Source organism: Trachinotus anak, unplaced genomic scaffold (genome assembly GCF_046630095.1).
Source record: "Trachinotus anak isolate AG129_WGS33_773 ecotype Australia unplaced genomic scaffold, CSIRO_AGI_Tana_v1 ptg000024l, whole genome shotgun sequence".
NCBI classification, from domain to species: domain Eukaryota; kingdom Metazoa; phylum Chordata; class Actinopteri; order Carangiformes; family Carangidae; genus Trachinotus; species Trachinotus anak.
The window spans coordinates 10,627,522-10,749,417 of NW_027273875.1; the positions used below are offsets into that span (position 1 = coordinate 10,627,522).

At 39.7% G+C, this 121,896-nt stretch overlaps 6 protein-coding genes across 9 annotated transcripts in view; 5 read left to right on the forward strand and 1 right to left on the reverse strand.

The window, feature by feature from the left end:
* gabra3 (gamma-aminobutyric acid type A receptor subunit alpha3) overlaps positions 1-21,487 on the forward strand; it is an 89,053-nt gene extending 67,566 nt beyond the window's left edge. Inside the window, exons 8-11 of one of the 3 annotated variants that reach the window (XR_011684877.1) lie at positions 2,345-2,497; positions 5,063-5,268; positions 10,915-19,490; positions 19,669-21,487. Coding sequence is in view for 2 of the 3 variants with exons in the window: in XM_071460708.1 (XP_071316809.1) it covers positions 2,345-2,497; positions 5,063-5,268; positions 10,734-10,772; positions 10,915-11,238 (722 nt within the window). In the remaining variant the exon portion in view is untranslated. Of the gene's footprint in view, positions 1-2,344; positions 2,498-5,062; positions 5,269-10,733; positions 10,773-10,914 lie in introns of all 3 variants that reach the window. The other 2 variants (XM_071460708.1, XM_071460707.1) reach the window with 2 other exon arrangements.
* Positions 21,488-29,157: 7,670 nt separating this feature from the next.
* On the forward strand, positions 29,158-47,288 carry LOC139607777 (transmembrane protein 164). The gene is made up of 6 exons (XM_071460971.1): positions 29,158-29,931; positions 36,758-36,807; positions 39,878-39,944; positions 41,517-41,595; positions 43,659-43,759; positions 45,799-47,288. The coding sequence occupies exons 1-6, from the start codon at positions 29,494-29,496 to the stop codon at positions 46,003-46,005; spliced, it is 942 nt and encodes a 313-aa protein (XP_071317072.1). The 5' UTR covers positions 29,158-29,493; the 3' UTR covers positions 46,006-47,288.
* A 7,674-nt stretch (positions 47,289-54,962) lies between these two features.
* Positions 54,963-66,041, reverse strand: ammecr1 (AMMECR nuclear protein 1). The gene is made up of 6 exons (XM_071460243.1): positions 64,595-66,041; positions 58,990-59,100; positions 57,777-57,891; positions 57,065-57,155; positions 56,848-56,944; positions 54,963-55,848 (listed from the first exon to the last, which is right to left on the reverse strand). The coding sequence occupies exons 1-6, from the start codon at positions 65,068-65,070 to the stop codon at positions 55,734-55,736; spliced, it is 1,005 nt and encodes a 334-aa protein (XP_071316344.1). The 5' UTR covers positions 65,071-66,041; the 3' UTR covers positions 54,963-55,733.
* On the forward strand, positions 60,867-86,239 carry kif4 (kinesin family member 4). Of its 2 annotated transcripts, none has more exons than XM_071460242.1 (31): positions 60,867-60,976; positions 72,198-72,342; positions 72,488-72,602; positions 72,827-73,017; positions 73,188-73,277; positions 73,426-73,592; positions 74,843-74,937; positions 75,118-75,237; positions 75,580-75,755; positions 75,961-76,022; positions 76,140-76,272; positions 76,523-76,581; positions 76,851-76,956; positions 78,631-78,738; positions 78,996-79,178; positions 79,491-79,594; positions 79,783-79,927; positions 80,137-80,247; positions 80,376-80,459; positions 80,713-80,826; positions 81,066-81,221; positions 81,347-81,444; positions 81,903-82,032; positions 82,156-82,326; positions 82,628-82,747; positions 82,861-82,938; positions 83,204-83,305; positions 83,538-83,705; positions 84,175-84,300; positions 84,613-84,729; positions 85,034-85,960. In XM_071460242.1, exons 2-31 carry the CDS (start codon positions 72,220-72,222, stop codon positions 85,238-85,240), a joined length of 3,759 nt encoding a protein of 1,252 aa, XP_071316343.1. In that variant the 5' UTR covers positions 60,867-60,976; positions 72,198-72,219; the 3' UTR covers positions 85,241-85,960. The 2 variants fall into 2 exon arrangements, with proteins under 2 accessions (XP_071316343.1, XP_071316342.1); XM_071460241.1 differs by lacking the exon at positions 60,867-60,976 and adding an exon at positions 70,694-70,932 and having other exon boundaries at positions 85,034-86,239.
* A 10,132-nt stretch (positions 86,240-96,371) lies between these two features.
* On the forward strand, positions 96,372-103,951 carry adssl (adenylosuccinate synthase, like). Its single transcript, XM_071460905.1, has 13 exons — positions 96,372-96,674; positions 97,136-97,238; positions 98,186-98,254; positions 98,838-98,888; positions 98,966-99,032; positions 99,214-99,321; positions 99,899-99,980; positions 100,387-100,513; positions 100,601-100,755; positions 101,319-101,443; positions 101,576-101,673; positions 102,787-102,936; positions 103,050-103,951. The coding sequence occupies exons 1-13, from the start codon at positions 96,459-96,461 to the stop codon at positions 103,100-103,102; spliced, it is 1,404 nt and encodes a 467-aa protein (XP_071317006.1). The 5' UTR covers positions 96,372-96,458; the 3' UTR covers positions 103,103-103,951.
* A 6,352-nt stretch (positions 103,952-110,303) lies between these two features.
* Positions 110,304-120,625, forward strand: LOC139608010 (potassium channel subfamily K member 4). The gene is made up of 8 exons (XM_071461426.1): positions 110,304-110,443; positions 111,975-112,104; positions 112,390-112,666; positions 117,000-117,114; positions 117,202-117,362; positions 117,460-117,646; positions 119,149-119,291; positions 119,376-120,625. Exons 3-8 carry the CDS (start codon positions 112,478-112,480, stop codon positions 119,982-119,984), a joined length of 1,404 nt encoding a protein of 467 aa, XP_071317527.1. The 5' UTR covers positions 110,304-110,443; positions 111,975-112,104; positions 112,390-112,477; the 3' UTR covers positions 119,985-120,625.
* Positions 120,626-121,896: the final 1,271 nt, after the last annotated feature.

Below are 121,896 nucleotides of genomic sequence, written 5' to 3' on the forward strand. Positions count from 1 at the left end.
GAGTGTGCCATGGGATGAAACTCCTACGTTTGATATATAAACTCTCCTCTCTACTAGTTTTTCTCCATAAAATTTGCAGTTAATTAAAATGCCTTCCTTCTTTTCTGTTGACATATACCGGCACTCCTCTGTGTGTTTCCATAAAGTAACAGTCTGCACTTTTCTCCAGTTTCTGTCATAAGAGATTCAGTCTGCATTATTTAGGTCCGTCGAGAAAATGATGACTTTTATGAGTTTTTGTGGAAACTATTCAGCACATTTACAGAGATAATATGAAGAGGTGTGCCAGAGGTGAAAGTCTTATTTCAATCCTGTTTAGGGCTAATAGCCCGGAGTCAACTTCATAGGCAGAGAGTTAAAGGAAAAATGTCAGCCCATACTTGTGATCACATATTCATTTGATTTGAAATTCTCCTCATCAACACTGTTGCAGAAACCTTTTATCTGTCAAACACAATCACATTACTTTTTCTTTAGTTCCTCATTGAAGGGCAAAAAGCTTATGATAGCACTTTAACCTAAAGGGATGAAGGACCAAGGTAAGGACTGGGTACTGATACGCCAGGGTAAATGAGAAAATTCACAGCAGTTATGTGGTAACAAAATAGACTTTAACCAAGAAGGTTCTGGGTTCGAACCCCATGCCTGGGGCCTTTCTGTGTGGAGTTTGCATGTTCTCCTTGTGTCTGCGTGGGTTGCCTCCGGGTACTCCAGCTTCCTCCCACCATCCAAAAGACATGCACATGAGGTTAATTGGTGACTCTAAATTCCCCGTAGAGGGTTGCGTCAGGAAGGGTATCCGGCATAAAACTTGTGCCAGACTAGCACATGCTGCGATCTGCATATATACTGTATGTACTCAGAGTTATCATCTACATGAAATTGTAAGTTGCCACATAATTTTGACAATGGCAAATAACATCAACAAAACCTTCCTAACATCAATCACCAGCTTTAGCAAACAGTGCAAGAAGACAGGATAAAGTGCTGAAGAACTGATTACTGCAAAGCCAAAGATAAAAGGTTGCTTCGATGGGACAGTAGGTAATTACTGTGCATAGCTTACAACTGAGCCGCACTGGCTTTCCATTTGGAGAGATTTAACCTCTGCGGTGAAGCTGTTTGCTCACGCAGTTTTCACAAAGTGAGCTATAGAGTCACTGATCTGTCTGGCTTCAGTTGTGTTTGGAGACCAAACCACCATGAAACCACTTTGTTGGATGACACTCGACCTGTTTTCCCAGGAAGCGAAAACTGTGTTGAAAGCTGTTGAAATAATAGCACTTGTATTACTCCACAGAGAACACTTTCCTTGAGCCCATCTCTATTGTTGTGCTATTTGGTGGTTTGAAGTTAAGTCTAGCAAAATTCTGAGGTATTTTGAAGAAACATAACCTACTAAAGTCTGACTTTAAGTAGCAATATTCAAGATGGAGTCAACATGATTCGTTTCATGACTAGTTCAGGGTTTGGATGTCAGAAAATCTCATTTTTTTTAAAAACTTTAAACCTAATGGACCACAATGAGCCAAGGGAATGGGCGGATTTGAGCCAGTTCAGCTCTGGTTAGAATCCGCTCAGAAAAAAAAACACCTCAGGGAACGAAAGGCTGTTTTTCTCATATCTTTGCAACACAGATTACAGACATGGCAACGAGAGCTGGTGCCGAGGGAAACTGTGAATTTGTCCATTTGCTGCCAACAGTAACAAAATCTGAGCTAAAGGAAATGTGGCCACCTTTCCAGCTAGCAGGGAGGGACTATTTGATACATAAAAAGATAGGATTTCAGTACAGTATTCCTTTAAGGGCAGTACACTAATCACGGAATTCATTCAGTGATCATTTATCTTTCTGTCCATAATGATGTTCAGAGATTTGTGGACAACAGTGTTTTATATACAATGTGTTATAAAGTATGAGAGGAATAGAGGGGGTGCTCCTTTGCTGTGACAACTTCACAGAAAGGACAATGGTATCACTAAATCTACAATAGTGTCATCTCTATTTCATTTTTTTGCCACACCACTTTCTATACTTTTATCCCAGTTTAAACTGAGGTGAAATGGAGGTTAGTTATGTGACTTTCAAAGTCCACATCTCAACCACCTTGGAAAATATCTTTTAACTGATGTTCACCTCTGGTTTAATGGCTTATCTGAGGAAAAGAAGACAATCCTATGAGCTACTTTGATAATGCATGCGTACATGTCAATGTTCTAGCTTTAATAAATCCAACTTTGAATATTTCAGCTTGTGTTTCTCCAACTGGGCAAGGCTGTATTAATAATTATGACCTTGTGTGTTTCTCTCCATCTCTTTCTATGTTTCTCTCCTCTCCCTCAGGAGAATATGTAGTGATGACAACGTATTTCCATTTGAAAAGGAAAATTGGCTATTTTGTGATTCAAACCTACCTGCCGTGCATCATGACTGTCATACTGTCTCAGGTCTCCTTCTGGCTAAACAGGGAATCTGTTCCTGCTCGCACTGTGTTTGGTGAGTGCCATCTTGTGTTTTTAAACCAATGCACTGAATGATTAACTTGAATATGTTAGATTAATTTGGTGGATCTTAATTATGAGGTAAGAGCAAAACATCTGCAGAGCTGCATCTGTTCAGATGATTCAGCAAACTGCAAAACAAGTTGGGTGCAAAACATAGCTTGGTGCTTTTAGGTGCACATGGGCATGAATGAGTAATTTATTTTTTCCCCAAACTTTTATTACAGTATTGATTTGAGCCTTCTCCTGTAAGTGCAAAAAAACACTAATTAGTCAGCGATAAGTAGAAGCAAAGTTGGAAAGTGTGAAACAGGAAAAAATGCAACAGGTGATAGACGAGGTGCTGCATCTCTCAGGGAGGATGTTGAGCTACTTTATCAGCTATACAACAGCCAGGCTGGTTTTTACTCACTGAGCTGTAGATAAACCAGGCATGTTTGTCTTAAGAACAGAGAGAATCACACTGAAGTTACCATGGACTCTTAATAAGAATCCGACCACACGATTTTACTGGTGCAACAAAATAAATCAATTAACTTTCAAGTCAGAAGATCAAATCTTCACCTTTTAATACAGGACACTGAGCCCAATCTTTCACAGGAGTATCTTATATTTTGAATATGCTGAAGGATATTATTTAAAAAGATATAAGTTGCACAATATCCATTTGATTTCATATTTATAAGGACACTGTCCTTGTTGTATATGTGACACTTCACAGTGTTATCCTCCCTTTGTACTGTGAATAATAATAGATTCAATTTATCCATCCACCGCCATTCATGTTAAGAACATTGTGTCTGTTTAGATCAACCTATAAACTCAAGATGAGAGATCATGTCCTTCCCCTGCTTCTTTCAACTGCTGTCGTGCTGCATAATCCATGACAGAGCCTCTAACCTGTGTTTGTTGAATAATTAGCATTTTGATTAGGAAGTAAACCACACATACGTGAGGCAGTGTACTCTGCACAACAGATGTAAACAGCATGCAAAGAAAAGGATTGTTTAGGAAATAAAAACTGTTACTGCAGCCTATTCCCATGCATCTGGAACAATCACACTTCCATCAGTTCTCCACATCCACAAAAACACTTTTCCCTTAACAGTCATCTGAAAATCATTTCAGCCACACAAGAAATTCCATTTATATTCAATTTCCCTCACATGAGGAGAGGAGCTGTAATCAGTGTCATTTTCTCAGTGGAGTGATTGAAACATTTACTGTGAAGGACACAGTTCCCTGAAGTGCTCATATCTTGAATTTTTTTGTTCTCACCGTTGCATTGATCAGCTGAAATAAGCATCTTTCTACTGAGTTGTTAGCAGTTCTTTGTTCACCTGCAACTAAACTGTACTTTACTGTTTTGTTCTCTGGTAGATTTTCAACTTGGATTTTGTAGGCATGACTAAAGGTTAAGGTTATCGGGTTTAACAGCCTCATATACCTGAACATCATATAATATGCAGCCCATGTCCTAAAACCCAAATCAAATAAAAACATAGCACAAAGTTTAAATGTTGAAATAGTCAAATCATGCAAAATGCAGTATCAGAAAATCAATCAATCTCTGTCCTTAAACAAAGGAGATAGTTACCTATCAATCTTTCTGTCATAAATTATAATTTCTCACCAGTGGCTCACCGAAATTAACTGACTTCCCTTTTCTGCAACACAAATTTCATTCTTCGAGCCTCCTATGTGTCCATTTTTCATCAGATGAGAAAGGATGGAACAGATGAGGTGATTGCTTTTACAAGGTTGAATGGGCGTCCATTGTCCGAGTCATATTTCATTCCCAGCAATGCTGAACATAAAGGCCGAGATGTGACATGATCTGTAAAAGATGGAGGCCTGTTTTCTCTTCTGTAGTGTAATTCAGAATCATCATTATCCTGCATTAAATGTGTGCAGGTCAATAGCATCTCTCTGTCTGTTTGTGTATTAGGTAAAGAAAGATTCATGTTTTTACAACTTGTCATGGTTTTTAATGGACACTGTCTTTTATTGTCGAGGTTTTGGACTTTGCAACTCCACTAGACACGGCTTTACAAGGTGCTAGGAAACACATGTCAGACTGGTTTAAAAAAAAAAGAAAATACAGCCTGAAAAATGTATTATAATGGTTAATTGCTCTGAGAAGCAACTTGCTGCTTGAATCTACTGACTGACCCGACATATTTACAATGTTTATGGACAATTGAACTTAGTTAGTGGTATGTGGCTCAACTTTATGATTTCACACAGTAGATTATGTAAATATGAAGCTCTGCAACGCAGTGGACCATAATTGTAGCCCAAAAGAATAATTCACATGATTGAGCCAAATTGGACAATTTAAACCTGCCTTAGCCTTTTGTTACACAGTGTTAGGAGACACTGTTTTAAAGCTGCACACAGCTTCCTGTTTTCCAAAATCTCTAGACAGAAATACCTAAAAAAATTTATGACTTAAAATCCTTTGCAAAATCTGACTCAAGTTGTAATAAAATGAACTTTTCTTTCAGTGTTTGCTCAAAAAAGTTGTTGCTGTTGACTGATCTTTTTGTTTCATCCTCAGGGGTCACCACTGTCCTAACCATGACCACCCTGAGCATCAGTGCTAGAAACTCCCTTCCTAAGGTGGCCTATGCCACTGCCATGGACTGGTTCATGGCTGTGTGCTATGCCTTTGTCTTCTCTGCCTTGATTGAGTTTGCCACAGTCAACTACTTCACCAAGCGCAGCTGGGCGTGGGATGGGAAAAAAGAGGGCATGGAAATAAGGGTGAGTGATTCTTATTTGAAATAGTTTCAAATTTGGAAATAAATGTATGACATGACACGCTTGCACTTCGATTCATCACGCTGCACCAACATTAAAAACCACACACACATCACCCTAAAAAGCAAAGATTTCCAGGAAGGAGTTGGCTATTTTTTTTCCTGATTATTAAATTCTAGTTTAATTGCTTTGATAACTTTCTTAAAAATGCTCCAAGTTGCCCAGAAAGTCTTCATTTTACATTGGAGGAGCAATTAGGGCAAATTGCACTTTGGAAACATTGATAAAGAAAGTTCCTTCCTCAACGCAGTCTGGAGTACTCTATAAAGACTACAAAGAGAGCTTTTATTTATTCATTAACAGCCAAATGGAAGAGGTACAGTGGGGAGGAACAGTGAGACCAGAAACAGAGGTAAACTCCCTGAGACACTGGCTCTGATTTATGATGGCAGCATATGTTCACATCTCATCCTAAAGTCAGTGTAGGCTCATCTCCCCAGAAAATATGGCAGCTTTACATCCAGGAAACACATTGTAGGCACACCGATTAAAAACACTGAGTGTGCATCATTTAAAGTGAATCACTTGAAGCTGACGTTTTTATTTTAAGCATGAAATCTGATAAATCAGCGCTCACAGATGTTTAGTTTGTCAACAGCCTGGGCTGCTGGTGTGTTGCTTTAGAGGATATAAGACACTGAGTGGATTTATATCATGGAAGGAAAATAGAAACAGGGATAGGTACGGAGCATTTTCGCACAAAGTAGTTTTTTTGTGGACTGTGGTTTTATTTGGAGGAACCAGCGGTCTAAACAAGATGCTTTTCTATGAAGCTGTGATGAAGTTACATAAAAATAAATAAAAACTGATCAGTTTCACATGATAACCTTGGAGCCTAAATTAGCCATGATTTCTATGATGTGTTATGACTGATCACATCAAACGAAATAGATTAGAGGCATGAGACGCTATCAGAGTAGGCCACAGAGAGGCAATAAGGAAAATTAAAGCACTTGGTCTTATGCCAAACATATGAAATATCCATGTTTCTCTTGCCTAATTGATTCATTTAGCTGCAGCATATGCTTCAGAAGGGCTTGTTCGTTCCAGTAATGAAAGGAACAAATGCATTGTTCTCCTGTTTTCATATGGATCCCATGAATGATAGAAGCAGGTGCTGACAGTCTGCTGTGGTTTGACTGACAGTGTCGAGATGCTGCTGACTTTAAAATATGTTTTCCCTCTGCCAAAGAATATAGACCTAGAGTGGTTTTCCTCTATGTTTTTTTTTAGATGAGTTTCCAGCGAGTAAATCTTTGCATGGTGTTGAAAGAACAGCTTAAAATTTACAGCACAATTTGCAGAACCACATGTGGGGTTTCCAAAGGCACACTGACGGCGCGAAAGCTGGCAAACGCCACCATGTATATGCATTTCAGAAAAAGTGATACGTCCATTGCTTTGTATTAAATGATCATGCTTTTCTTGTCCTGTTTATCCATGTAAACGTCTAATTGTGTTTAAGTGGTAAATGTTGGCAAAGTAAATACTGTTGTTATGTTGCTGCTAGCACATAAAAATGCTGGAACACCTCTATCTGCCACAGACACGACATGAGAAAAAAAAACATATTTCTTCTACTGCGACAGACAGGGCCACAGATCTATTTTCTGCTACTAATGTACAAACTGTTTGACACAATCAGTACAGCCTTTCCCGTTTTTTCTAGCTTGACATTTGGTCCATTGAGTGATTGACAGAAATGCATATTGCTGCCACGGAACTTTTCAGTCGGTGGGGATAATTTGCAGCTTCACACTGCAGCAGAGTGGAGGGTTTTTTTTTTTTTTTTTCCTTTTGATGCCTCCTCTTAATGGCAACAGCCTGGGCTGCGTTCTCGGGGGCTGTGCTGAGCATGCAGTTGTCATGATAGATAAAAAAGAATGGGGTCACAGAGGGAGACATGGCACTCCCATCACACTCCCTGCTAGAATGAGCTACTGGAAAGCAAACGGAGCAGACTACACAAGCGTTTTCATTTTTAATATGTTTACAATAAAACCTGTAAGAAGAGAACGTATAAGGAAAGAGTGTTTTCCAGGGGAGAAGTTTAAGCTCAGTAAGTTCTTTTGAAAATACGGTCTCCAGTCATCAGAGGCAGGGTTTCAGCCACCACTCTTACCGGAACCAAACGATGACTTCATTGCCCTCAAGGTCCTTTTCTCTTCTTTCATTATTTTTTTTTAAGGTCTGAAATGGTGAGCTGTGGACGAGTTCATGTGCACTAATTTACTTTGCTGCTTATGGAGCTTTTCGGCCATTTTCCTCCTTTTTTGTTCGCCTAACATTCTGTTTGACAAGCGATCTACATAATTAGCTCTCCCTCACCAGCTGAAGGTGAGCTTATTACAGAAATTAGCTGGTGAGGGGTGTGGATGGAATGAAAGCCTGTGTATTCTTGGCGCTCCAGGACACGATTGGACACCAGTGTGTTGGTTGTTATATGCTGGTTTCATTGGCAGAGGTGGGAGCACCGGCTCGTTGTGCACTGGGCTTCGACGCCGGAGTCAAGGAATGATCACGGTTTTGCATATGTGCCCCATAATCTTGTGTATCCAGATGACTACATCTACAAACATTTTAACACAACAGATTGTTGCAGTCACGTTTCAGTGGAGCAGAGACACGACACTGCTGCTCGCTTTACTGTTGCAGGAACAAAAGGGGGAAGCTGCTACAGCTTGTTTTGCTAGCAAAAGTAAACTTTTTCTTTTCTGGAAGTTAGTGTACTCAGGTGGAAAACAAACCTTAGCAGTCATTTCTGGAGGCATCTTGTTATTATACTTTTTTAATGAAAATTTTTCCACGCCTTTGTTGTTTGAGCTGGAGGTGTCGTTGTGCACGAATGTTTGCCTCTTGGCGAGCTTCTTCTGACTGCTGCAACTAGACATAACCTTTGTAATACAGCAAGATGAAGTGGCTATATCTCACTAACCATGCTGAACTATGCTTTTATTGCATATTAGCACCATCATCAGCGGACACGGGGTTTTATCGGCTGCAGTATAACAACTTAGTTTGTCAATATCTGGTGATACCTGTTTTAGTGATGTGCTGTTTTAGGAAATGATGACAAAGAAGAAACAAAAGAGATAAACACAGGAAGGAGCGAAGGGGAAGCACAAGTGTTTTGTTGAAACAGAGTTTGCTTTGGTTTGGGATTATAAAGCATGTTTAATTAACACTGGCTGACAAGTAACCTGTAACACAACCTGCCATGATGAGACCAAGCTCAGGAACCCTACAACTACCAGATTTTCAAAAACATTTGGAAGTGTATGTGCCACTAAATAAACACACACACACACACACACACACACACACAGGGACATTGCATCTCCATTAACACAGTCCTCATGCTTATGCACCCACATGCTCACGTACTTGAGGCTATTAAATATGCCAACACCTCATCTCCAATCTTAGACAGGGACAGACTGTCACAAGGTTCAGTTACACGCACACATGCGCACACCGAGCTGCAAACAGCAGGACACAGCGAGACACAATTACCCCCAGGGTACTTAATCACACTCATAAAAAAAATTCTGATGCAACAATTTGCAGAAGTTACAAAGACAAGGTCAATAGATGCATTGTATTCAGGGGGTATTTGTGCCTGCAGCTAGCGAAATGACTTTGAATGGTGCACAAGACTCTGGCCGGAAGTAAATTGTGTGCTCTGTCACATTAGGTTGATAAAAACATGCACAGTGCCACATGTGGTTTCCCCAATAATTAGACCATATAAATTACATCAGAGGACAGCCCAGCTAAACAGCAACAGAAAATGACTTTGCCTGGCTCATTTGTCAGGTTACAGGGCAAAGAACATCCCTAATGCCAAGAACTGAAGAGTTTAGAGGGCTATGATTAAGGTCATACGACATGTTACAGCAGTCATTGGCTTTTCCTGCTGATGTAAGCCATTGCTGTGATGGAGGAGGCTCGTGCTGGTGTTGGACGTGGAGGGATCGATATTGTGGGAATGTATCTGGTTATCCAGCGGGCATCGGAGCGACTCTTTCTCACCCTATACTAACTGACTTGAGATAGACCCCTTCAGGCAGCGGCTCGCCATTCCTCTGTTTAATGCCATCACCGAGCTTTGTTAGCTCTCCACAAATCTCGCAGAGGAGTTTGAAGCATCATCCTGTTGTCCTGCTCGCTTGAGGACAAAACACTGACGTTTCATCCTCAACTCTGCTGCCTCCATCACCTTAGAAAAAAATCGCAAATAGTTACCAATGATTTATTTTGATGCCTACTGCGAATATTATTCCACTGCTTGTCACATTTGACATTAACAAGTGGTCTCACTGTGGGTTTTACTGACACACTGTTGCCTTGGTTCAGACACTGAGCAAACAGACAGCACTCGTCTTGTTGCATGTAAAGCCATGTTTCCGCCTCCATTTGTGAGTGTGTGTGAACAGCGAGGATGAAGACCAAAACAAAACACTTGGTGATGAGCTGTGTGCGGAAAGAGATCCGCAGTTTCGGAGGAGGGGGACATTAGTTAGGCTAATTAAAAAGATGGAGTGAAGTGAAAGGGAAGGAAAATTAAATGAAGATGGAAAAAAAAAATAGCAGAGAAAAAATTCAAGCCGGGCTCAAAGCAAAAGTGAAACAGGGAGCATTGAAAGTGAAACTCTGTTTTGTAGCACATCTTAAAGTGGTCACAGTGGGGATGAATCGTGTGAAGAAAATTAGCCCAGCACAGGCTCACCACACTGTGTCTGCCACACAGGAAACTAAAACTCTGCCCGGTGATCAATCTTGGTGCCCTACTTGTTCTCTACCCTGTACTCTTTTAGGTTGACTGGATCCTCTGGTGATGTAAGTTTAGCTATGTGAGAGTACCAATTTAGCAAATAAAATTCTGTCTCCCTGTGTGATTTTGACATAAAAGACAGTGTAATGATTTCTCTCTAGTAGCAGGAAGAAAGCAGTCGCTCCAGCCAGCTTTATCTCACACAGCCTTTGTCGTGTTTGTTTTATTGCAAGCTGTTTGCCTGAAGAGGCCTGGCTTCTCTCATTGATACAGTTTGTCAGACATGTTTTCAGGCACTGTTATTTTGCTTTGTTTCTAATCCTGCTCTGTGCTGCTACTGCTACTGTTAGCAGTATCAGACGCCAGTCCAGCCTGGTTCTGCAATGATGCAAAATACAATCGTCCCTATTCCCACACTCTTAATTTTACCAGCCTGACCATTTTGTCATGAATTTTTTTATCATGACTCTTTTTTTCTGCAATCTGATTTGTATGATGCAGATTTGAATTGACAATACTAATAGTGTAAAATGTTCAAAAGTAGTACCAGCTAGATGGTGATGAATAGAGTATGCACGTTGGGTAATTTTAATATAATTGGTAAACTTTTTTTCTTTTCTACTTTTCTTTTCAGGAACCGTTTCAGGCTAACATGGCCAGGATTAAAGATATGGTTAGGCTTTTGTTTTGTTCTTGTGTGTGTCGTGTCTCGTGGTGTTGCTTCTATTTCCTCTTTATGAGTTCAAATGGAAGTATTGTAAAGTCTGGTGCTTCGCTCCTGACAACCTTTACTTTACTGCCTTCTTCCTTTTCAGAGAAGAGAATCCGCGACTCTGTCCAAAAAGGCAAACAACACCTTCAACATTGTGGGCACCACCTACGCCATCAACGTAGCTAAAGACCAAGGTTTAACGACCATTTCCAAGAGCGCCACTGGACCGTCGGCCAAGCACCACCACTACCTGCATAAAATGGATGACCCCTACACGGAGGCCAAGAAGTCCTACAACCGAGTCAGCAAAGTGGACAAGATATCACGCATCATTTTCCCAGTTCTGTTCTTCATCTTCAACTTAGGCTACTGGGCCACATACGTCAACAGCAAACCCGCTATCATGAAGGCAAACAACCAAAACTGAATTTGACCGAATGCTAGGCCTGATCTGGTTTGGTTCAGGGGGTAGACAGGTTTGCAGGAGGCCAAGTCCATTACATCTTATTGTGTGTGTGTGTGTGTGTGTGTGTGTGAGTGAATGTGTGTGCGCACGTGTTTCGTGTGTCTGTTTTTTCTTAAGAGTTTGATATTTTGCACGTCTGTATAGGTGGAAGGCAAATTTGAACATACAATAGATTCACATATCGTAGTGGACCTTGGAGAGAGCACATTCTCACATCAGACTGTGTTTGTGTAGCTTTTCTTTTCTCCCCGCCACACTTTAGCTCTGGCCCTGGTCCCTTTTGTGAGTAACCAAGTGTTGCTTTGCCGTATCTCGATTGCTTGACGTTTCGTAGAGTAGTCAGATCGTGTTTTCACTATGTTTTGACATGTTTGCGCTTTGCTTGTAATAAGTTAGAGCAAGCATGCGTTTGAGGTTTCCATTGTAGTTCATTGCCAGTCATAAGGTTTTGACACACCCATCGAGCTAACGACATGCATGCACGCACGCACACAGATACACAGTGAGGCATCACATATCGCCAGCAGAGCCATTCGTTGGTCGCTTTACTGTGCTTTGTTAGCCGGGGGCAGCCTGTATAGTTCCATAGGAACGTCATTAATAATCGTCCGTGTCTGGCCTTCAGCTCACGTTGAATCTCAACGGACCCGATACAGTATCATCTGGAATTGCTTGGGCATCCCAGGGGTCTGCCTGTACATTTTCTAGTCCAGTGGCTCTTATTGTTTTAACTGGCTGACTGTGTTCAATGACAGAGAAGCTTGTGCCTTGGTGAATACACACATCATAAAGAAAAAGGCTTCGACACACTCACACTTGCATCGACAGCACACATATGCACCAAGGTCTGTGTGTATATTACATCCAAACACATACTGGTGTCCACAGGCTCCGTGCACTGCAGTGTGTGTACACTGTGCCCCACCCACCCACGGCCCATGGGCTTGGGCACCGAGTGTAAAATTGCCCATTAGTGTGGAAGGTTAACAGACCTCTGCCTGTGAGAAGATGAGGCTAAGAGATTAAAGGATCCAGCATAGTCCAGAACAATTATCATGTGCATTTATGTTGTGGCTCATGGTGTGGCCTCTCCATGAGCCGAGCAGTCATAACAAACTACCACCATTACCTCAGACTGAAGTCGAATTCTGAATTGAAGTTTATTATATGTTTTCCATGGAAATGCAAGTTACAGTAGATGTTTTATACGTTGAGTCATACCAGACACTCTCTCATCGGCAGGCACCCTGGTGCCTTGATTCCTTTGTTTTCTCTGCATCAGTCACTGTGGCTGTTTAGCTCCTTTATGATTTTTCTGCATTTTTGCTTTGTCATAATCAAGAGTCATGTTGCGCTTTTGCCCTTTTATACTTGATTGAGTAAAGTATATTGGTATTGATTTGATTGTCTACATATGCTGAACTTTTGTGTTTGTTTTGTGTTTTGTGGTAGACAACAAAGGCCAATATGTCAGTCACACAGTATTTCTAAACAAGGAGATATCATCACTGGAGACTTTTATGCTGTGAAATCGATAAAAAGAAAATAAAACTGCCTGATTTCTCCAACAATAAAATTATAAACTTAGTTTAATCACAGTGAATTGATTATTTTTCAACGAGTGATGGTCTCAAAGTTGAAAGTCAAATTTGTCTCCAGCTGTGGTAACTGTCTCCAACCTTTGTTTTCTGTTTGTTCAGTGACATCTGTATTTTTGTTATCTGTTGAATTTGGTACGTGTTTTTACAGATGTTATGATTTTGAAGAAATTTCTGTTGCTTTTTTTGCCGGATGCACTCTGGATATTTTGCATTATTCTTAATTATGGACTCTTTGACGACCGCTGTACATTAGACCCCAACGTGAAGTGGATCTCCTCAAACTGTATCTTCAGTGGTAAGCTTAGGAGAATGAGTAAATTGTGTTGTGGCCTCTCTAAAGATGTGTTAATAACACAAAACATGTACAATGTATCAGTCATAGGTTAATGCATGACAATCTGTACACGTGTATGTCTGCAACCTCCAATAATGGTGTTTGTCGCACTGAAATAGGGCTTAGTATCAATGTTTTTGTAGTTCATCCCAGTTACTCATCAATCTCCTCCTCATAGCCTCAGCAGCATCTGCATAAACACACTTACACTGCAATTATTTGTGCATATTGATGCGATGCTGATAATTTACAGCTGGTTCTGAAAGTGTTTTTACCCTCGTGTGGTACTCACAGATTTTAGAGTTAATTCAGAATATAAAATAAAACACACACGCTGAGCTGGTTCTACATCCATCTCAGTTACAAACGTTAGAAAAGGGAAAACTGGTTTGCATACGAGTACGGAGTTACATGACCACTCAAACTAAAATGTAGTTCCGGCCTTGGAAAACACATTCAGGTCAAATTTCAAAGTAACTGCAGGTTCATTTTTATCATAACAAAATGTGGGCTATTATTCTGTAATGTCGTTCCTATTTATTTATTCTATTACGATTAAATGTTGTGGTTGGTGGTAACAGTCTCACCAACTCCACTCTTGCAGTGATTTTAAATTATTTAACACTGCGGAGGACAGAATTTTTTAACCATAACATCCAAACAAAACAGTCTACATCCCATGTGCATGTGGACCATAAAGACCATATTGTTCATTTTCGTCATTCAGAGACTTGGAACACAAATGGAACAACATGAATATCTCCTGGAAAACCATTTTCATATTCAAACAACACAGTTTATAAACTCAAACAAGAGACAGACTGACATGATAAACCATGACACTTTTTTATAGTCACATCAAATTCATGATTAAAAATCAGGTATATGTGTGCGTGTTCAATAGCAACGCCTAATACTTCCACATATTTCTTAATAAATAGAGACATGCTGACACTTTTTGAATCTAAGATATTTCATGAACTGATAAACTGTTTCAGTGCGGTGCCCTGTCTCACATTCAGACTCGATTTTTAACATTTTGTCTGAAACAAACTGATTCATGGTACACATCTGCTGTGGGTTTCCAAGGCCTGCTGGCTGCTGCTAATTCAGGATCTGATGACACACAGCGCTAATGTTTATGTATGATTCCTCTGAGTAATGTGATCAAGGTACTCTAGGTAAGTAGTCCTACGCAGCAGCCGCTGAGTATTTCAACAGGATTTGTGAAAGAACCTGCCTCAAAGACAGTCACAAATCTGACCAATATGCCCACTCAACTTTAGTCAACCGGCCTGATCAGTATCTTGTACAATGATGGCAACCAAAGACACATTCACCAGGTAATTTCATCTGTGTTCAAACTGCTCACTAATGAAACAGCAAATTTCCTAAGTGGGATTTTATTTATTTCATTCACAGTAATCAATTAGTCAAATTAGCCACACCAAGATAGCAAATGTTCCCCGTGAAAGTTATAGGGACAAAGTATTTATAAAATAATTTGAAATGATTTCCCAGGAGACTCATTTAGATTTTGGTGTGCTCCATTTGTTATATGACACTTGAATGTTAATTACATATTTACTCATCATTCTGTATGTTGATATTTCGTTGAGTACAATATGCAGGATTACCTTTTTAATGCACATGTCTGTTGGTAGCAAAAAAAAAAAAAGGGGGGGAAAAACACTTCCAGAGCCACATAACCACAAGCTCTGCACTCTGCAGCTGAACTACAGCAGAATCTCTGTCATCCAAACTGCTCAGACCGATGAGTGAGTGGCCATAGCAAAGACATCATGCAATCGGGCAAAATAAGAGATGACTGAGTTTCTTTGAAAGAAGAAATGGTAATAAAACAGTGTCTTTGAACTGTATGCATGTACAACTTGCATATTAGGACAAGAGTTTGTGGTCATTTTGGATTGTTTTTTCATTCCTGAGGGGTTTTGATTAACAAAACTGCTGTATTGTTGCCATTTAGGTTTGGTTGTGATTGTGATTTTATTTCATGTGCTAAATCTTTTCCTCACAGGGCCAGAGTTAACTTCAGCAAAAACATGTCATCCTATAAGATACAGTATATTAAGAGTATATTACTATATGAATATATTTATGCTATTCAGTACAGCATTAAATATTATATGTTTTATACGACATAACCTCTACAGCATTGATGCAAATCTCTTGATGGGTAGAAAGCCGTAGAAAAATAGATAAACTAAACAAATTATTAAACTAAGTGGCAACAATTCTAATTGCTCAGAAAAGTGTTACTAAGTCGTGAATTTGTAGATATTGTGAAATCAATTCCAATAGTTTTTGTGAATATTGATATGTCACGTCATTTATTTTTACATCTAATAAGTACTGCTGTCTTACATTGAGCTCTGTAACACTACGTGTTATGGTATTTTAAAAGCGTACAGTAGAGATAATATTCATTGAGCTACTTACAAGATCAGTACCTTGTGTGCACTTTTCAAACCTAACTGTGAATTAGCAGCTGTCTGCAAACAGGAGTTGTCTCTCTACTGCAATTTCACTGCATGTCCCTACGCATTGAGATCTCAAAGACTTCCTACACAAAGACAGCTCCGGGAAATAAGTGGACTTTGTGTTTTTGTTGGGAGGTTGCTCTCTATATGCTCAGTGACTGGACTCTGTATGTTGCCCTCTCTCGTTCATGTCCTTACTGTATGAGATGTAGCAGTTGGAAATGGGGATTAAAAAGGACGTTGCATTTTATCTTGGATCCCTTCTTGGTCCCATTTGAGCCTCAAAAAGGTGCATATTTTCAACACAGTGGACTCGTCTGATATTCCTTTAGAGGCTCATTTGAACAGTATTTTTGTCTGATTCTTTGTGTCGTTGTTGGGGCTGTGCATGCGGCCATTTTGTTTGTAGTGTTTACACTGGCATTTATTAGGGAGAGAAATCGAGCAGTACAAGGTGAGGACATCCTACACACGGTGCACACACTCAAATCAAAGCGCAGCCACAGCCACTCACAATATCTGTGACTACACACAACACCTTACACACAAATGAGATAAATTAGCAAAGGCACAACATAAGATTTATGTTATACATTTTCTTAAGCTCAGTATTCATACTGTATATCTAATGTGGTGCCTCATTGCAGCTACTTAACAATGATTACTAACTACTGGTAATTAATTGTCTAAATCAGATTCTGAAATTGCCAAAACAATGTTATTCCCAAATCTTAGGGTCAGGATCTATGAAATTACTTTGCCTATGAAAGGTGCTGATGGAGGCACAGTAAAGAGAAACACTGTGCTTGCAGAGCCTCACATGTAAACATGTTTCAAGGCTGCACTGGTGAAATTTGACCAAGGTGCTGCAACAGCTCACCCATTTGACTTAGTAGGTAAGAACAGCAAATCCTTAAAGCCCCTCTCTATGAGAAAACTGCCAAAAATACCCAACAAGCTTTGTGTTTTGTATCATCAACATCATCACTGAGATGAGATGAGACTGAACTGAGATGGGATCGACAAAAAAGGGATCAAAGATTTATAACAAATACCTGTACAGAGTGGTGAACGAAGCAGGGGAGTTTCATGGGAGTATTTTGAATAAACAAGGCTGTGCTGCAGTCTACAGACTTTGAAGGTTACTGTTACTCTCTGGCTCCAGTCCAGCCCTGACTGCCCTGTAGGTGCCTTCAACTGCACAGGAAGGCTATTACATTTAAAGCAAAAACATTTCATTTTTCTCAACACGCCAGGGAAAATGAGCTTTCTAAAGCTCCCTGCGTGGACATATAAGGTTGTTTGCTTGCTCGTGCTTGCTATGATAAATGAAACAATCCATTGCGCATTTAGTGGCTTTTGTTCGCAACAGCTTCAGCACCACATAGTTCTTGTGTTTGTGAGCTGCACCAATGTTGTTACTTATCACACATTTGAGATTAAAGACTAAAGACATTCTTATTTACCTGGGGTTAAGGCTGTCTTCTACTAGGATAACAGCTCTGTTTGTATAAAAATGTAGGATAGAAAGAGAATAGTGACACAAACTGTCAATACAAATCATTGAATTATCACTTAGGTGGTAATTTACAGTAGAAATTCATAATATTTGCAATAGCAAATACATACACATTACAAGGAGTAAAGAATATTATGAGAGGTAGCGTCACAAAAATAAAAATGTGTTATCAAAATATGAATATATAGTCTCAAAACGCCTGAGATATAATCCCCAACAAATATGTTGTTTTCACATGAGCAGCAACCTGCCATCACAGGAAGCCTGCTTTCATTTAAATAAATGCCAAGGTAAGAGTTATGTAAGCAAAACAGAAGTATAAGGCAACTGCAACTGTCAAAGTATATCATTTGTACAAATTGTACAAACCGATGACCTCAGTGATTAGGGCAAGTCAAGGGACGCTCACACTAAACATGCAAACAGGGCTAATGTGCTTCTCTCTGTGACGCTCAGTCAGTATTGTGAAGAAAGGTATTCATAGTGTTAATACTAACCCTCTCGTTGATGTGAAAACAGAACGTACTAAAGAGGGAAGTTGATGTCTGATCTGCACTGACTCATGTGGGTGGTGCAGAGCAGATCGGACATAAAAGAAGCTTCCCCTTTGTTTTTAACATTTAACTGTGTCCACCTTTCTGTTACTGAGGTTTCTTTGCCGAGGCGACTGACAAACTGTCTCCATCTTTCTGTCCAGGAGCTGCTGTTCTTTACAGTGAATAAAGATAAAGTCCTTTCACGTGTCTGTTAGTGTGAGTGAGTGTTTGGTAAAATACACTGCTGAATTCAGTTAATGAAAAACATTACAGAGAATACTGAAGCTCCCAGTAACGGCCTGGTCCACCAAAATGTCACTCAGGGGGGTCTTCAATCTAAAACATGCAGTTATGCAAAGGCAATGACACCATTACACTGCAGCCAGCTGGGGGGCACTTGTTTTATAGTTCAAACCATTCAGAAACATTTCAGACAGACAACTCGCACAGAACAGATTTACATAAATGCAGAATATTTAAGGTTGATATTTTGCATGTAAGCCCATTGTCACTTCCTGCAAGCAAACACGCGCCGAGTTCAGCGCAGGAGAAACTGAGTGACGATAATGGACTCCACCACACCAGAAAACACATTAGACAACCCAACGCCAGATTATCTAGAGTCCACTCAGAGAGAGATGGCCCAGCTGCCATGTGGCCATTACCTACCAGAGAACCTCTGATAATTGAGATGGAAAAATCTAAACCCAACAAACCAGCTGACATGCAACAAGTAAACACACGTCAGCTGCTGCACGCGACAGATAATTATTACCTACTGCACATTAAACCTGCAAAAATTTAAGTCATAAAGCGAATAATCTCTACTCATATAATGTTATGCAGTGTTGTGAAGCAGCTGATGACCTTAAGTACACGGATATGAGTTTAAGTCACCAATAAGTGCAGTGAAGTGTAGCAGCAGCATAAACTGTAGGCCACTCAGCACTTAAGATGTAATTATGATATAAGAAAACTGTAAATGAAGCTGTCACATTAACCTGTTACCCTGAGCTATAATGCTGAGCTGAATATAAAGTCTATGGAGAAAAATGTGGATGTGACAGCCTAGCTTGTGTTTCAGAAAAGCCTTCATGAGGCCAATATTACAGGAGGATAATTATGTGTATGGTCTTTGCTCATGACAACAGAAAGCGTACATCTGGCTTTTAACCTTTCTAGTGAGCCAAAAGCAAAATCCAAAACAACAACAAGCTAGAAAAAAAAAAAAATAGCCACAAACAGCTCATAACTCTTGGTGACATCTGAGTCATGTCTGAGTCAAAAATGAGAAGCATGAAAGCATCGCCACGCACCTGTCAGCCAGCAACCAAAGCAAAAGGCTACAAAAACAGATTTCACAATAAAAGCAATTACAGCACACAGGTACATCATAGCAGTCTATTAGCAGAGCAAGAAAATGACCACAAGCATCTCTGTAGGAAGCCAAACAACCAGCAGCCATATTGTCAAGTGCATAAACAAGCTGTACAAAACTCTCCTGTTGTCTACTCACTAAATAAACTGAATAATGAGCTTGCCTGGTTTGTTGAAGTGAAGCTGTGACACTCTACGTCTTTAGCAGAAGATTTCTTGAAGTAGAGCCGCCCTGGTCCCAGACTGCAGACCGGACAAGAAGACCCCCCCTTCCAGCTTGAACTTTGTGTCTGAGGCCGACAGGTGAGAGCGCAGCCGACCGTCCTGAAGGTACCGTCGGTGCAGGTGAGTTAACCACTTAGCTGCTCAGTGTCTAAAGTGTTAACAGCAGAGTTGGGTTTTTTGTTTGTTTTTTTTTTTTATAATATTAGCGACTAGCCAAAACAGTGTGAGTGGGCCGATGTGAAAAGTTTAAATGGACCGCCATTTTTCAAAGGGTGCGTTTGATACTATGTTTCTGCAGGGTCAGCACCTCCAGGGCCGCGGCACCAAGGTGGTGCTGATTTCCAGGACCCTGGTTTCTCGCTACAGAGCCACCTACCGATGGCTAGAGGCAGGGTCCGCATGTCCTGGGCACATGTTTAAAACAAACGCACCATGCATAGCCTAAGTCTAAGTTGAGCAGGAAGCGTTCATCAAATAGACCTCTGACACATTTAACTTGTCACAGTAGTGAGAACACAGGTGTTACTAATAACGTTATTTAAGATGGCGCCTCTGTATCCAGGTGCTCACATTAAACTATACCAATGCACTCATCATTAATTTGATTATTTACACCTGTGCTGTTACTGTAAATGTCAATATATATTAAATGAGACAGGAAAACAGGGACTGACTAATCATTGGATTATAATTATTGACACATTACATCACTGTAATGTTGAAGCTGGTTATTTTAACTACTTTATATATTGGTATTTATTGTAAATATACTCCAGGTCAGTGAAGTGCTATTAGATCTTAAACTATAATAATACATAATAATTTATTCGCTGATTATATTTTGTATTATTAATGTGAATCTGCAAAGTAATTAGGCTATCAAATAAATTTAATGCAGCAGAGTTTTTCCTCTCTGAAATGCAGTAGAGTAGAAGTTAACAGAAAATTGCAATACACAAGTAAAGTACAAGTAACTCAAAACTGTGCTTGCATACAGTACTTGCAGGTAATGGAGTATTTTTAGGTTGTAGTATTGCTGCGTTTACTTATGCTAGATAAAGGATCTTAATTTCTCTACCACAAACTATCAGAGTCATGTAGACAAATGTTAATTTACATTCCTAACTACCAAAGTCAAAGTCTAATTGAACTAATTTGACCATCTCATTCAACATGTAACTGCACCCACCATCCTCAAATATTAGTCCAAGCCTTTAAAATGTGTTTTTTTGGTATGTTTGGTATTTTAATGTTTCTGGTATAATCTAAAATTGCCAAGAGTAATTTTATCAATCAGGTAAAACTGTGAAGAACCACAGTTACTGACACAGTTTCATCTTCAGGCGATCAAAATTTGACATAAAATACATCCAAACTAAGCCAATCAAGTAAAGTAACATTAATAAAACATCACTATACTGGAAGTCGTTACTATCACTAAACAAACAAGAAAAATTTCCATGACACAAAGTAGTCAGGCCATTCTGAGATGCTTTAGAAATGTGGAGGTGTGAATAACAGAGACTGCAGGTATTGCGTCAATTGACATTTAATCAGTCAGTCATCTTGCAACATCTCTCAGCTTCTAAAAGCCTTATCTTTATGCCCACTGATGTCTCTGACAACCAAAGGCAGTATTATTATCTTTAATGGTGCCCATGTAGTGATCAAGTGCACTGCCTTTCCATATTCAAGCCTTTGGAGCAGTTTCCTCTCAATGTCAACTCTAATTATTCACTATAACCTGCTTCTTTCTACTTCTCTGTTTCAACTGTTCAGGTGATTTCTTTTTTACTAATTGTATTACCATAGTACAAATATAACCCTGTTTGGACATAATACACTTTAGTCTCTTCTATAGTAAGTCCAGTGAAGTGCTTGCTCATGGTGGGAATTGTTGGGTCTCTGTCAATAATATACAGTCTAGACTTCTTCTATGTGAGAAGTGCCCTGAGATAACTTCTGTTATGATTTGGTGCTATATAAAAAAAGTGGCTTGACTTGACTTGACATTATTCATTCAGCCACTTGTCATTTGGACAAATGAAATAACCTTTTCCTTTCCCAAGAGCAGATTTATCCAGAGAGGAAAAATGTGTCTGTATCTGTAGAGTACAGTGTCACATGTTCTCAATGATATGGTCTGTATAAAACATGTACTATAGTAGCACTTTGTGTTACACATCAGAAATAACCTGTTATTTATTTAGTGATTATAAAGTGATTATTGGTACCAAAAGTAATTAACCATTACAATACAACCATAACAATAATAAAGTACTTATCCAAGACATACAGCTGACGGTTCTCCTGCATATTTACCTCCTAATAACCATAGTACAATGTTGCTATCCACAGGTCAGTACATTACAGAATAATAATAGTGTATATTACTTTCACCTCTTCCATGATTTATTATTATGTCCTTTTCCACTGACATCATATCCAAGTGCTGTCAACATGCACTTGTGTACACTATGTGGTGGGAAGCTGGACCATCTAGTATTTGTTTACAGTGTTTTCTTTTCCCTCCAGGGCTCCTCTACTTTGATGACACCTTGTAATATTAGCGCTCGCCTCGTTTACTGGACCTCAGCTCAGCTTGACAGTTTTTACCACAGGAGATACTACTTGCCCCCAGTGCTTACTGCTTTTCTGCGATTAGTTCAGGTACTGGAGCCCTCCAGGCAGATACTTTGCCTGAAGGGTTTGTTAAGAGCAGGCTTTTGTGGCTTTGTTGTTAATTAGGTTGCTTCTTTTGTGTACTAGTGAAAATAACACTTGAATTGTCTGCATCCATGCCTGCTCTCTGCTGCTCTAGATACAGACGTGTTCATTTGAAAAATACTTAAGTGAAATCAACTCACTGAACTTAATTAGATTTAATTAAATAGTCTATTATTAATAGGTAACTAGGCAACTATATTTAAAAGTAAATATTTTGGTAGTATAAAAACCGGTAATAAGAAATTAAACATCACTACTAATCATTAGTGTGCTGTGCCCTCTAGTGGCCAGAGAGATGTAGAATGCGTCATTAGTTTGATTCATTTAGCTTGATAGGTCCCGAATTTTAGAACTTGGGTAGATATAGTTAAGATTAAGATGCTTCATACAGCTTCTGGTCTTTATTTCTGCAGTGCTGTGTCAGTTACAGCAGCAATGTTTAGTAACCTTAAAGTTAATAAATCTAATCCTCATATAAAATTAGCAGAAAATAAACAAAAACAAAAAAAGTATTTTTCAGGCTGCCTTTGTGGAGGAACTGTATTTTGCAGAGGATGCGCTTTTGCTAATGTTGTAGTTTCCAACAGCTCCCACTAGATCTTACTAAAGAGTCAAATTTAACTGATTGCACCTTTAATGGCGCCAACATTTTGGCTCAGGGCTTTAAGGATTTAACCTCAGAGAGTCCAGCCTCATGATCAATGAATACAACTTCACTGAACACCTGCAGTTATTAGCAAGAGACAGTTATTAGCAATTAGCTGAGAGTGATTTATTTACTCTGTACAAACCAGTCTGAATATTAATTTGTCCTGAATCAATTCATTGGACATTCTGGTAGTTCAGAACTGCTACTGTACATCGATGATGTTCAGCATCTGAATCTGACCTGGGATTTTCCTTACATGTCATTACCGTGTCTCGTTTCACTGTGCACTGTATTACAATAAAGAAAATTACCAAAATCGTCTTTATAAAATGAAAAGGTTGTTCTAAATGTTTTTTGTTGAAGCCCCTCTCTAGTGTTTTTGGATGGTTTGTCATTTTATCTGCCGGGTAAGAGATTGCCTCATAATCTCTGATGATTTCTCAAGCATACAAGAGCAGACCGACTGGTCTAAACATTACAATGAGGCAATTCATCTGCCTTTCAGTTCTGACTGCACTCTGCTGCTGCTGCAGGGACAAGCAAAGGCCCCGTGGCTTCAGACTATGGATGACTAACAAATGGGTTTAGAAATAAATATGTTATGACCTGAAGAAAACTTTACTTTGAGAAAAGTTTACTTGCATACTTTCTTGCCCTCAGTGAGGAGGAGACACTGGCTATTTGGGCATCAATGGAACATCAAATTCTTGTTGTAATGTCACAAACCTGTGAAATTATTGAACATTTCTCTACAAATGTATTGGAGTTTGTATCACTGAGTTTAAACAGATCCAGTCGAAGCAGCATAGCTGAATATAAAACTGACTGAAAATCTGCCTTTACCCTGCCTTACTGTATCTCAAGGAGTAATTTCAAATTCTACCCATGATCTCAGCTTTGCTTCGCATAGATTAGCAAGTTAAAATTGACTATGTTGGCATGTTTCTCTAGCTGTTAGCACACTTGACAGTCGTGGTACATTAGATTAGCTGTGGCGTGGAAAGCTCAGATGCCCTGCAGTCAGTATGGGGTATCCTCATGGAGGAAGCGACTCAACAGCTGTACTTGTCCTTGGGAAGATAACCTAGCAAAGAGCAGTAGAGACAGAGAGACAGAGGAGACATTTTATAAAGGTGATGAGAGAAAATGAAATACAGCATATTGTAGGTAATAAGAAAATGGACTGGTCCTGAATTTGAATATTTCCAGCTACTTGTGTGGCTTATTGGAATGGCTGGAGGATTCGATTGCAATAAGATGAATTACATTAACATATAACTCAGAAACATAGCCTTCTTCTTTTCTCACACAAGAGATATATTGTTCTTTTCTGGTCACCGTTTGGACTGCTATTCAGCACTGTCTGATGTTTCTGTTATCCAGATTATAATGTGCTTCGGTGAGCTATGCACAAATTTCAGTTTTAATGGTGCCAACCTCTTCAGTTTGGGTTTTATTGTCTGTGCGCCTGAAGTCAGCCCACATCACATCTCCTGAGATGGTACCCTGACATACTTACCCATTCAAGTCCCTTCCTCAAAGCCCCCCTACGTCCCCCAGGAGATGCATGGATGAGCAAGCTTATTCTCCTCGTGGGGTGTTCCCCATGCATGACTGATGTTTAGATTAATATCCTTGACTGATTCCTGCTCTGCGGTGAGGAGAGGAGCAGGCCTATCAGAGCACAGCCACCCCCTCAGGAGTCCATTGATTTTCGCACCGTTCTGACAAACATAGACCTCCTAGACCCACAAAATATTTTATCTGTTGTCCATTTAGATGCTGTCTCCTTGGGGCTAGCTGTCCACCTCTGCTTTTATAAAGTAGTGCTTTTTGTCCTTCACCTGTGCTAGTAAACTGAGCATGCTGCCAGCTATTTATGTTAACCAGATCCTCTTAGGAATTAGTTATTTAAATATGTTTGATATTGATATTTGATATTGAAGAAAATACAAGCAGATACAAATGGGACTGCTCCAAATATTCGTTTGTCTATTTTGTTTTGTAATTTGGAGCCCAAATAAAGCTTCAACAAACCTAATCTTCCTGCTGTTCACACAGTAAAATGACTGAGTCAATATTAAATAAAGCATATGACTTAACAGGCCAGAATTAAAGAAAACCATTCAAAGCAATGAGAAGAGCCTTAAAGAAATAAATGTAAATAAAAATGTCAGCATGAACATTTATGTTGAACCATGATGCATTGATTATATAATGTGAGTTCCAAACGTGGTTCATTGGCTGCACAGTGTTGATTTGGCTCCAAACTCCCGTATTTGCAGTGTGTGAATGATACTATGACAATAAAGTAGTCTGCAGCCTTTCATATTAGTGCACATTAAACATCTAAAGAGCTAGAGCCATTTAAACAATTGGCCTAAGAAGGTTAGGATTTGCAATAAAGTGCTGTTTTTTCAAATATCCTCCAAAAAGCCTCATGTGGACTGAATGTTAAAATCCAAACAGTGAGGAAAAATGGTAATACCGCCCCCTGCTGACACTTACTACACTCACTCTTCCTTTTTTAAAGATGTTAAAAACTGTGCTGATGGGTGAGTCAAATTCAAAATGAAAATTCATTTCATGAGGATAGTGATGTGTGTGTTATGTGTTAGGTTTCATCCCAAGTCCAGGCATAATCTAACAGTGTACAGAACAACATTACAAACAGCCCTGACAAGTGTGGTACAGGATTTTACGCATCTCTCACTCTGTCTCTCTCTCTGTGTTTGTGTCAGACATAATCCATTTTATATTTGAACAAGGGGTTGATTCAGTTGTGACAACACTTTGCTCATAATTTTTGCAGTATGTAGAGCCAGACGGTCAGACCAGCTTTGAATCCTAATGCTGTGGGTTGACTCAGAGCTTAAAAACTGACATACAGTTCTTCACAAAGTTTTTTAAGGGGCAATTTATCTTTATTATGGATATAAAAATCAGTGAACAGTCAATGACCCAACCCAAATATTATTACAGCCTTGAAGGATCACAGGGACAATTAGAGCCTAAAATTGGCCTAGACAAAGACTCTGGGGATGTGAGGAAGATCCTGTGAATAGCATTGCATAACAAATCTAATAAAACACAAAAGCACTACAATAAAACAGATATTAACATAGGACTGTGCAGTAGGACAAGTGTAAGATTTGCATACTGTTGCACAATAAAACAAATCCCATCAAGTGTTTCTGACATATGGGGACAGTTACACTAGGAACAGAGAATAAATCATCAACATTCTGTATTCCTCACTGGGGGAAACTGAAGCTACTGTTGCAAATGACAGCTTTTTGGTGGAAAGAGATGCTGACCAGAAATATTGCAGTCATATTTCTCCATAGGCAGTTGTCCTCTGCTTTCAGTGTTTTCTTGAATCCATGTAAGCAAACTTAAAGTGGATTAAAAAGCTTGAAAAAAAAAAAATTCTCTATGACTGAAGCTATGCTGCTGTTTTTCCTCCACATCCAGCTGTTCTTTCTCAGTTCTCTCAATCTCCAACTAATTGGCCTCTTTCCACGAGACAGCATCTCGAGCCAGGAGACCGGCTCACTTGTTATCCCAGAGGATCACGTGCTGGGAGGCCAGTTGACCTTCGTTCTGCCCCTCTCCACATCCTGAAGCGAGGCCTGGACTTTATAGCCGACACTGGCTTGTAAACCGAGTCGGAGTATTTCCCCTTATGGGAGTTAGAGAACATACTGTGTTAGCCTTTTAAGATTGTTGAAAATGGGTTCAATTTTATTTTTCTGGGCAGCAAGCGGTGGGAAACAGTGTGCTGATGTGACAGTTCCCTTATCAAATGAATGGAGGCCTGATTCACCTCAGAAACTGAGCACCTAAGTCTTCCAGGTTGATTATTTTTCTATGGCTTTAATATCCTTCTCATAATAATAACATGAAATAAAATAATGTGACGAAGTGGTCACTTTTGATTGGTCAGATCAAGTCATAGCACTAAGATCCATGGTGCCACTTTGTACATCTACATCTTAAATAGAAACCAATGGTATATATATGGTAATATATTATGGTATATATGGTAATATGAATCATATGAATCTTGAAAAAATAAGACTCCAATAATTAGTCATAGACTGTACTGGACTGAAAAACCATCATCGTGTCCATATTGTATATAAATGCCATAGGAATATTGTATAGATGCCATAAGAATAAAATAATTAACAGGTTTGTACTGAAGTCTACTGGACTGTTTGGCACTGTACTGTTTTTCACACCATCCCACCAGTACAACCAAACCAGCATGTCATGCATTTCCCTTACTGTGCATAGTTAAATAGTCTTGGCCACAATTATAACATTTCACCACAGAGTCATTTGCACTCAGAGTGCTGAGAGTCCTGCTTTAAAACAGGCCCTGCACTACACTGAGTACTACACACAGCCCTACACTAATGGAAATATGTCAGCGTGCAGTTATCTCAAAAACCGAGCATTGGCCAACCAAAGCGGGCACTGTGGGAGAAACATTAGATGCATCCCAATGCTTTTTAACTTCTCCTCTTTTCTCTTCCCTTACGAGTACATGTCAGTCCATTCCCTGCACACATCCCCCCCTTTCACATTTGTGAAAAATATGTGCCATACTGAAGTGCATCCCAAACCAGTGTTGTGGAGAGTGCATGCGTCACCACCACCTTCTATGCTGGAAACACATGCCAATTGACCATGGAGGAAACTGGCTTACAAATGGGTTCTCTGTGGACTTTGATAGTGGCAAGGATGTATTTTATAATTCACTCAATCAGACTTTGTTCCCTTTTCTTCCCACGAAATGAAGTCACTTCAAAGGAAATATTTGGGTCCAAATCATACAAGGTCCCTATTGCTGCGACAAGGACAGGTAAGAAGCCTTATCAAGTGGAGGAGCAATGTGATGATCAATAATGATAAGCCATGGCTGTTTTCTTCCAACAGTAATGAAGGCGTCCCACAGTTACCAGTACTTTTGTTGGCTACTCATTAACTGTAAAAGAATTACAGCATATCATGTATGACTAAAAAAATTACAGTTCCCGAAAGCAATCTCCCCAGTTACCCATTACTTTCATATTGAATCTTGAATTTAACCTTTTTATTACAATAAAATGGCCAAACTTTATATTGATGGTGGCACTAATGGTTTTCTCATTTCAAACTATCAACTTGCATAGAAGATTTACAGCTAATGTTTTATGGTTATACTTACCAGTCATGCCATCGCCATGATTAAAGGGAAGAGAATTTGAAAAAAGAATCTGAGGTCTCTTTTAAAAGTCTGAACTCCATGAATTCCTAAAACAGCTAACAGATGTCACTGTGCCTTTAGGCAGATATGGGGAGAATAGAGAGAACACACACTGCTGTCAGTCAGAGATGGATGTATATGTTTCAAAAACACCATGAATAAAGCACTTCATGTACATTTGGTTGTCGTTGCCACCTTAATGCATTGGGGGCAATATCAGGCAATAAATATTGCAATGAAATAAGTGTAACTGGCTTAAATCAGTGATTCATGAACTTTATAAATCAAGGGTAGCTAAATAGGATAAAAAAAAAAAAAATTGTACAGAACTCCTCTCCTAAGTCTCGATATCACATCTGTGAATCACTTTTATCTATTCCACTGAACAGAATGACTGTCTTTACTATAGATGTTTCTCTGTGGATAAGGAAACTTATAACTAAATCATTGTTATTATACAGTTTGTCATTACTCCAACGTGGGGTGAAAGTTAAGTAATACTCCTTTGGCTGAGGAGCCCCTACTCCAATGAAGCAATAGAGGTTTAGAATAGAAACATTACTATGTCTGCATTCACTGGTAATTACCAATTAAACGCAACAGGAGCACTAGATCGGATTTTTCCTGAACGCAACACCCCTCAGCATCACACGTGTTTAAAGTCCTCCTTGGTGTTGGACAGGCTCTATGCCCGCAGATTTGCCTCTCAGGCACTGTAGACCCTGTGGTAGGGCAAAATGACCCATGAAGTATAAATGAATGAGTTCACAACCACTAACTTTGCATTTGTCGATAAAAGCAAGAAATGTAATCTGTGAATATCACTAGTGTTGTTATAGTCACATTAGCGAACTGAGATTTATTGCTTAACCGTGACAATATCTTTAATCTTAATGTGTGCACATGATTGCAACAGCGAGTGTTTAGCTAGGCTAATCAGCGAGCATGTAAACTTGCCTCCTCCACTTGCATCCTGTAGTTACTGGTACAGTTTCTTGACACAGATGATAATAATTCTCACCATCAACGGAGGCCACTGAATGTAGCACCACAGTGTGTACAAGTTGTGCTCTGCCTGGGAGGCTAAACTCGGGGCAAACGCAGACGCAGTGCACCGCCTCTCCTCAGCAAGGTGGGCTTGGTAGCTAAGCTAGCTACCTATCCGGCGTCGGCGCCGCTGCTAACCCGCTAACTCAACCTCCAGCAAACTGCGCTGTAGCAGGACAGGAGCCCGTAGCTAGCGCCCCCGCCAGTCTGAGCGTTCATGTTAGCTAGCCTAGTTGCTAATTGTGTGGGGGACGCGATAGAAGACAGAGGCTCGCCACTTCTACCGCCGGCAGCAGCCTCGACCACAGCTCTCTCCTGCTGCTAGCTGAAGTTCCTCACCCGCCCGTGGATGAGGTAGTTTAAGCTAGCTGCAGCACGCCGGGGCGGTGGATACATGACTACCTCTGAACCACGGAACGAGCGACGAAAGGGAAATCTTGCAGTTCATGTTTCGCCAAGAAGTCAGTGTGACGTCTTTTATTCCATCTTGTTCGTATCTTTTCCAACACGAGAAGAGGAATATGTCCAGATATAACATATACAGCCTTTTAGACTGGATCTACGGCGGGGTGGACCCGAAGTTTGAGGGCAATGGGGGCCCCGAGTGTGCCGCTTTCATCGCGCCCCAGCAGCGCGTCAGTGAAAGTCTGGTCATCGTCCTCATCTCTCTAGTGGAGATTGGCGTGGCACTGAAGAAAATAAACCTGTCCAAAGACCTCAAAGTGGTGGGAAGAGACTGCATAAGGGCAAAGGAGGATAGCCTGGGCAAGAACCTGTTGCTGGTTGCCCTCTGCATGACTTTCGGGGTGGAGGTGGGGTTCAAATTCGCGACCAAGACTGTGATATATCTGCTGAATCCGTGCCATGTCATGACCATGGTTCAGGTGAGGATGACCCGGCGGTGCCGAGGCCTGTTTGTGTCTGTTTAGACTGCGTGTATTTCTGTGCACACCCAGAGTAGGCTGCTAACATGAAAGCAACACCAAAATCATGTGTTTGAAGACATACTAGTATTTACCTTCATTTTTTTGAAGGTAAATACAGAGTGGCAGGGCTGACTGCTGGTGTGTAATTTGTTCTGTAGTATGTTACCTGGCTTTGAAGAAACAGTTTGAATCACCTCACATTGGCCTGACCTCACCCTTTTCCCAGTGTGGTGAAACTCCAGGGCTGGTATTTTACAGTCAGTGTCACCTCAGTACTCTTCTTCCCTGAGATACATACCAACAGGCCTTTCATATGAACCTCACATAAGTTCAAACTAGTGTAAAAACTTAGAGAGTAAAATACTGATCTTATTTTTTGGCTATCTGATGTGTGTACAAGTAGGCATAGTGTTGCCAAGTATTATTTAGTGAGCTATCATAACAAAAAGAATAAGGAAAAGATGAACACATTTCACGTATATAGCACTTAAAATAAGGGCACTGACAGAATAGAAAATGAATAATCATAATCACAGTGAAAACATTTGTTTTGTAACCTCATCTGTGTTGAGGAGGTGGGTCCAGACTGAAAGTGCTGCAATGAAATAAGACCTGGTTTCTTGTGTGCAGCACTTGAGCTAAGCAACAAGAGCTGGGTGTCATCTGATTTGAACCCATATGATTGTTTAAGACTGGAAGAGGCAATTTTATGAAGGGCTGTAAAGCTACAGAGCAGCAGTCAAGTCTGAGCTGAATTTATAACTGCACAGACGGCTAGTTGAGAGGTGATTGATACAGCATAGAGACTGAAGAGGGTGATGCCTTTGTTGTGTTGTATTTTGTTAAATTTGAGTCAGGGGCTATGCTCCCAAACAGCACAAAGGTCCTCATGGGGCCACAAGCACTGCTGCCATAGGAATGTACAGTACCTGCATGTTTGTCTCTTACACCTCCTGTTTGTCTGACCTTCATGGTGCATGATTACACAGCACAGGTCATGGCAACAGGACACTGCCAACTGCCTTTTAATGTGCTGGATCATAGACATGAAATATGGAGAGCACGTAATATATTGATGTATTCTTGTTATTTTACATTACGTGGAGGTAGTGTGATAGCCACTGGACATTGATGAATTACTGGCTGTGATGAAGAATTGACTGATGGCAGCAAAATGTCATTAATGTGTCATGACCAAGGTTAAGATAATCCACTGCAGGCATTCCTCATGCACGTTGACGCTTGAATGTGATCAGAGGAGGTCATTAAAGAAATTAAAATAGTATGATTTGTGGTGCAGTTTTTCTTTCACTTTTGAAGGTGGTTAACAGGAAGGTGTTGCTTCTATCAACAGGGTGGGTCTGCAGGGATTGCCTCCAGGAATTAATTTCTTGTGCAGAATAAGGCCAGGGGTTTGCTGGATTGCCTGTGGGGCTTTCATTCTTGCTTTATTGAAAATGATATTTGTCGGCTCGGTGGTGAACCTTAAGGATTCCTCCATGAGAGAGCTGGAATGAGATTTGATATGTGTTGACTAGGTGACAGTTTAGGAGTGGTTTATTGTTGTGAGGGTGTTTCTTTGATGGATTGTTTAAGTCAGCTTGTATTGACTCATTTTATGATCTGACTCCACTCAACAGGTCCTCCTCATAATTGGTGAATATACAGCATATGGGTGTGGTGCTAATCTCAGATTAAAACATGGAGAAAGGATTGCAGAGATTCCTAAGTGGCCATGTTTCCTGTCTCCTTGTGGCTGGCTACCCAGCAGTTGTGCATAAAAGTGGTGTATCCAGAATTATTACTATTATTTAATAGGCTAAAAAAAAATTCAACTGTAATTTCCCATGGTGCTTTGGGAGATATGCCAAGTCAAGAGTTGCTGTAGTTGAAATTACTACAGTGCTTAAGCAATCTGCACAGGCATCTCCTTCACTTTGTTAGTAAGAAGAATATAACCACTCGACTGTGTTGCTGTGCTTCAGCAGGTTATTTGCCTTTCAGTATCTTTATAGAGCAGCTTGTTTGCTAAAGTGCTTCATTAGCAATGACTGCTGTTAAATTCTATATATTCTATATTAGATTGAACATCAGTGTTGGTATTATCACTAAATGCTTACAGACTACTGATGCTTACTCCATAGATTGTGATATATACTACACTCAAACACCAGCATCGTACTGGGAAACTTTCTTGTTTGCTACAATAAACATTGAATGAGAACGAATTTCACACCTTTTAAGATAAAATGCTGTGCTAGCCCGATCTAGGCGTGATTTGAATATTTGACGGTTAAACATAATATTTTGTCATGCACAGAGTGACAGTGTCAGTCGCAGAGTTACCACACATATCAAAACAAACATCGCTCAGTCCAAGGGGAGAGAGCCCCAACTGGGGATGCGGAGATCGGTGTCTGATGACTGATGAGCTGATGTTTCACAGCTGACATCACAGATGTCTGTTATATCTTCCTCCGCATGGAACAAGAGCAATTACACTGGCAAGATGACTGATCACCATCTGATCAATTTACTTCCCTGCATTTTAATTTGAGTTCCATGGGTGTGGATGAGGCTCCATAAACAGACAAAGAAAATAGCAGATGTCATGCAGTATGGCTGTGATGGACAATACAGTATATACTTGCCACATCAATTTTCTTCATTGTCCTTTATTTTAGTTTCTTATTAATTTTATGATTGGTGATATTGGACAGTGCTGACATATTTTGAAGTTGCTTTGCAGTTGATTAGATTTCTGATGTGACCCAATAAGATTACACTGAGAGTCAGAGCTGTTTGTTTAAAAGCTAGACTGGAAACTCCTCTTGTATATTGAGAGCCAAAAGCTGTTGTAACAGCTGTAACATGAAAGTGTCAGGACAGTGCTGGGAGCTTCCTTCTAAAGCGTGATGGTGAGTAGGCTCTTGTCAGACACACAACCCCCTCATCAAGTGAACTTTCCACCCTTGTAGATCTCACCAGGGGTCCAGTGTGACTGGAGATACTGATCATCTAAACAATTATAGATAGTTACCCTCTTTTTGGTGGGTGGGTGAGGATATATACTGCTACAGGCTCCAGAAAACACAAACTCCTTCATCTTCAAATCAGGCCTCAAGAATTTATGCGGCAGCTTTGAATGGGTTTAAAATACTGTAACACTTCAGCAATGAACTTTAACACTTTGACTTAATGCTTTGTCGTTGCTATATAGGATGAGAGCTTGTCTTCAAATGTGAAGTACCTCACTGTGAACAAGCTGCATCAACAAACCTTCAGTGTAACAGTCCACAGTATCAGTGTCATCATGAAGTATAACTACATTTATCAGCTGTAGCACTAACACCCACCAAAAGAGATTGTTGACTCAGTCATTCAGATTACACACTACTTTATGACCCCACTTGTAAAAAGGAAGAATGGCTTATCAGTAATGGGGTTTGTCAAGTTATTAAGAGGCCATTGATCTTTCTTTTTCAACAGGTTTCCTTCTCATCCTGAAAAATCATTATGCAGTTACAGCTGTGCTTTTACTTTGAAATTGCTGTGCAACAATGAGGAAAAATGTTTTTTGGGTTTTGTTTTTTTTTTTTGAGCAGATGCTAATGCTGCATCAGAAAACTGGAAAGATGTCAGCATTATGTTCATCCTGCTGTACCTTCCAATACATTTATATTTTTGTAGTAAAATTAATAGAGAGAAACTACTATTAGAGTTCAGTGTGTCTTTTATGCTGCATCAACAAGGTCGATTTGACTTTAATAACTGTGATTGTCCATGTGGTGATAGTCTGGGCCGGCTTGTTAAAAGACACTTGCTAACTGAAAACTAGGCACTATGCATAGTGAAATTTACAGTTGCCAGTTCTGTTCCCAACTGAACAATGTTGCTTATTTGCTTGTCCATTAAACAAATAAGGATGCAGGGACATATAAACAGAGGTGTGTGTTTGGATTTGGCAACTAGTAAAAACAGTATAAGGCTGTTTGTTCTGATGGCTGCGGCATAGATCGAGTGCTCAGTAGTACAGGAACCTTAATTTGGAATCACTGTTGTTCCCCGTCTGTATGTAGGAGTACATGAGATGTACTGTGCAAAGCACTGAAAGTTACAGGAAAGAGAAAATAAAAGCTAAAGTTCACTTATGTTCTCACAGAAGTCGAGGTGTCAGGACAGTATAGGCATTTCAGTTAGGAGCATTTAAAATCAATGACAAATGCAAAAACAACAAAACCATGTGTTTTAGTTACTATGGCGAAACAATATGAGGTTTCAGGTAACAGAGGGATCCCACAGTCTAATCATAAAACTGTGTTGGATCTCAAGCTTCACCAAGTTCAACCCAACAAGAAACCAAATGAAAAGTTTTTACTGATCACACTGACAGCGCATCAATACATCTGAGGAACAGACCCGGCTCATTCCTCACACACATCATATTGATTGATAACTCGAACAAGAACAAAACAGGCTCTTTGATTAGTTATAAACTGAGTTGTTGCTGACTTTCACAAAACACAAAATGATATACCAGCCTGGTTTCTTTTGTATCCACTTAAATTCACGTTGCATACATCCTGTCACCGGGAATAAACTCAAAGGAAAAAATCGTCATGTTTCACCTGTAATAATCCTTATGTACATGAAGATGATAAAAGTCGAGTAAAGAAGCATCACAGAAGCAACTAACATTACCGAACAGCATTTTTAAGAGAGCAGCTGGTACGACCACCAACAGTTAACACCCATTTAGCTACCAATGAGTGCCTTAGAGTTTCTTGCGTCTTTTGAACACAGTTTTTGGTGCTGAATAAATTAAGGTCAAATTCTTTAAAAAAATAAAACTTTGCAGACTCAGCAGATTTATTTGGCAGATTTAGTACAAGGAGATGGCAGGAAATGCTAACCCACAAAATACCAATACTGTAAGGCGAAAGTTTGCTTGGTGTGAGTAATGCAAACATTTGGAGGACTGGTCAGCTTCACACATTTCTGATCATTGAACTATCTTCAGAAATAGACTAATCTGTTTCGCTGACACTCGTGTTAAGTACTACTCTGCATATTTTGTATGGTAGGAGTTTGTACTGACACAGTGAATCAGATAAACCTGTTATCTATTTAATAAAATCCCAGTGCCGCCTCCTCCAGTAAACCCATTTTACTGAACACATTATACTAGAATAGTCTCGAAATAACTGAACAGATTTATTGGAGATGAGCGTGTCAACATTGACACGTGGATTATTTGATTAGTGTTTAATTGTGGACCAACAAACACCACCAGTCAGACAGAAACAACTTGCTCAGTAGTTTGCGTGAAATCCATCTCCAAGTCTATTCCTTTGTGAACATTGAAAATGCAGTAGGGATGATGTGAGTCCGGGGCTATGTTGTTGTCATGAACAGGGAAGTATGTTCTCACTTCACCGACACCTGTGTTCACACGCAACTGTTTTCCATTAGCAAATTTGCTTCGGGTGAGACATGATGCCTAAGTTCCCTCTTTAACAACATATCAGGTCTTTTTCATATTGAAAATACCTGCAAAATATGAACCATCAACGTTTGTTGTGGGTTTGTTCATGCTGTAAGAGTCCATATATACACACAACATATATAAATGAAACAAAAGTTGGGGGCATTTTGAAATAAACATTTCTATAATGAAATATATAATTATATTAAATAATCATAAAATTTATATATTATCCAAAAGTATATCAATTTTAATTTATATACTGTAGTCACATGATTATTTCATAATTGATTATTTGAATGGATTATACATTTAATTAATCCTTTATTGTGCTAAAAGCTTTTGTTTGGGACCAGTGGTCTTTGCAAAAAGTATTTCTGAAATAAGCTTTGGTTGTGTTGCAGTGCAGGTTAATAGGAGCTGATGGGTATCTCAAAGGTTCCTGTCCAGTGGGTAGTTGTACAGCAGATCTCGAGTAAATTGCTTTCTTGTAATTCTGTTTCCAGCCTTCCAGGCAAAGCAACTCGTTCTTGTGTCAGATGGTGTTTTGAACCGATCCATGTCTGCAGCATCCTCCAGGCCCCAGTAACGGCCACTGATCATAGATGAGATGTACAAGCCACATTGATTGTAACCTATATTCAAGAACAAAGCCACCTTATTGATTGAATTATTTTTTACACCAGGAATGAAGGTATTAAAAACAAAGTTTAAACAGGCTTCTCCTTCAATATCAAATGGTTTTAAACAAAATATCAGCAGCCTGCTCTTTGAGCTGTGAATATATAGGTTTTTATTTTGGTAAATCATTTGTGATTCTGTTGTGAATTTTAACTGAACTCAAGAGTCTGAGGTTTTAATTTTTAACACAATCATTAACATGAAGTACTAAAGCACATTATACACATGTCCACACTGTTTTCTGTTTCTTCTCTGTAGTGTGGGCAATAGATTGTTTCGGTCATCAGGCAGTAAAATACTCTGGCACCAAACACCTGGCAGCCATTTTAATGCTTTCAATTTCTTCTCTAATTTTGTGACTATCCTGCTGAGTCTTGTCTTAACTCTGCATTTTGTTTTTCTTGTTTTGAAGCATGAACTGCTTCACAGTTGCCAGTGAGATGCTCTGTTCAAGGCTCCTGTGGTTATTATATTAATAAAAAACTTGTTAAAGTAATTTGTTCATTTTCTTTACTTACATCACTGAGCGCTGGAGGCTCTTGAAGCAGTCAAGCTGTACTGTAATGTGTTTAATGTGATAATGGGATTTCTCATGTCTCTCTGTGCTTTCCTCAACAGATCTTCCTGCTGGCCTGCCCGCCGTGTAAAACAGCAATGGTTGTGTTTAGGTGAGTATATTTACCCCTGGCTCGTGTCTGGCTTTGGTCTTTGTTATATTCAGTGAAACAGAACAATGTATTTTGGCAGTGTACATTTGTAGTTGTGCTAAAGTGCTAATTATAAAAGGGCTGTGCAATCACAGTCTCTAGCATCACTGAGTCATCCACCCTCCATTTCAACATGCCTAAGGAGGTACCTGTCACAAATTTCAATCTTGAATGCAATATAAAATGATTGGGCAGACCCAAATCAAACATGAATTATATTTCCATATAAAAACAATTGCCTCATTGATTGTAATTAGTTGTACACTTCCAGACAGTCAATTGGGTTTTCACAGCTTTATTGTAATGAATTTGCTGGAGTTTATAGTCTTCTCTCCTCAACTACTGCCCTGGTCTGGGCAGTTAATTATTCAGGAGAAATGATTGTGTTTTTGCCAGAGGGAACACAATGTGGGATTTACACAGAAATAAATACTAGTAGGGTCACTTTCTGTTGCCATAGCCACATCAGAGTCTGTAGCTGCAGCTGTGTCTTACCTGAAGCAGCCACTAAAAATAAAATGTGTGAGTCTGGGAAGCTTTATGAAACACTCTCATGTGGGAAAACAAAATACTTAAGTAAGCCATGTCAGAAAAATAATATTTATCCATCAGGTCAAGATGTTGTTTCGCATAGTGGACTGGTTTATATGATTTCCCATGAGAAAAGATTGCTTTTTTTAAATCAAGTGGAACTGTTGAGTATTTGTACCATAAATAAGCAATTGTAACAAAAAAAACTTCAATTAAATAAGAAATGCATAAAGTTGTAATCCCTAAAAATTAAGTCCTGTCTGATTTCATGAGATCTGTGGTTACCGTGGTAACAGTAAGACTGGTTTAATACTACAGCAATCCACGAGCAACAGAAGAGCAACTGGTGTATCTGTGAATTCAGGCAAACTCATGTCTTAATAAATTAGTCAACAATTGGCCTTATTCCATCCTGACATGACCAAAACATGTTCTTCCAGACAACAGTGGGACACACAGCTCTTCATTACCGCATGTTAAAACTGATTCACGGAAAAATTTCCTTTGAGTGCTTCAAAATGAGGGCCCCACCCCCACCACATGTTTCTAACAAATAACAGATTGTAAACAATGTTTTTACTCTGTATAATTCACCCATTAATAGTTTTAAAATGGGGTTTGATTTCATGAGAACGAGAAAAGGATTATAATTTCAAGAGCCATTTTTTCAACCAAATGGGAAGGCATTGAATACCATGATTTTAACCAGGATACATTTACATTAACAGGAGGAAAAGTCTGAATGTGACTGACTGCAACAATTTTCAGAGAAGATTAAAAAAATTTCTCATTTTGCCATTGGAGTTCATAATCTCTGTCTCCTCTTCATGCATAAATGCAACTCTAACTTTTATATCAGTATGACCGCACGGTGGAAATCAGCAGCTTGTGTAGCGCAAATGCACAATACCACAGAGCATTTGTGTTTGAGAATGGGAAACCTCCTCGGTCCATAGACACAAAGTAGACTCATGTTTGCTTGGTTTCAGCTCCTTGTTTTGTATTGTGAGAGAGGCAAATGAACATCAGTGTCTTATGACAGCAGAATAACACTGGAAACTGCATATTGTTTCTCCCACAGCACAACGATATGAGCGACTCATGTCTTGGGTTAAGTATTGATTGTGATAGAGTAGAACTTGCACATACCATAGAGTATTTTTAAAGGGGCTGTATGTACATTTTTTCTATTCCTACATGGCCAACGTTAGTATTAACAGATGTTTTCTTCCTTAAACTCTTTTTTTTTGCTTGTTTCTTTCACTTATATTCTTCTACTGAAGTTAGCATGCTAACCAGCTAGCCCTGGCCCGTCCTGTCTCATAACAGTGGATCACTGTAGCGTCCAGTCGGCCTAAAGTCCAAAATGAGAGGATGAAGAAGTATCACTGATCAGACGTCGTAATCTAAACCCTGGTTTTGTACGATGCAACGATAGCTGAAGCTCTTGGCGGCGTTCACCACCGTCAACCCCACCATAACCACGACCTGCTCCCAGCGAGGACCCATGTTCAGCGGCAGAGAAAACTTACATACCGCACTTTTAAGAACTTTCTTCTTTAACACATTTTGAAACATAGTCAGTTCAAAGGTTTAAGATGGTCGGGCACAGATTGCTAATGATGAATACATGTAGTGAATTTGAATTTGAAGCAGATTGTTTTTCCAAAAAGGTTCGGAGGCCCCCAGAGTGACAGCCTGATGTATTTGAACCGACATTCCTACAACACTGCTGATTTCCCAGTGACCTTAGCTGTCACAACAGTTATTTTGGCTCATCTGATAAAAAGAGCAGTCAGAGGAGATAGATGTAGGTCCACACTCTGACTCATAAACTCCAGGGTTTTTATATACGGTGGCTCCCAGAATAATTTTTGTGCAACAGAAACATTTATCCTCTTGTTGGATGTGCAAGTTAACTGAACAAGCATCACACTCCCCCTGTCTGCAGGAGCTGAGAGGGTGTGTGTGTGTGCTGAATGGTGAGTAGAGGATGGAAGCAGCTGCAGAATGTGTGCTAACCAGAGGCTTGGTTATGATGGAATAGCTAGAAATAGTGATTTGTCACAATCATGACAACAACTTTGTGTGATTTCTTGATGGCTCGTAGAAATGTCAAGTCTCTACAACACAACACGTACATGAGTCAAAGCCTGAGCCATCAGCAACCTGACTTCTCACAATCAACACTCCCAACAGGAAGTGACACCGCCAAAGAATGAGAGACAGCTTCCGCTAACAGCATCAGGGACGACTCTTGATTGATTTTTTTCTGCAACATAAAACACGATCTGCACTGTCCTTCACCTGTTTCCCTGAGCTTATATCAGATCTGATCTAATGTAATCCATCAGTAACGCAATGACGTGTGGAATGTGTAGATAATTGTTCTTAGTTTCCTTGTAGTCTGATGCAGATGTGGTGGAGGGCGTGAGATTCTTTAGAAGTGATCTAATGTTATTATTATTATTGGCTTATGTTTTTGCCTGTGTGTTTTCAGGCTGCAGGTCCACATGTTGAATGGTGCGTTACTGGCTTTAATGTTCCCTGTAGTCAACACCAGACTGGTAAGTAATCAATACTGCCCTCCAGTAAAGCCTTGAACTCATCCACAGCTGGCCGTCTGCAGGCCTTTGTTCTGTCTCTGAAGTTAACAAAGATTCTTGTTCATTATCCACATATTTCACTTTTCAGGACAGCTCAGCAAGGGAGCAAGTGTCATCCCTTATCTTTGACATGTTTAAAAAGACTGCTGTGACATTTTATCTCCTTCTTGTCGAGAATGTGGCGTTAATATGAATGTTATGATTGAATAAACGTAGTGTCTTTACTAGAGCATGAATCTGAAGAACAAATTCTAACATGCAGACGACAAAATGTCAGACCCAAGTGGCAGAAAGTACGAGTTTGATTGATGATGGAAATTTTTTGTTTTAAGTGAAGGAAATCTGAGGAAATCAGTTCAGACCTGGCTGCACTGTCTGCTTGAATGGCTTTCACTAACAGCTGCAGACGCAGACCAGATGCGGTAGATAACGGCCAAACTTCAAATTCAGTTTGCTTAAATGAAATCAAGTTTGGACAGTTTCATCTTTTAAAAAAATTCTTCCACTTCTGACATGATCCCTGTGAAAATCGAATGTTCTTACCACAGAACTGAGTAAAGCAGAGGTTTCCTGCCATGACTCTATTTCATTACCGTTTCAAGAACTTGTTTTCTCAGACAAAAGAAGTTTGCCTTGTGGTGGGGCCATTTTTTTAACATCAGTGAACATTATTTCATTGGTCAGCCTCTGCTTCAAATGAGCTTTCACAGCAGATAGAGCATACAGAAGTGTGGGGACTGAATGCTAACCAGATTTAATAATAAATGGACTCAACTTAATTTACATCAAATTCTCATAAATCTTCTTGTAAAGGCATTAAATTATCCATTATGTGTATTAAAATGTAATAAGTAAGAGTACACATTTACAGAGAACAATTCAATCATTTGTATTAATTAAAAACTCTGATCTCTGACCTGACTGTGCACAAAAATGCTAAATAATGTATTTTTTTAATTACACCATTAATATTAACCATCTGCAGTAGGGCAGCGTGTGTGTGTGTTTCTTTTTTCATTAATAAGATCGTGCAGTTGTGAAAGAAGTCCATTGTTTACTTCTTTTCAATTTGCATCTATATTTTTCATGAGCCTTTCATTCTCTTCTCAAATGTCAAAGAGATCGAGAGCTCTGCTGATCTCATGTCACCTCAGGCTCTCTGTTAGCAGGCGGTCACACCCACGCGTGACTTCTTTTCACTAGCACTTCAATAATGGCTGGTAATGAGTCAAAATAACTCCACCACTTGTGAATGCTGGTCTGAGGTCAGTGCAGGAGATCGTCACGCAGACAGAGTGCAGGAAGCCTGTCTGTCTGCAAGTTGAGGGCTGCATACAGATATAATCACCATGTCCAGATACGTCTACTGTGTCTCATTGTAAAAACAATAAAACATCCAAACAATACAACAATGGTCCAAGCAAATGAAATTTCTACTTCGAGAGCCTGCATAAGATGAGGAGTGGCTGAGCAGCTCTGCCTGTAATCCATCTGTAATGTCCACAGAACTGAAATAGTCTGTTCTCTCCACAGCTGCCCTTTGAAAAGGAGATCTACTACATCCAGCACTCCATGCTGTATCTGGTGCCTCTCTACCTTTTCAGGAAAGGAGGTAGGTCTTGATCTCATTTTGTTTATTACACCTGTCTTCTGCATGCATCATTATCCTGCATGCTGGATACTTCTGTTATGAAGTAAGTAAAAGCAGACTGCTGGAAAGTGCAGCAACATGAAGGCATATCTGCATAAACTGAACTCCTCCAGTTCACCCAAACTGTGGCAGATGCATGTAGAATATTAGAAACAGCTGTCCAGGTGCCCTTAGAGTCACCTAATGCAAGAGGAGAGACATTGTACTGGGCAGCTCCCAGGGGTGAATGTGTGTAAATGTGACACAGGTCGTAGGTATATTGATTAAAGATTTCAGGCTAAAAACCACGAACAAGGCAAAGTATAAACACAAGGACACGTAATATTTAAATAACTAGTCACATTAACAGGGTGTGGTGTTGTGGTAGAAGAATCATCTAGGGTGTGGCACAGTAATCAAAACTTTGCACCATTGTTCATTAGTAATGTGACACTGCCAACAAAGGGACACGTTTGCTGCTCTAGTTAAACTGATCTGATGGGGGATGTTTAATGTGTCCGCAGTGCTGTCGTTACTATAGCAAATGCAAGTCGTGAGGAAACAGGAAAAGCCAGTTTGACACCACATCCTGTTACTGGTTTTGGCATGGTCACATAGTGTTCCCTCTGTTGAAAGGACCAATTTGCAAGAGGGAAGTGTATAGAAATGGTATTTGGTTCTTTAGTATTTTGTCTGTACCATGAAAAAACAACTGACCAGTGTTGTCACAGAAGAGACGTCCTACATGTTTGCTCTGTCTTTTATGTTACAAGCCAGTTCTGGGGAATCTTCTAGAAACCGGGTTTATTGAAAACTAAATGAGGGAAACTCTGGGTCAGTTACCGCGGCAACTTACTCTGTGAAGTTAACCGGGCCGCTGGCAGCGTATGTCGCAGCGCATTAATTTGCAGAGGTTTACATCTCGGTTGGACAGCAGTTTTTTTTTACCCAAGACCCACCTTCACTAATGTTCCCTCTCTTATCAGTCATCAGTGTGAGGACACAGACAGTGATCTCTGTCTTCATATTCAAATATTACTTCTGGTGGATTCATCCTCTGCTCAGATTAAAATCTATACACTGTCTGTCTCTATAACACAGTGACTCTGTGACATTAAGATAACTATCAGGTTGTAATCGGTTCCTCTGAACTGAAACATTTACTGTACTGCAATCACTGTAAATTAAAAATAACTTTTTTGTGATTCTTCAGACACATAAAACACTGACCTATAAAGAACCATTTCTGATGGAACATCCCCAACAGTTAAAATATCATCATATTGTAGATTATGTAATATTTCTGAGTGAGGATGAAGATTTAAAAACTGAATTAAATGTAATTTAAAGCCAGCTTTGAGGCTGCGTGTGGCTGAATATGTTTTAACAGCATTTCAGTTACAGTGTGTAAATTTAGTACATGTTGAAATACAGTCATTAAACGCTGTTGAGCAAGATTTTAAAATGTAAAATAGACATTAAATTTACACTCAATTTTAACCTAGTTGCTTTTTTTCAACTGCAGGTAGCCAAAATCAAAACTGGGTCAGACCTGCAGATTACAGTCACAGATCTATAAATATAACTTATTTGTTTGATCTGCATTTACATGTTCTGCTGCCAGTAGGTTACAGCTGAATACATATTTAAACATTTACTAACTAACCAGACAAATGATTCATGGACTAGGCTGAATAAATGTCATAGTGTTGACTGACTGACTCTTTTCTCTTTCACAGCTGCTGCTGTGTTTTAAAGATAATTGTGCTTTGTTACACATTAATGTTTCTGGCTCCACTGGATTAAAATGGAGGCTCTGCTCCTTATTTACCCGTTGCCATGGTGAATTGTAGCATCAGAGATCCGTTGATGAAGACTTTTCTTGATTCACCATGCATGCACTTAATACACACAGTTGCTTCAGCTAACTTTGATCATCTGATCTGGAACCAAAAAGTCAGAGTTCAGGTTAAGTTCAGAGTTTGTTAAACCAGCTTTTTGGATTACCCACCCTCCAGGTGTTTTACGAGCGTTTGTCTTTGCAGGTGTATACAAGCCTGAACCTCTCAGGGACATGTGGTGGGCCGTTCTCTCCACCGGCATCCTGTTCCTCTATCACTTCCTCTTCTTGCAAATCCTTGGCCTGGTAAGATGGAGCCCTCTGCTGGGTGTTACATGACATTTCACTAAGCAAAGTACATGTGTGTAGGTGTCACATCATCACCACTTGTGTCATTGGCTTCATTTACAAGGAGAATATCTAGTTTATTCAAACATAGAGGTGTGATGAACAGGAATACACTGATATATAATCCAGTGCTATATACTTGTGATTCAAAGACCTGACGCCGTGTCAGTTAATATAAATGATAATATAAAAACTAAAATCTACCTTAGTGCTAGCACAGCTACATAATAATGAATGAAATCATTGTAAAGCACAAATGCATGAATGAAGATTGCAGCAGTGACATACCCTTCTCACAGTGCTATATTGAATAATGTTTGCCAAGTGGCACAGTCCAAATAAAAAATGCTGGGTATGCAAATGTGCTATCTATCAGTGTTGGGGAAAGTAAGCTTAGCTTTGCAGGCTACCAATTACTTCACACCACTGCAGTAAAGGTACCTGAGGGAGAAATCTTGTTACTTTGAAAAGGTAGTTCGAATTACTTTGTAAAAAAATGATCAAACTGACAATGTACATGTGATATGAATTTATAACAAAATATAATACAAAAAAGTCACATGATGCCAAAAAAAAACCCATTCAGTTGAGTTTATTGCAGAAAGTGCCTACTTGTTCACAGATTATACATTAATAAAAAGAAAATACCCCTCTATTTGTGGGAAAGTGCTGGAATGTCAGTTTTGGTTTTGTGTACGCCTGCCCTCAGCTTTGGCACAGGCACTACACAAAGGTCAAGTGTGTGGTTGTGGGTGCCTGACAAATGCATTGCTTGGGCGAGCTTTCACAGTGGTCGCGGCTGGTCAAAGGGGCTTATATTACAGTAGAAAAGCAGTAAAATAAAAATTTAAAAATCCCTCCTTTAATGGACCCGAATCGTTCGTAGTTTCAGTACTTAACTACACAGAAATGACAAAACAGTAATTCAACTACTTGAATCACTATGAATGTATTTTAACTACCAGCAAGTTATTGTAAAATGTATTCAAAATATTAATTACTAATTACTAATGTAGTTCACTTCTCCCCGACACTGGCATCTGTACATTTATAGTACTGATAAAGGATTTTTGAGGCTGGTGCTGATATTTGGTAATTTGATTTATCAGCAGACCCACACACTGATACAGTACTGTCTTGTAGTATTGTAGATTAATTAGTCTAACTCAATATGCATACATACTTGATACATGCACGTTTACACACGTTCACATTGATACACATATTCAAACAGTACAGTATCAATACTTTATTTCACTATATTAGAAATACAAACTAAACAGATTTTTTTTGTGTGTGTGCACAAAGCATGATGGGATGTCAAATTACTGTTTTATTCTTTAGGACATAAAAAAATTGTACTACACAATTTTAGAAAATCTTTGAATGTTTCATAGATTTATTCTTTTCACTCAAATGCATCAGTTTTTTAATTTTTATTACAGATCTTTTGGTAATGTTTTGAAGATTGTGACTGCACATGTTTCAAGTTTGAGGTATTGAGTTGAGGCCTGTGTTGTTGGGTGTCCACTTGTGACCCCTGCTAAGTCAGTATTTTGTATATATGATTTCTGTAGCTGGTGACTTCAAAATTTATAACTGCTTGTCTTTTGTAGCACATTGGTGATCATGCATCATAGTAAACAAATAAAAATTGAAAATTATAACTGTTAAACAATTATAAAATCTATACAAGTCTACATAAGGTTTAGACAGCGACAAATGCTAACATCCATGAAAAAAATCAGGATAATAAGGATTTACAGACTGAACTCATCCTCTACTCAATTAGCTAATAGTTTTTTAGAGCAGATATCCAGCAGAAATGAATGATTATAAAAATGTATACAGTGAATTCAACCATGACATTTGCCAAGAACTCATTATCCAGCTGGGTAGTACTTATTCTGATTGGTATTCAGACTTGTGCTCACTCTGTCTGTCTGTCTGTCTGTCTGTCTGTCTGTCTGTCTGTCTGTCTGTCTGTTCTCCTCCAGGTGACCGAGGTAAACCTGAACAACATGCTGTGCCCGGCCGTGTCTGATCCCTTCTACGGGCCTTGGTACCGGGTTTGGGCAACGGGCCACCAGACCCTGCTGACCCTCATTCACGGGAAGGTCCTCACACTCCTCTCGCAACACACCGGCTCCGTCTGCAGATACCTGCTGGACACACTCCGACTGCGCAGCAAGAAAGTTGACTGAATGTCCACGAAGATGCACACAGACCTAGCCTTTCACTCAAAATGCCTGCTATTATCATGCAGATTTTTTTTAAAGCAACATTTTAATGCATCTTTTAAGACGTACCATCGGTTTTACTGAAACAAGTGAGCATTTCAGGGCCAGTGAATCAATGTGTCATTCTTTTAGTGTTGTATTTGGCTTGCATGCACAGACATAATAGGCATTTTCAGGCTGGTAGTTAGCGATTGTGGAGTTGGCCAGATCTAGCCTTTTTTGGAATACAGTTTCCAGAAACATGTAAGTGAATTTGTGGGTGATTTCTCAAGCTGCCTTTTTGTAAATATTTTGAAGACAGAAAAACGTGAGTCACCGAAATGTCACTACTGATCTGCAGTTGTTACACTTTCAGTTCTTTATGTGGTTGTTATGCTAGATGTATGTTAGTGGGTAAAGCTGCCATTTTATTTGTCTCAAGCTGATTGTGAATGTGAGCTGTAAAAGTTATTGCTTGTTTAGTTGGAGGATTTTTTTGTTTGACATGTATAATCACCTCTCAGTGTTATCATGACTGAAAAAAGAAATTTATTTATGGTGTCCCTCTGTTCACACTCCATGACCAACATGTACAGGTTATAAAGCATCATTGTAAGTGGCCTCTTTGGCGTTGCTGTCTCCAGCCTGTTCTCATCATTCCAGTTGTGATAATCAGGGGACATGAGGATGTATTACATGCTGAGAGATGACATAGGATTTATGGATCTACACTGGGATGTTATTATTACCTCTGCCAAGGAGGTTATGTTTTTTGTCTGTTTTATGGTGATGTTGGACCATGTTCAGTGAGGTACAAACTTCAGTGAGTTGTTATGATGAATGTGATGTTTGCCAAGATAGAATAGATCTTGACAAAATGTACCATGGCTGGACTCATGCATAATGACACTTGAATACAATTTCTTGCTTAATCTTACAAGACATCCCTGAAGTCACTCCACCTCTAGAACTGCGACGAGTCACAAACTTTCATTAAGAAAAAAACAAAAAAAAAAACAACAAAACATCAGATGATCTGCATGAAGTCACTTTGAGTCATTTATTGACTATCCATGCAAAAGAAAGTATTAACTATGATTGATAATTGGAACATGTCAGTTTGGGTATATAACATTTCAAGTATGAGGGATGTGTTTATTACTGTAGCATATACTGTATTTCACTGTAAAGAAGGGATAAGACAAACTTTTGTATTTCTATTGGTTTGAGTGTATGTACTGTATACAATAAAAGTGATGTTGACCAAAGTTCACATGGATATGTTGAATCTTTTCTAACCATGTTCGGGGCATATTTAGCTAATTAATTAATTATTCATTACTTTTTGCTTGATATTTCAAGGAACATTTTGCTCCCACTAGCACAGTGCCCAGCCATTATAACGCTACAAGTGACTTGAAAATGAATTTGAAGTTACTGAACAGCTTAACTGGGCTTATTAAAAAGGGCTTATTCTCTTTTCTGCAGAGAGTTACATGGGAACACTGACACCACTATCATATCTGTAAGCTGAATATGAAACAAGCCAGCAGCTAAGCTAATCAATTAGCTTGGCGGCTGGTGTTATTAGCAGTCAGCAGTTAGTTTAGCTCAAATGGAAATGGGGGAAACAGCTATATGTATCAAAAGCTTCCTACTAGCACCTTTTAATGCATTAGTCTTTATGCTAAGCTAAACCAGCTGCTGGCTCCAGCTTCATATTTCCTGAGAAGACATTAGCGTGGCATCTCCTCATCTAACTCTCAGCAAGAAAGCGAACATGAAAAACTTCAATGTTGAGCTGTTCCTTAAGTAACAGGGATTCTCACCGCACCACAAACATGACTAATAAAGCCAAGCTGCTGCCTGACTGATGCACGGGACTCGTGCTTTTATGCTGTAGGTTTGGTCTCACTGCTCTCTGTAAGGCCAGACAGGCTGGAAAGCTTTCAAGTGCAGCATATCGACTGAAGTGAGAGCTGCAGAGTTTTCACAGGCCTGTATCACCTCATCGTTACAGTCAAGAGAGGAGCTCCACCTCAAACAACCACACTGGCTGCAAAGAGGCCTCAAGGTGACTGTGGATTAAGAAGGGAATAGTGTTAAAATATGCTGCTCTTCTTTTAAAGTGCTTGTAGATGCAGAAACATTCAGCACAGTGACCTTAGGAAATACTGCTGTCTCCATTAGGCCCTGTAATTCTTTCAATGCAAGGCAATAGAAAAGCATCTTTTCACTTACTTGGTGTACAATTAGTTCTCTTGGTCAGCACAAATATAATCACCGCTAAAGGAAATGAGGAGGACTTAAGGATGGCACAGAAATGGCATATAAGACGATATAAATCCCTGGCGAAATAAAGAGAATTGAGATAGAAAATGGACTTGATGGAGTTACTGCTCTTACAACGCCAATTTTAACTTCATTCACTCATCAGTATCATTTATTCAGACAGATGGAAGCCCAGAGGCAGACTCAGGAGAGAAAATAAAGTGCTGGTTGAATTTGATCTCAGGCCAGCATTGGGTTCATGTGTGGCTACACACAGAACCACTCAGCTATCTCTGAGCACTTAGCCCTGAATATCATGTAACAAGCAGCAAAGTATTTTCAGATACACCTGCCCAGACTTCTCCCGACTTGGTGAGGAAGCATGTGGGGATCCCTCTCCTTCTTTACAGCTCCACGTTAGCCATGTGTGCAGGTCGGTGTGGCCACAGCGTATGGCTGTGTTACAGGACAAAGAGATAAGTCTACAAAACTGGTGATGGTCAAAAAAGGACAATTAAAAATGCAAATGCAAAATTAATTTATAATGAATTATAATGTGAAATGTATTCAGGGAATGGAGCCATGAAATGAATTAAACACACTACATTCAAAATGTATTTCACAAAAACATTGCATAGACCATCAATATACCAGCTTGTGCCAGTTTTTATTACAGGTAGTCACCATGAATCTTGACAGTGGCCTGTGCAATACAGAAACAAAATATATCACGAGTAACATTTTCTATCCCAACAGTCTCATTTCCACATACACTTTAGATTAATTTGACCTCGTGGGCAGTGAGTGAAGACAGGACAAAGAGTCATGCAATCCAACCAGTAGTTGTTGAGACAGATATTGCCACAAGGCGCTGGCATGGCAGAAGAAACCGTGAGTGAACAGAATAACAGCAATATAGGTTGATATGATATGGTCCAATACAACAGCCTTGCAATAAATGTAACCTCTGTGGAATATTTAATGTCCACAGTCCACAGTATTTCACAAATGCTTCATAAATGATGCACATGTTTCAAGGCTATTTTAATGGAATACATGAGATGTTGTGTAAGTTTTCAATGCTTTGAGCAGCACCAACAAAATTTACTATACCACTATATTTCATTTTATTTTGGAGATGGATATGTCAGAACCACTGAGTGATAGGTGAGAAAATTTAGATTTGAAGAAGTAGTTACAGTCCGACTGGCAGCGTCAGGAGTTTGGTCTGTCGCACTTGTGATGTAGCTTTGCACTACAGCAGTCTTATCTCGACATCCCTTGCGGCTGTCCTAGTGCTTCTGACCCTATCACGTGCAAACTAATATTAAACTTTTCATATCCATCTCCAAAATAAAATAAAATATAGTGGATGTAAATAAAATTTTGTTGGTGCTGCTCAAAGCATTGAAAACTTACACAACAGAAAAAATACATATAATAGCTTGATTCTGTGTTGAGCACTGAATGTCATCTTTATCAGTTAATGGAGCCAGAAAATCCCCATTTGGCCCAGAGCTATAGTAGCTTGTTCCCTGCATGGTCTACTGCTGGTCCACACATTATAAAAATGTGTGATGCCTGAAGTTATTTCACATAATTGTGGAAAAGCACTGAAACACTAATGCACATTATCAGATGGTGCCACGAGAACTAGGCCAGCGTTATCAAATTTAAACAGTCAGTTCACATTTTCTCTGTTATTTCTGGTGGTACCTGTACATAGATGGTTTGCTGTTGCTGTATTTTGTTTGGTTGTTTTTTTAGCCCAGATTTTCGAGAAAATTGTCTCTGAAATTTCTGTCGCCAATCCAATATTACAGGTGTAAATGAAATTTTGTTCCAGAAACAATGTACAGGTCGGACGGGATGACCCACAGACCTCACTTTGGACAGTTTTCCTATCAGTTCCTTTGGTGAAAAGTACTCTCCCAATGAAAACTCTTGACAATGAGTTTAGTTTCAGAAAAGTGGCCCAAACTTTTCCGACAATTCAATTGAAACAAACTGTCTTGTTCTATAATTTGGGCCCATGCAGTGTAACTGAAAGTCCATCGAGCCTTCAACTGCGCCCTGACCACTTAAAGCAGATTGATCTGCTTGGATCAAACTTAACAAGCCTACAAAATGTTGACACAGCATTAATCGAGGTGTGAATTGTAACTGACCAAAGGAACCATCGTCAATCAAGTGATTATATGGATTTGTTGTTGACGTTGTCTGGATTTAAATGTTACATACTCCTACTATTGTTTCAAATGTTGAAATGACAAATGCTTTTCATGTGAAAAATGCTGCATCAGTGGATGTATGTGTTGAAAGAAAATAGCATGACACATGTAATCTTTTCAGTTGATTTTGTATTTTTTATTGAATAAATGATTTAAAAGGTAATAACAATGTTTAAAACTACATCTTCACAGCCATTGCTTACATACTCAGATAACCCATCTATATATATTCTTTCAACCCTCCCCACTTTTCTTTTGCAATTTTTTTTTGCTAATTTCTTTTTTCTTTTGTTTGTTTTTTTTTTGTGTGTTTCTTTATTTTTGTGTTTTTTTCTTTTGGAGTCATACTATCATAATAAATGCCCGTTTCAAGTCTCGTCACACTAACAGCAATTCAATAGGAAAAGAGGAAGGGTCTAGCTCTACAGGGGATGGATTTGAAGTTCCCAGTTCATATTATTCCATCAACATTTTTCAAGGTACTAAAGCAGAGGAAAAAAAAAAAGATTCAAAAGGAAAAGAAATAAAAGTTGGTATGAGGAGTTACACCAGGCAACCCTCCCAGCCCATCAGGCCACTGCAACAGAAAAAAGTCATTTTGTACAGTGACACGTCTTAGAAGTCAGTGTCTCAAAAATTCAGAACATAGAAAACCACTAAAATAATTTTGAAACTAGATCCAAAATATTCTTTTGAAAAGAATTTATTTTGATGTACAAAAACAGTCATTTTCTTTTTTTATTTGCTTTTTTAAATCATTTTTTAATAAAAGTCTCAAACACAAGTTTATTGTAGTTCTTATTTCATTTGTCATTATCATTATTATTATTGATTCATTTATCTTTTTTTAATTTTTTTTTTTTTATTCATCTATCAGTGCGATTGTATACCAGTGCAGCTACTGGGTCCAGAGTAAAGAAAACAGGCTTTTTTCATCTTTAATGGCATAAAAAATAAGGAAAAATCCATCTTTTATACAAAGTATAACTGCTGGTCTTTAGGGAAAAAAACATTTATAAACCCATAAAGCTAGGAGGCACACCATGGGATTTTCATTTTTGAAAATTATAGCAATAATAATAATAATAATAATAATAATAATAATAATAATAATAATAATAATAATAATAAACAAAATAAGTAACAACAATTTGCAACCAGTTTTAACCATCCTTGATGCCATGTATGGCTTCAGAGACAGACTCAATGAAAATTCATTGAAAAATTGGGTTGCTTAATAAGTCAAGACAGTTGAGAAATCGCACACACACAAAAAAAAAAAAAAGACAAAGAACATTTTGTCAATTGCAGGGGTGTTTTTTGGAAGGACAGGAAGCCAGGCCTGAAGAGCAGCATTTGGGCATGGCCGCTGGCATCTTTGGTTCAGTCAGACATACGAAGGTAACATGAGCTTGAGCATTCCTACGAAATATGAGAATGACCACACAAGGAATGCTGAGGCTGAACTCTAACCCTGGTATGGAACCAAAACACAATCTGCTACAACAAACTACGAATGTCGTTCCATAATATCCCATGAGGTATCAATGCTTTGAACAGTTTATCAGTACAGAACCAGGACTATATTCTGCATGTTCTACGTAAAACATTAACTCTGCGTCCCATTATAGGAGATGCTTACCTTCAACACAGTTTAAGAGAGGCTGTGACAACCTCGACAACAGGAACCTTTCACTAGTCAACAAAATCAATCCTTGCCCTTACAGGAGGTCAAACGATTCAGCAGCTAGAAGGAAAACGGAGGATGTGCTCAGAAAAAGCAGCATCCGATCTTCCAGGAGAGGCAACGACCACTACTACTGCCACTATCTACTGAACGACACACATCACACCTTGACAAACTAGGCCATGAGGTTGGGCCACAGTGTAGGGAGTAATCAGGGGGGAAGGAGGTTAACGTGTGACTTCTTGTCCTTTCAAACCTGCAGGGGTGTTGACTTGCACTGGTAGGAAAAAAAAAACACCTGTTGAACAGATCTGCATATATCAAGGATAGTAAAGGTAACACATGTAGGATTTTCTCTTAATATACCACTGTTAAATTGTTATAACGACCATTAAAAGTACATTCCATAGCCCCTATGACGTGTTGCTGCTGGGACTTTTCCTTCTTTGTTGTATGTGTACGAATATCTGTTTTTTCCCATAGGGAACTGACCCAACACTGGACTTAACGAAAGCAGAGATTCTCGGGGCTACTGTTTGTATCAGTGACAGTTAATACTTCAGTATTAAAATGTGCCGTCATGACTCATTTCACAGCAATGTACTAAAGAGAAAATCTTACATGTAGCATCTTTAAGTATGATATGATCAATGAGTCCGCATGACCAGTCACGAGCAGTGACCACCCCAATATGAGGTCCGATAGCACCATATTTGTCTTTTAAATCTCTTAATGGTTAATAAGAGTGTCTAAGCCATAGATCAAGCATATCATGGATAAAACCATAGGTCTCATACTCAGACATACATGCAACAAAATACATTGCATGTGTATACAAAGACATATATGTAAAAGAGCATGGTCAATTTGGTTTTGCAGCAGAAAAATTCAGGTTGTGCTGTATTAAATGGACCAGGAAGTGAATGCCTGACTGTTCCTCTATGAAACATACTTTATGTAGTGTGGGTAGTGTATTTTTCAGAAAAGCATACATTTCTCTAGAGGCTTAAAAATGTCTTCCTGTGGTTTCAACGTTCAGGGTAACAAGACCACAGCGCCCAACGTTAGTTTGAGAGAACGTGTTTACGAGGTTTCTGTGGGGCTTTTCAAAAGTGACAGAGGTGAGGACCAGCATCTGGGTAAGATGTGAGCAAACAGGAGAGTGCAGGCGTACAGCAGCCCTCAAATGTCTAAGAAAGTATAGATAGCCTAGCATTCAGTTTGGGAAAAGATCACAGCCCCTACCCACCACTGTGGTGTAAAAGTGGGGCTAGGAAAGAGCAAACCATGGGCTGGAGGAACACTCAGAGTATCATCTACTGGTCCATCATTTATTAAATAATTAATTTAAGGCAACACAACTGAAATCTGGGTCATTTCGGGTTACTGTGGATGGAGTGCCAAAAGCCCTTGACATTTTGCATAAAGAAAAATAACCTGTCAGTTAGTAAAGGCTGTTACGAAGAAAGATGTTGGTCAAGTAACAAGAACCTCTCAAAAATTCCAGTTAGCAAAACTAAAACCGAACCCAAAACAAGCAGATCACATGATGAGCTTAACAACTCAAACGTTCTGGAAACTAAACCCAACTAGCCTAGTGTGTGTGGATGTGACTCACAACAAGTAATATTTGGATGGGAAATGGCTTCTTAAGTCCTTACAAAGCCCTGGCTTTTTATTTGTAGACCTCAACTGTGAGCTGCCAGGCCCCATGCAGAGATTCTGCTCTAACTAATTCGACTGTGTTTGCTCTAAACTACTGCCAAACAGCTGACAAAACAGACCACTAATCAAAACATTTCCTGTGCCGTGGACACACAGATCAACGGGATCTCACTGAACAGTATGAATGCCAGAGGAGAACGGTGGTAGTGCGGTTTCAACAACTAAATCAACTAGCTGCACTACTGCAGCTGCACAACGACATGCGCTTCGAAATGACACAAACGTGAATTAGCTCACTTCCTTTGTGCGTCAAGGGGTGTAATCTTCATTCAAAATGACAGTTTTCATACAGCATACTTCGTGGACGAGTGACAATGGTTAGCTATAATCTGAAAAGGCAAGACAATGTTTCCACAACAACACGGGCAATATACAAGACATCCGACAAACGACTGAAACCGCCGGTTCGACAAGTATTCAGTGATGCAGCCTTGCCTGAAGCTGGCTGGTGTACATTTGCATTCAGAGGTTCAAGCCCCTCGATATTTAGAGGTTACCAGTTAAGTGGCACCAAATGCAAACACTTCAAGCCAAACGACAGACTACTCTTACAAAGTGTGGAATAAAAAGAGAATATGGCTTTAAGTAGTTATAGCATGTCCCTGTCAAGTGACTCCCTGCCAGTAAACTCAGAAACCAACAGACAGTAAATTTAAATGACAGCATTGTTCATGCACATACTGTTTGTTTTTTTTTTCCTCTAGGGACCTGTGGTTACGCCCGCTCCCCCCTCTCCAATGCAGGGAAACAGGCCCACTTGTTGCCCATTTTACATAGATAATTAACAAATCACCTGTGCGGACATGATTATCCTCAGACAAAATGGCTTCCTCCGCAATTACCTTAATTTGAAAAAGTTGAACAAATAAAAACTAAAAAATAAAAGAGGGAACATAGCTGTAAGCTCTAGCCAAACAAACGCAGTTCAAGGTTTTACAGGTCCCACCACAAAAACACAACAAATACTCAGGGAGGAAATCTCTGTAGGGAATCTTTAGGTAAAATCCAATTTCTAATTTACTCCACTGTTTTTTTTTTTATCTTGTGGCAGACCAATGTCCATATCCACACACAGAAATACACACACAATTGTGAGCTCAAACAATAAACACAACCAGCAAAGACTGGTCAAAGGGCATCACAATCGTACTATCTATACTTTGGAGTATATAGATCCAGATAAATAGTTCCAACTACAACACTACAAGAGTTTACAAGGCTCAAACAACCTCAACTGTCAATCTTTTTTTTTTGTTTTTTTGAGAGGAATCAGAATAGAGACGACACAGCCTTTGAGAACTGCAGTTGCCTTGCTACATGGTATACATGTCTGGATATTATAATAAAGAAAAGAAGAAAAAAGGAAGAATTTTCTTAGTAAATGTAAAATTGTAGCAAAGCCTAAACAATATAAGCATGAGACTAATCTACTGTAAGAGACTTCCTTCCATCCACAGAATCAAACACCTGATTAGGTTTGCTGAAAGACGCAAGATTAATAAAATCTATTATTTGTTAATTTTCAAAAATATGAATGAAGGGGGTTATAGATATAGGTATACATATGCTGCAAAAACTTAACCACAGGCAAAGAAAAAGAAACGTGGATTTCTTGCCATAATCAAATGATGCTTCGTTGCCACCCGTTGCCATGTCAACGTCTGGGAGACGGCCAGCATGGCAACGGAAACTATCATCATAAAATGGTACAGTAGTAGAAATAGCTAGACCAGGAGGGGGCAGGCTCTCCTGGGAAAAGGTCCGCGGAGAGGTCCAATGATTGGTCATGCGGCTCGCTGTCAGGAATAATGGTTGTAGGGTGGTAGAGGGTGCCCAATGCCATTCTGGTAGTGATGGTGCTGACGGTGGGCGATGTACTCTGCATAACCCATTGTCATCTTCTCGCTACGGTACCTGAAAATGAGAAAAGATGTGTTGGTAAAGGCTCGATCCTTGTGTTGTGTTCGGAAAGCAACAATAAACTAGACCCATTTGCATTTGCGAATGGGTCTGGAATCCATTTGTTTTCATTATCTAAGGGGAGTTATCAGCGGCCACAGACCAACCAATCAGAGCAACGAAATGTGTGAAGTAGCACAGAGCGACTGAAAAATGTAAGCAGATAACCGTGTAAGTGCAGTAACTCTTTTAGAGAAAACAGACTGTCCGGTTTGTTTGATAGCGTATTCAATGGACCTCTTCACATCTTTGGTTGTTAACAAAAATCATTCAGCTGCGCTCCTGTGTAAGTCATCAGATCAAACCTGGGACATCTTAGATAAATGGTTGTGATTGGCCAGTCCAGTTTCTGAATTGGAGAGTGAATAAACATGAGTTCGCTGATTGGTCGGGTTTCCAGGCTGAAAATAAGCCACAGTCTGAATCTACAGTCACTGTGTACGATCAGTTTACAACACGAGTCCATACTAGACTTTAAAAGCATCAGTCAGAACAGCAAACAATTTAAGTGTTTCTTTTTCTTGAAAGAGTACTTCACTGATTTACCACTGGCCACTGTGATTTTCACTGTAGACAGATAAAAATAAAAGATTTTTTTAAGAATGCAGCAAAACCAGAGACGTTTGTATTCAACTCCTTCTTCCTAAACCTGGCTCCTGCATTAGCCACTATACAACTTGACCGCTGAGAGTTCAGTCAAGGATCCTGGTGTCTTACACTAGAAGGGACTTATGCATCCTCGAGACGCTAGCCTCAAGCAGAGATTAGGAGCGCTCTACAGAGGCCTGGTAAGCTCACTTCTTTATAACACCCCAGCCCCAGATTTGTATCATTTTCAAACTTTCAAATTGAATTCATCAGATATCCGGCAGATCCCTCTGGAGCCACAAAAGGCTTTACACAACTTTTTCACATATTCAGTAGCACTCCCCAGGAGAGTCAGTGTAATCTTACCTGGTTAACTTAATGGTCTTCCTGAAGTCATTTGTGATGGGAGCTTTGTAACCTCCCTTTCGTAGTAAGGAATCTATGGTTTGAATGTGGTCCCAACCTTGATAAAATGGAAATATATCTCTTTACACAATTCTGAACATCCAGATTTAGTTTAATATACACACTCTTTATGTAAAGCAGATGCGGCTGGATTGTTGGGAGCACCGAAAGATCTCACCTTGCTCCTTTGCAACCTCTGGTAGGTAGGTGGCGGTGCGCTTTGATCCTTTTTCATTGAAAAACTCTATCCTAATGCCGTGAACACCCACCTAGAATTCAAGACAGGCACAACAAACAATGTTTAACCCCACGAATCGCTCCATCTAACAAAGCAGTGACTTAAAGAGCAAGCTCTTTGGGTGCAGCTGTTCTTTAAGGAAATGTGGAGAACTGCTACATTTTATAACCAAATGCGGTGTTTTTGCATTTGTTCCACCAGGTTTCAGCTTAGTTAGAGCTTCAATTTATTTCCATCTTTACATGAGCTTCAGTCATGTGTGAGACTTGTTAATACATATGATGTTACTGCAAGTAAAAATTCCTATAATTACAAACTGTTCACAAAACTGTAGCTCTCATTTTGATGTACCAGATAAAACACTGTGGTACTGTCAAATCAAAGTGAATTAAAAACCTGCTATGATTTAATTTGGAGCCCTTTTCTTGAGCTCTTAGTATTACATGAAATTCAACCTGCAAGTGAATATACAAATATTCTTGGCCATTTGCTTGTTATTGCTGTTTTAAGAAGAGCTGCTTAGCAGGAGTGAGACAGCTCTGAAAGAGCATTTATACTGTGAGGCAGCGCAGCTCTCAAAGCAAATGATATTATTCTGTGTTTGAGGGCGACTCGGCACTCAGCCATGTTTTTAACGCAGCATGCGTCTTACCTCCCAGTCAAGGTAATCACCGACGTCTTCAAAGTTGGTGAGAAGAGACACTGAGCAGAAGAGGCGAGGCAGCTCATCCCTTGTCATAGGGGGGAAGCGGCTGTCTTTAAGGGCACTGCAGACATGAAAGCACAAAGCAAAACACCATTACAGGAGAAAACTGAGACAGTAGTTGTCACAATCGAGTATTAAAATGCCCGACAGTTGGATTACTATGTGCAGGATTTGAAGATGAGATTTTTTTTTTGGTTTTTCTATATACATTCAGAGGGCAGTGTGGTAGCAGCACAGGCCCTGATAACGGCTGTCCACAGTGCTGTTTGTAATGTGTGTGTGTGTGTACACATTTCCAGTAAGGAGCTGTGTGTGTTTACCTGTATTAGATACGTCAGGTGTGTCTGCCATCAGGTCAAGACCATTCCACACCAGGTGAGACTTGGCATTTTTTTCTTTTTTTTTTTTTTTAAATAATAGATTCTTTTAAGACATTTTTTGAGACTCAACACTGCAAAAGTTTATGAGGATCAAATTAAGTTTTAGTTTCAGTCCTCTCCACATGAATGCCCTCTTTCCTTTGTGAGAGGAGTCACACGCTACAAGATATATGCATAACAGTAATGTTAATACTTTATTTAGATTCCTAACCCGTGTTCAACCCACCAGTAGGATGACATATGCTGGTTTCACCCGCGTCACTGTGTTGGTCTGGGGAGGGTATAAGAGTGTCCAATACAACTACACAAGGACTCTTTATAAATCACAACTTTGCATGAATTAAAACTTCTTCACACATTACAGTCATGGTATTGTACATAAGATTCGTGATACATTGTGTTTGTGTCAGTGCTATCATCCTGATCATTAACTTGTGCTGTTGTAAGTGCAGTTTGTTTTAGAAAACTTCTTACACATACAGTATGTCAGCTGTATCCACTTATCTGAATGTCTGAACACCAAAAGACTTTTCTTCTTATAACAGACACCAATGAAAACCCATCATGGAAAATTGATACAAGGGCATTAATAACTTTTCTTTAATTATTTTTAACCGCCACGATCTGGGCTCAAACAGACACATGCTCCACACATTGTTACAGAAAAATACACAAATGAAACAGCTTAAAAGCTTGCTGGCTTAAATTTGTTAGCATGTCACTATTTCTCCAGAGTCATGCTCTGACACAGAGAAAATTAATTCAATGTCATTTCTTACCTGGTAAGGGTGTACTCCCTGAGTCCTGAGTGCAGATTCATGGCAGAAAATGTACCTATACAACCCCTCAACCGCTTGTCTCTGCCTATTTTCCATGTGACAAACAGCGGGCTGAAAAACAAGAGAGAACAACAGGCCATGTTAGAGCAGCTGATCTTAAATACCATACAAAGACTATGTACATCTCTGTAGTGTATAAAAGTTGTTTAACAGCACACACCACACAGTTAATTTTGCTAGTGTCCCACAGTTGTTGTATTGACTTTTACACCATCTGTTTTCAGGCTTCTATTCATGAGCCACCCATAACTGGATAACCAATTCTTTTTTTTTTTTTTTAATAGTGAAATTGCTTTTGGATGAAAAAAAAAAAGAAAACAAAAACAAAAAAAAAACAGAGCGTAAATTAGCCCAATGAAAAACATGGTCGGATAGAAAAATTCACCACTTGCCTGATTCATAAACAAAATGTGTGAATGACAATGAACAACCCAATTAAACTACTGCGATACAGGACAGGAACAGTGCTTCAGCGGAGTATGTGATGATAACAATTTGAAGGCATCTCATTTGGGTTTGCATAAGTGCACTTCAGACAACAACACTCAGTGAGGTGACATTGTTTGTAGGCGTCATAGTGGAGCAGAACCAAAACTGAGCAAAACGGGGTATGACTGCAACGCAGTATCATGTAAATAAGGACCAACAACCTCTCTAAACCGGACACCTTTAAGTCACATTTTCCAGGCATTTGCCTCATACATGTGGAACAAATACACTTCAGTTATAATCTAGTTTGCTACGCCAGCCACATTACTGCCCGTTCACTCAAACTGCATCCATAACTATCTTTTTATGCCTCGGTGTATTCTTCCACAAAACTACACTGACAGTGTATTGTATTGTGTTGTGAGCACTGTAAAGAAGCCTTTGGGTGCAGGGCGATACTGTGGCTGGACAGATCCACATGACAGAAGGCTGCTTCTGAGCTGGGTGCTCAAAGGTAAACAGCAGATGTCCTTTAAACCTTCGCTGTGTTAAGTAAATCTGATTTACTGATTTATTGTCACTATTGTCCACATACCATTACAGGGCTTCTTCTAATTCTTCATATGAACACCAGTGGCATTTTACCAATTGAACAGAAATTCAGCATGACACTTTCATAGTTTTGCAATATTACTCTTGTCACTGATTAATTCTTTAGTAATAAAAATAGATGCCTATTATTTTACAGAAATAATAGTGCTGCCTTCTTAGAAACTAGGACACTGATGACAGACTTGTTATTGCTATTTACTCTCTTTTTTCCCCTCCTAAAATGAAACAGTAATGAACATTCATTCCCTTTCTTGTTGGAACTACCAATACAGCAAAGCTTGTTGAAAATGTTTCTCTCTCTCTTTACTTGTGAGTACTGAACACTTGTAAAGAAAAATAAGAAGAAAAAATAAAACAAGTTGTATCCTGAGGAAAGACATTTTCAAAACAATGCTGGTACTGATTTGTTAGAAATTGTTTTTGGTCCTATACTCTCCAAATTAAAAAAAGGCTTTTAAAATCCAATCTTACAAAGAAAACATACATGAGACATTTGCTCTTTGATAAAATCTTAAATTTTATTTTTAGCTTCTTCACATAATCAACAAATATTTTACAAAAGTAAAACCAAAATTTCAAGATCTGATTCAATTTAAGTGCCAATAATTAAAGACAAATATTTAAATTACAAAAGGAACAAAACATTACAGCTACTGTACAGCAAATACTGCAGGCGCCAATAGTTTAATGAGAAACAACATTGTGTCTAATGGTCACTGCGTTAAGACTCTGGTCTCTTACAGTTTCACAGAGAAGTTCCTTGGAAAAACATTTCATGGTAATGCTCCTGTAGCTTCATTTTTACCTTTCCTGGATCATTTTCTTCTTCTCTGCCTGTGAGAAAACGCTGGTGTCTTCTGGTGTTGTCCTCAAACGAGGAGAAAAGGTAATGTAGAAAAGAAAAAAATCGCTAATGATGTTCACCATTTTGGTAGCAGAATGGATAAGTACATTTAACAAGCTAACATATTTGCTAGCTAGTTATTACCTTCAAACCCTAACATTAGCCTTCAGTTGAGTTAAAGAACTTACTATATCTACAACATTAAAGTAGCTTAAGATATACAATATTTATGTTATCTAACATAACATTACACAGATTTCACTTAGTATTACCCCGTCGATTAACTACTTATCCCATTGTACAACCATTCAGGTTAACTACGGTTTGCTAGCTAAATTAGCCGACTAATTATGCACATACCTGCAGCAGCGCTCACTGGCTACTGTAGTCCATTAGTCTTCTTGCAGACAAAATGAAGCAAAAAAATAAATGTCGCATACTCAAAGAGTCATATGTTTAGATGCGGTTCTCAGCATGTGGGCCTTTATTGAGAGAAGACGAGTTGCTGTTTTTTTTACGAAGTGCCCACAATGTGTAAGACAGACACCCGGTCTCCAGTCTAGAGAGCGAAAACATACTGTGTGTCAAGGTAAACCACGACTGAACTGGACATACAGTACCCCGATGACTTCAGAAAATAAAAAGGGAACATTTGCAAGGGGAAAATGTTCCTGTTCCTGTTCGCTGTCTCTAAACAATAATCACAAAATGGTCACCGTCTGAGGCCCTGGATTGTTTACTGGCTGACTTTGCAGAGCACTGTGTCTGTGTCAAATGTTGGGGTCGTTCTGAGCGTTCCAATAATTCACTCTGACAATGCCCCCGAGTGAAGGATGTGTTGAGGACACCAGGGACCATAAGCATGGGTTTCTCAAACCTGTGGGAGTTTTCACACTGGTGGGCATTAGCCTACTACATTCCTCGTGATGACTGGCTGGTTGAATTTGGACCTTGGTTTCATGTGGTGAAGGTTAGGCACAATCCCAGTGTTCACCCTTTAGGACTCACAGACTTCGGATCAATTTTAATGGGATTTTTTTTTTTTCTCTAAGCGGGATAGGAAATTGAAATATTGCATGTTTAGATTAGTGATTTTGATGATTTCGTGTGGGTGACTTTTCTCCTCCAACTGAACCTGACATATTTAAACATAGTGTCAATAAGATGGCATCTACTATAAATGGGGGGAGAAAACAGGAGCTCCCTTTGTGTAAAACTCAGACTTTCCCTATGTAAATATGCAGACTGTGGGAGAGGAAAAAAAGCCACAACAAGCAGTACGTAAAATATGTAAGCTATTACTGCATTTTATGTGCCTCACATTCTGCTGCTCTAATAAATGTCTTTGCCCAGGAACATGGTATTTAACGAAAAGCTGTCCCATTCCTAAGCATTTACTCTGATTACAAGGGTGATGTCAGTTTATGTTGATAAAAGGTTTAATGCTTAGTGTGGACACTGAGAATGGGCTTTGGATTAAGGGTTTTATAGGACAATTTTAAATCAAGAACAACTAAGACACATTTTCCAAAATTACTCTAATTTAGGGGAAGGCCAGATTATAGTTTCTGTGAGCTCAGTGGCAACACTGATCTGGCTCGCCAGGCTAATCTAAAGTAACTGGGAGAATACACTTAGAGAGGTAAATGGGAAAATATTTTTGTCAGTGTCAGGGTGTGGATGTGTGTAAAGAGGCAGCCATGTATGGAATCAGGAATGTCTGAAATGTATTCACAGAAAAAAAAAAAAAAAACAAAAAAAAAACACAACACACAGAAAACAAATTATAAATACCATCCACCATGTGTAATACCACACGGTGGATGGCTTGATGTTAAAATATCAATACATGTTTAAGTATTTTTCTAAATATTTATTTTAACTCGAAGCATGTTTGTTAGAGTGATGGATTTCCATTTCTCCATTATCTGACATGTATTTGGTCAGTATAAGGTACAGTGAGCTGCATCAACTCTCCATTTTTTTTATTCAGCGAGAGGTAGAGATGCTAGTATGGTAGATTGTGAAGATTCACTTGTTTAGGGCTCCAACATTTGGATTGTCTGTCAAAGGTCAACATGAGCTTAAAAAAGCAGCATTTCAACTGATTCTGTACAGATTCAACTGTAATTCAAAAATAACTTTATATGTGCAGAGGGAGGAGAGAAAGATTTTGTTTATTGTGTACATATGTAATAAGTAAGAGGGATTTTTTTCCCATGTTAGAAAGCATTTAAGACCCACGACATGCATGTGAAATGTGTGCAACACTGCATTTTAGTGTCTGAACGGTTAAGTGCAAGACTGCCTTACATTTTAATTGTACACCTTTGTTTGTCACATGACAGCAGAAAGAGACACATTTTAAACCACAATACAGCAATTCCTTTGACCGATTTTTAGACTTCTAAACGTGACCCTTGTAAACAACTCGCCCAAAGGTTTCTTCAGCCTTTTCAGATCGATACACTGGAGTAGTCAGCTATGGCTGCGACTGTAAACAATCCCCTTACAGCCTCAACATGCAAGTCAAACGCCCGCAAAGTCACATGCTATCACATTTCAACGTTTGTGCAGCGAGAGGTTGAAATGTTTCAGTGGAGGGCGCAAGAGTGCGGTTACAGGCAGAAAGTGCCAATTTAGTAATCTTATGGTTAATTTGGCGAGAACAGACAGAAGATCCTTGTGTTTAGTGAGTGCTTCAATTGGTTAAACACTATGTTTGTTTGTTTGTTGTGTTAATTTAAGGCTGTCATTTTTCAGTCACATTTGGCCGTAGAGGATGTTTCGGACTGAATGCTGAGCAAGAACCACCTTTTCTTTGTTGGTTGATGCCAAACCCGGTTAGGTTTCCCTCGATCCGACAGCACATCACCATTCAAAACCTGCTTTTATCTTAACACCTGCCCGGCCGTGTTATTAGACCTTTAATACACCTCCCATTAAATTAATGACTCCAAGCTCATTAGTGTTTCGTTACTAAACTAATGTAGCTCATAGCTAACAAAGCTAAGCCTATTATGTGGCAATCCAGAGTTCATTGAAGGTAACTTGAGAGATTAAGAGTACAAATGTTAACTTTTGATGTTTTATATTTGGCGCTTTCAAACGTCCACCCGAGCAAGCAGAGCTGTTGCTGCTGAACCGAAAAGATAAACGATGAAATCTTGCTCGTACCACCCTCTTTCTTTTAAGTGTTAGTGGTTAGCTGGTATTAGCTACAGGCTAACAGGCTTAGCTAACGTTAGCCGGTGTTATTCGAGTTGGACAAACACTATCGTAAAATATTTTTTCCGCCAAGTACCGACGGGAAATCGGTGACAGGGCACATCATTCAGCGAAAGGTAACATAGCTTGACAGCAACATGTCAGATAATGCAGTGTAGCGCTAATGTTAAGCTGGTGTAGCTACAGGCCAGTGCAGACAGTCTCTTCGACAAGGCCCGAATTCCAACTTGGACAAATTAAGCAATGATCGCGACTTTTTGGCTTTAAATTCCTTATGAGTGAAACGTTGTTTCGATGTGACAGCTTGTGCCCTCAAAACTGAAGGAGAATCTAAGGGTAAACCCACCAGGTGTACCGCAGCACACGTTTGTTGAGAGGAGATACCGATGAGCTTTGACATGCAGCAAAACAACAAAAGACAAAAATACTCACTAGGGATCATTTGTAAACCTGGGTGTTCTCGGAGGTTGGTATCCGTACAGATGGCAATAAAGCACGTCAAAACAGAAGCAGCACATCTCCGCTGAGACCACCATTTTTCTGCCTCCACTTCCCGAACCAGGTCCCGGGCTGAGATTCGGGGAGAGGCCGGATGAAGTGTAACCGGCCGGGGCTGGGGACAGAGCGTTTGTGCCGCTGCTACCACTACTACTACTGCTGCCACTAACGTTACCCCCGGGTCCCCCCAGGCCGTTGGCTCTGCTCACGTTAGCCGCTGCTGCAACGGTCGCGGAGGAGCCAATCCCCAACTCCGAGCCACAATGTCCGGTTCCTGCCACCCCGCTTCCCGCCCCCACCCCGCCGGGACCCCCCGACCCGGGCGATCCCGACAGTTTCTGCTTCTTCACCCCGCAGCACCCGGCCGCCATCTTGGAACAATCTGCACCGACACACCGCTTCCGACCCATAACCGTCACCGCGGGAAGGGTGGGGGGGAACGCCGACCAGACGTAGAAATCCCACTGCGTTGATACGTATGACGGACAATACTCCACTTTCACTCTTTTATTTTTTTGTCGGACGACGAAATAACCGATGTAGTGAGAAGACTGCAATGTCACCCTAGCGTTGCCTTTAAAAATGCGTGACTTCGCTACGCAAAATCCATAGCTGGATAAGCGTTTTTTCCTTGAGTAGTCAGCCAGTCCAGCTTTGGACCACGGTGTTCCAGTGGATCACCGATAACGTCAAGTCCCGGCCAAATATTCAACCCTTCTCCCTAGCACGACACCATCCGAGACGATCTCAATCAGTTCCCCTTAAACATGCAAGTTCAGGGAGTACACAGTCCGAACAGGCCGCAGATGACAGCAGTCAGGCGGTCCAGATGTGAAGCCGACAGCCAGTGCGCTGTAGCCCCGCAGCACACCTCTCCAAGTGGAAGCCGGGAGCTTGAGTACGCAGGACCCATAAGCTTCAGCACAAATTGCGCACAATGTCTTGGACAGCGTAGCTTTTCATTGCACCAGCTTGTTTGCCACTGCCTCGCGAACTTCTAATTACACCACAGGCCCAGTATGTTGGACTCCCAGACGCCGGGATAACGCAGAGTAAAATGGCATCTGACAATGCAGGATTGGCATGGCACAATGAACCGCGTCAGCGCCGAGCAAGTCATTTCAGTACCGTTAGGCCACAGTTTGCACCTGCATGATGTCTGTTCTTGGACCTGGTCAAAAATCTCAATATCACCCCCGCGTCAAATGTAGAGCTGAAAGTTTTCACTAAGGGTTTGTTTGGAGGTTGTCATCCGTTTACGAGGATACGTACAGAAGAGCTTTCTAGTCCGTGAGCCGTGAGAAATCCTCCGGGTTTGGCAACCCTCGCTCCGCACCCGTCTCTCTGCTGCTACCATTCAGTGCTGTTCGGGTAAAAGCCCTGTGATCAGTCTGTGGGCACAGGCATCGGTGTCGTCGGCACGCCGGAACCGGATTCAGAAAAAGTGCTGCGCTCACTCGCTGCACATTGTGCGTAACTTCTGGGGGTATCAAATTTGCAATTCAGAAGAAATGTACCCACGGTGCTGTGGAAGCATGCGCGCTCCCGACGCTCGTGCGCGCGTATGCGTGCATGAAAAAGTATCTCTAAATTATAAAAAGCGTAGGGCCAGACTGGTCTTCATCTGGGCGTGTGGGGTAAATTTGCTACATAAGTATGGAGGCTAGGATGGGAACTGATTTGCCAGTGTTTGGGTGAGGTATCCTTGAAGCCAGCATCTCTGTGGGATGAGATCGAGGTTGCAGTTCCTGTTTGTAGTTTGTCATTTTAGGTTTGTGTGCTCAGGCTGTAAACTCATGGAGCCCTGAAACAGTAAATATAATCCCGTCACCAATGCCCCCTGAATCATTCTTCTACTCCACCAGGATTCAGCACCCCTGCCTTTTGGAGTGCTTCTTAGTCACAAATAAATGCATGAGCAGTGAGCATTGTCTAAGTGTCAGTGATTAACACACATCATAGGATCAGCTGACGGTGATGCTGCCCAGCCTCATGATGCTGGCCTGAGTGTGCTGGAAAATGAAAACACTGTATGCCTGACACAGGGAACTATCGCCTGGGCGTGTGGCATGGGGACCGGAGAGACTCTCCTCTCTGAATGCCAAATTAAACATCTAGACATTTAAATTCTGAAATGAATTTAATTGTGTGTTTCCCTCCCCTCCTATTCAAAATACTTGGGCCCATGTGAAATCTGCTAGGCCACTGCACTTAGGTTTAACTAGAGGTAACATGTGATAGGCTGACCTCTCAAATGCACTGCAGATTTTGACAGTTGTTTTACACTCTTATTTTTTAAATCAATTTAGGGGAAGGAGGAAAAATATTGATATAAGTCATTTTCCAAAGATTATGCTCCAAATTACCTAATTTTAAAATTTAGGCAAAGCTATTTAGGCCAAGACAGTTTATAGTGTCCAAACAATCTTCAGCCTTCAAACCTCAGAATAAATGATCTCAGATCATCTTTTCATTCAGTATTTAAAGCCTGTTTGACATTAGAGAACAGTAAAATAAAAATTGAGAGCGGACTGTAATATTATCAGTGCTATTTGCTTTATGTGTGGAGCTGATTCTCATAACAGGACCGGTGCCAGTGAAACTGATGTAAATGTCTGCAATATTGCAGTGGAGAAAAAGCTCTTGTGCTTATATTAAATGTATCTTAAGGTTAATGTGCACTCAGTGTTCATTGGCTTTGTCTTTACCCGCATTTGCTGTCAAGTCCAGACATATTTGAGATTATCATCTAGGCCAGAACAGTAAACTGTAACCCACAGACACTCCTCACACAAAGTGCCTCATGACTGACTCAGCAAAAGGCTTCAAGTCTGTTTTAAAATGTACAACTAATTATTGTTGGCTTTAGTGGATATTGACTGAGCATTTGCCTGCATTTTCCTGGTAACAGGCCTCCTTGGGCAGACTAAAGTGCACATCAGGCTAAATGACTTGAGTCAAAGCAAGGGCTTGAGTGTAGCCTTAAACCCTAATTCTCCTGCATGAATGACTTCGCTCTGTCATATGATCTGTTTAATTTTCTCGGAAAAATAAAAAACATGTAGCTCTTACAAAAACTGATGGTGTCTGATTGGTTGATGGGGTTTTTTTTTTTAATCATGATTTAGACTAACTGTGGTTTTCATTAAATTTGTATTGTAAACGCTCATCATAATATTTCTAAACAAATGACAAGCAAATGACATCAGTGCCCTTGAAAATCATTGCACTATTTCTTTTCCCACAACACATTTTACTGCCCAGTAATATACATGTAAAATCTTTAGCTGTGGGCTCAATATTCATATGACTTTTATGATCTGAGAGTATTATGTTATTTTATTGCTCATACCATTAAAATACTCCATTTATCAATTTTATAACAACAGAAACCACCAAGGCTTCAACAGAGCAATGTGGAAAATATCCTTTGTCATGGTTGCATATGATGTGATATGATATGGCTTTATTGTCACATTCAGCACTGTAAAGTCATCAAGTTTACATCAGCTCTAATATGGAAACTTAGCATATTAGATTATTTAAATATTTCATTAATATTGGTCTACAGCAAAATACTGAAGTTTCCTCTGATTAATTGACCTTATTGTTATTTTAGCTACTTAGATTGGATTTATTTTATCATATATTTTCAACAGTTAATGGGAAACTTATTCGTTACAGAACATTTAGCTTAGTAGAGCATGAAACTGGTATGTACACATGGCTCAGTGCAGCTGACTGGAGTGTATTCACTTCAAAAGCCTGTTCATGTGACTATTGGATTTTGGGCATGAGTGATGTCATTGCAATGCAATCCATGCCATCCAGATTATCTTTTGAAACTACAACAGGAAAGGGGAAGCAGGCTGAATTACCTCTTACTCCAGCTACAGTATAAGAGGGGGCCGTGCTGTTCAAGGTCAGTGTGGCTTTAAGTGAAGTGAATAGGCTGAGCTGAGAGCACTTTTGTTGGCATTGTGATCTTCCTATTCAAGAAAAATTCTGACATACACAATCATCATTTACTGAATATGTGGAGAGGATGGACTGGTTTGTTCCATTTGTTCACCGCCTGTTCTATTCTTGGGAGCAGGGACAATCTGGCATGTTGTTATTACGCCTTGCGGTGGAATTTCCCACTGCGGCAGGACTCACTCGCTTCTTCAGTGTCCTGTACAATATCCGACAGAAGACAGAGAGGTAGACATCTTAATGATAATTCAAATAACCATAAAGTTCAGTGAAAAGTTGAGGTTCTTCAAAAAAATCAGAAAATACAAAATAACATTGTATGTTTGGGCTGCATCGTGTGGTCAACCACATATTACATCACTAGTTGAATATTTGACTGATATTGAAGAGAAAATAATTGATGTTTTTACTTCCATGTGGCACATAAGGGCCAAAGTTCATTTGCAAGAGTTTTGCTCAATATCAGTGACTCAGTGATTACTTCTGAGGTCTCCTGCTGAGATTTCAGGATATCAAAACAATAACTTACTGTTGCCCAATGTCCTGTTGTGGCACAAAACCTCTCCACCTATTAGAGTTTCAAAGCACCCTGAATACCTTGTCCTAGCGTCAATGTGTTAACACCGTTATGATTTTCACTGCTCAGTTGTGGATGATATATAATCAATATGATGGTTAGGATGGTTAACATGACATGGGACATTCCAATTACATTTAGTGGATGTGTACTCTCATTGCTCACATTCAGTGTTTATATGTGAGGTCAACAGCCTCTGTCACAGGAGGGGTGGAGGCTGAGCCAGACATCTGTGTTAGAGTGGATAAGCTCTATCAATGTTATTGCAGTCCCCAGTGGCTACAAGGTTGGTAAAGGTCATGGCTTGCATAGGACCCCATTACAACAGAGCTGTGTGTGCGCTCATTTGTACATTCAATAAATCCCCTGATGCATTGGTAGGGCAGGAGAATCATTTCTGCATAATTGTGGAAATTGAGAGATTTATGGAAAAATTAATGCATCTAATCAGAATGCAAATGCTTTGCCAGTCCACGCTCTGACTTATGCCGCCAGACTGCCTGATTCTCTTCCCTGCAGAAGCCTTGTCATCACTCTATCTGGACCCTGCTGTTTTCCCCCCTGACTCCCAGTGTAATGACCTTTCCCTTCCAGCCAGATCAGAAGAGTCACTTCCCATTTTTCCTTTGTAGGCTGAAAACTCATCTCATCAAGAGGGATGTCGTGTCACCCACTCAGCTTCTCTTCTGCTGTATCTCTCCCCTCTATTTGCACTTATCTTGAGGTGAAAAAAAATCTCTCCTGAGCTTTTTATTTCTTAACGTGGCACGTCTAGCTTACACAATTACTCTGTTAGGTAATAACAGTGATTCACCTCCATGTCTCACTGTCATTATTGTCATTAAATTGTGGCAATGTTGGTTAGTAGTGAGTGCAATTTTCATACCACCATAGGAAATTGAAGTTATCCCTGCATGCTTGGGTCAACACAGAAATTATTTTGGGTTTACAGTAGCCCAAAAATATACATCAGTTTATGCTATAACAATGAATGCATTACCAAATATGTGCTCAGCTCACTGGGACAAGCATTTGGATACTGAATAATTTACAGACTGGATGGTTCATTGAGACAGTCAGAACAAAACCCCATTGAAGTTTTAAACCTCAAAGTCAAGTCAGTTAATTAATTTATGCCAGTATTCAGAACGCTCACCAAAATTAATATGAAATAAAATTAAAAATTGTTCCACTGTGTAGATGGCACAGGCTCAACAACATGGAAGATAAAGGGAAAACAATTAACAAATAACCAAATTGGAAGCGGTGAAACATGCCTATATATGAATATATCTCGCTTTCATTGCAGCAGATTAAAGACCAGATTAAAGCATAATAATTCGAGTTAAGATAAAAGGTGAAAGATAAACCGTGGAAGAATAATTTCTCTAAAGCTTTGTGTTGATATTGTGCTTTTTCTGTTTTTCCTGTAGAGGTCAGTAGAGCGGCCCGGCTGCGTTGACTCTATCATGAAACCAGGCGTAGAAGAAGAAGGAGCGGGGAGGAGCTGGGTGTTTGAAAGTGGCGGGCAGTAACAACATTCATCTCATGGATGTCGGTCTAAGTACACGGACATAGAACAAAAGTTTACAACAAGTAATGCTCAAAAGTAAACGCCGTGTGAAGACGGTCGGATATTAGTGCTTTCTAACATCAACCACAACCACCGGATACGTTTTTCGTGAGATTTAAACGCTGGCACTGGAAGAGCCGTGAAAAGGTAACCTCAAGACTAACGTCTTGCTAACAACTGCAGCTAGCTAGTTAACGTTAATCTGTTGCCAATTTAATTTAAGTTTGTTATTATGCGTCAGCTTGGCTGAAGACGGTCTGTTAACCCATTGGTATGGCTGTCAATTCAATAAAAAGTACACTTTAACGACCACTGACGAGGTAGCCTGAGTTGCAGTTCGTCTTCATTGAAATTAACGGTATGAACAGTTAGCTAGCTGGTTTATGTATCCTGGAGACAGGTCGACTCAGTGGCGTTACAATCAGAGGGGTTTATCTTTCGTAAAAATGGTACATTTCCATAATAACAGTTTATTGTACAGCTCGGTTTTGGTCTGTTTGAACGATAAATGAACTGAAAGTTATGGCGTCATCCTCATTCAAATCATGGAGCTGCTCCATGGACAGTGAATAATGGACCAACTCCAGAGGCAGTAATGACAACACCCATGGTGATTCTCCTGAGACATGGGGACATTTTCCGATTCACCACTGAAAGACATTCAACCAAATGAAAATCATTCGTGTTTAACCTCTCTAACAAAATCTCTGCAAATCCATAAAGCCAGTCCCATGTTCAGTGATACCAACTTACGGTATTAACTATAGAGACAATTGTCTCCAATGTTACACATTTGTAACATTAGATAACTTACGAGTTTCAATCATGTGAATACCAAATTGTAATTTCCATCTTGGGGAAGAATTTAACAGCCATTATTCTGGCCAGAAAAAGCGACTGATGGTGGAATTCATACCTCAGTTGCTCTTAGCCCAGTTTGTTTGTGGACACTATACTCTTACACTTTGCCACACACTTCAGTTTGATTTAACAGTCTTGTCACAAGTTAATACATTTTTAACACAGAAAATTTGACCACATATTGAGTACATTGAGAGTTGCCATTGTTGAGTTGATAGCATTCTTTAAATTAAACGTTTTCCCTGCCGTTCTCAAAATATTACAAATGGTGAATAGTTTATATGGATCTAAAGACCTTTGCCAAGTCTATTTGTGTACTTATTGCTTGCTTATGCAGTAGGATGATGCTGATTCATACCAGAATCATAGACTGATTCAAGGGATAACTATGGTTATTTTGGTCTTTTTTGTGTTATCTCTTGTTTCACATGGGGCTTTATCAGAGTCTTTTGTACATTCGAAATAATCGATGACACGTTACCTTCCTACATTATTGGACTGATATTTCTTGGCTTCATTATGACAACCTCTTCTGTTTCTTTGATTACTAGGTACTGATTGGAATCTGGCATCATGACAAATGAGGATGCTAAGGTGATCCCTGTGCGGGTTGCCTTGAGATGTCGCCCGTTGGTACCTAAAGAAATCAGTGAAGGATGTCAGTGCTGTCTCACTTTTGTGCCTGCGGAGCCACAGGTGTGTGATCAACAATTTACATCTTTTATGTCAATTGTTTTTGTGTGTTATGTTTTTGCGCCAAGTCAATTATGTCTGTGTTTTTTTTTTTTTAATTAAATTTTATGCAACTACACTACACATTATGTACGTTGTTTGTTCTCAGGTAATTGTTGGCACAGAGAAGGCGTTCACCTATGATTACGTATTCGATCCCACTGCTGAACAAGAAGAAGTCTTCAGTACGGCTGTGTCCCCTTTATTGTGTGGGCTTTTCAAAGGTAGATATTTCTTTTAACACTTTTAACATAATTAATTGAAATGTCTTTCTGGCCTTTTCTGCTTATCCACTTTGTGGAACGTGACTATGCAGGGTCTGCAACATAAGAACTGTTGGGCTCAATGGCTTAAAGACATTTCACTGGGGAAAAAATGTACCATTGGGTGCAAAAACATAAAACATCATTAAATTAAATGATTGTGTTTTTTTTTTTTTGTTTTGTAGGCTACCATGCCACAGTTCTTGCATATGGACAAACAGGATCAGGAAAGACCTTCTCCATGGGAGGAACATACACATCAGCTCAAGAGAATGATCCTTCAGTCGGAGTTATTCCACGAGTTATCAGAAGAATTTTTGAGGAAAGGGAGAAAAGGACAGGCTGTGAATTCCGTCTGGCTGTATCTTACCTGGAGGTTGGTGGACATATATCGTTTACTCTGTGTTGATATTCTTTTTTTCTTACCATCACTTTTTTTTAATGACATTTAGAAATGTATTGAGGTCCTTGGCATCCAGCAAATGTTATTTCATGCACATTAGAATTTTAAAGTGAATTTGGTTATGCATTTTCTTTTGATTTTAGATCTATAATGAAGATATATTGGACTTGCTGTGTGCATCTAAAGATAAACCTGCCATCAGCATTCGGGAGGACCCCAAAGATGGCATTAAGGTGAGTGACTGACATGTTAAAAATGACAGCACACTTGGTCTCCTGTCTTGGGAGCTTATGATAAATAAACCTCAATAAACTGTATCCATGTCTAATTTTATACCTTGGTGTCAGCCTTTGTTTTCATTGAAAACATGATATTTTACAGATTGTGGGGCTAACTGAGAGGCATGTATTCTCTGCCCAAGAGATGGTGGGCTGTCTAGAGCTTGGAAACTCTGCTCGCACCGTGGGCTCAACAGCGATGAATGCCGCCTCTTCACGCTCACATGCTATCTTCACCATCACTTTGGAGCAACGCAGAGGGACAGACAAGTCAGTTTGGTGGTGTTTTCTCCTATAATCATTTTACTATTTTGGCTTATATTAGTCCACTTTGCTCAAACATATGATGCAAAACATGCACACAGAATACATGTTGACACGGCTCCTTCTTATGTGACAGGGAAAATGGTCATGAAAACATTGGCTTCAGAAAGTATTCACACCTCCCTGCCGCTGAGAAGCATCCTCATAGCATGATACTGCCACCACCATGCTTCACTGTAGTGCTGGTATTAGCCAGCTGATGAGTGCCTGATGTTCACCAGACGCAGTGTTTGGAGTTCTGCCCAAAGGGTTCAATTTTTGTCTCATCAGACAAATCTTTTTACTCGTGTTCTGAGTTCTTTAAATGCTGTTTGGCAGACTCTAAGAAGGCTGTCATATGCCTTTTACTTAAAGTGGCTTCTGTCTAGCCACTCTACCATAAAGGCCTGATTTATGCAGTGCTGCTGAGATGGTCGGCTTTCTGGTAGCTTCTACTGTCAAAGCTTTAGAAATTTGATAGCATAGATCTTATTCTGATCTTAACTGGGCTCAACTTCATTGCAGAGGTCTACAGACAATTCCTTAAACTTCATGGTTGGTTTTTGTTCTGACATGCAGTGTGAATTGTGGGGCCTTATATACCCAGGCATGAGCCTTTCTAAACAGCAGTTTATACAGGTGGATGCCAGTTAAGTTCTCGGCACATCCCAAGGATGATTAAATGAGTGCAGCACAGAGAAGCATCTGAATGCTTTTGTAAAGAAAATGAAAATAAAAATGGTTTCACTTTGCTATAATGGATTATTGATTGTAGATTAAAATGGCAATTTTATCCATTTAAAATTAAATCAACAACACAAGAGTGTAATATGTGAAGCGGTCTGAATACTTTCTGAAGCCACTATTGAGACTGCATTGTTTAACTGTATCGTGGCTGATGGAGGAAACAGAAAGGTTTTACAGAGACATATATGTTATATATATATGTTTGTTACATATATGTAACAGACATAATGTAGAAAAGAGTAGCAGATGGAGAATGGACTTGGTAAAAATGCTTTGTAAAGATCAAATACATATTTAATTTTGACAAAAACTGATTTGATTTGACATTTGTTTTTGTGCTGCTCTTTTTCATATGATACAGCCCCTGAAATTGGGCTAGTGTGTACGTGCAGGTCCACATTATGTGGCACACGAGGCAACATTGTCTAAATATTTCACAAGTGGAATATTTGTGGAATTTTCTGTTGCAGAGCTGACTCAGTTGTATCAAAGTTGCACCTTGTGGATCTAGCTGGTTCAGAGAGACAAAAGAAAACCAAAGCAGAGGGAGATCGTTTAAAAGAAGGTAACCTAAATAAATATATTTTTCTTTGAATTTACTCATTTTAAAGTTGTCAACCCTCAATGGACAATTCTCCAAAATGATATATGCTGTAATATAATATTTATATGTGCTGCCTCTGTGTTGTAATTGTATCTTTAATGGCAGTATTTCTTTTTTGATGTTGTTTATTTTTGTCCTCAGGCATCAGCATCAATCGTGGCCTTTTGTCTTTGGGTAATGTGATCAGTGCATTGGGGGATGAAAGCAAGAAAAACACCTTTGTTCCTTACAGAGACTCCAAACTCACCCGCCTGCTACAAGGTAGACTTTGATTTAGATGTTCAAAAGTTACATATTGGTCATTAGGTCAGTCTCAGATACCATACTCACTTTTATGACCTCCAAACATGAGCAAATCGTATTCAGAAAGCATGCATCGTGCATTTCTTTGCTTTGATTGTGTGGTTGAAAGTCTTTGATTTTATGCCTGTATCTGTTCTATTACCCGTGTATAGCTTTATTTATTAGTTGTGTACACAAAAATTTAAGCATTACATGTTAATGTCCATCAAAACAAGCCGGTGTTCAAAGCAGCAATGATGCAACAGCCTTAATAAGTGTAGAATAATTTTACAAAGCACTTTTGTGTGTTTGTTTCCTCAGACTCTTTGGGAGGCAACAGCCACACTTTGATGATTGCATGCATCAGTCCTGCAGACTCCAATATGGAGGAAACCATCAATACCCTGCGATATGCTGACAGAGCTCGCAAAATTAAAAACAAACCCATAGTCAATGTTGACCCCAGAGCTGCAGAAATGAACCGTTTGAAGCAACAGGTACAGAAATTTTCTAGAGTTGACCTCATAATCAGATCTCAAACTACCATTGCCTTATGTAATAATGCTGCAAGTTGAATGCAATTCACTTACTTGTTTACAAGTTGTAAATCTGTGTTTACATTGACTACTGTTTAGAAAAAAGATAAACCTTCCTTTTATTTAAAAATTAATCTCTTAAGTGTCTTGATCCATATTTGTTTAGGTTCAGGAGCTGCAGGTGATGCTGCTTCATGCCCGTGGAGGTGTAGCTCCGGTGCTCTCTGGGTAAGACATAAAATTTCCCAATAACATAATGTCCCAGAATGTAGGATGAAGGCACACATAGAAACATATTTACCCACAACACAACCCCATAACCGTTACATGGTCCCTCTGCTGCAGGTCAGAGTCAGCGGAGAATGTGACTAAGCTGTTTGAAAGGAACCGTGCTCTGGAGGATGAGAACAATAAGCTGAGCAGGGAGCTGAGTGAGGCAGCTGGACAGACCGCCCTCATGTTTGAGAAGATCATTATGGTGACCCAGATCTCTTTTCCATTCCCTCTTCATTCATTGTTGAAAGTCATTGTTGAAAGCTGATGGTAAAAAACTGTCACTGGTGAAACTGTTTGCAAATGGGTAGAAAAAAAGCCAAGACAATGAATACTGCCATCAAAAAAAAGTAAAAAATGCTTTTAGTGTATCTTTTTATTTGTCTTTTCTCTGACTTTTCAGTTTTATGTTGTCATCCATCCTTTTTTCAAATGACATTTGCTTTATTTTACAGACGGAACAAACGAATGAGAAACTGCAAAGCAAACTGGAAGAACTGCGGCACCATGCAGCGTAGGTTTACAGAGGCTTGCAGCCAGGAGATGTGTGTGTTTTGCTCAGTTTTTAATGGCCTGAGTAATTTTGTTTCTGATTTCTTGAATTTGTTGTTCCATACTGACAATCTCATCCAAAGGTTTAAAAGTTCAGCAGGTTTCAGTACTGGCACTATATTTTAGGTTGTTCTGGGAAACCGAGAAAAAGTATAAATTAACTGATATAGAAGGTTTATTGGCCGAGGTGTGTTATATTGAGCCACACTCTTTATTTACCTTTTATTTCAGATGTACAGTGAATCTTGAGAAATTGTTGGAGTCACTGGAGGACCAGGAGCTGAAGGAGAATGTTGAGGTGATGAGGAACCTGCAAGACGTCATCTTGGAGCTCAAGGTACACAAGTCACCTTCATAATGCACCAAAAGACAGCAGAGTGTAGTAATGCTGAAATTTGCAATACATTATATTTGACTTTTTATAGACTCTCTTGATTAATTAAAATATAATTAATAGGCTAATTGAAGGAAATGCAATTGTAAGTTACAGCACCAATTTAAAGATCACAGTATAAATGCTTTTTTTTTTTTTTTCAGAACTTATGGTCTGCAAAACTAAAACTTGCTCCATAAGTATTTGCACAGTGTTCTTCAGGTTGTGTTTCAGCACATTCAGCTTAAAATCTTTTAACACAGCCTAAAATATAAGGCTTCTAAACTAGGACAGGTATACATAAAGTGAGACCAAATCATCATATGTAGTATTTTTTGGAAAATCCTGTGCAGTCAATGACTAGCTGGAGTCTTGGACCTCTAGACATCAGCAGACTGTTTGAATCCTCCCTGCTGATGCTCTCCCAGGCCTTCACTGCAGACACTCCGTCTCTCTGTCTTCAGCAGAACTCGGCCAGTCAAAGATAGTCGTCTTCCTCACCCTGAAAAGCTCTGGTTGCTTAGACCATATATTTCGGATCGTTGTCCTGCTGAATGATGAAACGTTGTGCAATGACTTTTGATACATTTGGCTCAGTTACAGACTATTTCTGTGTACCTCCTGTTGTTTCCGTCAGCAGTGAAATCATCAATAAATGCCAGTTCCACTGGCAGCCATACCTGCCAAAGACACAGCAGAACCACCACCATGTTTGACAGATGAGGTGGTGTGTTTAAGGTCATGAGCTGGTTGGTTTTTTTCCTCCACATTTTCCTGTTTTCATCATGTTGATAGATGTTGATTTTTGTTTCATCAGACCACAGACTTTTGTTCCAGAACTCTGCCAGTTTCTTTTTGGCTGTTGGCTGTGAGAATTTTAACATGGCCTCTCTGTTTTTGACATTTAGCAGTAGTTTGTGTCTCGTGTTGAATTCTCTGGGGGTATGGTCACAAAGTTTCTCTTGTTCAATGACAAGGAAATATATACACCGACATCCTGGAGAGTGTGGTCATAAAGGAGTTTTTATTCACCTTGCAAATGATTTTCTGGTCATCCACAAGACTTGTGCTTGTCTGTCTACCAGGTTGACTAATTTTCTTGTTTTCCTCCCTGCCCAGCTTCATTTTAACATATCTAACTGTTGATTTTGGCAAACTAACTACATTTTAAGTTTCATTATTACCTTTTTCACTTGCATGGTCACTTTTTTACTCCTCATTGACAGACAACTCCACCTCAGTCTAAATGGCAACTCTCAGTCAACTCTGAGCCTTGTGAGCTTTTCTGTGCATGCACTAATATTGAAAGAATGCAGAGCTGGAACATTTAGCTGCCAGTGTCCAGTTACTTTTGAACCTTTTGCAATTTAGGCACTATGTGTTAAAAGGGCTATATCAGACTCAGTTCTTTGAATATTTATGTGAACCTTCTCAAATTAAAGCTGAGACTTTGTACTTTAATGCGGTGTGCACTATTTTATTTCAGTATGCTGGATCACAGAGCCTGAAGAACAAAAAATGAGTTACTGTCCAAATACTTTCAGTCTGAACTATAAATTCACCTCTGGATGATTTGGATGTTCACAATACTATTTGTTCATAGCATTGACTGTTTTACCGTTTGTTGTATTTTCTAAGAGTGAGAGTGCAGGCATTGCTGCCTCCATCGATGCTATGGCTACAGGAGAGGATGTACCTGAGATGTGCGGGAATGGCAGTAAAAATGCAGCAGACGAGTCCCCATCAGTACGTTGACAGTTTTGTTCTAGTAATGTTTACATCAAATAACATTTACTGTTAAAGATACTTCTGCTGTGTTGCACTTCATTTTTACAGTTCTTCATGAGATAATGATATTCAGCATCAAAACCAAACTTACTGTGGTACTGTGTGTTTCTTCTCTTGCTCTTGATTGAAGAATAAAAACTGTCTTTCTATCTATGTCTTTACTTCTGAACTAAATGTGATTTTAAGATGGTTCTCACCTCTAACATATTTAACAGGATGCCACTGCCATTGGTGGTAAGGAGTCCCCAGAGGGCTTTACAACCCATCATGCACTGCGGCAGGCCCAGCTTTCCAAGGAACTGATTGAGCTGAACAAAGTGTTGAGTTTGAAGGAAGCGTTTGTGAGGAAGATGTGCCAGAACGACAGCCACCTGGAGCCGATGCAATCAGAACACCAGGTATGAGAAATTGTTTTCCATTTTTGACTAACAATAATCTAAAATCTGCTTTAACTTACTGACATTGATAGTGAACGCATTTGAACTTGTTAAATATTTGTGACTGTGGTTAAGATACCGCACCATCACTAATTCACATGAGGCATGGAGTGTGAACCGCACAGTGACGTCCACTGTACCAGGTTCCAGTGTGCGTGAAAATTATATCATTTTAAAGCAGTCTTTTGTGTGGTTGTATTAATTATGAGCCAGTTATTTAATTGTTGAGAAATGAAGGACAGGTTTTTATCTTCTGGTCATTGTGTCCTACAGAAAAATGTCCACACTCTACAGTCTGCGGTGGATTCTCTGCAGAAGGAGAAAGAGGAGCTCGTTCTGGCTCTTCAGTCTGCAAAGAAAGACACTAACCAGGCCAAGTATGAACATTGATTTTTTTTTTAAATTTTATTTATTTATTTATTTTTTTTGGGGGGGGGGGCTGTGGTTTGGTTTTACCAGGTGTAATATTAATGCATAGTTATAAAGTTGTTTTAATGTAAAATCTCAGTTATTTCAGAAGCCCTCACTCCTCACTTCTTTCTTCATCTTCACCACCTTCTTCTAGGCTTAGTGAGCAGCGGAGGAAGAGGCTGCAGGAGCTCGAGGGCCAGCTCGTGGACATGAAGAAGAAGCTTCTTGAACAGTCGAAACTACTAAAGCTCAAAGAGTCCTCTGTTCAGAAAGTCAGCAAGCTCATGCAGGAGATACAGGTGATTTTCTTCATATTTATTTAGTGGTTTTGATGGTGATGATGGCATGTTGGTTAAGAGTAAACATGCACTGTTTATGGTCTCACATAATAATTTTCTAAAAAATATGTATGTAATTGGCATAAAGAATTATTAATATTTAATACTACTGGTTACACATGTGAGCCACAGACGCCAAGTCTGCACACAGTAACACTGTGTTCTCACAGGCTATGAAGACCCAGCGTACACAGCTGATGAGGCAGATGAGGGAGGACTCTGAGAAATTCAGACACTGGAAGAGCAAGAAGGACAGAGAGGTGCTGCAGCTAAAGGAGAAGGTATGTAAAGATCAACGTCTTCTTGAGACATTTTATCCATCAATTCACTCAGTAATTTTTGCCTTATACTAATAGATTTGGGTTCCTTGCCTTCATGAACCTCACAGTTTATTTTATTTGTGTTACAGGATCGTAAGCGTCAGTATGAGTTGCTGAAACTTGAGAGGGATTTCCAGAAACAGGCCAATGTTCTCCGTCGTAAAACTGAAGAGGTGAGGCCTCTCGTTGTCTGTGTAATTCATGTGATCTACAAGTAAATATGCTGGTTTTAACAACATATGTAAATAGCAAACATATACCATATATATTTTAACTGTGTCACTAATTTGTACTAACCCAGTTTCAAACCTCCGAGTCACTTCTACCACTTCTCAAATTCTGCAAGCAATTCAGTTTGAATATCAGAGTCATGTCAAACTGCTTGAATCAAGTCACTTGTTACAAGTATTTTTTTTTTCCGTACAGGCTGCAGCTGCAAACAAGCGGCTGAAAGATGCACTACAGAAGAGAAGTGAGGTGGCAGAGAAACGGAAAGACACTCAGAGCAGAGGAATAGAGGGAGCTGCTGCAAGAGTTAAGGTAGTAAAACTCCTCTGTAGTTGCAATGACTTTTATTCTGTCCATTTGACTATTTAGTGCAAAAAAAGCATTAATATTTATTATTAAGTATCATCCAGCTCGAGAAGTTGACCAATTGTTGCAAATATGTTGAAGCATAAATATTTCTATGAGAATATTGACAGACTTTGTATTGCTGTATGCTGTATATTGGGCATTGTATTGTTGTTAACTCTGCAACTCTGTATTCATGTGATCAGACGTGGCTTCTCAATGAAGTGGAGGTGATGGTTAGTACAGAAGAGGCCCGGCGCCACCTCAGTGATCTGCTGGAGGACAGGAAGGTCTTGGCTCAGGAGATCAACCACCTCAAACAGCAGATAGACGCAGGGGAGAAACCCGCTGCCAAAATCAGGGTGAGCTGAGAAACTTGTACTTTTACTCATAACACAACTGAGAATAAATAAGACATTCAGTGCAGTATCAAAGCAGAAATATTACAAAGCATCAGTGCTTTGATATTCGGTGTCCTTCCTTGCAGCGTCGGACACTGATCATCTCTGAGCTGGAGAGCCATGGGGCACTGGAAACGCCTCTAACCAAACAGGTTGAGAACCTGGAGACAGAAATGGGTCTCAGGTGAGTCAGAGAAACCAGCCCGGCCTTTGTCCTAAACAGTTTATTTGATTTGATCGTTTCACTTGACCAGGATTCATTGTGCTCTGCCTCGCAGTAGGCTGAAATACCTCCCCATGCATTTTTCTGAGCCATTAGGTTTCTCATCTGTGCAGCATTTAATGATGCACAAAAATGGTTTAAAAATCCTATTAAAAAAGTATCTGTTCTGCATCTGCTAAAGTCTGCTGTGCAAGATATGTCACCACCACATGGGCAAAGTTAATCATGCACGTAAAGATTTCTTTACCAGATACTGTATGTGCTTTAATTTCAAGTCACTGCATAGGACTTTGTGACTGTTTGAAACCACAACATCAGTTTTACAAAAATATCAACACAAACATTGAATTTATTTTATAGATTATTGCTGCTCAGCAAAGGGACTGTGGCGATTTTCAGAGTGATTTGTATTTTAACAGGAACGCCCAGATAGCCGACCTCCAGCAGAAGCTTCTTGTTGCAGACAGTGAGGGGCGTTTGAAACAGCGCATAGATGGCATCACAAGCATAGTGGATGCCAAGTGTGCCATTAAAGTGTTGATGTCTGAGGTGACAGCTCTTTCTTTTAGGAAGTCCAGTAATACATAATTTCTTATTCACATCTGCGTCATCTGTTGAATGAGTTGAAAGTACATTAATTTGTTTGCATTTTCCAAAACCCTTTTTATGTAGCTGGTGTCCTCTAAAACAGCCAGTGCCAAGCTGGAGAGTGAACTCAAACAGGAGAAGGGAAATGCACAAGACTTCAGGAAGATGCTTGCTGATGAGAGAAACGTGATGTCAACCATGGACATGGAGCACCAGCAGCAGCTGGTGGAACTAGAGCAGAGGCATCAAGAGAAGGTGCTCATGTCTGTTGTTTACGTGCCAGTCTGCAGCTCTTTGTAGTGATATGCACTTTCATGAAATCTTTTCTTCTATACATTTGTGTTTGTGTTTATTTATATATATATATATATATATATATATATATATATATATATATATATATATATATATATATATATATATATATATATATATATATATATATATATATATATATATATATATATATATATATATATATATATATATATATATATATATATATATATATATATATATATATATATATATATATATATATGCTTTATTTGTGCAGGTGCTTTACCTCCTGAACCAGCTGCAGAGCAAACCCGTGTGTGTAGATTCAGACAAAACAATGGAGAAAGATGAGGAGAGCTCAAAGGAGAAGGAGCTTCTCCAGCGCCTCAAAGTTCAGGTTCGTCTCCACTGGTTCCAGAGCAGTGTCTTTAATCAACCTTCGTCTTTAAATCAGACAGAATCATCACTGATCATGTGATTATCATGTGGTTATTTGTAACACTGTTTTAGGAAGAAGAGCTTGAAAAGCTGCGAGAATTAAGTGAGCAGAACCAGAAACTGGTGGAGCAGAACGAAGAATACAGACAGGTAATTGTATAATTAACCTCAACATTATTGGTTGCCATTTTAATGTAAAATTGTTGAATAAAGTTGAATTGAAATGATGTACACTAGTGTCTAATACAATTTGAGAGCAGGTACTATCCAAAAACTGAAAATAACTGCTTCTCAGATGACTATTAAACTGATTTGTAACCTTCTAATTAGATAAAATGTAATTACACAGATCATCACTGTAGGCATGAAAAGTACACCATGCAACAGTGAAAATGTGTTTAAAAAAACTCCACAGAAACTCTCGTTGCTTCACCTGGCAAGTGGAAAGAAAATCCTTGTGCCTACGGCCAACAACGAGAAGAGCCCGGACGAATCGTTTGACTACATTCCTCCAAAGGTTAGTCACTGCAGATATTCTACCTTCATGTTTGTTGTGTGATTCAGTGATGTCCATGGTGTCTTTTCTGTAGTTACTGAGAATGTTTTAGTCAGGGATGGAGTTTAAGCTGAAAGACAACACTGCACAGAGAATGAATGATCTTGTGAACATGAGCCTTTTTAATGCAAAATAGGTGGATAAGGTCCAAGTGCGTTGATTTGTCTTTCCTTGTTTTCTCTGTGAACTCAAGCCCAAAGGGAAGCGCTTCACCACAGCTAAAGCACCAATGAACATGGCCATCAGCATTGAAGAGCTGATGTCTCCCAGTGAGGATGAGAATGAAGAGGAAGAGGACGAGTGGCGTCCTGAGAAACTTGAGAAAGGACGCAGAACCTCAAAGAAGCCAAAGGCAACTGGGGTAAGACTGGGATTAGGACTGGTGACATCATCAAACTGGTCATGTGTAGTAAATCAGTAAGCTCAAAGACTGTGGCTGTTCTCAGCGCTCAGTGAAAGATTATGAGCGGTGAGAAGAAATCATAATCAAATTAGGATATTAAATCAGCCTGTTAATGAAAAAGAGCATCGTCTCAGTTCATCGAAACATGTCACATCATTCAGAATGCTAGATAAGTGAAAAGCTGAGATACTATTCAAAGTAAACTTGTTTCAGTTAAATAAAAGTTGTAAATCTCAGCTTAAATCTCTCTTTAAAAAAAGACTAATGAACCTGCACTAAATGTGTATATACATTTTATAATGTGCAGGTTATTAAAAGGGAGACTTGTCCTCCATCTGCTGTGGACAGTGCTGAGCTGTAAATGTTTTGTAAGGATCAGGAAAGTGGGATAAGCTGCCATGATTGTAAGCAGTTGTTGTTCTTACAGTGTGCGTGTAAAGGTCGCTGCAGCAACAAGCAGTGCAGATGCCGGAAAGGAAAGATGACATGTGGGGAGAACTGCCAGTGTGATCATGAGAAATGTCGAAACATGGATAACCAGGTGCCTGCTGAGGTAAATCTTCTAATAAACTTCAGTGATCTCAGTTAACAGAAGTCGTTATTTCACTAATATTTATTACACAACCTATTGTAGAATGGAAATATTAAATATGTTGTAGTGATTATGAAGTAATAGAAAATTAAGTGGCATTACCTGATTCATTAACACAGACATGTTTCTCCTGTCCAGTCAGATCCGGATGTCAAATAAAGATTTCCTTCATCTGCTTTGTTGAAGATATTGGATTCTTTCCAAAAAAAAAAAAAACCAAAAAAAAAAACCATGCAAAACAATAAACATTGTTCTCATTTTTATTCATTTCAGAATGCAAGTCAGACAGAAAGTGTTTCCAGAGACTCTGTGTCTCTTCAAGACTCGTCATCTGCCAGCCCTGACAACACCACATTCTTCAAGCCGCCGTCTTGTACTCCCACTAAGAAGGTAAACTGGCTCCCTCTGAAAACTCAGCGGCACAAAGAGTAATCATCCATATGGTGGCCTTGAATGGTTGGCACGCTTTGAGACTTAAAAAATGCTGCATATCAGTTAATTTGAACAGACTCAACCTGTCACTTCTTTATTCTTCCTGTTCATTTCAGCAATCACTGCAAATCAACAGCATTTCCAAACTGTTAGGATTTTAAATATTTATATTACATATCTGGACTACAGTGCTTGTTGACACTGAAACTTTAAAGGATGTAATGAGGACCTGATACTAACATACAAATATGTCCCATTTTAGGTGCTAAAAGAAATCGGAGACATGGGACATACCACTGCAGAACTGAAGTTGGTCAGGAAACCCATCTTGCCAGAGGAAGAGGAGGATGATGATGACGAGGAGGAGGACAGAACAACAGTCAGCTTCCTCAAGAAGAAGAAACGAATCCTGACGAGTTTTCAGAACAGCTTCTTCTCTGGATGCACTCCAATCAGAGAGGAATCTTAGTCTGGACAGTGTGGTGGGGCTTTTTACATGAGGTGTCCATATGTGTTTGGTTCAATGTTTGTCAAAGTGTTTTCAGTCTCTTTTTATATGTGACTAAATCTGTTGTGTAACGTAACTTGAAATTAGCTGTAAAACGCCTAGCTTTCTGTAGAGGGTAACAAAAGGACTGTGAATAGAATTAAATAATTTACTGGAATTCACAATGAGACGATCAAGAAGCTGTAATGTTTAATGCATTACATTATACTTCCCCAGAGAGTAAGACTAAATTTACTTTGCTAATATGTTAAATCAGTAGTCACACAGTTTCACATCAGTACATTACACATTATAGCACAACGTCTGGGGGAGCAATCTGTCGGTTTTTCACTGTGCTTTTAGTATCAGAGCTGAATAAAGTCTTACTGTTAAATCTTGTTTTTAAAAAAACAGCAAACTGTTTTTCTTTTTTGTCTGTCGGTGTTTAATATCTTAGCTTCATGAGTTGATGGAAAATAATTTATTTCAGTCATTAGTCTGTTATGATTAATGTTTTACTTTCACTCTTCATTGGTTTTTCTTGGCAGCAGTTAAATCTTTAGTGGAAAGGTTATTGGATTAAAAAATAAACCTTAAACTAAGTTACACTGAGCAGTGTGTGTGCTCAATACAAAACATGTTTTTTTTTCTTACACATCTCCCAAACACTCAGAAGAGCAAATAAATAGCAATTCAGCAAAATGGCCAAGTCACGTTGTGTCTTTGTATTTTCATATAATGCAATTTTCCTTGTTTTGCTGCTTAAAAAATATTTTCTCCATTGTTTTTATTTTTCCTCCCATCCATCAGTGTCTACACATAAGTCCAAGTTTTAGGTGCTGCAGCTGCTAATCATGTCACTAATGTAAACTTATGTCGCTCTTCAGTCCAAATTACTTGACACATTATTGATGAGCACTTTCATACAGTATGTTCCATATTTTGAAGTATTGAATGAATAAAAATGGTAAAATTAACATATAACTAATTTCTGTCTGTACATCTAATTAATGAATGGTTTTAGAGAAAAAATCAGTTTTGTTGAAGTTAATTTCATTCAGCAAAAAAGTACAGAAACCACGCACACATATACACATATATATATATATGTGTATATATATATATATATATATAAGCACTGATCCAATATCCTGGCCAATATTATTTTTATATAAGCCCAAGTCAAGAATTTTATTCCTGAATAGACTGAAGAATAAATATAAGATACATTTTGTATTGACTGGGACAAAAATAACCTTGTTTGTGCTCTTTGGACTCATCTTGTAGGATATACTTTCTAAATTACATATTTTTGGCATCTTCACCGCAATTTTGGCCTAATTATTCCAGTTTCCTCTGAATTTCAGAGCTTCTCAGCCATTATGATTTCTTCAGAACACTCCAAGTTATTGTTATAAATACCCAGCGCACACAGTGTACTGCGCTGTGCAGTGAGAAACTTTAATCTCATTGTGTGAATGATGCAGCTGGTAATAGGAGACTGATGTGATGGCCTCTGCTGGGAGTGTGTGCAGTACAAAGCAGGTACACGTTGCAAATAAGCTCTGCATGAGCACATGGTTGAAGACCAGCAGCATCTGTGTCACATTAGTTCATTCTTTTAGTGGCTCTCTGTAGAAAGCTGAACAAGCAATTATTGCTCCGTGAGTTATTTACCAAGCAGTTAAGGTGCAGTTAGTGTGATTATACTGACTCAAAGCAGTAGTGCTGTAGATCATACATGTAGATCATGTACCTACGGGGGGCTGACACAGTTTCTGATGAATGCCAATGATTCAAAAGTCGAAGGTCTCTCAAGGTGGTGTTGGCATTTTCTGACTTTCAATCTCGTTCGTCTGTTGGGAACAAAAGCTCTCCACCTGGTGGCATTTCAAATCACTGCCAATTCTTCTCCCTAAACTCCCCAAACGTTTAGACCTGAATAACAGCAAAGGAAGCTGCTCTGCCCACAGGACATTTCTGGCTGTGGTGGCTGCCTCCCAGTCCAAACAAAAAGCAAGACAAAGCAGTATTGTTTGACTTAACAATTTGTTTATTGATTTTTCAGATAAAAAAGCCAAGAACTTGGACTTCACAAACCAAAAGAGAGTGAAAATATTTTACTAAAAACAACATGGAGGCAGATGAGTAGCATGTTACAGATTAAGGCACAGGATGAGGAAGAATAAGCCTGCGGAGAAAAGTGGCACATCTGGTTCAAGAGGGTGAAGATTTTATCAGGCTCGAAGGAAGGAAGGATTTTGAAGGTTCCCTCCATGAATACTGAAAATATTCATTTTGTCAAAACAACTGCATCGCAGCTCTGACAGTGGGATAAAGGGGAAATGAGAGGTTGCTTCGATTTCGTGAGAACCACTCGCTCAGCCAGGAGAGTTGAGGAGGCAAGGACTTCGCTCTGGGTTTTCGAAACAGTTTGAGAGAGGAGGAGAGGGTGATGTTAAATTGCAGGGTCTTTGTACCATGGAGATTAGTCTCAGGCTTGGGAATGGAAAGTGGGAAATTGATTAAATGTCAGACTTGAAAGTACACAGTAACACACTGGATTATGTTTAAAGTTTGTTTCTGATATGAAAATGTGGATGTCTATCATTTGGGGGGGCGGTGGTGATTCTGAGCCAGTGGCCTGTTGCTGTTGTTGCAATGTGTTCTGGTCACCAGTGGAGGGCAGTAGAGGTCAGAATACCTGTTTGAAGGCTTGCTGAGAACGAATCCAGGTCTTTCATCAGCCCAAAAAGTTGATTTCTTCGTCTGTATATGAGCTTATTGATCATTAGCAAGCCTCTGAGGATCAAACACCATCCACCCCAGTGTGACAGGTGCACACTCTCAGTGGGGCAGAAGTGTCTTTACTCAAGAACCCAAACACTCTGGATGCGTTCTTTGCCTCGTCTCATGGCTGTGTGTGAGGGATCGGCTGTATTTGCTGACAGTTTACCTCCTATCAGATGGTTCCTCGTCTAAATAACATATTCAGCATCTTGGTTTTAAGACTGGGGGCCGAGCTGACACTTGCTGTGGGAAACTGTATAGATTGGACTATAATTTGATTTGAAAAAATCACAAAGATTCACAAGAGTGTCCTCACTGATTATGGCCATTTAAGAGATTTACAGAGGCTTGGAGTTCTGTGCTACCTCTTTAAATTGTACAAATATACAGCATTGAATATTAGTAGACTGAGCACAGTGCACATACTTGTTATTACTTCATCAGGGTTAAATATGCCCCAGAATCGTCTGTGCACTGAACAGCACAGATACAGCAAACTGCAGCGTCTAATCTCTTATTTCATTAAGAATATTTGATAAATCATTGTGTTAAAACTAATTTGACCAACAGAGTAAACTGTTGTTCCGTTGTTTCAGAGTCGGTATCTTCATTGGTGTTGGAAAACTATAACCGAAACGGTTGAGTGGTATGGAGTCCTGAAACTGTCAAACTGTTGTAAAAGGTTTTCAAGCAATTCAAAAATATAACTGACTCAGAAGCTGCAATAAATACTGTTGTTAGTTAAAATATGGAAAATAGAGTTTACAAAGAAATATACCTTTCCAACGCAGCTGAGAGGACTGTGTCTTGTTAGCTCACCAGTGCTTAAACACACTGAGCACCAGCCTTTTTGCAGCCTACCTAATTCTCGTCCGTAGACTGTGAATAAAGTGGACGTAGCCTCTGTGACGTGTCCCACTGAGTTCAAAAGAGCGATGATGAAGCTCAAAGTGGGCAGTTCCACCGTCGCCATCTTGCCAGTGGCCGACTCCACCGAGCTCCCGGCTGATCCAAAAACGGGGACGCGTGTGTGGAGCTGAGACTTCGGTGCATGTCGCTTCAAAGCGGCCGCGTCTCAATGATGCAGAACTTTAAGCCTTGATAAAATTTAAACAGGTGAGTTTTATGAAAATAAACCCTCCGTACAGCTGTTATGAAGAATAAAATTAGCTCGTGAAGGAGGAAGTTACCAGACCCGCTTGTTATTTTTATATAGTCTGTGGTTCTTGCCATAAAACTACACCAGCCAGTGCACAACATGTTAAACATCCATACACCGAACTGCCCAGTGCTGTAGCACTTCATAAAATCTTGCAAGATTTTCAAAAGCATTTTAGCTGGTAGCTACTGGTTAGCTATTGCTAATAAGGTTAGCTAGGTAGCGCTTCTTGGGAGCTCACACAAGCTCCAACCTGAACCATATATATGACCCATAGGACTGACTCCTGAAATATGGCGGCAGGCATACTGGACTTTGGTTGTCATGGTTACAAGAATAAACATGCACACTGTACAGAAAGCGGCGTGCCTACATCTTGTGGTAGTGAAAGATAAACAGAAGAGTAAAATAAATTAAGTTCTCATTTATTTTGTCAACTGATTGGACGATAAAGGACGTTTGTACACTTCATTTAAACTGTTTATTCATTGATATTGATGATATTCAGTTCTGTTTTTGACTGATGGATTTTGTCAGTTTCAAGCCTCCATACGGCTCAAGATGAACTCCTCCTCTCTGCAGACTAAACGCTGATGAATAGATACAGTGTGAATCCAAAATGGGACAAACACATATGTACCACAATAGTGTAGATTCATGTTTTCATCCATTATTAACAACAGATACTTTAAAGCCTCAGAGAGCTGGCCCTCAAAACTGTTTTTTCTCTACAACATTAAATCATTTTGAATGTGAAAATATAAAGAAACTTGACTCGATGTTAAAAACATCGAACCAGCAAAGCAAAAAGAAAAAACACACGCTGTTTGTTCTGTATCTGAGAGACATTAGTCATCAGATGTCTGAGGCCTGGCTGTGTAAAGTGGAAACATGTTTGAAGGTTTGAAGTGGCAAGTTGGAAAAGTGCACATCTTTTTATGATCACATGTTTGACGCAGTCATGTAATATCTCAAAGACACACTGATCTGTGCTCCTCAGTCCAGTCCAGTAAGGAAAATATACAAAGAGGAACAAGTAAAATAAGACACGTGCACAGGGGCACAGAGAGGCTTGCACATGAGTGCTCGCTCCTATCAAAACTCAGTACGAATTTAAATACAAATACACATCAATTACAGATACAAAACAAAATTAAAGCAGAGGGAAATAACAGATGTGAGATACAGATTGTTTTAATCTTTAATTAACTCAGAAAGCTCAACAATTTGTTCATTAAAAGAAAATCATCTCCTCTGATGAAGTCAATCATTTCTGAAATGAGATCAGACTGTACATGACCTTGTGCACGAGATAATTTCATGCTCAGCAGATTGATCTTTTTATCTGATCTATATTGCATCTAAAATTATTATGACCTCTGTCGCCGTCCGTTCTAAGGAAGGGGAGACGACTTTATCTGTGTGGCAGATGAATACTCTGCACATATTCGCTCTCTTAGAGACACTGGACTCTGCACTCAGGCATACCAATCCCTTGAACATCAGAGATAAGATAGCGTTTATGAATAAAAGAGGAGGCACGACGTATCAAAATGCTAATACTTAGATGAAAAAAAAAATCTATATTTCACTACGTATTACACCTTTTTTTTTACGATGATGAAGGAGTTTGTGCTGCAGTTGCATAGTGAAGCCATTGAAACTGATTTTCATGAGGAAATGTCACACATGAGGGTGGAAAAACAGAGGAACAACAGCTGGTCCCGCAGAAATATATTCTGTTTCATTATGAATCTGTTGAGATGACTCAACAGACCTTTGCCTCTGTTCAATCACCAGATGCCATCACTTTTTCTTCTAACAAATTACAAAGTAAAGAAAAAATGATTTAATATCCATGGCAGAGAAAAGTCAGGTACATAACAAACTGATGGCAAGATCCTATTCAAAACACTTCAGAACAGAGAACATAATGTTACTGCAGAACAGTTTACTACCAGTGGTTTGTGTCACATGTCATGTGACATTTTTACAGTCGACTTAAAGTTAAAGTATCAGGTGGAGTTTATCATTCAGGGCCTTTTATCAAACAGTGAGTTGTTCTTTTCCTCGTGCACTTTCTATGATCACTATTTGTTGCATTATCAAAACTTTTTATGCATCAAAGTGCACTCTGCACCCTCCTCCTCCACCAATCCTTAACACGCCATTCAATCAGCCTTTTATTGTGCTGTCGTTCGCTCTCGCTCCGTTACTACAGTCCACTGTTTTTTGCTTCCTCCTGTGCTATTGCTTCATACCTCTGAGCTTCATATCTGCTGATCCCAGTTACAGGGCGTAGGTGTGTGTATGTATAGTATACGTGAGAGAGATGACTGCAATCGTAAATGTAGATTGGGCTCACGTGCTGATGCATCACGGTGCAGCTCGTGTCATGCTGAATTTGAAACTACAAAAGCAGAGGGGGTATCTTTAGATAAATGCTCTGTGTGAGCGGCTCAGGCGAGTTTCTCCTGCAATTAACTTCGCAATTAATATGAAAAAGTCTTATGAATTATGACACCGAGTTCAAGTTATTCAAATCACAGGTAAGACTCAGAAAAAGCACATCTCACAGAAGGTGCCCTGGGTTCTTTTCTACGGGCCATGTGAGGCGGTGAATACATATTTTGTGCAGGGGACAAAAGAGATGTGCTAAGTGCTGGCCCTACCCTCTGTGTCAGTCAGTGTGGAATCAGGATGTTGGACTGAGGGGCAGGGCGCAGGGCCTGTTAAATATTGACAGCGAGTGTAATAATTAACCTTCCACCAACTCCTGATCTCTTAAACTGGCTGCTCAGCCTCGCTGCCAGTGCTCTGCTGCCATTGCTGACATATACATCAGAAATGCAGCTCTTTCAGTCGCCGTTCACTCTCAGTATCCCTCTCTGTGTCTTCGTCTGTCTGCTGTGTTCCTACTTTCCTGTACTGTGTTTCCCCTCCGCTGCTCTGCCCCGGCTGCCTCTATCACGACAACCTGCTGCTCCTCAAACCTTTGGCCTCGTCCTGTGAAGACCAGCGGGTCACGCATCTAAAGGTGAGTGCAGTTCCTGCCCAAAACTGACGGTTATATGCTATCAGAAATTTGCAGGATCAAAATGATCTCAGAGGAGTAGCTGAAGGAAGCCAGTAGTAGACAGGAAAAACCTCATTTCCACATTTGTATTTGTTTTATTTTAATAGTCTGAACCCAGCTACATTCTTATGTTTTTTGTCTCCATTGTAATGTTTGAAACGCGTACAAGTAGTACTGCTAAGGTTTTTTAAACAGTGATTGAATAGACAAACTGTTTAATTCAAGTAATTTAAAATGAATGTGAGTGTTTCTGTCCTCGATGAGACAGAAAGCAAAGCGCCGCCGTCTGATTGGTGTATTCAACAGAGTAAAAACCAACCAAGCACAAGCATAGGTGGTTTAACAGAGCCGCTAATCATTTAATTGCTTTATTGTTCTGTTTTCCCCGTGCGCAGTGTTTTACTGCAAGGCAAAGTCTAGTGAGTTATTACTCTGCAAGCTGAACAAGACAAAAAAAAATAATTAAAAAATAACGTGATTAGGTTCAAGCTGATAGATTATTGACAAACTCTGAAGCCAATCTTTTAGTAATTATGAGGACAAATGTCAGAGTAAGCAGGAAATGTGAGGCCCGCAGGTACACAGGTCAGACACACCCATGTATTCACATATTGAAAAGTGCCCTCATGTTGACAGCTACCATAAAATCTGTGTTATCTATTCAGGCCTTGGCCCTTTGGCCGTGCTGTTGGAAGAGTGTGAGCAATGATGCCGACTCTTCAGGCAATAAAAACTGGGAGGAGGAAATTGCCGGGTCAAAGTCACTTGCAAGTGGAGACTCCCCATGTACTAAAGCAGCTGCCTTCAAGCCCACGTCCTGAGTTAACTTCTGTGCCTCCTTTTGCTCTGTCTCTCTCTTTCATCTCAGGTATATTTCCACACGGGCACCAAATCACCCTGAGGAATCTGGATGTGTGATCACAGGACTCTGAGAACAACTGGAGAAGCTGTCTGGTGCTCGCTGGATGTAACAGCAACTCCATGTGGAAGTTTTTGTCCGTTCCAGTGGAGGTGCTGTTACCTGCAGAGAGCTGCCAAACACGACACAAAGCCTTCACCCACGTGCCTCTCCTGTGGGGCTTTGACTTCAACCTCTCTTGCTGAGAGAGGACAAACCTCACTGTGAGAGTGTTAAGTGGTTGTTACGCCGATGTAGCTGAAGAGCAATGGGGCACGAGGTGATGACCTATGAATTGACAGCCAGTGATTGTAACATCTGCCTGTCAGTTCTGTAGGCCACTGCTGCGTTTCCCCCTCTGAACATGTACAGATATACACAAGACAGTTGTGGTTTCGTGGAGCTGCTGCATCAACGGGTCAACTTTTGTTGCGTTTACATGAATTACAAATGTTTTTGAATGTTTTTTACAATAAATAAAGTCTGAGTGTGTTGCTCTGTGCATGGACGAGTCTGTCATTTGTCCGCCGTTGGTATGAGTCAGATTAATGTGTTGCCAAAGGAAGTCAGGACAGTTTTATTTATATTGCACACAATTATTATCATAAATTTGCCTCAAAGGGCTTGGGAAACAAGGCATTTAATAATTAACCTATTATCATAAACGAACACAACGATACAGAAGCATAATTAAGACAAAAGATGAAGTGACCTCAGTACAAACAATTACTGACCTCGTGCTGCAGCACTGCAGAATTTGAAATGTCCTCATTGTGTTTAAATGAAACCGAATGGGGTGAGGAAGCGTTGACGCCACTCTTAACTGTCATTTTGAAGTCTGCATTGTTTACGCACCCAAACACACTATCATCAGGTTCATTTTCAGGAAAAACTGATATATATATATATATATACAAAACTGTCAAATTACCAGTTGTCAACAAGGAAATCAACATTAAAATTTATATTTTCATAATATATGATGTTTCAGTGTGTTATGTTGTGTGCTGGTAGTTGAAATCAAGGTTGCAAACAAATCTGGGGTGTTTACCAAATCATTATTAAACAAGAACGACTGGAAACAGACATCCAGCTTTCACTTGTGCGTTCACATGTTCACTGGATTAAAAAATCCAGTTCCATGTTACTGAGGATTAATAATTATTAAAACTCTGCAGCTAATTTGTGTGTTCATATGCGTCAACATTCAGCAATGTGCTTCAACCTGTCCAGCACAAGACTCAGCCATTGATATTGGCAGGGTGGTCCTGATAATACAACGTGTAGCTCATCAGCTGCTATTCTGCTGAGCTGATAAATGCTTAGAAAAATTGTGACGAACAGAAAACGGTGATTTGGACAAAATGAAGAGATTATCACCTGCAGCATCATCACTGTGTCAGGTAACTGCTGCAGGGTGAAGTGAACTGTGCGTCTTTCACTCCAGCCACAGTGAGACCATCCAGTCCACTGCAGACATTCAACAAAACATTCAATGTTCTTAAAGTACAGATTCCCTAGTTTACTTACTGAATAACAACCACAAATTACTGCAGGATATAACAACTGTACCACGAGGCCGATATGAGGAGTTGAGCTGCAGGAACATTACTTAGCTGCAGGTTCACTACGTGAGTTTGTTTGCTTTGTTTCAGTTTAATGCAAATTTTTACTGCAATAGGGGAAAAAAACAGGCTCTGACCTGGAATGACAGGGGCCTTACGAGTTTACACACAAGTTTAAAATGTTGACCTTTGCTGCCACCTGGCTGTTAATACGGTCAACTTGACGCACACGTCGCAGTGTTGAGTCAGTGCTTGGTTTTCTCAGAAAGGCAACAAACCCGAATCCCTCAAATCATTGATGTCGGAGTGGAATTACTGTTTAAGACTACATTTTGACACAGGACCCCTTTACAGGTCAGGGCCACGAGGCGATATATAATGATGCACAGCCTCTTAGGGGCCTAATTATTTCTGTTTATGTGCTTGAATTGTGCATTTAACCAATCAATTTTGTATTTCATCAGATAACAATAAACCAGATGATGCAGATTTGAACTTTGAGTGAAAGCCAATTACTAGGAAACAGATGAAAATATTTAAAGTCATGCATTTTGCTATTGTGAGAAAATCAGAAAGACTTGGGAGAAGACTCAAAGATGGATTTCTTGTATGGAACTTGTAATTATAAAGTTGTATCATGGCCAATGATTTGTCTCCTTCAAAATATTGTGAAAATAAGATGGACCCAACTGGATGGCAAATTTTTTCACCCATTAGTTCATAAGCTCATCCTCCAAAACTGGAAAAATAAGGACGCACCTACACTTAAAAAACACAAGACATTGATGAAGAGGAGCAAGTAATCCTAAGAAACAATTTTGCATTATTACAAGCTAAATATACGAAGCTCTGTAAATTCACTGGGGGGGGGGGGGCACCCATATGTGGCTGTAAGGTACTTGAGGATTATGTAATATGTTGAAATATCGAATGAATTATTTTGAGACCCTTACTCACTCAAATGTTTACAAATGTGGACATTTTTCAGTCAGTCCCTCCTCTATGTGAACAGTAAGTGCTTGCAAGCATAGAATTATCTTTTACTCACCTAGTAATTAATTAATAAATTAATGAGCCCTTATCAATCATTGCAGCACCTCATGTGATGTGCCGTTTGATGAATTGCTTCAGAGGGAAGATGGCTTTCTGTTTAAAGTTATTTAATCGATCAGCTGATTAATTAAAGCGTGTGTTTCCCATCGGAGGTTTCGCCTACTTGAGCAGAAAAACGCTCTATTTCTGTCCAAAAATGTTTTTGAAACCCCACATTTTGAGGATCTGCATTCCCACAGAAAATCAAAAGGACTGAAAACAAACCCTAGGAATACAATGTGTGGTAAACACCGAAAAGCACTGATTAACTCAAAATAATCTGCGTCGTCTGTCCAGCGAATCAAAGCGGAGCCGGAAGTGGCGAGGAGTGAATCATTTTATCTTTGTGTACTCTTCGTGAATCCACTGCAGTGGTCTTCAATTTCGGTAATTACAAAACAAATAAGAGTTTAAACCAACATTAAATTACAGTCCAATGAACTCACAGTGTATATAAATAAATAAATAAATAAACAGATATAATAGTCTGAAGAGAGAAGAGGAAACGCTGCCCTCTCGCGGCGGTGAGAAGCCGCACACTTCCCGTGACGCAGAGAAACGCGGTAAAACGATATTCCGGTCTGCGGGGAGAGGACGGCAGCGTGGAGACCAGCGGCACCATGGCGAACGTGAACGGCCGAGAAACCGTGACCCTGAACGGGGAGCCGGTGGTGAAGCGGCCCCGGGAGAGCGCCCAGCCGGACCCGTCGCTCCGCGTCCCGAAGGAGCCCCAGAACAAAGTGACCGTGGTGCTCGGAGCGCAGTGGGGCGACGAGGGCAAAGGGAAAGTTGTGGACTTGCTCGCAATGGATGCGGATATTGTTTGCAGGTGTCAGGTAATCACCTTCACATCGCACAGTGTCGCCGCTGTTCATGACAAAAAAACACACATCCGCTCCCTGTGAGTGCAGTTCGCTGAAAGTCGTCGCGTTAAATATTCATGACCTGGTCCCGACGTCAACAACCTTGTCTGACCTCCCGGATGTGGAAGTGCTAAGTTGGTGCTAGCAAGCAGCGCTAACCTGCGTCTGTCTGCGTCCAGGCAGCAGAACATGCACTGAGCACAGTAAAAGTCCTCTTTAATGAGTGTAACGCGACTGTTGTTGCTCAGCTGCTTCTCCTCCTGTCCGCAGCCTGCCCGTGGAGATTTAACAGAAATGCTTTTATCTTGCAGCCAGAGCCCCCTGGAAACACTGTCCATCTGAGGCTGAGGTGTTATATAAGAGCTCGAGGTTGATTAGTCTGCTGCTGTGTGTCTGACTGTCAGTGTTGTGTCTCTGTTTTGTCCTGTTTGCAGGGAGGCAACAATGCAGGTCACACAGTGGTTGTGGACTCAGTGGAGTACGACTTCCACCTCCTGCCCAGCGGAGTGCTCAACAAGAAGGCCGTCTCCTTCATTGGTACGAGACAATCCCTGTGTGTTGTTTTTCTAAGCCGTGGTGAGGTTGGCGGGAAGATAAAGAGCCCAACAATAACACAATAAGGTGTTAGTGTATGACTGTTATCAGGGCAGACGTGAAAACAGCAGACGGCCTTATCAGTTGTTAAGTGCCATGTTGATGAGGAAGTGACCCTGTTCTAATTGTTGGCTGTATTAATGTACACACAGGATCAACATACACTCTGTTTATTGTTCATTAGATATACTCAAATGCACTAAATGCTACCGTCCTGAGGCTTGTAGTCTTATTTGAAGCTGATCTAGAGTAGTTTCATCTTTATGATAATTTTATTTCTAATATTTTGTCCACCCCTGTCATATCAGAGGGTGAACACCTGGTCAGATAACACCATACCGTTCAACAGCAAACTACGTCCCTTAAAATGACTTTAAAGCCGAATCAGAACATCTCTGAGTCAGTTTCAATAAAAACTGAACATTAAAACCTTGGTGAGGGTAGGATTTCCTGCAGGGCCGAAGTATTAGATTTCAGTTTTAGTGAGGTGTGGCTAAGAAACTGACAATCAGCACATAGTACAAAGGAGATTTACAGGGACACTGCATAGCTACGTGGAGATTAAAATAAACCAAATGTTAAAAAAAACAAACTTGCAGTGTAATTGCACTCAGTGTGTTGCATTCTTCTGGTATCAATCACCATTTAGATTGCAAGGATTTTCTTAATTTTGCATTTCCTTATTTTCTCGCTGGCTGTATTTTTCCACCATCATGAAAACAGGAAATAACAGGGAAGGAACCATCGTTAAAGAGACTGGCAACATAATAGCTTGTGTTACATAAATAAAACCACAGGGAAAACATTAGCACTGTGTTACTCATAAGAAACGTTTTATGTGATAAAGCAGTTTCCCATTAGGATTGTTAAAGTTTCACTTTACATTACAGGCAACGGAGTGGTGATACACCTGCCTGGTCTGTTTGAGGAGGCTGAAAAGAACCTGCAGAAAGGCAAAGGTAAAGTTTCCTAAATAGGAGAGATGCAGTGATATTAGCACGTTGTCTGACAGTGTCCAGGTGTCCTTTTTCACAGGTGATATTTTGTCATGTCACAGGAGGAGAAGCACAGATGTAAATGATAAAATGAACAATGGCTGAACTCCGTTTAGCTGCTTCAGTTTCAGCGTCCCAGTGTTGTTCATGTTGGCTCATAGACGCTGTCATGGCTTCCAGAGGCAGCGGGACCACAACAGAGCTATCATTAATGTTATCACCTGTATTTTCCCTGCTTTGACAAGGTTTTCTTTTTGACTGCATTTAAAATGTATTTGTAGTGTATCAATTAACATAATGATCAGACTATAAACATTCATCAAATTCATTGATCTTATGCTTAATTACCGTAAGAGGAATGTCCGAAAGTAAAATAGGTGTCGTATTTGTATAAGTTATAAATAGTTAAAATGCACATCGGTATCGGATCATATGAGAGGGAAAACATAGGGAATTGTGGGTAGTAATACCACCCAGATAGAAGAAATAGACTAGATATTTGTTGTAGTGTGAACATGTGAAGAGGGATTTATGGTATTCTGTGCAGGATTACAAGGATGGGAGGAGAGATTAAAGATTTCTGATCGTGCCCACATTGGTGAGTAAGCGTTTTCTCATTCAAGTTTCTGAATTAGAAATGTCACCTTACTGACCGTCCCCTCTATCTGCCTCCAGTGTTCAACTTCCATCAAGCTGTTGATGGAATCCAGGAGCAGCAGCGGCAGCAACAAGAAGGGAAAAAGTAAGTCCACTCTAATTAGTTCAAATAGTGTATAAAACTGTATTCAGGTGAAAAGTATAATATATAATTAATTATATAATGTATAATAATCTGTACTACAACACTGTTCTCAGGTGGGATTGAGTAGTTTTCTGTTCAATAGTTAGTTACGGTTATTAACTTGTTTTTGTTTGTTCTGCAGTTTGGGAACCACTAAAAAGGGTATCGGTCCTGCCTACTCCTCCAAAGCTGCCCGAAACGGCCTGCGAGTCTGTGACCTCGTCTCAGATTTCAAGGTTTTTGAGGACAAGTGAGTATTTTTATTTTGTTGTCATCGTCTTATGTTTTGATTACATGTTGCCTTATCACTTCTGATCTAAGATGTGACTAAGTGCTGAGCAGCTGATGGATCTTAGATCAGCACTTTAAGTCACTCTGCCAAGTTTAAATATAAGTGAATCTGTTCTTAGTGTGCAGAACATTTAATGTCTTCGTCTATTCATCTTGGAGCAGCTCTTTCCAAATGCTGTCGTTTCCATCCCTAAATGTAATAATAATTTTCAAAACACTAGTTTGACTTAAGAAGTCAGTTAAAGAGCATTTAGATCATATTTTGAGAGTTTAGATTTGTGGGTGTGCAGGTGTCTTTGTTTTTCATGTCTCTGTAGTTCATCACATTAAGCAGATGTGTTTAGCGTCAGTGCTTTACCTACTGAAGATTGGGTACCTTCTCCTGGCAGCAGGTGGCACCACCTACCCATAGTACCCACAGGACAACAGCTGCCGCCCTGCTTTAATTGAAGTCCTGTAATGGCGTGTTTGACCTGTATATCATTTTGTGAAACTGATGTGTGAAGACTCTTAACAGACTGTTAAACTCCCTGCAGGTTTCGCATGTTGGCAGAACATTTCCTGACCATGTATCCAAACCTTAACGTTGATGTTGACAGTGAACTGGAGCAGCTGAAGGTGAGAACAGGTGATCCTGTAGAACCAGGACTCACAAAACCACATATCACATTTGACTCATTTGGTTTGTCATGTTGTGACACTGGGGCCTTTTCAGAGAGGACATGTTGTCATGTTACGGCAGGAAAAGGATGTAAGAGAAAAGATGTAAATAATAAAACTAATACTGTCATGATCTAGTGGGATATTTGAATTGAATGGAGCCACTGTTAATGTAAACATTTCCACTCATCCTTTTCCCACCATAACAAGTCCAAATGTCTTGTGTGAAAAAGTTTTTTTCCATATTTAAGTGAACAGTCTTTTTCCACACACATAATAAATTGTATATTTCAAACAGCACATCTAGACATGATCCATGTTTGGCTTTAGTCTCTAAGTTTGTCTGGTGCGCCTGTTTTCTCAGGGATATGCTGAGAGACTGCGTCCTCTGGTGACTGACGGCGTGTACTTCATGCACAAATCTCTCACTGGACCCAGTAAGAAGATCCTGGTGGAGGGAGCCAATGCTGCTCTCCTGGATATTGACTTTGGTGAGCAACAGGGGGTTTGTGGAATTGATCATGATGATGGATTGATGTTTTTTGCCTCCTCAGGTTAACAGATGTTTCTTTGTTCAGGGACATATCCCTTTGTGACGTCTTCTAACTGCACTGTGGGAGGAGTGTGCACCGGCCTTGGCGTGCCCCCATCGTACGTTGGCCGAGTATACGGTGTCGTCAAAGCGTACACCACCCGAGTGGGCGTTGGTGCTTTCCCAACAGAGCAGGATAATGTGAGTGAAAAGACAGTTTTTTAATGTGATAATAAGACTAATTAGAGACAAACATTGACAGGCTGAAAAGTCAAATTCAACACACTGGCTCAGGAGCAGCTTTTTGTAAAATGGCCAATATAGTCCACTGAGTTAAAGGAGAAATGTGTCGTTATCAGATAACCACAGTCATAACAGGCAAGCATGTCATTAAAAATAATTATAAAATCTCAATGAGTCTCAGTCAAAATCTCAATCAAACCTTTGTGTGGAAGATGGAAAAAATGTGTGTGGCATAGACTTCAACAAGACACTGAACCCGCCTGCTCTGGTGGTGCTGTTGTGCCGTTGTAGCTCCCACATGTGAGTGTGTGAGACAGAAGCAAGATGTTAGTGGAAAAGGACAAGGACGTGTGTGCTGAGCTGACATTCCCTACAAAAATAATACTGTAAAAACAAGATTCAAAATTCTGTTCTTTAAAATTATCTTGGTGAGGTTGAAAGTAAATAAACCAGTTGTTTTTGTTTCCTCTTAAGCTTTGTCGTCATCTTACAGTGTGTGTTTCTCCTGTGTGGTGTTTTAGGAGATCGGGGTGCTGTTACAGTCCAGGGGGAGAGAGTTTGGTGTGACGACAGGCAGGAGGAGGCGTTGTGGTTGGCTGGACCTGATTCTGGTCAGATACGCCCACATGGTCAATGGCTTCTCTGCGTAAGGAAACATTTCACATTATTATCCTCACCTGCTGACGTAACCAGAGTTTTTGCTGTAAATGAAGAAACGTACTTTATCGTGTGCACTGACTGCCCGCTGAGTTGAACACAGTGATGTCTTTCTCTGTAGAATTGCTCTGACGAAGTTGGACATTTTGGACACGTTACCTGAGATTAAAGTGGGTGTGGCCTATAAAGTTGATGGAAAATCTCTGCCAAGTTTCCCTGGTAGGTCATTCACACTTTGATGTTTCATAGATCTGCTCATTATAGAAAAATGTATCAGTCAAACATTCAGACATAGTAAAACCAGCCAATACATCACTGCTGCTGCAATGAATCATAAAAATAAGGCCACTAGTTTAAACACTTCAGATTAGGTTTTAGTTTTGCCTTAAAGGAGACTGAAGGGACAGTGTGCGACTGTACAGTTGCAGCTATTGATTATTATTTTCAGTATGTGTGAAGTATTTATTTCAATTAATTGATTAAAACACCTGAAAATAATGATAAATGCACTTCACAAGTTCCTGGAGCCTAGTGTAACATGTTTCAAAGTGTTTTTTCTGTCTGACCAGCAGTCAAAAAGCTGAGCACACACAGATTACAGTGATTAAAAAAACACAAAATAATATTAAAGCAGCAAATCTTTACATGTTTGAGAAACTGGAAGAAGCTGTTAATATTTAAATCTTCACTAAATGACTGGAGTTTCTCACTGGAGTTGGTCGCTTTTTACCACGACATTTTCATAATGTTTCATTGATAATGTTCATTTTTAAGATGATCTGTCCACAAAAAACAGAATTTGCTGTAAAGACGGGTTCATCTGCAGAATGGGTTTATTACTTTCAGAGCTACTACTTTTTTTTTATTTTGTTACACATGATGAACAGAGCTTTATGCTTCCTAATGTCTTGATATACATGCGTCAGCTTTTACTAGCAGGAAATGCAACATCTTGGGTTTTTGAAAATCTATTTTGCAGCAGGTCTCCTGTATCTCTCTGCTTGTCGTGCCAAATGGAGCAAATTGAATTGTTAAACTAATGAACCAGAGGATGATATGACACTGCAGCTGCATCAACCAGCATGTTTACACTGATTTCCTGCACACATTCATCATTTTTGTGGTCACTGAACTGGATGCTTGATGAGGTGGCTCTTGTCCTGATCCACATTTGATTCTCCAAGTGCCTTCTGCTTGTGCTACAGTCTGTCAACAATTAGAGCTACACTCTGTAGCACCACCGTGTATCGGATTTGATAAATCAGGAACTACTAAACCAAAACAAAAGCAATTCATTTTTCATTCAGTGTTATTGATCTGCCTCTGTTGTAGCAAACATGGACGTTTTGACACGGGTGTCAGTGGAGTATGAGACGCTGCCCGGCTGGTGCTGCAGCACCGAGGCAGCTCGGAGCTTCGAGGAGCTGCCGGAACAGGCACAAAAGTACATTCAGTTCATTGAGGGCTTCCTGCAAGTGCCAGGTTTGTAAAAAGTCACTTTACATTAATGGAAAAAGTCCAGCCAAACAGTTCTTCACTTTGCCAAAACTGCCAGTCACAACTTTTTTTTTTTTTTTTTTTTTTCCTCATTTCAGTGAAGTGGGTTGGAGTCGGCAAGTCCAGAGAGAGCATGATCAAACTGTTTTGATCCCTCTGCAATTTCAGCATCTGCAGTCCTCCTCAACGACAGCTCAGATGATAACTTCAGGTTTTGATAGGAGTACCAGAGGAGTTTAAAATGCAGACTCTATCCTAAAGGAAATACTTCACCAGCAAGGCTATTTGTGAAACTTTCAGTTGCTGCTTCTGCATCACATTTACGATGATTCCTCATAGATATAATTTATGCATTCCACAGTGTTTTCTATATTTATTAGGATGTTAAATTTTAAAACCTGGTGTAAATGGATCGGTCATTCTGGAATCCATTCCACAGTATTTTTTTAGCATTTGAAGCTAATTGACCATAATCGACATCTCTTCACCGTATTAGGTTTTTTTTTTGTTAAATATACAGTATTTGGAAAACCATTGACCAACAGATATAGATGCTTTGTGTTAAAGCAAGAGATTATTTTTAGATTTTGTAAAGAGATGACAAAATGACAGAAAGCCATCATGCGGTTAGTACGACTGTGAACTTTTCTATTGAACAGTTTTAAACCACACAAACATGAACGCATCTTGGTTGCTAAGTTTGTATCAGTGTTTTCATAATGATTGTTGGAATGAACATTGTGCTTTTTAAATCATCCTCAAGATGGAGAAATCAACACTATAGAGCCCAAGTTTGAGTAGAAATTTTCTTCATTATAATGATTAAGTACAAATTCCACATCCACACAGAGACATTGGTGTGTGTGTATGTAGATGTAAAGAAAATGATGGACAGTAATGCACCAGACCACATCTCAATACGTTTTCTACAACATTCATTTTGTCAATAATGTAAAAGACTCTTACTCATCTTGCTGTTATCAATAAAAAAAAAAACTAACATTTTGTGTTTCGTGAATTCAGTCATTTTTTATGCAGTAAATAGTTTTGCCAGTGAACGTGTGAATAACACGTTTTTGAGAAGGTAATTTAAACGTTCTTAGGTTTTAATGGGAAATGTAAGTGGCTCCTGATGCACTCCTGATGGTCCTGATTGGTACTGCCTCATTTTCTTCATATTCGTATTCTACTTTCCTTGTTGGGGTTTATTAATAAGGTGGTCGTAGGACTTTCAACTTTACTGTTTTGGTTCATTTTTTCATCCAAGGTGCAGAAGGCAGCTGTTTTAATGATAAAGAACCTCAGTTTTAACAGAGACCAAAAAAAGCTAAAGCTAACATGAATATTGGACTCATTGATCAGGTGAATAGAAGCACGACTCCAAATGGTGCTAATGTTTCTCCCTGTTGACTGGATGTATAAACAGGTAACTGTTTGCTAACACATTTGTCACATCAATGTTGATGTGTTAAGAGCTTGTTAAGCAATGTTGCCAATAAAATAAATAAATAAAATAAAATTGGATATAAAGGAATCCATTGATAGCAAAGTATTTAAATCTTTATCTTGATGTTGCTGAAGTGGGTTTGAAAAGCAGGTATGCAGCAGCAGGCACACTTCAGCCAGTTGTCCTGTAATAAATTTCTCTCACACTCTCTCTTACTTCATATCCCTCTTAGTTATGTTGACTTCCTCTCATGGTTTAAAAGCTTTTCAGGACCTGGATGGATCAGATTAGAGTGTAAATTAAAGTGTAATAAATGGATTCCATGGCAAATCGATGAGAGGTGTAACAGTGTATAGCTTCTCAGATACTCCAGACTCTTTCTGGCTGATGAGACCTCTGCTCAGGCTGATGTTGAGCAGAGCTATGCTGGGAAATTACATGATGTCATTAAATATTCTATAGGCTGTAATAATAAAAATAATAAAGGATGATTAGATTAGATGGTAAATTGTGTGCATCCCATTACTAAAAAGAAAGTTGGGGAGAGGCCAGTCTGCCGCAGGCCATACATGTCCACACAGTCCTGAGACTGAGGCAGGTCTAATGAGGCCGTGGACGTGGTATGCACCCTTTGGTCACCCCCCAAGACTGAAATATCTCAACAGCTATTTTAGGGATTGCCATGAAATGTTGTGCAAACATTCATGATCCCCAGAGGAGGAATCCTACTGACTTTGGTGACCGCCTGACCTGCCTTGTTGCACCACCGGCACCTCTTTTGTGGTTTTGAGTGACATTTCTCAACTATGTTGTTATGTATACTTAATGATTAAATTAAAGTGATCTGTTATTAAGTTTTCAGGTATTAAATTGTAGTTCACAATCGCTACCATCAGTTAACAGTCAGTTACTAGAGAGTTACTGAAGTTAAAAAAATGACCTCAATGTGTGAATCAGCATGCTTTACTTTAAACAGGAACCTGCAGATCATATAGCTCTTGATTTTTAGTGCTGCTATGTGATACAATTTTTTTTATTATTATTTTTTTTTCTGGAGTGTTTTTTTTACCACTGTTCCTTGAAAGTGCATCTTCCCTTAAATCAGCAAAGTTGCAGACGTTTGCTAACCAGTCAATTTCCAGTCCAAGAAATCCCTGCATCATCAAAAATGGCAGAAAGTGAGCTTACAGCAGATGTGAGAAGGCTTAATTGAAAATAAAGTGCTCATAATAGCGATACAGTCCCCCTCCTCCTCATGTTTCTCTCTGTCCCCTCCCTCTCTCTCTTTTATTTACTACCACATTCCTTCAGCGGTAATTGTGAGCACATTTTATTTATCAGGTCAGTCAATACGAATGTTTTATTTCAGTGCAGCTTCTTCTTGGATTCTCTGAAGAGATCTACTTCCAAAATCTGTCTCCTGTTTTTTTTTTTTTTTTTCCCACTGGCTGAACCTTCATTGATTCATCTTCATTTTGCAAACAAAACCACACAAAATTAATAGGAGCCTGAAATTGCAACCATTGATCAACAAAAGTAAGGATTTCTAACTTCTTTGCATGAGTGACTGTTTGTCTCACTGTTTGATTTGTTCTGTGACGAGAAATCAATGACATAGCTGCCAGAATTACTAATATACGATACAAACAAAAAAAAAAAATCTGCCTGTGAATATGGCCCTGTCATTTGTAGAGGTATTATGGAGAGAGATTGTATATTTCTTATATACATTTTTGATATCAGCATGACTTTCCAGGACACTATGCAGTAATTTGAGTTTTCTTAACCATAGTTCCAATGAAATATTTATGATGATGAAAAGAGACTTTTTTTCTGACTATAATTTATGCAGTAGAAAGGAAATGTTTTGTATGAGCAATGCAAAAGCTGCCCAAGGTTTTTCCTTTTCCTGCAGTATCTACAGTATTCTGTAGAGTTTTCTGTTTAACAACGATCACTGCATCATTTTTCCTCACAATAAATGATTCTTGGCCATTTCCGTGAACCCTCCTCCTGCTGCACCTTGTCGTGATTCATGTAGCCAGAGTAATAAGACACCTGTTTCACTGCAGTTGGACTGTGTTCAGTTTTTGTGAGAACAGAAAGACTGGAGCTTTCACATAGATTGAATTGAAGGAGCTAAATGTATTTAACAGTTTATGTGGTGAGTGCATAAAATAAATCCAGTTCAGCAGGTATGGATTAGGTATTTGCAGGAAAAGCTGAAGAAAGATGTGTCGAGTTCTATCTGATTACAAATGCATTTAAATACATCACAACATGATGAGCGGTCTAATGCTTTGATATGATACTATGATACATGCCTGTGTCAGTCTCTCATTTATTACTTAACTCCAGCTGCAGTAATGTAATACGTTCAATCAGTGATTAACAGTGAGAGATCATTTGTTTATTACACCTAACATTGTTGATGAGCAACATGTGCACATCTTTCGAAATGATTTAACAACGTACAGTACCAGTGTGCACTAAAATATATGTCACATATTATACATTTTAAATATAATTTGAAAGCAAAACAGCAGCAAACCAAAATGTATGTTATACAGTATTTTAGTATTTTCCTTGCTTAAAGGTCCATGACATGAAACATTCATTTTCTGTTTGCAGACATATTTACTATCTATTGTCACATGTCAAATATGTGAAAACAAATGCACTGATGCATTTGTTGTGAAAAGTGAAAAAAATATTATATAACTTATCTTGTATTTAAGGGTGTGTCAAAAAATGTCATACAATCACATGTAATAGATTGATCTGCAGATGTGCTCATCAAAGTTTTGGTACTAATTTGTTCATTTTAATGGGTATTGTACAAGATATGTGAAAATTTGTGTGACAGATGTTTTTCTGTTGTGGGAAAAAAAGGAAAACAGCAACAGCATAAAGTTGGACATTTTTAATCACTATAATTAAAACATACACATTTAAATTCAAACTCCTCCATTTTGGTTGAATTCAGTCCCTGAATCATATTTGTGATCAATAATCATATCCAAACACAAACATCAGTCAACAACTGGTCTTTAATATGTTTTAATCTAACAGTATATCTGGCACAGTATACATAAGTATGAATTATATAAACTGTAAGTGTGCATATATTTTCCTGCCACAGCGTACATACATATCTGCTCTGTAAATCATCATGTCCTGTGTTCTCCTTTGAGAAAAAAACAAAAGGAAAAACATGATATATTATATTTCTTAGTTTTATGATGGTCAGCCTATTTTTACATTAATCAGTAGAAATACCAGAGAACTACATCTATGTTTCCATACAGCCAATCAAAGTGATTTATTCTAAACCATATTTACAACAAGCTAGAATTACCGCCTGGCAATGGTTCGACCGTTTATGTCCCTGCCTGTCGAGACTCATTCAATATGTTGTGACGACTTAGAAGGATTTAAAAAAAGATAACATATCAAGTATCTGTTTTGGCAAAGTGGAGGTCATCACTATATTGACGGGTATGATTCCAGTGAATAATTTCCAGTGGGAAACATGCTGTCTTCGCTTAGAGACTATTTTTCACACACACATTCAGCCTGGCAGGACAGACGATCTCTACAATCACCACAGTTTCAAGGTGAGTCACCACTTCAATAGCTGACTACCTGGCTAGAAGTGTTTCTGCAGAATGATATTATGTCATAGTGAAGTTGACCTTTTACCTTTAGCATTTAAAAGCATTTATCCTCGTAGACATTTGTGTTAAATTGTGTCATAATTAGCATATAAATTGTTGAGTTCTGGCTAAAAACATATTTTGTGAGGTCACAGTGACCTTTGACCCTTGACCACCAAATTCAAAAAATCAGTTCATCCTCGAGTCCAAGCAGACGCTCGTGCCAGATGTAATAAAATTCTCTCAAGGTGCTCCTCGGATAAAGCGTTCATGAGAATGGGACGGATAGATTGATGGACAACCCAAAAACATAACGCCTCCGGCCACAGCTGTTGCCACAGGCATAAAAATAAAACCTAAAATAAAAAGACATTAGCTGTGTCCCAATTCAGGAGACACATACTTCAGAGGACGCAGTCTACGAAGGTGTGTCCCCGCAAAATCTGAGCTGAAATGAGAATCTGGCCTATGCAGGTTTTTTGCTTTGCTGTGCCTGCACTTACTGTTGGGTTGCAGGGCATGGCTCCTGTTGCCTAGCAACCTTGACATAACTTTTTCTCACAAAAACTTGAGGTTTTAAGGCCGAAACCAAAACCAAAATTGGGCTCTCTGTTGACGTTGTTTGCTGCCATATTATTTCCGCGCAATGAATCTTGGGATAGGTTGGGCCTTCGTTGCTCAGGAAAAGAAGGCCGCATTTGAAGGTGCCTACGAAATCGCACAGCCTAGTTGTGCCGCTGTGACGCAAGCGGTCGCAGCCTCTGAATTGGGACACAGTTATTAGCTTTGACTCCATGTGATTTCAGCTGGACTTGAAACCTTACATACTCATGTAGTCGTACTCACGATCAAAATCTGAAAGAGTATTACCCTATATCCAAGGAGCCACCTGCCGCTACATGTTTTGTTGACAGCTTCAAAAGACTCAACAGGGAGTTTCAGTGATACAGCAGAACAGCTGCACACCCTCATCACTCAGTAACGTCCAACCTCACCATCGACCCCCACCACAGCACTGAGCTAATGTGATCGTTCAATCTGCTCCATCCCAGCGACCTCCTCCTCTACTCTCCCATAGGTGTTGAGTTGGGTTGAGATCTAGAGATTGTGAAGGCTGTTAGCGATGGGTTGATGAAGTCTTGTTGAAGCAACGAGGCTTTCCGGCCAACTGTGTTGACAGTGTTTATTTAAGACATGGGAAATACCACCATACACACTGTCTCCACAAGCTCCTCCATAACTCAGCCGTGAACATTTCAAATCGAAATTTTTCCAGACTGGAGACAACAAGAAAGGCCCCATCCCAACACAAAGGCAATTATGAAACTCCCTAAACCATTCAGTGAACCCTTGTTCCCTGTATGGAAGCGTCTCCATTGGTTATGATTACACTAATTTATTTTGATTTTTCCTTTAATTTGTCACCCATCTGTATATGTATACTCAGAGAAAGTGGGCTGACTTCAGAGTGAGGGCAGATCCAGTAATTCAAACTATACTCCTATATACTGTATTCAGGCTAACTATTACATAACATAGCAACCTGAGGTCACTGAGAGTGATGTAATCACTCTAAAAAAGACCATTAAACTTTGAAGCCAGGAATATGAAATGTGTAGCAGAAATATCCTGACCTCGTGGGACCTGATGATGTGTGAGAGGAACAACTGGGAGTGCACTTCAGTTTCCTCGATCTGTCTGAGAAACCTTATCCCCACCCCTGTGAACAGAAAAAAAGAGAGAGCAGCAGCAGCAGTTCAGGAGGCTTGTGAGGAAGCTGGGATGTTGAGAGTGGGGTGAACGGTGGCTGAGCTGGCCTCCCCCTGCAGAGCTGGCAGCGTTGCACCAATCAGGCCTCAATGAATCTTAAAAATCGATCCCATAGTGATATTGATAGCTGCGCAAAGATATGAGTCCTGTCACTACCACTGTACATTGTGCGTAGCTTCTATTTCCCAGGAGAAAATGACAATATAAAAAATTATAATTACAGCCTGAAGCAAATTACGAGATGCATTGTGAGTATGCAAAAAAAAAAAAAAAAAAAATCATTGCAGCTTTCCAGAGTAGGTCTCCCTTTCTTTTGCAAATCTTTACCTGCTGTTTGGAAAACAAATTCAGACCAGAGTCTCTAAGTGGGGTCTAGCTCTCATCGTCACCTCCATCTTTATCTGTGCTGCCCTCCCTCTCTCTCTCTTTAATTCACTCTCTCTCTCTCTATAAAGTCAGTTTGAGTGAGTATCTTTTTCACTCTTGTGCGCTCAGCAACAGCCTCACTCACACACACACACATGCTCACACACACTCCCTGTATGCAGCTGCCTGAACTCAGGGAAGACTCTGCATGAGGCGACCGGTACTCTGGATTCTTATGATCCTTCACTCTGAGGTAAGCACACACGGACTGGACTGTCGGGCGCTTTGGTCAGCACCATACCTCTTGTGGACCCAGAGGGACTATAAACGGTAATAAAAAAGAGGGATCAAAATGGGCATGGCCCAGCTGCAGCAGCAGCAACACTGTTGGCAAGCCATATTACAATTTCCTTTTGTCTGGTGGTGCATGATCTGTATCTGCCTGTCAGTCTGTGTCTGTCTGTGGTAGGACACAGCAGTCAAACTGCATATTAGCTGCTTTATTGTAATGCATCTGGTTTGATGGATGATAGATGTTCGACGGCCAGTTTGCACATTCAGACGTTCTTTTTAACTATGTAGTTGGGCCAATATGTATTAGAATAAGAGAAAAATGTGGATCATTGTTTGTGTTCTTTAAGTAATTCATGCACTGTATATAACTTGTAAGTTTTATATATATATATATATATATATATATATATATATATATGTGTGTGTGTGTGTGTGTGTGTGTGTGTGTGTATCTATCTATCTATCTATCTATATCTATTTTTATATATATATATATATATAATTGTATATATATATTATAATTGTGACATGTGCTGCATGTGTGTACCAAAATGTCTTGTGCCACTTTAACTACTGTAATGTAGGTATGATGTAGGTATGGGTGCACGCGCTGCGAACCTCTGGCTGTAATGTGTTTATTTAATAAGTGGACAGTCCCTTTGTTTCTTCCCAGCAGCTGTAAAACTGTTTTCAGAGCCAGTGTATATTTTTCTGTCACCACACAGACAGTTTATTGCTCAAATTTTGGATCAAGACCAGTGGATCTGCTGACTAAAGAACTGCAGTCACCGAACTTTTCGTTTTTGCAGTCCAGTGATGCAGAATGAATTGCAAGAGGCAGGCTCACTGGTCCAAATGAAAAAATCCCTCTCTTTTAAATAATTTCTGAACTTTCTGGGACAAAGGGAGTGTCTGACACATCTATCAGTCTCTCAGCTCCATTGCTTCAACAAGGTAAAGATGCATCAGAGTACAGAGCCTTGGCTCCAGTTTCAGTTTGAAATGAAAATACCTTCTTGGGTTGACGATCACACCCAGCCAGGTTTCACAGCTGGACAACACTCATCGCTCATCATTCATCTGCTTCTTTATGTTTACAAATATCTCTTTAGTTCCTATCTGCTGTAATTAGAGGTAACTGCACTTTACTATATCGTTTCATCTCCAACTGCTGATCAGCATCACCGAAAGGAAATAAGTTTCATTTACAATAAGACATTGTTCTCATCCAATGCAGGGAATCCCTCTTTTCTCCATCCAATGTTTACCTAAGTGAGGATGGAACAACAAAGCTGAGCTGTCTCTCATCACAAACAAAAGTGGCTTTTGTTGCACAGTGTGTGACCTTGTCTCACCTGAGAGCCTCACCTTGTTGTTGATTGTTGCCTGCCATTAAGGATTATTCTCACGACTGACAAATTTTGTATTGGTGTTGTTGTTCTTGTTCTGCTGAATTGTGTATGAAAATACGTGTCTGTCGTCCCATCTAGTGTCCCCTCCTTCAGAGTGTGAGGTGGACGGGCTCCCCAGTGGTTACGGATCCAGGGACTCCATCCTCAGACCTGGTACCAAGAAGGACTGGAAAAGACGAAGGCGTGGGCATCTGAGGCGGATTGACAGGTGGGCTTAAGTGTCATGTGTGCAAACATCTGCGTATTCACGACATGGATTGTTTATATGTTATTTCCCATCATGCAATCACATCTGTTGAAAGTATTTGGTAGATCAGATGAACAGGTTTTTTTTTAGTTTTTTTTTTTACCAAGGATGTTGCATTTACTGTGTGTCAGCAGTGTGGTGAAGCTCGAGTCCATTTAATGCCTTGTGTGCAGCTAATAGACCGGCGGCAGCAGACACTGTGGTCAGTATAAAACCCTTGTGTTTGTGTGGTTGCTGATGTTTTAGCTGCAGCAGCTGGGATCCAGGCCACACCAGCGCTGAGGCTGGCAGGGAGAAACAGCAGCATACGTTCGAACTGAGTGGAGGTGCAGCCATGCGCTGCTCCACCGTGCTCGTCATCCTGACGGGGGTCCTTCTCTACTTGGTGCTGGGTGCTGTGGTGTTCCGCGCCTTGGAGGCTCCACGAGAGGAGGGCAAGCACATGCAACTGCTGCTCGCACGCCGGGACTTCCTGTCGAACTTCACCTGTGTCGATTCAGACAACCTACAGATGCTTATAGAGGTACAGCAGAGCTTCACCTGTCTCATTTTCTGGTTTTAATTCTGGAAAATGTTTATGTGTTTAACAGGCACCTCAACAAGACGCAGTTGTCTCTCTTGGGCAGCAAGGCCCCTCTCCCTCAGAGTTCTTACAATTTCAAGAAGGGTGGCGTCATGGTGGGTTGTCTGTAAATGGGCTTGAACATATCAATGACACCACTTTTGTGTCAGGCTTGAGTTACCTGAAGCAGCAGTTTCCAACCTTTTTGGCTTGGTCACCCCAAAATGAAGCAATATCTGTTTGCGATGCCTCATCACAGCTTATGGCCTTGACGTGAATTGTGAGCAGTGCAACCAAAACAGTGATTTTCCTTCTAATGTGAAGAAGTGTAAGTGGTCTGAAGAGGTGAAAGCATTGTATTCCACAAAAAAGTCTTTTTGTGTGTGTGTTTCCCCTTTATTATCATTTTAATGAGCTTTCGTTAATCATTCTGACTCCAGGTGGGAACCACTGAAAAGAAATCTAAACACAACTTCTGACCTTCTGTGATTCCACAGTATTTCCTTCCTTTCACAAGTCTTTCAGGCCAAAAACGTTACTTTTTTGTTACTTTCATATTCGCAATAAAGATTAAAATCCATGAAATTGATATGTGGCAATTAAATTGGTGCTGATAATTTTAAAGAACATTTAATTAGGAATTGATTGATGAAATTTTCTATTCAGATTTTTTTTTTTCTCTATTTATTTTCTACTTCTGTCTAACACTCAACAGGGTCTAGGTTACTGAATCTACAAACTGTGCATACAAAAGTGACCGTGACAGTGTACAAAGTCACAGCTTGTTGTTATTTACACATAAACAAACACCAAAGAGGATCTGAAGCTTAGAGCCTGACCACCTTGTTGCTAAAAATACATTTTGGCTCCTTGGCTGACAGATAACTGTGGTTCATATTTTATATTCGCTGGGAACTTGCTTGACTCTGACCATACATCATATCATGCTGTGAAACTTTTCTGTAGGTCCTGACTCTTCAGATTTGTGTATCGTCAGTGAAGCCTCTTGGTGGCCCTATAGAGCAGCACAGCAGGTGTGGTCAGAGCAGCAGCGTTGAGGAGGGGTCGGCTTGAGTGTGTGTATGAGTGAAAGCTGAGTCATGTATAGGTTGTGCGTTACGAGCTGGCTTGGCAACTGTGCTGTGATTCTGAGATCTTTGTCCTCGCTCCAGAATGCACGTTGTAAATTACTGTTTTAGTCTGCAGTGATCTATAGATGCAGCGGCTGACATTTGCGAAAAGGTTTGAGGGACTGAAGGATATAACTGACGACTGTTTACTGATTAAATAAAGCAGATAATGAGGAGATATGAATTATAGTAATATCAGCAGTGAACCCCAAAGTGTTCAGTATTAAATAAACAGAAAATATACTATTGAATAAATAAATATATGAATACGTTGTGTAAATGAACCAACAGTTTTTGAAATAAATGAAAAAGCTGTAAAAAAGAAACTAATTATAATGTTATTTAATTATTAATATTTTAATAACAAGGATAATTATAGATATTTTGTTTCGAAATACCCTTTTTCAAAGTCTGCTTTTATTTCTTAAGGCATTTTTCCCAGTGACAACTTTATTTCATGTCAAGTTTTGTTTTATAATGTCACTTTACATGACAGAGAAACAGAGAAAAACCATGACCGCCCTCTCATCTTTCAGCCTGTCACGTCTCCTGCCTCTTAAGCTAGCAAGCTCAACAGCTGCTACCATATTTATGTCGCACCCATGTGCTCCTCGGGTGGTCCTATTTCCGCTCCCCCTTTTGTCCCAGATTTGTTGCTGCACCAGCAAATTCCTTGAAACCATTGCAAAAATTGCTTTAAATGACTTGTCATCAAGGTTACTGCTAAATCGAACTAATCTAGGTCTCTCTAAGTGCAGCTAACAGCAGCTAACGGTTACAATGTAATACCGTTATCAATTGAAAATGTCAGCAAAAAAACTGAAAATGTGAATTTGCACCATAATCAATCGTTTCTTATTATCAACCAAACATTTACTTTTGTCCGCCATGTTTCTGTGTATTTGACGTCAACAGCTGAATATTGTGGACCAAACTTTTTGATAACTTTCCGCGTTTTTGTTCCAACTTGAGGTGGCTTCACCTGAATTTTGCCAGTAAGAAACACATTTTTAATAGCCTGTTAGCCACCTACTGTAGCTAGTTAACCAACCAGGTAGATAGCATGTGCATCCTTGTCAAGCTAAATAAGTAAAAGGAGCTTCTGTGGAATGACTTTAGCATTGTTGTTGCTCCAGCTAACAGGAGCTAACTGGCTAAAGGTGGTGGTGATTGTGGAGTTTGCTTGTCTTAGAAACCACTGTTGTGAAAAGTGACAGTGTTAATTAATAAGTGACATGAAATAAAAGTGTTAATGGGACAAATGCCATTAAGAAATAAACACAGACTTCTGAATAATGACATTTTGTTATATGAAAAAAAAAAACACCTATGAAACAGTTATTATGAAAATACTATTAAATAACATTTCTTAATACTAAGTTGAGTTTTAATTATCTCTTAAATTATTTAACAAAAATGTATTCATAGGACTATTTTGTAAATATCTTAATTATTTAATATTAAACACCTTGGGGCTCGAAAGATAAAACAAGAAGAATAATTACATGAGTGAGCAAGGCAGCTGTTACATTCTCCAGATTTTGTTCTGTGCAACAAGCGGCATTGTGGGTCAGGTTTCACGGAACTTTTGTCAGCTGATATTTCAACAGGTCTTTAATAAATTCAAAGTTCCCACCTACTACAATCGGTTCTCTACTTGAGTAATGTGAGATGTCACACTCTCTACGCGATGTCACCCTTGTACAGTTGTACATTTATACCACTGGCTATTAATGTGGTCAGTCATGTGTATGGTATTGTGGCACAGCTGTTTTTGAGGAGGCCTGCAGGTGTGGTCTGTCAGTGCTGGTCTTCATGCTGTAAATCAGAGAATAGTGTGTAGCACAGAATTTTAGACATGGATGAACTCAGACGAAATCTGCAATCAGATAAAACTGACAAATCTTTACCAACTGGACTGATTAGTCAACCAATCGACTGGTCAACAGAAAATGTAATTAGTTTTCGACTGTTGATACAACAAAACAAGCAAACATGTCATCGTGGGCTTTATAGGGACAAGCGAGGGATTTTTTTCATTATTTTATAACATTTTACTAAGAAAACAATTAATTAAATGTAATCAATTATTATTACAGCATTGTTTTTTTTTTTTGTTTTTTTTTTATAATAATTGTTTCATTTGTATGCATACTGTGTGTTGTTATATCTGTGGCTGCATGTCATGGCCATGCAAAGCTTATGGTCGGTAATCTCCTCTACAATCGTACTTCCTCTGTTGTTTCACTATATTATAACACTGAAATTAAATAGTCAGACAGTAAAGTTAAAATTATTTTTTATCTGGCTCCAAATAGTTCAGACTTATTACTGCTGGTGAACGGACATCGAGGCTGTGTACACGTGGCAAACCTCATAATTTACCCTTTGACCCTGATTTCTTTTAATAGAATTTGCTGCGGCTAAAGAGTAAAAAACAAATGGTTTCATTATCCATTTTATTCCAAAATGCTCTGGCCACATAACCACACTAAAATGTACTCCTGTGGTGACTGAAATGCAGGCAAATCATTACATAGTCTTACAATATTTCAGCCACTATGGCTTCTCAACATGGAAAACTAATTAGGAGCATTAGCGATTCAAATTAATGCACAAATAGAGTTGGAAACTAATAGAACTCAATCAATTTTCCCAAATCAGTTGGGACAGACATCATACGCTGTGGCACCAGGCAGACACAGCCTCTCTGTAATCACAGACTTCTAAATTTATTAGAAATAATAAAGTCTGAAGAGATCATGTTCTGTCACAACTTTATCATATTCAGCTTCAAATTCAGAATTAACGAACGTCTTCAAGTACCAACAGACATGAAACAGATAATTAGATCAGGCAATTAGATTATCTGTGCTGGCAGTGGTTCGATACACTTGGGACAGAATGGAGCCGTTGCAGTACATCACCAGTCAGCTCTTTGTCACTGACAGCCTGCTGGTGATCGTGACCGTGCATTTTCTACAGCATTTCCAACTCCACTGTGGAGGAGCTAATTCTCTGCAACTGCTTGTAAAGTAATAAATTGATTGACCTTTAACTGGGCAACAAAAAAAAAACCTCATGCTCGTGTGTGAGCCTTTGAAACCCTCAGCATGTCAGAAATGAATCATGTAACTCTTCTCTTCTCCACCGTCCCATCCCAGGAGGTGGTGGAGGCCGTCGGTGCAGGCGTGGACCCCAGCAGCAATGATACCTTTGTCAGTCAGTGGGATCTGGCCAGTGCCTTTTTTTTCTCAGGGACAATTATCACAACCATTGGTAGGTGAATCATTAAGACCACTACGTTTAATTCTGACTAGATTCTGTTTAGATTTTCTGTCTTCAACGTCTGATCCTGCATGTCAGGTTTTGGAAACATCTCCCCCAAGACAGAAGGAGGGCAGCTGTTCTGCATTTTCTACGCTCTTGTGGGAATCCCAATGTTTGGTATCCTGCTCGCCGGAGTTGGAGACCATCTGGGTACTTGGCTGAGGAAAGCTGTCGCCAAAATAGAAATTCTTTTCCTGGTCAGACTCCAAACAAAGTTGTACATGTCTTCTTTGCTTGTACACGTGCTTCACTTAATTTGTCTCATACCACTGTGTCGTGTCACCCTTCTGACAGAAATGGCGTGTTAGTCCCACTATTGTGCGAGTGATCTCAGCCGTCCTGTCCATATTGCTGGGCTGCCTCCTCTTTGTTGCAGTGCCTATCTTAGTTTTCCAAGAGGTGGAGCATTGGTCTCTTCTGGAGTCGGCCTACTTCGTAGTTATCACCCTAACAACAGTGGGGTTTGGAGACTATGTTGCAGGTATACAACCGCTGATCCACCACGTTTCTTTACAAAGCTTGCAGTGGTGTGCACACACTCTCTGGGTCTGCGTATTTGTACATACAGTGTATTTATATAATCTACAATATAAAAAATAATAATACAAAATAATCTCAAAGTGCTTCTTTTATCACTGCATCACTGTGCTCCTGTACAAAATACATTAATTGCAAAACCTGTAACGCATGTAACCATGTAGCAACACACACAAAGATAATTAAATGCAAGAGGAGAAATCTGCATTGAAGATAAGCGGAAGACAGAAGGAGACAGAAGGTGTGGCCACATGCATTATCAAATGCTTCATGTAATGTTAAGTAACGACAGGCAATATTAGAAGATACTATAAAGGTACTCTATTATCAGCTAAATAAATTTTAACTATCACAAGTAGCCTGCTCATTTTGCAGAATGCTCCCTTTCAAAGTTCTGCGGGCCGAGTATTTTACTACTGGATTACGATTATGGATAAATTCACACTTAAGCGACATTTATATTTTAATAACTACTTTATAGAATGTGTTATTTATTAAAGAACATTGCATCATATAAACTGGTCATATGTTTTGGAAGTAAAATCATAATATGTAAGTAACCAAAGCTGTCAAATGTAGTGGAATACAAAGTTACCTTTAGAATTGTTGGGTGGAGTAGTATCAGAAAAATTATATTTAAATTTAATACTTGAATAAATTTGCTTTATTCAATGGCCAGTCAAGTGAGAGGTTAACATGGAGGAAGCAGGGAAAAACAAGGTAAATGATGTTATCCATGAAAATCAATAACCTCAGTCATTCGTGATACTCTCAGTTAGAGAAGGGGTTGGAGTAAGGCATGAGGCAGGGAGGTCTCGTGTCTGGATTTACCTGGAGTTCCCAAATCACTAAATCTGACCCAGCTCTTTCTGCATGTAGAGATGGACTTGACCAAACCAGAGGACCACATCAGATGTCAAAATATCTAATCAGTGCACTGAAGCTTCCCCATTTGATAGACAGGTTAATAACATAAAAACACTGAGCTCCCTGTGCACATCACTGACAGCTTGTCAACACTGGACATGTTTTGATTTACAGACAAATAAGAATTTACTCGGGATATCTCCTTGTTCGTGCAAAGCAGCTGGAGTGAAAACGCTGCTTCTTCTCTTCTGCACTTGCTTTTGCGTATTTTTGCTTTTTCGCTGAATTTATTGATCTGCTGATGAGTTCCTGGTGTAACTTAAATAGTCTAAGAACCATAAATATACCTGTCAGTTGTAATGCATTAAGTTCACTTAGCACACACAATTTTCATTTACCTCATTAATTATTTAGGGTGATTTTCTTGTGAGAGATGAATTATTGATCATCTCATCTGCTGTATAATATCTCCTGTCTTAAATGTTTATTTACTCCGCAGTAATGGATGGATGGAAGTTTGAATAAGTTACCTTAACTGATTGCTGCTGTAAACTTGTAATTCTTGGCGTCTTCTCAAAGGGGATTCTGGACAGGAGGGGAGCGACCACTGGTACAAGCCTTTGGTGTGGTTCTGGATCTTGCTGGGTCTTGCCTACTTTGCATCTATCTTGACAATGATTGGTAACTGGCTTCGGGTTCTTTCTAAGAAGACCAGAGCTGAGGTACTTGGACTCACCTGTCTGTTTATCGTGTCTTCTCTTTGCCACTCTCTTTCCATCATGTCTGGTTTTATCCTCTTCCCTTAGATGGAGGGGCTACGAGCACACGCCACTGACTGGACTCAGAACATCCAGAATATGTCGGTGGATTTCCGCATTCCAGGGAAAATTGATGACCCCTTCAAACGGCGCCGGCGAAAGCACCGCCATGGCTCTCGCAGCCATGGTCACAGTGTGTCCGCTACAGGGGCTCCTGAGGGGAAAGAAGAGCAGAATGGGAGTCATACAGATTCTGGATCTTACTCCTCTTCCACCTCCTCTAACGAATCAGGGTCTGCATCAGAAACAGACTCTCAGGCCACTCAGACGGAGCGAGTGCCTGAAGAAAAAGCTGCAGAGGCTGAAAAGGAGGAGACTCTTCCAGATCCCCACCTGTCTCAGCCTCTGGATTACTTTGGGGAGAACCTTGCATTTATTGATGAGTCCTCAGATACTCAGAGTGGTAAACTACATTTGGATCCTCTGCTGGATCCAACACACCCCAACTCTGTATGCTCTCGTCAGCCGAAGAGAAGACGCCACAGAAGGCCTGTTCCACAGAGAATCCCCAAAATCAACAGCCCCAAATATGACAAGAGGGAACGCAATGGAAGCCCCAAACCAGTTCCAGATCTACCGCTAAACGTTAAGATTTAGGCTGGTTACAGAAACTCCACTGCTACAGCAAGTAATCAGCTGAGACATTTAAGATGTATTGAAAATCCGATAGAGGAGTTTTCAGTGTAGCAATTTATTTGTGTATATCTACTGCTTACTTACAGACACTTAAGATGAAAACATGTTGCAGATGCCTTAGCCACTTGTGGTTTGCATTTAATTCCCTTTGCATGTGAGTGTGTATGCCTCATTCAAAGATGATGATCAAAGCAATTTTTCTGCCAATGCTCCCATTGCTTTCGGAGGAGCCACTGCTCTCTACTGCTCTCTACTGGGCCAAGACAGAAATGCACTATCATTCTCTCAGTAAGAGGGTTCCCTGCCTTTTACTAATCCAAAAAGTGCAAGAAACAAGGAAAAGCCATGAAAACCCATCCACTCAGAAGCTCGCCACAGGAATGTGGTGTTCATGTTACAGAGAGATTGCCTTGGTCTGAGACTGTTGCTCTTAAATCCTGCCAACAAATAAACGGGTACTAAACAGGCTCTTGTACATTTTTGGTATGTAACTATTTTTTTCTAAATACTGTGTACAACCATAATATTTGCATTCTGATTGGTCAAACACATTAATCCTCATGTACTGCATATATGTAATAAAGATTTTTTTTAAATGAAAGCAGAACTGTGTCTTACAAGTAGCTGATTTCTAAAGATGCTGTTCTGGTCCATAGACTTCTCAGCGAAACAGGATAATAGATGTGAAACAAACAATTTTTGTCATCACATATTGGGTGAGTGCCCCGGTGGGAATAGTTGTGGACGGCATCAACATTCTTATAAGAAGAAGTAGGTCAACAAATTTCCAACAAAGCTGAGGTCAAGCACAAGAAGGTGCATTCGAGAGAGTTGAATCACAGTGGGGTTTATAATGTTTCCTCAAAGACTGAAAATACTCACTGAAAACTGGAATCTAGCTACAAGAAGCGTGCCAGACTTACTGAAATTTGGCTGCAGTGCTCAAGGCGTCCAGGGGTTAAGGTGCTGAACATGAACCAAGAACTTCCCTAGTTTGTGTCTGGCCCTGGACCTTTGTTGTGTAATCATTTGTGTCTTTACTGAACACATTCAAGTAAGATTTAATAACTGGGCAAACCTCCTTTGGCGGCAGTAACCTCAAACCACCACCTCCAGTAGCTGCTGATCAGACCTGCAGAGTGTTCAGGAAGAGTGTTGGACCATTTTACCTACACAGCTGCTTCAGCTCAGACATATTAGAATTTCATGGCAAGGATGAAAACATGCATCTAGCTTTAATGCTCATAGAGCAGTTTGAACTTGAACAGCATACTGTACATACAGTACTATATAGTGGATGTACTGTACTGTAGGAATGTCCTTCAAGTTGTCAATAGGGCCCTTTTAGCATGTGCTATAGCTGCTCAGTTGATCCATGTAAGTGATACTTGGCTGGTAACTCTACCTTGGTGTTTTAATCTGAAAATGGCACCAAGGACAAACAAGGTGCAACAGCAATTTGTGGCTGCAGTTCTTTTGTTATTTGCATTTTTTTTCTTTCTTTTTTGAAAGGACAGCTAATCTGCCATAATGTCACAAAATAGCTGATAGATAAAAGTTGAAATTGCTACTAATTTATAATTATCCCCCTCCTGAAGTGAATAAATGCCGAGTTTGTTTTCTTTTTGAACACGACCAGCAGATGGCACACATTGACACATTTCCTCTGTACAACAGCCCACGGCTTAACCGCACAGTACTTTAATACATGCAAGATCTTTGACGGAAATCTCAGTGGACTTGCAATTGTTTGTTAGTGACCATCTGAATGGTTTGAAATGAGACAACCTGCAGTCTGCGTTTTGTCCCCCTGCTGTTATGTTTGTACAGTGAGTAAGTAAAACGTTTGAAAGGAGCAGGAACAATGTGTGTG

What these genes read in the sequence shown, in the direction of transcription:
- LOC139607777 (XM_071460971.1), top strand. Translation starts at nt 29,494, where the DNA reads ATGTTTCGCCAAGAAGTCAGTGTGACGTCTTTTATTCCATCTTGTTCG. An exon ending in ATGTCATGACCATGGTTCAG is followed by an intron (nt 29,932 to 36,757) that starts GTGAGGATGACC and finishes TTTCCTCAACAG; the next exon opens with ATCTTCCTGCTGGCCTGCCC. An exon ending in TCTTGCAAATCCTTGGCCTG is followed by an intron (nt 43,760 to 45,798) that starts GTAAGATGGAGC and finishes GTTCTCCTCCAG; the next exon opens with GTGACCGAGGTAAACCTGAA.
- ammecr1 (XM_071460243.1), bottom strand. Translation starts at nt 65,070, where the DNA reads ATGGGTCGGAAGCGGTGTGTCGGTGCAGATTGTTCCAAGATGGCGGCC. An exon ending in AGGTTTACAAATGATCCCTA is followed by an intron (nt 59,101 to 64,594) that starts GTGAGTATTTTT and finishes CTTGTTTTTCAG; the next exon opens with CCCGCTGTTTGTCACATGGA. An exon ending in GTGATTACCTTGACTGGGAG is followed by an intron (nt 57,156 to 57,776) that starts GTAAGACGCATG and finishes CTTGAATTCTAG; the next exon opens with GTGGGTGTTCACGGCATTAG.
- kif4 (XM_071460242.1), top strand. Translation starts at nt 72,220, where the DNA reads ATGACAAATGAGGATGCTAAGGTGATCCCTGTGCGGGTTGCCTTGAGA. An exon ending in TGGCTGTATCTTACCTGGAG is followed by an intron (nt 73,018 to 73,187) that starts GTTGGTGGACAT and finishes TTTTGATTTTAG; the next exon opens with ATCTATAATGAAGATATATT. An exon ending in TTGACTACATTCCTCCAAAG is followed by an intron (nt 83,306 to 83,537) that starts GTTAGTCACTGC and finishes TGTGAACTCAAG; the next exon opens with CCCAAAGGGAAGCGCTTCAC.
- adssl (XM_071460905.1), top strand. Translation starts at nt 96,459, where the DNA reads ATGGCGAACGTGAACGGCCGAGAAACCGTGACCCTGAACGGGGAGCCG. An exon ending in CAGCAACAAGAAGGGAAAAA is followed by an intron (nt 99,033 to 99,213) that starts GTAAGTCCACTC and finishes TTTGTTCTGCAG; the next exon opens with TTTGGGAACCACTAAAAAGG. An exon ending in TTCAAGGTTTTTGAGGACAA is followed by an intron (nt 99,322 to 99,898) that starts GTGAGTATTTTT and finishes AACTCCCTGCAG; the next exon opens with GTTTCGCATGTTGGCAGAAC.
- LOC139608010 (XM_071461426.1), top strand. Translation starts at nt 112,478, where the DNA reads ATGCGCTGCTCCACCGTGCTCGTCATCCTGACGGGGGTCCTTCTCTAC. An exon ending in GACAATTATCACAACCATTG is followed by an intron (nt 117,115 to 117,201) that starts GTAGGTGAATCA and finishes CCTGCATGTCAG; the next exon opens with GTTTTGGAAACATCTCCCCC. An exon ending in GTTTGGAGACTATGTTGCAG is followed by an intron (nt 117,647 to 119,148) that starts GTATACAACCGC and finishes GTCTTCTCAAAG; the next exon opens with GGGATTCTGGACAGGAGGGG.